The 136,017-nt window shown below is 42.6% G+C and overlaps 7 protein-coding genes across 11 annotated transcripts; 6 read left to right on the forward strand and 1 right to left on the reverse strand.

Annotated features, from left to right (window-relative positions):
- The first annotated feature begins 9,872 nt into the window (after nucleotides 1–9,872).
- On the forward strand, nucleotides 9,873–27,678 carry snx6 (sorting nexin 6). Of its 2 annotated transcripts, XM_059353019.1 has the most exons (14): nucleotides 9,873–9,893; nucleotides 10,063–10,113; nucleotides 10,679–10,783; nucleotides 11,410–11,520; nucleotides 11,724–11,845; nucleotides 14,298–14,421; nucleotides 15,604–15,699; nucleotides 15,776–15,881; nucleotides 15,968–16,043; nucleotides 16,130–16,169; nucleotides 16,248–16,334; nucleotides 18,918–19,077; nucleotides 25,558–25,643; nucleotides 25,737–27,678. In XM_059353019.1, the coding sequence occupies exons 1-14, from the start codon at nucleotides 9,888–9,890 to the stop codon at nucleotides 25,788–25,790; spliced, it is 1,224 nt and encodes a 407-aa protein (XP_059209002.1). In that variant the 5' UTR covers nucleotides 9,873–9,887; the 3' UTR covers nucleotides 25,791–27,678. The 2 variants fall into 2 exon arrangements, with proteins under 2 accessions (XP_059209002.1, XP_059209003.1); XM_059353020.1 differs by lacking the exon at nucleotides 9,873–9,893 and having other exon boundaries at nucleotides 9,910–10,113; nucleotides 10,621–10,783.
- A 6,888-nt stretch (nucleotides 27,679–34,566) lies between these two features.
- On the forward strand, nucleotides 34,567–40,215 carry psma3 (proteasome 20S subunit alpha 3). The gene is made up of 11 exons (XM_059354021.1): nucleotides 34,567–34,694; nucleotides 36,024–36,106; nucleotides 36,205–36,328; nucleotides 36,613–36,714; nucleotides 36,804–36,877; nucleotides 37,752–37,824; nucleotides 38,120–38,185; nucleotides 38,436–38,482; nucleotides 39,663–39,730; nucleotides 39,903–39,967; nucleotides 40,085–40,215. The coding sequence occupies exons 1-11, from the start codon at nucleotides 34,674–34,676 to the stop codon at nucleotides 40,127–40,129; spliced, it is 768 nt and encodes a 255-aa protein (XP_059210004.1). The 5' UTR covers nucleotides 34,567–34,673; the 3' UTR covers nucleotides 40,130–40,215.
- Nucleotides 40,216–42,142: 1,927 nt separating this feature from the next.
- arid4a (AT-rich interactive domain 4A) lies at nucleotides 42,143–69,968 on the forward strand. Its single transcript, XM_059354028.1, is given in 26 exon segments — nucleotides 42,143–42,216; nucleotides 43,115–43,165; nucleotides 45,186–45,296; nucleotides 45,539–45,604; nucleotides 46,247–46,337; nucleotides 47,547–47,626; nucleotides 47,713–47,810; nucleotides 48,039–48,171; nucleotides 48,309–48,388; nucleotides 49,000–49,067; nucleotides 49,576–49,751; nucleotides 50,149–50,221; nucleotides 50,321–50,415; nucleotides 51,081–51,178; nucleotides 51,280–51,355; nucleotides 51,357–51,533; nucleotides 51,632–51,870; nucleotides 53,603–53,761; nucleotides 53,843–53,924; nucleotides 55,300–55,507; nucleotides 55,574–55,636; nucleotides 55,723–57,288; nucleotides 57,377–57,481; nucleotides 57,564–57,707; nucleotides 57,795–57,941; nucleotides 68,582–69,968. Coding segments are annotated over 25 exon segments (4,245 nt in total). The 5' UTR covers nucleotides 42,143–42,216; nucleotides 43,115–43,159; the 3' UTR covers nucleotides 68,686–69,968.
- Nucleotides 69,969–70,659: 691 nt separating this feature from the next.
- timm9 (translocase of inner mitochondrial membrane 9 homolog) lies at nucleotides 70,660–76,034 on the reverse strand. 3 transcript variants are annotated; one of them, XM_059354034.1, is made up of 5 exons: nucleotides 75,897–76,024; nucleotides 75,446–75,632; nucleotides 75,314–75,362; nucleotides 74,028–74,123; nucleotides 70,660–71,077 (listed from the first exon to the last, which is right to left on the reverse strand). In XM_059354034.1, exons 3-5 carry the CDS (start codon nucleotides 75,350–75,352, stop codon nucleotides 70,943–70,945), a joined length of 270 nt encoding a protein of 89 aa, XP_059210017.1. In that variant the 5' UTR covers nucleotides 75,353–75,362; nucleotides 75,446–75,632; nucleotides 75,897–76,024; the 3' UTR covers nucleotides 70,660–70,942. The 3 variants fall into 3 exon arrangements, with proteins under 3 accessions (XP_059210017.1, XP_059210015.1, XP_059210016.1); XM_059354032.1 differs by lacking the exon at nucleotides 75,446–75,632 and having other exon boundaries at nucleotides 75,897–76,034; XM_059354033.1 differs by lacking the exon at nucleotides 75,897–76,024 and having other exon boundaries at nucleotides 75,455–75,880.
- A 202-nt stretch (nucleotides 76,035–76,236) lies between these two features.
- Nucleotides 76,237–102,540, forward strand: kiaa0586 (KIAA0586 ortholog). The gene is made up of 28 exons (XM_059354029.1): nucleotides 76,237–77,577; nucleotides 78,269–78,324; nucleotides 78,422–78,485; nucleotides 78,671–78,740; nucleotides 78,892–79,105; nucleotides 79,238–79,308; nucleotides 79,398–79,482; nucleotides 79,575–79,689; nucleotides 80,520–80,613; nucleotides 92,219–92,348; nucleotides 92,431–92,900; nucleotides 93,154–93,226; nucleotides 93,623–93,781; nucleotides 94,760–94,937; nucleotides 95,009–95,158; nucleotides 95,305–95,438; nucleotides 95,969–96,097; nucleotides 96,612–96,799; nucleotides 96,982–97,106; nucleotides 97,242–97,414; nucleotides 97,486–97,636; nucleotides 98,231–98,384; nucleotides 98,462–98,700; nucleotides 98,943–98,986; nucleotides 99,086–99,172; nucleotides 99,350–99,473; nucleotides 99,543–99,689; nucleotides 102,269–102,540. Exons 1-28 carry the CDS (start codon nucleotides 77,307–77,309, stop codon nucleotides 102,418–102,420), a joined length of 4,047 nt encoding a protein of 1,348 aa, XP_059210012.1. The 5' UTR covers nucleotides 76,237–77,306; the 3' UTR covers nucleotides 102,421–102,540.
- irf2bpl (interferon regulatory factor 2 binding protein-like) lies at nucleotides 81,587–85,599 on the forward strand. Its single transcript, XM_059354031.1, has one exon. The coding sequence runs from the start codon at nucleotides 81,729–81,731 to the stop codon at nucleotides 83,676–83,678; it is 1,950 nt and encodes a 649-aa protein (XP_059210014.1). The 5' UTR covers nucleotides 81,587–81,728; the 3' UTR covers nucleotides 83,679–85,599.
- A 6,397-nt stretch (nucleotides 102,541–108,937) lies between the features above and the next one.
- Nucleotides 108,938–120,043, forward strand: dact1 (dishevelled-binding antagonist of beta-catenin 1). Of its 2 annotated transcripts, none has more exons than XM_059353609.1 (4): nucleotides 108,938–109,485; nucleotides 111,455–111,566; nucleotides 111,779–111,892; nucleotides 115,179–120,043. In XM_059353609.1, exons 1-4 carry the CDS (start codon nucleotides 109,282–109,284, stop codon nucleotides 116,909–116,911), a joined length of 2,163 nt encoding a protein of 720 aa, XP_059209592.1. In that variant the 5' UTR covers nucleotides 108,938–109,281; the 3' UTR covers nucleotides 116,912–120,043. The 2 variants fall into 2 exon arrangements, with proteins under 2 accessions (XP_059209592.1, XP_059209593.1); XM_059353610.1 differs by having other exon boundaries at nucleotides 109,463–109,525.
- The last annotated feature ends 15,974 nt before the right edge of the window (nucleotides 120,044–136,017 follow it).

The following is a 136,017-nucleotide window of genomic DNA, read 5'->3' on the forward strand; positions in this document are numbered from 1 at the left end:
TTTAAAAGTTAACTACGACTCCCAGGGTGCCTTTCACCAACAAACAGCCAATCACAGAGCAGCTTCACATGAACTTCAGTGGTTCTGGATCATTTTAGGACAAATTCAGTAACCATGGTGACCGGTTGTAATAGCAGCTGAGGCTCATGGGTATTGGAGTACCTGCATGATGACATCACATTCAGCTGATGCTCAAGTCCTGTAAACAGAACCTCAGAACCTTATTCCTGTTAGAAATCACATGGAGTCTGGTCTAGCAGAGCCCAGGACCCGGTTCTGGTTCTGCTGGACCAGACTCCTGGGTCAGACCTGCAGCAGGATAAAGAAGTGACTCAGTGAGTGACTCAGCTGCAGAACCTGATCTCTGTTTCTATTTGTGGACCGAGTCCGTCATCATGTCCACACAAGGACACACTGACGGACAGCTGAGACACACACACACACAGCAGCTGCAGGTGGACTTCAGACCATCAGGGTCCAACAGTCTGACCTGTTGTCCTGTTGTGAGGTCACATGTCACAAACAGGTGAGAACAGGCGTGCAACAGTTGGGGCGAGGCCAAGATGGCGGTGGCGTAGGATGCTGAGTGCAAAGTTTCTCCGTCAAACAATTTGAGGCTTTGTGAATAGGCAGACAGAATATGTGGTAATTTTAACGTTTTTAATGATAAAAAAGTGACTTTAACACAGTAACATTTTGGTACCAGGACTATTATTCCATGGAAAAGAGGAAACATTTGGGGAAACCGAGACAGTAAAAGTTTGAAAGCAAGCTAGCTGATGTACCAACGGACGTTATCGTCAGAGAAAGAAGGAAGATGACTTCCAATGCTAATGTGAGTGACTCTGAAAAGTCAATAGAAATGAATGCACCAGGTGAGGAAAGCATAGAAACTACTCCTGAAGATCCACACTTTTAGCCCAGTCCTGTAACACCCAAGCGAAGCATGTTAGCAAGCGGAAGAAATGGGACTCTAACAGTAACGGTGACAGTGCAAATGTGAGCGCTGACATTTTGGCAGCTATCCAAGAGCTCGTCAATAAACATGACGAGACGTTCCGTAAGATTTCAGCGATTGAATGTGTTAGAAAAATTGCATGAGGAAACCTTGAAAATTGAAAAATCTGACACCAACAGAGAATCCTCACCATTTTTCTGCGCAGATCGTTGATGGGGAAATAATGAGCAGGAGGACGTCCAAGTTCTCAGTTTAACATCATTTTATTACAATTTTATTACATGTCCCTGATACACACAGATGGGTTTCAGTTCGTGAAGTCTGAACTCCGTCTAATTTCCCTGAACCCATTAAATACTAACAATGGTTTACTAAACATGCTGGTAGATTTCTTCCAGGAAGTTCCGCCTTCTTCATCCGCTGATTCGTCGGTTTTAATCAATACAGGGAAACATCATGTCACCGGGCCACAATCTTCTGATGGCCGGCACATCAAGTCCTGACCTGGCCTCTTCTCCAGAACATTCAACAAAACTTGTTATGTCTTACGGATATAATTTGGAGCCACTTATTTTTTTAATGTCTAAATGTATTCTAAAGTCTAAAAAATATGAAATTCTTTGTGATTATAGAATCTTAATCAGTTTAAGCAAATGAAATATATGTAATCAAAGTAATCACAGTTTCTCAACCAACAATAACACACAAACATAATCATTGTATCAAAATCATATTGCCTGCATTTATATTAATAAATGCATAGAGATAGATATTACCAAGGCTGACCTTTGATAGTGACCTGCGTCACGCACAGAGACAGACACAGGGACAGATTGCTATATTTCCAAACTGTCGATATTAAGAGACACCTGGTATTGTAGAAGAAAGTAATCGTTAAAGACACCAGCAGTACTTTCTTTGGATTAATCCCACACCCTTATACATTTTTTTTATACAAATATTATTTGTTCCAAAGGGTAAGAGAGATAAATGATTCTAAAAAATATAATCAAACTTCTTTCTTTTTTCTATTATTATTATTATATTATTATATTAATGCATTATTTGTTCATAGCTTGCATTACAACGTTGCTTAACTATTAGACCAATAGTATTTTTGAGCAGCAAAATCTTCATAATATTTAGTTCATATAATTTACAATTACAGACAGAAGGAAAATGTGTTCTGTTTGAATAGCAATACTCTGGGTTGAACCCAATGTGTTTGATAGTTATTGATTAAATCAATTTAAACTAACTATTTATGGTACCAACACTATATTTTTCTATAGTCACACATTTTTTTGGACTGTCTATCACTTCCTCGTTTAAGGAATCTAAAACACACTTCAAAGTTCTTGTTAGTTATTTGTGAGAGCTACTTCATTATTTTATCCTTTTATTTTTGATGGATTTTAAATTTGATTCTCTAACGGTTGTGTCATTGAATGTCAGAGGTATATGTGATTTGTTGAAAAGAAAAGCCACTTTTCTATTCTGTAAAAATACTGAGGCTGACTTAATATTTTAAGACTTAATATAAGAAACACATTCAAGTGAGTCAGATGTAAAGTTCTGGAAAGGGCAGTGGGGAAATAAGATTTACTGTAGTCATGGTACTAACCTTTCTGCCGGAGTCTCAATTTTTTTGCATACATTTAAAGGGGAAATATTAGAGGTGGTGTCTTCACATGATGGTAGATGGATTCTCATAATTTTCAAGCATGACAATTCAAATTTTATAGTATGTAATATTTATGGGCATAATTCTCACTCGTCCAATAAGGTACTTTTTAGTCAGATAACCTCAAAAATAAATGAGCTATCACACAAATATCTTAACTCTTATGTAATTTTAGGTGGCGACTTTAATGAGTGTCCTGATGATGCAAAAGATAGGTTCCCCCCAAATCTGTATCAATCTTTTCTGAACAACAATATTGTTTCTAAACTTTGCTCAGATCTTTTTAACCCAGATATACAGGATTTTACATGGTCTAAGAGTAACCTTTCATCTAGATCCAGGATTGATCTTTTCTTAGTTTCTTCCTCTGCACTTCAATATGTGAAAGATGTCTCCCATTCATTTGCTCCAATGTCAGATCATAAGAAAATCACTCTGAAATTAGGGGGCTCACAGAATACAACTAAATTACGAGGATACTGGAAATTTAATAATGCCCTTCTTAAAGACAATTGCTTTAATGACAGTATAAAAAATCTAGCCAGTGTAATTTTTCATGAAATTGCGGACAATGAATATACACAAAAATGGGAGTACTACAAGTTCATGACAAGAAGTATTGCTGTAAAGAGAGGTAAAGAGCTAAAAGCCCTCAAAAATAAAACAGAAGCTGAATTACTGAGCAGAATTGGTTTCCTCTTATCGAAACCCAACTTATCTTCTGAAGAGGAGTTAGAAGTAAAGGAGATACAGTTAAAAATAGATCAGATTTACATTGAGTTAGCCAAGGGTGCATTTGTGAGATCTAGAGCCAAGTGGCTAGAAGAGGGGGAAACAAACTCCAGCTATTTTTTTGCTATGGAGAAAAGAAATGGACAAAGAAAGTCACTAAATATGCTTAATATTAATGGTAGTAAATGTACGGATCAAAAATTAATATCTGATTCTGTTTTTTCCTTTTATAGCAACTTGTACAAATCAGAATTCAACAATCCTTCCTGTGAAATGTTTATTGGTAAGATTAAAAAACACATAGTCACAATTGATGAGGACTTGAAAAAAACTTGTGACTCTAACCTGACCAGAGAGGAAATCAAGACTGCTCTTTTCTCAATGAAAAAGGGTAAATCCCCAGGTATAGATGGGCTTTCAGTTGAATTTTATATTCATTTTTGAGACATCATTCAGGAACCTTTATTTTGTATGTACTGTGAATGTGTAGATCAGGGAGAGATGATTAAAACTATGAAACAAGGCGTATCACTAATTCCGAAACCAGATGAAAACAACTTATTGATAGAAAACTGGCAACCTATCACTCTCCTTACTATTGATTACAAGATTCTGGCATTAGTTTATGCAACTAGATTAAAAATGGGTTTACCTCATATTCTTGCAGAAACACAATCAGGTTTCATTAAGGACAGACACATAAGTAATAATATCAGACTTATTTTGGATTTATTAGACTATGCAGATTCAGTACACTCAAAAGCATTCATTCTTTTTTCAGACTTTTACAAAGCTTTCGTCACCATTGAACACAAGTTTCTTAGAGAATGTCTTAAACTGTTTGGTTTTGGAAATCAATTTATAGATACTATTGAAATGTTTTATAAAGGAATTAATAGCTCAGTGATTATCAACCACAGCACCTCTCACAGATTTGATATAAACCGTGGTGTTAGGCAAGGATGCCCGATCTCACCTTTTCTATTTATTTTAGTTGTTGAATTATTGTCATTAAATATAGTACATGATACAGATTTCAAAGGCATCTCTATATTTAATAGAGAAATAAGAATTTCTCAACTGGCAGACGATACAACCCTTTTCATGAAAGACAAAGAACAGTTGGTCAAAGCTATTGATCTAGTTAAACAGTTTTCATTAGCATCAGGCTTGAAACTCAATGTATCTAAATGTGAATTATTGCCCATACACAATTGTGACGATACTTTCATTGATAATATCCCAGTAAAAACCACGGTCAAGTATTTGGGCATTCATATCACAAAAAATGTAATTGCAAGACACCAACTGAACTTTTCTGGAAGAATTAAAAAAACGAGAGATATTTTTAACCTTTGGCTTCAGAGAGACTTAACATTATACGGCAGGGTCCTTTTGTTGAAAGCTGAAGGTGTCTCTCATTTTGTTTATCCATCTCTTTCCCTCTTTGTGAATGATGCCACTGCTAATGAAATCAACAAGCTATTTCTGGACTTCATCTGGAGAAATAAAACACACAAACTTAAAAACACAGTTCTATCTAACAGCCGAGCAGAAGGTGGTCTTTAAGTGCTTAATTTCATTGATATTATAAATACATTAAAAATCACTTGGTTAAAAAGATGATTGACACATCAAAATTCATTGTGGTTCTTCATCCCAAATCATATTTTTGAAAAATTGGTGGGCTTGCTTTCATTTTAACCTGCAACTACTCACCCAACAAGCTTCCTGTCATGCTGTCTAAATTTCAGCAGCAATCACTTCTTTCCTGGAAATTGTGCTTCATTCACAACTTTTCTCCTCACAAAACTTTGTTATGGAATAACGAGTGTATAACTATTAAAAATAAGTCTATTTTTTTTATTCCAAATGGTATGAGAGAAATATAAATAATATCTTGTCTGTTTGGATGAACATGGTCTTGTCCTCTCCTATGAGAGTTTCATATCTCGTCATAATTTTCCTACACCTTTCAAAGAATACAACTCGGTGATAAAAGCAATCCCCTCTGGCTTACTCACTTTAATGAAAAGTCACTTATCCTTCTGTAAAGGAATTAGGCCAGAGGGCACATCAGTTTTGCTTTTGAATGGTATCAACACACAAGACAAGAAATGTAACAATAAACATATAAGAAAAAAATGTCAAGATAAAAAGAGGTTTTCTCCACGAGGAAAATTTTATTGGCGCTCTCATTTTGAGGAAATAGTCTGGGAAAAAGCATGGCTTTTACCTCACAAATACTGTATTCATAACAAAGTAAAAGAAACTCATTTAAAAATTCTTCACAAAATATATCCTGTTAACTCTTTCATTTCAAAATTCATGGATGTGGACAGCTCTTGTGTGTTTTGTGGGCATGCTAATGGAACTTTAAACCATCTGTTTTTTGAATGTAATGTCACAATGCAATTTTGGTCGGACTTGTGTTCTCATGTCTTCACCCATGTTAACATGTCATACTGTTTTTCCCTAAAAGATGTTATATGTTATAATGAAAATAAGAAAAACAAGTGTCTTCAGTATTTAGTGAATTTTTTCATTTTACTGGGAAAATATTTTATTCATAAGCAAAAATTTTCAGCCTCCAAGCCAACCTTTCCTCATTTTTTGGTTGAATTTAATTCACTTTAAAAATCCTTAGCCCTGGTTAAAAATAAAAAGAATACACCATTTTTAGATTACTATGAAAAGATATTTGATGTACTCTCTGGCATTTTATGATGTAATGATTTTGTATTAGCTATTAGTATTTATTTATTTTTAATTATTATTATTTAGGTTCTATCTTATCTAGACTTTGGGAATATATTCTGTAAATTCATTTATTTTATTTATTGACTTTTCGTTTTTGTATCTGTGAAAGAGCTCTTATGTATTGTGTTATGTGTTAATGTTTGACATAATTTGTAAATTGAATACTTAAATAAAGTAAAAAAAAAAAAAGAGTTTGCAACAGTTACCGGAGTCAGGGGGCGTGGTCTGTGGACTCCACGGCGCCGTCCAATCACACGCCAGGGTTAGGGTCAGAGATAGACAGATAGATACTTTATTTACCGCGAGGGAAAAACAAGAGGCTGAAATTCATGGTGGGGGCAAAAACATCAGGATTTATGAGACAAAAACGTGGTAATTTAAACAATGTATTTTTTCATTCGTTACTTCGTATGAGACACGTCCACACTCTCTGGATGATTAAACAACCCCACGGTTTTTTATTTTTATTTTTTAAATCCATAAACTCAAAAACGCAGTAGGCTATTATATTTTTAATTCTCGTACATCTATCACTTTATAATCTCAGACAAGTTTCAAGTGTTTTCTTGTGTATTTGTCCCATGGCCCTAATACACCGCCGGACATCTTTAACGTAATATTCTAATTTTTTTTTTAATTCCGTTGCATTTTGTGTTTCACTTTACAAACACATATAAAGACTTTACTCCCCTCTGCGAAACGATAAATATAAAAAAAACCCAAAACGTTTATTCTCTTTCTTAACCTTCCTCTTCTGTTAGCTTTCTGTTACTATCTCTTATGTTAACGGGTCGGTTTTGACCCTTAAAAGGATCCATAAAATATCCTTCAAACAATTATTTATCATCCAGTTTGTTCACCCTATAATGTAAACACACACGGTTCCTCTCATCTGTATCTGTTGGGGCAGATGTTCTGCTGTCTGGTTCTCTGGTGGAGCCAAAGAGAAACAGAAACGTCTAAGGTCCTAAACTTCAGCCTGACGAGAACCCACAGAGTTTTGTGACGTTCTCGACTGAAAAGAGTTTTATTTCTGTGAGAGATTACCCAGAAATCCAGAGGTGAGTCAGCTGATCAGAGTTCTGTCTCCTCCTGCTGGTCACTGAGAGAATCACAGCTATAATCCATATACATTAACACTAATGTAAATACATGTTTTAATCATTGAACTTATATGAATATAGTTATTACTGCTGCACTTTATCGACTGATATTCATCATGTGTTAGCCTGCCCTAATGGAGGAGTTATTAAGTCTTTATAAACACATTAATTAATTAATTAATTAATTAATTAATTTATTTACATATTTATTTTTAACCTTTATTTAACCAGGTTGGTCCCACTGAGACACAAAGACCTCTTTTTCAGGGGAAGCCTGGCCAAGATAGCAGCAGGGTTAAAAGTTACAACAATAAGACAGACAGTGCATCATGACAAGAACAGACAATAAAACATGGACCTACAGTAAAATACAAGCAAGCCAGACAACATTGTAAAATAGGCATGGACAGTACAAGATCATGACATCATAAAAAACAAGTGCAAAGGCGATACAAGTCTGCTTCCAGGGGCCTGTTGCACAAAACTAGGATAAGGGATTAAGCCGGGATATGTTGGTTATCCTGGCTCAACTTATCCGTGATCCGGTTGCACAAAAGCAGGATAGGGGGCAGCAGGATATGTTATGGTATAAGTTACCATGGAGATTTATTCTGTGGAGCTAGCCTGCCCCAGACCAGGCTAAATTCCAGGACCTATTTAATCTCATCCCTTATCTCAGTCAGCAGTCACCACAAACGGACACCAATAGTTATTCCACTGCCCTTTACACATTGTTATCACATAGAACTAGACCCACTGTCATTATTTAAACGTTTGTAATCATTCATTTCAATCATTTTGAACAATTGATTATTTTAGATGATGTTGCAATCATTAGATAATTTACAGTTTCCCATAGACTATAAGGCTGTGTATAAAATGACAGATTACTAATTTAACTTGTTTTAGAGGAGGAGAGTTGTTAAAATGAGGGCCGTGGAGCTTTTTGTGGAATTGTACTTCAGTATAGGTTTCACCAACAAGGAGATACTTAATCTTTTGGCACATCAGCCAGCACCACATTGTCAGATGTATCAGGACTTTAAAAAGATGCAAAGATGCAAGACAATACATCTTTTCTGCAGAAAGAATCAGTCTCATGAATGTATTACTTTTGTTGTCTTCCTCAGTGTGGCCCTAAAACTCGGTCGTATAAAATACACATCCCATATAAATAAATATATACACAAAGTGTAACATTATGTTCCTTTATTGAATAAGGATAAATCAAAACAGGTAAACCATCAGCTTTCAAAACTGAAGTCACAGTGACTCTACAAGATAGAAAGCACAGAATCAAAGTATATTATACAAGGATAAATACACATTCAAAGGTCTGAATATAATACACCCTGCATGTCTGCACACTGAAATAAATGCAGGACAAATCCATACACATGGAATGGACAGACGAATGATGCAATAGCCTCCCTGCAAGCTTGTATACACACAGTATACAGCACGAACATCATAAGAGGCAAAATCAATAAATAAAAAAAAACACACACACACACATTCCTCTGCCACTGCAGGACATATTTAACTCAAATTTAAAGCATGCATATTAACTAAAATAATTTAACACATATTGGTCCCTCACTGGCCGACCACTGTCGTCATCAGGGAAGATTGCAGGATTGTCCCAGTCCATGGCTGGGGGCCCTCTGGAGGCCCTCTCCTTCCTCAGGCAGGCCACATTGTGGAGGACAGTGAAGACACTGAAAGCGTGCCTTCAGGAGGTCAAAGGTCATTTCAACTCTGGGCCTGGTCCTGGCATGGGCATGGTTGTAGGCCTGCTGAGACATAAAAGCCTGTTTACCGAGTATGGTGCGGCCTTTGGCAACAGTCAACCGGTATGTGTCATTGAAACGAAGACTGTAGGTGCTGTGGGTCCTGATAATATAGTCACACAGGTATGTGGGGAGTAAACCCAGAATGGCCTTATAAATGAAACAATGCCAACGAGTAAACCTGCGAGCGGCTAAGGAGAATGTTTGATGATGATGATTTTATTTATATATATTTATAATTATAATGTCCATGTTTAGTGTGTTGGGTCATAAATGACCCAACATAAGTTTTCAGGTTCATAAAAAGAAAATCAACGCACTTCAGAGATTTTTGTAAAAAAATATGTCAGAGGGAAAAATATTAATAATGGCCTAAACAGTGTGTAAATTAAACCATCCCTGTTATTCCAAATTTAACATTGTTTCTGTATTTTATATACATAAAGACCTTTTTCTCCTTTTATTATTTTTGTTTTATTTATTTAAATTTTCAACTCTTTATATTGATTTTTTTCTTTAAAAATGTATTGATTATTATATTTTTTGTTTTTATTTACTTACTTATTTATTTATTTACTTTAATTTATATTTGATTACTTATTTATGTCTTTTGTTTTGAATTTGAAATATTTTTGTTTTGTTTATAGTTTTTTTTCTCCAGAATTTATAATTGTAAAATTATTTTTATTTGATTCATTCTTTATTTGTTGTTGTTTTGAGTTTGACTGATTTTTTTGTCTTGTTTATCATTTTATTTTTTATTTGTGTATTTATCTTTATTGTTGTTTATTATTTGGTTCGTGACGTCAGCCTGACCGTGGTGACGTCACGCCTCTTCCGGTCTCCACCCGTTCGCAGCCATGATGGTAGGTTCATCTCTTTTCTCTGCTCTCTCCGCTCTCTCTTCTTTTACCGGCCCGGTACCGAAGCTGCGGGGTCCCGCGGGCCGGGTGGGGGGTCCGGGGCTCCGGTACCGGGCTGCTGTGGCGTTGCGGCCGGTGAGTCGGTAACTAACGGCTGTGTCTGTCTCCGCAGCAGGAAGGGCTGGACGACGGACCCGACTTTCTCTCCGAGGAGGACCGGGGGGTGAGTGTCCCTCTGTCCCTCTGTGTGTCTCTGGTTTAGCTCCAGAAGCTAACCTCATTAGCCCTTGGCTCGGGTTTAACAGTTAGCCAGGTTAGCTGTGTGCTAATTTTAGCTGCATGCTAACGGCTCCGGGTGGAGAGTCAGCTGAGGTGAAACCGGTCCGACCGGCTCAGAGTCCAAACACCGGCCCGCTGCAGGCCGGGAGCCCCTGGGGACACATGCTAACAGATCTAAAGGCTGAGCTAACAGCTAACAGTTCCTGGTCTCAGGTCATGAACGTACTGTTAATGATGTTAACCATCAGGTCACATGACACACACACACACACACACACACACACACACACACACACACACACAATTTTCCTGCTAGCATCACTGTGTGTGTGTGTGTGTGTGTGTGTGTGTGTGTGTGTGTGTGTGTGTGTGTTAAATCAGTGAAAAATGTTTCAGGTTAAAACACTAAAACATGAAGTTCTCTTCTAAAAAATATAAGTGTGTCAGACAGCTGTAGGAACTACAGACAACAGAGAGGCTCATGGGATATGTGGTTCCTGTGTGTGCAGCCGCGGGCCATCAATGTGGATCTGCAGACGGACGCCACACTGCAGGTCGACATCTCCGATGCCCTCAGCGAGAGAGACAAGGTCAAGTTCACCGTCCACACCAAGGTACGTGTGTGTGTGTGTGTGTGCGCGCGCTTAACATAGGAGACATGAGCTGTGTTCCGATACCCATACTTCCATGAGTACACCTAAACGCAGTACACTATCTGCACTTACTACGTACGCAGATTTCAGCAGGTGAGTGTTGTTCCAAATCTAATACTGCGTGGTGCACTTACCGGAAATTATGATCGTGACAGCCGCTGCGGCTCGTCACCCGCCAAAAAATCCCAATTTGAACCGCAAAAAAATACCCTTTGTGTTGTTTAATCATTGGTTTACTTCTACAATCCTGCAATATGGCTCCATTAACGCAGCAAATAATTTCGGCCGCCATTAAAAAAAATTTTTTCAAGCTGAGGGTCTCTGCCTGGCTCTGCCTCTTCCGCTACGTAGACAAGATGGTGGCCGTTGAGGGCGTAAAGCGTACATCGTTGCACACTCAGCATTTTGACCATTATGAGGGCACCATCCGGGTCCTTTAGGTACACTTCTTTTCGCTGCGATCGGAATCGGAACAGCTTGCATACTCAAACTAAGGATTGTAAGTACGGGAAGTATGGTTATCGGAACACATCTCCGGACTGATGATGTCACACATCAGCTGATGATTATGTCACTTGTCTCCACAGAGCACGCTCCCCAACTTCAAGCAGAACGAGTTCTCGGTGGTGCGACAACACGAAGAGTTCATCTGGCTGCACGACTCGTTCGTCGAGAACGAAGAGTACGCTGGATACATCGTAAGACACAGACACAGACACAGATACACACACACACACACACACACACAGTTTATCTGTAAATGATAAAGAACAACTATAAATAAATAAATAAATAAAAAGCATGTTCCCTGTCTGTTGTTGTTGATGTTGATGACATTAATGATGTTGTTGTTGTTGTAGGTGACATTAATGTTGTTGTTGTTGTTGTTGTTGCGATGCAGATCCCCCCTGCCCCTCCCAGACCAGACTTCGATGCGTCCAGGGAGAAGCTGCAGAAACTCGGGGAGGGAGAGGGATCCATGACCAAGGAGGAGTTCACCAAGATGAAGCAGGAGCTGGAGGCGTGAGTCTCTCTAATTCATCTAACAGGGCAGAGGTTACACACACAGAGTCCACTGATGAACGTGAAGTGGAACCAAAGTTCAAAGTGTGTGAGCGATTGTTGGCACAACAAGCTGATTGGCTGAGAGTCCGTTTCACTACAGCGATTATCAAACATCAGAGTCTCTCTTTTTGATCCATTCTGTGGAAAATCCCTGTTGACACTTTGGTCTGTGTGTGTGAGAGAGTGTGTGTGTTCTGTGATGGTCTGACCATATCTGGATATAGGCCTGTCATTATAATTACTATATGGACTTATCGTTTGACTTGATAATTGTTGTTTACATAAGCCATCAACATTTATGCCAGTTGCTCAGCCTGCTCTCTGTGGGAGGCGGGGCACACATAGGCCTGTCATGATAATCAACATATCGACTTATCGTTCAATAAACAAAAAATGGACAGTTTTTCTGGAACTCGTAACAAAAAGTGTCAACACAACAAACCTCAAAGTCCTTTTAAAACACAACCATCCCATAAAATTTATCCATCTGGGAACAAAAAACACGGCGGAGCTGCAGGACATGGAGCGCCCTCCACTTACTGGCAATTGGACAGCGTTACTGGCCTTATAGTGAAAGAGTTGTAGCCATTCAATACTGCGGAGAAACCACAGTTTAGAGAAATCCTGCAGACTTTTGATAGGCAGGACGAGTTGCCTAAAAAACTTACATTTCCCAAACAGCCATTCCAGCATTTCAATGCCAATGTTCAATATTCTTTAGAATTTAAAGTTAATTGCTCTTAAAAAGGATGTACTTGAATAATTATGCTGTAATATCATTATGTCAGCGGCATAAAAAAAATAAACATCAACAGTACTATCATTTATCGTCATAGTTTCTAGGAAAATATATCATCCTAAAAAATGTGTTATCGTGACAGGCCTAGTCACACACACACACACACACACACACACACACACACACACACACACACACACACAGTGTGGACGTTAGCCAGCTGAAGCATAGTGAGTGTGATGGCTGCACAACTCCAAAAAGTTTGGTGGAATAAATGGAATTGGTGCCAAAGCCAGTGTGGTTTGGGAACATTTCGGATTTCACTGTTCAGCTCAGCAGCTGCACAACAACTGTGGCCGCCGTTGCTAACTGCAATGCAGCCGCCACTTATTATAAACAACCGGCATACTAACTGTACAACTGAGTGTCCGGTGCTTGTTGTAAACAAACAGGTCGCTAAGTGAACACATGCTGCTGCAGCACATACACTGTGCTGCTACAGAGCTAACTGTTAGCCTGTTAGCACTGACTCCCCTGCCTCTTAAAGGAGCCACACCTCTCTTATAGTGGACGCATTATAACGCTGACTTTTTGTGCTATTTAAATAATACTGCAAATGTTTGACAGGCAGTAGGAATTGCCAAAAAAATCTCCATAACAGCTGTTTATATATTATTTATGATATATAATACAATATTTATCTCTAGTGCAATTTGGGTTAACAGAGCCTGAGAGTCTATTTTATTTGTTTTGGTTGTAGTTTATTTATTTATGTTTTATTCATCATGGATGTTTTAATATTTATTTCCCACATTTCAATTCAAATATTTAATATTCTTGAGATTTTAAAATTAATTTCTGTGGAAAAGGATGTACTCCACAATACCATCGTTTATCATGATAGTTTCTGGGAAAATATATCGTCCTAAAAACTTTGTTATGGTGACAGGTCTATCTGGGTCTTTCCTTCATCATTAGATGTTTCTGCTGCTGATTCTCACATCTCTTCTTCCTCAAGTTCTCTGCATTCTCACCTGCAGAGAACCGACCGTGAGAACCCAGACCCCCGTTCAGAGGAGAAGAGTTCTTCTCTGAGTTGGTTTGAGTGTTCCCAGCCAGAGAGACCAGACGGAGCATCAACGATAGTATAGTTGTATCTCCAGAATATTAAACATTGGAATTGAAATGTGGAAAAATAAATAAAACATTACTAAACTACAACCAAAAATTAATAAAATAGAGGCTCTGTTAACAAAACATTGCACTGAGATAAACATTATGTATTATATTATTTTATTATTAAAATAACAGATAAACCGCTGAAATGGCTCCTTTTTTTTCAGCATTATACTGCCTGTCAAACGCCTGCAGCTTTACTTTAAACACAAAAAAGCACAAAAAGTCACGCATGTAAACGACAATATATTGAGTCCAGAAAAAACTATCATGTCCATATTTTTCTATATTGAACGATAAGTTGATATAGTTATTATTGTGACAGGCCTAGTAGAGGGACTTGTTCACTGATAGAAGCAGAATCTATCTCTGACTCTTTAACTGGTTTGTTTCTGCTGAACTGAACTGTGATTCCTGTGGACTGTCGCCACTGGTTGATCTGTGACAATTGATTGATGATAATGATGATGTCGTCCCTGGCTGTGTGTGTTTCAGAGAGTACCTGGCCATCTTTAAGAAGACCGTCGCCATGCACGAGGTCTTCCTGTGTCGTGTGGCGGCTCATCCCGTCCTCAGGAAAGACCTCAACTTCCACGTCTTCCTGGAGTACAACCAGGATGTGAGTCTTCTCACTCTTATATCTAAAGATATATATACATATATTAGAGGTGTGAATCAGCGTATCGGCCCCACGTTACAATATTATTGTGATTTTAAGCATTGTGCGATATGGTGAGTATTGATACAATATATTGAGATATTACTGTTTAACTGCATTTTGTGTCACAAAATTAAATTCCATCAAGAATTGTTTTGTCCAATCAGAGAAAATTCTCAGTGTATTCATCTCACTTCAGTCTTTTTATTTGTCCACAATGAGAGTCAAACCCACTGACTGAAAAATAAAGTATTTAGTCGAACTGAACTGATATCAAACATGTATGGGCGACAACAACTGCAGCATTTTATCAAACTTTCACAAACAACGCTAAAATGTTTCTGAATCAAACAGAAAAAAAAGACAAACTTTGGAGCGTTGTTTCCACAACTTCCCCACACCATATCCTGACACATAATTTATAATTTTATTCTGGTAATTTCTACTTTTCTCTTGTGATTTTTTTGGTAATTTCTACTTTTTTTCTGGTAATTTCTGCTTTTTCTGGTTAAAAAAAAAAAAAAGGTAAAAAAACCCCAAAACTTTAGCCGAACTTTGCAGCGTTATTTCCACAGCTTCCGGACACCATATCCTGACACACGTGGTGCCTTTAGATTCCTTACATCTTATAATTTCATATGAAACCAGGATCTACGGATACTTGGTGGTTATGAATTGATATAATATCACCACGCAAAATATGATACTATGCTGTATCGATTTTTCTCCACCTCTAATCTATATATATATATTTAGATTTATCTACAGTTTACTGGAAATATACGCCAGAAGAACCAATGTAGAATGTACTTTATTAATATTATAGTTTCCTGCAGATGTGAGCAAACTGCAGCTAGTTTTTTTTTTTTTTTTGCAGCTGTTATTCAGTCTGTAAACACTTTATATTTACATACAAATAGCTGTTTAATGGATGCAGACATCAAGTGATGCCAGAGCACATTTATGCTGATGGTGCGTTCAGGTGCTTTGATGTAGAAACAATACGATGTGTTTTATTTCATCATTCAGACGCCTCGTGAACGCAGCACAAGAACGTATCGTGTGATCCTGAACTGAAAACACAGAACAGAGAGTCAGAAGTCCATGTTGTTGTTGTGGTTGTTGACCCTCTCTCTCTGACAGCTGAGCGTACGAGGGAAGAACAAGAAGGAGAAGCTGGAGGATTTCTTTAAGAACGTAGTGAAGTCTGCTGATGGCGTGCTGGTGGCCGGAGTCAAGGTGAGTCAGCAGAGATCAGCAGCTCGACCCCACTCGACACACAGCGCGGTGTTTACTGTTGTTTGTTTGTTTCCAGGATGTTGACGACTTCTTCGAGCATGAGAAGACGTTTCTGTTAGAATATCACAACAGAGTGAAAGACGCTTCGGCCAAATCTGACAGAATGATCCGCTCGCACAAAAGTAAGAGTCTTCACACAGACACCAGGCTGACAGTATCCAGGTGCATTGTGGGAAATGTAGGACGCTGTTTGTGTGTTTGTGTCCAGACGCTGCAGACGACATCAACAGAATCGCCTCGTCTCTCTACACGTTGGGGACGCAGGACTCCACAGACCTTTGCAAGTAAGAGATGGACCAGTTTGTTTGTTTGTTTGTCAGTCGGGATGTAAACACGATGACATCACTTCCTCCCATTTCTTCTGTTTCAGGTTCTTCCTCAAAGTGTCAGAGCTGTTTGAGAAAACGAGGGTGAGTTTATGTCCGTGCAGCCGTGTGGTTTTCACGGTTACACTCATAAATGTTTCTGTTTGTTTGTTTGTTTGACAGAAAATCGAAGCTCGAGTGGCAGCGGATGAAGACCTGAAGCTGGCTGACCTGCTCAAGTATTATCTGAGAGAGTCTCAGGCTGCTAAGGTTCTTGTTCTAACTCATACATATCATATTGGGCGGCTGTGGCTCAGTTGGTAGAGTGGATTGCCCCCCAACCGAACGTTGGTGGTTCGATCCCTTGGTTCGATATCCTTGAATGTGTGTGTGTGAAAGGGTGAATGAGCACAGTCTGTAGTGTAAAGCGCGTTGAGTGGTTGCAAAGCAACTAGAAAAGCGCTATATAAGTGCAGGTCCATTTACCATTTACCATACAGTCTGAACAGTCTCACATTAGGTCCTGATCCCATATAGAGTTATCGACCAGAGCCGGTTCCTGGCCGGTGCTGTTTCTGGTTCTCAGCTGGTTCAGCTTGTGAACCAGCTCTGAATCTCTTTGCTTTTCCCCAGAGAGCCTCGATCTATATGTCTCCTCCTCTCAGCCAGTATAATAATATAATATGATATAATATAATATAATATAGGGGTGGGCGATATGGCCCTAAAAGATTATCACGATATTTCAGAGTATTTTTGCGATAACGATATACTTGACGATATTAAAAAATACTGAAAAATATTTTTTAGCCTGTATAAATAAAAATTGTACAACAAAATAAAAATCGTACAACAAAATAAAAATCAATCATAAATCTAAATGTAGTGTAAATTGCAAATCTCAACAGTTGCTTGAGTATTAGCAAATAATAATAAAAAAATAACCATCTAGTGGGTCCGGGGGGCCCCCCGGGAGGAAATTTTGTACATTTTATAGTACAATGTGATCAATCTCGTACATTTGGAGAGCTAAATGTAAGCAAACACCTCACATAACATTTTTCACAGTCAGCAGGGCTTTCCACCAGGACATGGAGCAGCCAGACTGTGTGGACTAGAGAATTTTTTTTCATAAAAGCCCAAATTTGGTGCCTCAAACACATTCTAATGCCTCTATTCCATCATATACAGTGATCTTAATCATTGCCTATTTTAATTAATTATTGTAAAGGAAAATAAGGGTTCTTCTATGATTTATTTAAGGCATCTTATTTTGAGTCTTCTTGTAAATTCTGAGGTGGATTCTGTGCTTTTATTTTGAAAGCGGCATTGTTTTGCGACAGGAAGTAATAGTAGCTTTTTGTAATTAAAACCAAAACAACTTTAATTGTTAGCTAATGTTAGCTCGCGGCTAACGAACGGCATAATGCAGCAGTGTGTTTGGGACGTTTGGACCTCTGACAAGACCAGACAGGTTGATAGGATTTAGATCGGCGCACACAGGCAGATGCACACTGAGAGTAGGTAGGCACGGCAACTTGCTGTATTCAGTGCGGGTGTTTAAATGTGTGAATGAGCGCGCATGTCTCGGAGGAGGATTGAGAGGTGCAGGTTGGGTGACAGACACTCTTCTGAGCAGAGACAATGGTGTAGATACAGTGTAGATATACTTTCAATAGGGTGAAATGTGACGCAGCACATGATACTATAGCGGGCCGCCACAGTCTTGGTAATTAATGGGAAATCCTTACACCACTACGTCAAGAAGTAAGAATGTTGCCAATATCATGATATGTATCATGATATATAATATAATACCAGCAGACTACATGTCTCTACAACATCTGCTGCTCATCTTCATCACTGTGGACCTAAAACATTCTGATTAACACTGAACTAACATGTTAATGGTGGACTTTGTTGTAAGCTAACGCTAGCGATGGCCAGATACCCCGCTGGCACTGGCGTTAGCCCCAGGCCCATATCAATCACACTGCACAAATGAAATAAATGAATGATATGCGTTTCAGTTGGTCTCTCAACGGCACTGAGTTCTTGGTCTTGATCTTGCTAGTATGCATCAATCACCGGCTAATGTTAGCACGCTATGATCATCCACTAATGTTATCACGCTAGCGCTAGTCCATATCAATCACATTGCAATTAAACAAATTAAATAAATGAATGATACACGTTTTAGTTGGTCTTGTTGGTCAGATAACCCAGCCCCTGGCGTAGAAGTTCACGGTTTAAGACCAGCAGAGACTTGGTGCCGCTGTAGAATCAGCTTTCCCAGCCGGGAGCCGGCTCTTTGGCGGTGGAAAACCAAAGCACCGTTTGCAATTGGGTACCGGTAGGCCTGTCACGATCATTACTATATCTACTTATCGTTCCATATATAAAAATGGACCCAATAGTTTTCTTCTGGCTTTTTGTGTTTAAAGTAAAGCTTTTTTTAATAATAAAATAATATAATACATAATGATTATCTCATTGAAATATTTTGTTAACAGAGCCTGAAAGTCTATTTTATTTGTTTTGGTTGTAGTTTATTTATTTATGTTTTATTTATCTAGGTAAATTTAATATTTATTTTCCACATTTCAATTCCAATGTTTAATATTCCCGCGCAATTTAAAATTAATTGTTGTGGAAAAGGATATACTTATTTTGCTCTAATACGGTTAAAAAAACTAAAAAGACATCAATACGACAATACTATCGTTTATCCTGATTTTCTGGGAAAATATATCATCCTGAAAAATGTGATATCACCACTAAGATGAGGCTGAAGTAGAGCTCAGTCAGCTGTCTGGCTATCAGATGGTTCAGTGGAATGTTCTGTCCCTGCAGGACCTGCTGTACCGGAGGAGTCGGTCTCTGGTGGACTACGAGAACGCTAACAAGGCTCTGGACAAAGCTCGGGCCAAAAACAGAGATGTCCTGCAGGCCGAAACCAGCCAGCAGCTCTGCTGCCACAAGTTTGAGAAGATCTCCGAGTCCGCCAAGCAAGGTGAGCCTGGGACAGGTCCTGGACCCGAGAGGAACGAGTCTCTTGTTAGGGCCACGGGAGAATCGCACAGATACAGGAATAGCTGTATGGGCCTCTTTAGCTCCCGATCCTCCACTCTTTAGCTCCCAATCTTCAATTCTTTAACTCCTGATCATCGACTCTTTAGCTCTCGGTCCTCGACTCTTTAGCTCCCGATCTTCAACTCTTTAGCTCCCAATCCTCGACTCTTTAACTCCCGATCCTCTACTTTTTAAGTCTTTAACTCCAGATCCTTAACTCCCGATCTTCGACTCTTTAGCTCTCGATCCTCGACTCTTTAGCTCCCAATCTTCAACTCTTTATCTCCCGATCCTTGACTCTTTAACTCCCGATCTTCGACTCTTTAACTCCCGATCTTCGACTCTTTAACTCCCGATCTTCGACTCTTTTTTTTTGATCAAGGTCTTTTTTTATTTTCCAAATTTTTCACATACATCAGACAAGGAAAATACAATTCTCACATGAAACAGTCAAGTCTAGTTCCTGTCCAATCAGACAGACCTCCCAATACCCCCCACCCACAAGTACTGGACCCCAAGCAAATTTCAATACATCCAGACACCGACACATATACATACTAGGTAAATAAAAAAAAAAAAAGAAATCACAACGGAGAGAAAAGAAAAAAAAACAAAAAAAAAAACAGATACATATATACAATTGGGTTACATAGAAATGTTAGTAGCTGCCATGCTTTCAAAAAAGGAAATAAATGGTTGCCAAATGACATAAAATTTCCTGGTGTTCCCTCTTACAGTAAATCTAATTTTTTCTAAGTGAACATGACTCATGACCTCCCTAATCCACTGGTCATATGTTGGGGGAAAGCATCTTTCCATTTAAACAGGATAAGTCTCCTGGCCAACAAGGAGCAGAAGGCCATCATGCCTAAGTGGTTCCCAGAAAACGTGGCACCCACCGGAGCCACACCAAATAGTGAAATCAGCGGAGATGGGTGCACTGTTTTCCCACATATTTCAGAAAATGCCTCAAAGATAGAATGCCAAAAACCGTACAGCATAGGGCACGACCAAAACATGTGCAGTAATGTGGCAGGAGCTTGTCTACATCGATCACATGTAGGGTCAATACCCGTCTTAATCTTAGACAATCTATCTTTGGTCCAATGGAGACGGTGGACTATTTTGAATTGAACCACAGTGTGTCTGAGGCATATAGAGGAAGAATAAATTTGCTGAATAATTTTTTGCCACATTTCCTCTGAAATCACTTCATCTAGGTCAGTTTCCCACTTTGTTTTAAGGCTATCCAGACTGTTTATGTTATGTGTATTGAGTAATGTATAAATCCTGCCTATTATTTTTTTCATGTTGAATTTACCTTTTAAAATTGTTTCAAGCAGAAATTCAGGAGGACTCAGTGGGAAACAGTCGGAGTTGGAAGCCACAAAACATCTAAGCTGCAAATACCTATAGAAGTGTGATTTGTTAAGACCGTATTTCTGTTGTAGCTGCACAAAAGAGGCAAACTTATTTTCAATGTAGAGGTCGGATATTGTGCCTATTCCACTTCCCGCCCAGACATTAAAAGCTTCATCCATCATTGATGGGACAAACATATGGTTCTTTATCAATGGTGTAACAAGTGAAAGATCAGTTAGATTAAAGGTCCTTCTAAACTGGTTCCATGTTTTAATTGAATGGATAATAACTGGATTAGTAGTGAAGGCTGAGATAGGCTGTTCGAAAGGCAATTTGGAACATAATAGAGCTGCTGGGGAGGAGGATTCGATGGATGCCCTTTCCAACTTCACCCATTCAGTACTATTAACATCCGAGCCATCATCTCTCAACCAATACAGCAAAGCTCTTATTTTGGCAGCCCAGTGATAATACATAAAATTTGGAAGTGCCATACCACCCATCGTGCGAGGCATCTGTAATATATTTTTATTAATCCTGGGCTGCTTTTTATGCCAAATAAATGTTGAAATCTGACTGTTTAAATTGGAGAAAAAAGATTTAGTTAAAAAGATAGGGAGACATTGAAATAAATATAAAAACTTAGGGAGAACGTTCATCTTAATTGTATTGATCCTCCCCCCTAAGGAGAGAGGGAGAGGGTCCCAATGCTCCAGGTCTAGTTTAAGATTACTTAAGAGGGGATGATAATTAGCCTTATAGAGATCTTTGTGATTACGTGTGACCCAAATACCTAAATATTTGATTTTGTTAGGGCTAAATTTGAAAGGGGTCGTCCCAAAATATGATCTGTCTACAGAAGAGATAGGCATAAGTTCGCTTTTCTCAAAGTTGACTTTATAGCCAGATAATCTTCCAAATTTTGTGAGTAAAGTCGATAATTCAGGAAGGCTTGAGAGGGGGTCCGAAATGAATAATAACATGTCGTCGGCGTAGAGTGAGACTTTATGCTCCAACCCTGCCCGGTGTATCCCTTTGATGGTGGAACACTGCCTCAGGGCTAATGCAAGTGGTTCGAGTGCAACAGCAAACAAAAGAGGTGACAGAGGGCACCCCTGTCTCGTACCCCGCTTCAGCTCAAAATAGGTGGATAAATTATTATTGGTGCGAACTGCAGCCATCGGGAGCATGTATAGGATTCTAATCCAGGAGATGAATTTCGGGCCGAAATTAAATGCTTCCAAAGTCTTGAAGAGATAGTCCCACTCCACCCGATCAAACGCTTTTTCAGCATCGAGTGAGAGCATCACCTCAATACCCCCAGGATCGGGTGTAGTGGGACAGTAAAGGATATTAAATAGACGCCTGATATTAAAAAATGAATAGCGATTTTTTTTATAAATCCTGTCTGGTCGGACGAAATAATAGAGGGGACAATGTTTTCAAGACGACGTGCCAAAATTTTGGCAAGAATCTTCGCGTCTGTATTCAGCAGCGAGACAGGGCGATATGAGCTGCAATTGAGGGGATTTTTATCCTTTTTAAGTAATAAAGAGATGACTGCTTGACGCATAGTTAGTGGCAAGGAATTGGTGACTAAGGATTCTTCAAACACTGACAATACCAAAGGAGACAACTGGTCGGAAAATTTTTTGAAAAATTCAGTTGGGAAACCGTCTGGCCCAGGAGATTTGCCACTTTGCATGGCATTGATTGCTGACACTATCTCCTTAACTGAGAGATCCCTTTCCATTTCAGCCGCAAGTTCTACACTTACAGAAGGCATTTTCAGGGATTTAAAAAAGTCCTCTAGGGCAGAGGGATTGGTGGGCACATCTGAGGTATATAATAATTGGTAGAATTTCTTGAAACAGGAATTGATTTTCTCATTGTCAGTGCATTTGATACCACATTCATCATTAACTACAGGGATGGTTTGATTAGCAGTTCTTTGGCGCAGCTGGTGAGCAAGTGCTCGGCCGGATTTTTCCCCATGCTCATAATAACCATGTCTTGATTTAGAGATCAGGTATTCAGCCTGTCTGGTGGATAGGAGATCAAACTCTGTCTGTAATGACAAGCGTTTTTTGAGTATGTCTGCCGATGGGGAATGGCTATGCAGCCTGTCTAATTCTAATATCTCATCTGTTAATTTTTTAATACGCTCTGTACTAGTCCTTTTTTTATTTGCACAGTACGAAATAATTTGACCCCTTAAATATGCCTTAAGCGACTCCCATACAGTAGATGGCAACATCCCTGGGATTTGATTGATGTCAAGAAAAATTTTAATTTCAGATGATATGAACTTAATAAACTCATCTTCTGACAGAAGTAAGGGGTTAAACCGCCATGGACTGTATGATGATTGAGTATCGGGAATATGCATTTTCATGATTAAGGGACCATGATCCGAGATGACAATAGCCCCGTAGTCACATTCTTTTGTAAGATGCAGAATTCTTTTATCCAGGAAAAAGTAATCGATACGTGAATACGTTTTGTGAACCGGGGAGTAGTAAGAGTATGCCCTGGAGGTGGGATTGCGAAACCGCCACACATCCGCTACACCGTAGTTCTTCAAAAAGAGCTGAATAGATTTTGCCGACTTTGACAGGGATGCCCTCTTAGAAACACTCCTATCTAAGAGAGGAGAGAGTGTACAGTTAATGTCACCACCGAGTATCAGATGATGTGAAGTCATGTCTGGTAAGTGAGAAAAGAAATTTGTGAAGAATGTAGGGTCATCCCAGTTTGGAGCATAAATACAGGCTAAAATAACTGGGAGCGAATACAATTTTCCTACCACGATCACATATCGCCCTGCAGAGTCAGTCTGTACATGAGATGCCGTGAACTGTACATTTTTGCTTATCATAATTGCAACACCCCGAGCCTTTGAGCAGAAATTGGATTGATACACCTGACCAGCCCAACCCCTAACAAGACGAGAACTATCACAAGAACGAATATGGGTCTCTTGTAAGAATGCAATATCTACTCTGAGCTGTTTTAGATGTGAGAATATCTTTTTGAATTTCACTGGATGATTGAGTGATTTAACATTCCAACTTATAAAATTAGCAGGGCAACCCTCATAACCTCTGGTGTTATTTACATTGGCCATCTTGTGTACAAAGAGAAATGAGTACCATAAATGAAACCCAAAGACACAAAGACACAAAAACAAACATAAACAAAAATAAAAGTCTGCTGGAGTAGATTCAATTCGTACATAGGTCCAGTAGTTACCCACCCCCTATCACCCACCCGAACAAGGTGATTACAACAACCCTCAGAGAAAAATCAACACATTAAGTGCTTGTGGTTGGGAGAACTATAAAGCTAAGCTCTCAGGCTCCCGTCAAGCCTCAAACATAAAGAAAATAAGAAATAGTAAAGTGCAAAGTAATACATTTTTTAGCTATGCATAGTAAACTTAAATTACGATTCATGGGAGAGAATATATTAGGCTAATCATGTGGTGTAGCAAGGCTATCCAGCCTTACTTCCTTGATTAACATTGCATGCCGTCAAGTATCATGTGAACAAATAACTAACTATGTCAGACAACTGTAATATCCTATAAAATAAGAACATCAAACCAGAACCTAGTAGTAACACTAAGCCGAGCATGAAATAAAACGTCGGCCTATGAGCAAACTGTTCAAGCTGGTCAGTGTTGCCAACAAGAAAGTAGAACAGTATGTAAAAATGTAAACACTGTGTTGTAGATTTGTACCTGATGACATCTGGCACTGTGGTACACATGGTTAGCATACCCGTAGGTCAACAGAGGCATACACCTTCACAAAAGTTCAGTCTCAGGGACAATCTCCAGCCTCCGTGGATGTGATGATATTTTTCTTGACATAAGCCATTGCTTTGACCGGGTCAGTAAACTCCCTATCCTCCCCTCTGAACGTGACTCGGAGTCGCGCTGGAAACAGAATCCCGTACCGGACTCCCTCTTGGTCGCGAAGTAGCTTCCTCACCTCTGTAAATGCAGCCCGAGCTTTAGCCACAGATGCCGTGTAGTCCGGGAAGATGGTAATTGGTCCCCCGTTGAAACGGAGTGGACCCCGAGTGCGAGCGCGTCGCAGTATCTGGACACAATCTTGGTAGTAGTGCAGCTTAGCAACGATGGCTCGAGGTCTTCCGTCCGGCTTCTTCGGCCCTAGGCTCCGGTGCGATCGATTGATCAGCGGCTCTTCATCTAACTGTAGCACCTCAGTTAGCAGCTTCGATACAGAGTTTGTACTGCTGGAGTCGGGCGTCTCGGGTACACCAATGATTCTTATGTTGCATCTCCTCGACCGCCCTTCCAGATCCTCACACTTTGCTTTCAGTCCTGCAATTTCTGTCTTCATCTCGCTCACAGTTTCTTGTAAAGTAACCACTTCATCCGACCATGTTGATAGCCCCCCCTCCACCTCTTTGATGCTAACTTTAGCCTGATCAATCTCGTGCTTCAGCGCCGCGGTGTTGTTTATTATCTCCGTTTTCACTGCTTTCAGCTCGTTCTTAAGGATTTCAAAATCGTCAGCGAGGGCATTTTTCAGTTCTGACTTCAACACCGCTGAAATGTCCGCTTTAAGAGAAAGCAGGATTTCTGACTTCAAGCCTTCAACGTCCATCTTTCCTGGGGCAGGTGAGGGCGGAGTTACTTTAGCTGGGGTCTTGGCAGTACTCTGGTCCCGGGAGGTGTCGGGCCTTGTGTTGGAGGATCCAGTATACTTGAATTTATTCAGCCTTGTTTCCATCTGGACGTCGCCGTGGATTTGTACACTGTCCAACTTAGTTTAGAAACAGTTTACTGTAGAATAACATGGATTACACTTTACTTCATTCGTTTAAAATAGAGGTTTAACGGGAGCTCACGTCGAACACAGCCTACTCCATAGCGGCCAAGCTCTTCGACTCTTTAACTCTTTAACTCCCGATCCTCGACTTTTTAACTCCCAATCCTTGAATCTTACTGGTCCCTGATGGTCTCTGCTGTCCCTGCTTGTCTCTGCTGGTCCCTGTGTGGTCTAACAGCTGGTTCTGTTCTGTTTAGAGCTCATAGACTTCAAGACGAGACGAGTTGCAGCATTCAGGAAGAACCTGGTGGAGCTGGCAGAGCTGGAGCTGAAACATGCCAAGGTAACACCTCACCTGTTCACATCCTGAATCACAGTTGTTATGAGCCAATCAGGTGTTCAGTGTGTCCCTGTGGCCCGCCCCTCTCTCCTGCAGGGGAACCTCCAGCTGCTGCAAAGCTGTCTGGGCGTCCTGAAAGGAAACACTTAACTGTGCAGCCCCGCCCCCATGTCTGGACACGCCCCCTGACACAGCCCAGCCCATCGATATGGACACACCCACTGTGGGCGGAGCCTGGACGGATGAATGACACCGAAAACTCTGGACCTGAGAGAGAGAGAGAGAGAGAGACAGGAAGTCTGGCGTCTTCATTGTTAACCACAAACCGTCCTCATCTTCATCCTCCGCTTCCTCCTCCTCTCCCTCTCTCTATCCGGCCTGCACTGGTTCTACTGGTTCTACTGGTCCCCTATCAGACTTGAAGCACCTGTACTGGTTCTACTGGTCCCTTATCAGACCTGAAGCACCTGTACTGGTTCTACTGGTCCACTATCAGACCTCAAGCACCTGTACTGGTTCCACTGGTCCCCTATCAGACCTCAAGCACCTGTACTGGTTCTACTAGTTCCCTATCAGACCCAAAGCACCTGTACTGGTTCTACTGGTCCCCTATCAGACCTCAAGCACCTGTACTGGTTCTACTGGTCCAGCAGAGCCAATGTGATCAGCCTTTTGTCTCCTGAGTGACACCTTTATAAAAACTTTCACACAAACAGAAGAAACAAAATGTTTTTATTCACATTAAACTGGTCCTGGTGCCAATTCAGGTCCTGGAAAAGTTAAAATATCTAGACCTTCAAAATAAAAGTATTTAATTAAATTAGAAATTGTAATCAAAGTCAAAGTTGCAACAAAATGAATCGATCAGACGGATCAATATGGAGCAGAGCAGCTTTTGATCAGCTATTGAACAGGTATAACTGCATTTTTTTGCATAATTTTTTCACTTGGTTCTCTATCGTCTTTGACCTTTGACCCTTATGGTTCCACAGAGCGTTGATATCAGATCAATACCAGACAAATCAATATGAATCAATAGTCTGACGAGGTAGCCTCAAGCTAACACACCAACTATACGTCTTCACTCTGACCTTTGACCTCTGACGCCCAACTGAATCACATGAAGGTCACTCAGACGACGAGCTGCCGCCTCGTCTCACGAGTCTAAACACAAAGTCTGCATCATCATCCTGAGATAATATGTTATTAAGAGATAATATCTGGCTATTAAGAGATAATATCTGATTATTAAGAGATAATATCTGATTATTAAGAGATAATATCTGATTATTAAGAGATAATATCTGTTAAAAGATCATTTCTGTTAAGAGTGTCAGATTATTAAGAGATATCAGTTAACAGATAATATCTGGCTATTAAGAATGAAGAGATATTTTATTATCTCTTAATAAGCAGATATTATCTCTTAATAACATATTATCTCTTAATATCTGCTTATTAAGAGATATCTGTTATTAAGAGATAACATCTTGTTAATATCTGTCCTCATTATCTCCTTCTGTTGTCTGTTGTGTTATTTTGGCGGTGTGTGTGTGTCAGGGGTGGTTTTAATGTGTCGGTGAACTTCCTGTGCTGCTGCTGTGTGACGGCTGTCGGTTCCCGTTCTTATTAAAGTGTATGTCACTAAATAAAAGAAGCCTTGTATATGTTTGTATTAGTTAACTAATGAACGCTAATCATCTTCAACTTCATCTTCGTCACTAACAGTAGCTCGTTCTTTCTGATCAGCTGTTTGTCGCCGCGGAGCTTCAGTCTGTTTGCCTTAACGTCGATCAGTCGCTTCGTTTGATGCCCTGTAAAGAAAAACTTTAAATGTTTCTGTTCATTATTTTTTAAAGTGCACTGTATACGAATGTTTTTTCACTCTTATGTGACCAAAGCTTCCATTTCTGATTCAAGATGGAGACGTGATGAAAATAAAAAGAATAAAACAGAAGATTTATGAAACTTCAGCAGGTCTGTAATCCACCTGGTCATACTGAGACTGAATAAAACTTTACGGACACTTTTCTTACAACCCTGTGTCGTATTCACTGCCAGAGACAACGATCCTCTGTTTCTATTTCCTCTGTTTCTCTATCTGTTTCAGTCGCTCTATGAGGAGACAAATCTTTACCCCCAAAAAGAAATAAATAAAAATACAGAATTTACATATTTTGTGATACAAATAAATAAATCAGTGCTTTAATATGTAATAAGAAGGACAAGGAGGCTGTTTTTTTATTTGTTTATACTAAAACATAAATTAATTACAGCAGAAATTACAAAGAAGAACTGATTTTTATTTTGACTAAAGATAAAATAAATTCAGGTAAACAACTAGCCTGGGTATTCTTAGCCCTGTTTTAGGGATCCAATCACAGAATGGGGAGGGACGGCAAGACAATGACGCATACTTCTCTACAGATGGAAGCTTGTAGTTTTGTAGTTTTCTTATGGATCCAACATGGCTGCAGCAGACGCGAAGCTCTCTTTCGCTCTAGCTGACGGCGTTTTAAATAGTTTAGAGCGAAAATTTATTTTAAAAGAAGAGCAACAATTGACTTTACATTCTTGTTTCACCGCGAAAAAGGATGTTTTAGCCTTGCTTCCAACAGGATTTGGCAAAAGCCTAATCTACCAACTAACCCTGCTACCGCTCGCTGCTGTAACGCCGGTGATCTCGCTACGAGCCGGGGGACAGCGGAGCTGCCGAGAGACCCGCAGCAGCTCATCTATTGCCCATAAAATCAGTGGATGTGTGTGGCTGACTGACATGAGCGGGAATAAGGCGTAAAAATAAATAATCTTGCAGAAAACGAGAACTGGAGAAGCAAAGCAGCAAGCAACACTCTCACAGACACACACACCAACACTGCCGGTAGACTGTGAGCTGAAACTACAGAGCAGCCAGAGCCAGAACATGCTGCAGAAAAACGTTGCAGAAGCACAACTGAGCATTTTAGTCTCAAAGTAGAGATGCTAGAGGGCTATGTAAACATCCATTTCTGTCGCTCTACATACGTCATCTGGTATAACTGATAGAATTGGCTAAGAGCTACGTACAGACGCTTTTGATAGACAATCGTAGCGCCCAATAAACAGTTCTGGAGGATCGTAAACCACACCTCCTCTACAGAGAAATGAATAGCTGGTTTCCAGACTAATCTCATTTGTGATTAGTCTGGCGTTAGCCAGGCTAGCAAACAACAGCAAAAACACAAAGAATATAAACTCAGACATAATTAAAATATTGTTACAGAGAAAAGGGAGAACACAAAAAGTAATTAATCTTAATCAGAGTAAATGTATAAAAAATATAAACATTCAGAGATGCAGAACAAAAAGTTCCATCATTTCTTCTGAAGCTTTTTAAGATTTTTTCCACCTTGTTGCTGTTTTATAAACGTTGTGATTCAAGCAGATGATTAAACTTGTTACATTATTTGTAAATTCATAATTTATCTCCTTGATAAATAAAAACCAACTGACTCGCCCCTCATGACGGACTGACGTCACTGCACCGTCGATCTGCGGCAGCAGAGACTTCGGGTGCGTCCCATGTCGTCTATTTCGCATCCCTGCATCCCTCACTTGCGCCGTTCACTTGCGTCTTAGTCCCGCCCACCGGGGATGCATGGAGAGACGCAAGTGAGGGAAGCGAGGAGAGAGGAAACGATTTAAGAGACATGAGACGTCCTTCCCTCCGAAGCGTCACGTGAAGCGACGTCCGTTTCTAATGACGGCGGCAGCGGATCACAGCTGGATCAGCTGTCAGTCGCTTTAACAGCTGGAGACATGCACTAATAATAATAATAATAATAATAATAATAATAAGTGTTTTCTCTGTTTAACAAACACCTGCACATGAATAACAACCTCCATTGTGTATTTATACTGTGTACTGTGTCCAGCTCAGGGTCACGGGAATGCCTTTATATTATTTATTAATTATTATTTGCTGCTGTATTAGGACAACTATTAGGGCCAAGTATGAAAAAAAAATACGGACCCGGGGGAGGGGGGTAATACTGGTCCATGCCTCACTGGGTCCGTCCGGTGCCACACACATACACACACAGACACACAGACAGACACACACACACACACACACACACTTCAAAAAGATGAATAAAGATTCCATAAACCCGGCTCCATGGCACGCGTAAAGACGCATCACATGAGGATGACCGTGAGGAATGAAGGCTGGGAACAATAAACCTGCTGCTGTGAAATAAGTTTAGACGAACGTTACACTGTAACTGTCAACAAGACGCAGAGGAGGTCTGAAAGAGAGCGCTCCGTGTGAACGCGAGGAGGAGGGAGCGTCAGTTGGATCATTCTGATAAAACACCTTAAACAGAGCGAGTGATGGAGAAGATTCCTTTCTCCCGCAGGTAGAAAGGAATGAAATGTGGTGATGTAGTACCATCATCTCATGTTATCTGTTTTTAATCATGCCATGGTGGCTGGGTCCTTCTCCCCTGGGTTCCTATTTATTTATTTATTTTTTTCATATATGGCCCTAATACGCCGTCGTAGTAGACGATCCTGGTGATAAATTAATTATTTAATATCCCAGAACATGATTGTGTCCGCTGAACACCGGCCAATATTTCATTAGGTTAGATGATTAAGTTAAAATGTAAATTATGTCACTCAGTAATGATCAGCCTCGCGTGGGACTGATGAAAATGACAAACAATGTAAAAGTGTTTCTTGCTGACAGACAGACTCTCAGACTCTCTACTGTTTTTTTTTTTAACTTTAATAATATGCATAATAAATCTGTACGGTGGAAAAAACAGATCACGAAAAGGAAAAAAAGGAAAAAGGAAAAAAACTTCTAGAGCGATCTTTCTCTTAATTTATTATAAATGTAGAAATATGTTTGTGGTGTTTTTGTTGTTCAGAGTCACAATAAAACAGATTTTAATTACATGGTGAATCATATAAATAAAATATAAAACTTGTGGTGACACACTTTAGTTTAATCTGTGATCTGTCTTCACTCCAGTATCAAACTACAGCGATGTTGCGATGTATAACACCAGTCCGATCAGCTGCTGCGTCTATTCAACGAGTCAGGGGGCGGGGCCACCGCTAAAAGACTTCCGCATAGGATTCTCTCGTGTATCCTCGCTTGTTTTTTATTTTTTATTTTTTATTTTTTTTTAAACTTTATTGATAATTAAGGAACATTACAATCATGAGGTCAGACAAAAAGGGATTTCAAGAAACAAACAAATCTCATGAAACAAAGAACTAATCAGGAGAAATAGTCGTAAAAAATAAAATAAATAAAAAGAATAATGAAAAGAAAAAGAGGTACATACAATGATCATGCAGAGAGTACGAGGTACATAACATCTGAACATTCTTTTTTTTTTCCACAAATTACATAAATTTATTCACTGAACATTGAAAACACCAGGGGGTTCAAGAGTTCACTGCCAGTCCTTTAAAATTAAAAGATCAAATCAAACGTACAGTCTTGAACAGTTTCAGTGTCTTTGCAGCTTTGTTGTTGTTTACACCTTCAAGTGTGGTGCCATACTGCTTAAGTTCAATAATAAAACGAATGAAACAATGTCTCTTTGTTAACATTGCAGAAAGTACAAGAGTAGTCAATGTTTAGCTTAAATCTCTCCAAGACCTCCTTAGCGGGATAAACCCGGTGTAACACTTTGTAGGATACTTCTTTCACTTTATTATTAATGCAAAATTTATTTAAAACACTACAAGCTTTTTTCCACTGTACATTGCTCATGATAGATGACCAAAAGAATTTTGCTGCAGGAGCTGTAGTATGGTTCAATGCATTTCTGATGTGTCTGTTACTGCAAGGTTTATCATGAATATTGATATCTCCAATAAAAATCTGCCTAGAACTAAATGAGCTGGTTTCTGATAAGTTACAGTTCTTTAAAAATAGAAGAGAACCAGCAGGAATTGCATTAGAGATAACAACATATTCTTTAGGTGTGATTGTAATCTTGAATTTTTGAATAAGTTCTGAATGTGACATCAACACACCATTCTTATTTAATAATTGACATACAAGTAAAATTCCATTATCATACCATGAGCGATAAAACAGGGATTTTCTTCTGTGTAGAATTTCCTTGTTATTCCAAATATAGTACCTATGAGGACTGAAGTTGTGTTTATAAACTAATAACCACGCTAAGAGGGCTTGTTTGTGAAAATTAGCTAAACGAAATGGGATTTTATCAATGGAGAAATTACATTTTAATAAAAAAATCAATGCCACCAATCAATTTAAATAAATAAGATGGGAAAGCATACCATATACTGTCGGAGTTCTTTAGGAATTCAATAAGCCATTTGACCTTAAATGTATTATTTAATAAACTAAAGTCCAAGACCTCAAGACCACCTTGTTCCCTACTACCTTTGATTGTCTCTTTTCTGAGATAGTGGGGTTTTTTCCTCCAGATATAGTCATACAGTATCTTATCCATTTGTTTAATAACAATTGTTGGGACATGTAGTGATAAAGATACATAGACAGATCTAGATATACCTTCTGTTTTTGATAACAAGATCCTTCCAAATAAAGATATATCTCTCATCAACCATGAGTTCAATTTTGATTTTGTTTTTTCAATAATAGGATCAAAATTGGCTTCACTTCGCTGTTCCACATCCTTACAGATAACAACTCCTAGGTAGGTTACCTTTTCTCTAATTGGAATTCCATGATAGCTTGACAGATTACAATTTTTAATTGGAAATAAGACAAATTTATCTAAATTTATCTTTAAACCAGAAACATCAGAGAATTCATTTATACAAGCCACAGCTTCTGAAATCTGTCTCTTGTCTTTTAGAAAGATTGCAGTATCGTCTGCCAGTTGGCATAATTTGAAGTTCTTACCTACTGCACTTATACCCATGAAGGGTGATTTCTTTATGTAAGTGGCCATTGTTTGGGTTACTAATATAAACAAAAATGGAGATACAGGACAACCCTGTCTAATACCTCGATGAATGTCAAATTGACCTGATGTGCCATATTTCAGTTTTACAGAGCTGGAGCAATTCTTATATAGAGTTTTGATCGCATTACGGAAATATTTTCCAAAGCCAAAAAAGGGGATAGTCTTAAAAATAAACTCATGTTCGATCGTGTCAAAGGCTTTGTAGAAATCAATAAAAAAGATAAAACTTTCATCTGGTATTAAATCATGATAATCTATCATATCTAGTATCAGGCGGATGTTATTGCTAATATGTCTTTTTTGTATAAAGCCGGATTGCTCTATATATATTATTTGATCTAAACCATGTTTTAACCTCCTAGCAAAAATTAAAGCAAATAATTTTGTATCATTGTTCAAAAGACTGATAGGCCTCCAATTTCCTATATATAATCGGTCTTTTTTTGGTTTGGGAATTAATGTGATTACTCCTTGGAATGTGGTGATGTAGTACCATCATCTCATGTTATCTGTTTTTAATCATGCCATGGTGGCTGGGTCCCTCTCCCCTGGGTTCCTATTTATTTATTTATTTATTTATTTATTTCGTATATTGCCCTAATACGCCGTCGTAGTAGACGATCCTGGTGATAAATTAATTATTTAATATACCAGAACATGATTGTGTCCGCTGAACACCGGCCAATATTATATTAGGTTAGATGATGAAGGTAAAATGTAAATTATGTCACTCAGTAATGATCAGCCTCGCGTGGTACTGATGAAAATGACAAACAATGTAAAAGTGTTTCTTGCTGACAGATAGACTCTCAGACTCTCTACTGTTTTTTTTTTTTTTTACTTTAATAATATCCATAATAAATCTGTACGGTGGAAAAAACAGATCACGAAAAGGAAAAAAAGGAAAAAGGAAAATAACTTCTAGAGCGATGTTTCTCTTAATTTATTATAAATGTAGAAATATGTTTGTGGTGTTTTTGTTGTTCAGAGTCACAATAAAACAGATTTTAATTACATGGTGAATCATATAAAGAAAATATAAAACTTGTGGTGACACACTTTAGTTTAATCTGTGATCTGTCTTCACTCCGGTATCAAACTACAGCGATGTTGCGATGTATAACATCAGTCCGATCAGCTGCTGCGTCTATTCAACGAGTCAGGGGGCGGGGCCACCGCTAAAAGACTTTCGCATAGGATTCTCTCGTGTATCCTCGCTTGAGCCTCCTCCGATATGCCTCCTCTATCCTCTATCCTCTATCCTCCGATCACAAATAAGGGCTTTGGGACGGTCTTAAAGATGGCGCCCGCGAAAGAACTTCCGGTTCAAGCGAGGATAGAGGATAGAGGAGGCGAAACTTAAGGGCTTTGGGATGCAGCTTAAGAGCTTTGGCATGTACCCTACTTCTGTGTTGTTGGAGTCTGCAGCTTCCGGTCCAGGCTCAGGGATCGGGACAGGAAGTGAACTTCACTAAATAATAAATTCAAGTTAAATTCATAATGACATTAAATTTCTGTTTTGGTATCGATGTTTATCTGTTTTTGTGTGTGCTTTTCTTTCTGTAAGCCCTGGCAAGAATGGTGTGTATATTCTAAATTGTTATTGTGAAAAAAAAAAGACTCTGCTAACCATAAATACCTAATACTACACCGTGAATTTCTACACCTTGGTATTTATGGTAATAAATACCACGGTGTAGAAATTCCGTAAAACAAGGAAAAGACCAGCATAGGAAAACTTTTTATTTTATACTTTTACTTTCAGAAGAAAATATTTCAGAAATTACATATAAACATGTTACATTGTAACATGTTTTAACATGTTTAACATGTAAGATTTTTTTAAACTATATGTTTTGTTCTGTCATGTTTCTAGTTTATTTATTTATTTTTTAGTTTATTATGATTTTATTCTATTTTATTTTGTTACGTTTTATCTGTTGCCAAGAATGCGTCGTCACTGAGGCTTTTATTGTGGCGGTTGCAGCCGGAAGCAGTGTGATGAAGCGGCGGCTAAAGCTAACAGCTAACTTCAAACTTTACAGGATCCGCCGCTGTTTGAGTTAAAATGAGCTCCATCGGGACCGGGGTGAGTGTTTCGCTGCTCCTCCGAGCCGCAGCTTCTCTCCAGCTCCAGCTCCAGACTGACTCTTTCTGTGTTACAGTTTAATCCAATTTACTGAAAATACATTTTTACTGAAACCATTCAGAGGGAGCAGCGAGCTAGCGCGCTAGCCTGCTGAGTCACAACGAGGCTAACTGCTAGCTGGAGCTAAAGGGAAATCGAAAGTGTTTAAAATGTAAAGTTTTAAATTAAGTGAGGTTCATATTGATGTTTGCTGTTAATATCCAAAAATAACAGAACATCTCTGTGTAGTGTGGCGACAGAATAAGTCACTTTAAGGATATAAATCAGTGATGATTGACGTGAGTCGATGCTAACAGTTAGCTCCGCTACATGCCAGACTCCTTTCAGAAAACACCACATTCGAGTTTCCTTGTCTGTCAAATAATATTATTTCTATATAACACACTTTACATAAACATTTTGAAATGTTTTGAATCAATCGGGCTTCATTCAGAATAAAATTTAATAAAATAGTCGGTTTGTAGTTTAAGCAGCGTGTAAATGAGGCTAATTCATAATTAAGCTATTTGACAGATTTGTCAAAAACTAATGGAAACACTGTAACATCATGTTGAGCTTGTTGTTTACCTCCTGTCTGGATTCAGATAATCAAATTAATGGGTATTATTGTTTTTATGACAATAAACATGTAGTCAGAGTAGGGCTGGGCAATATGGACCAAAAGTCATATCCCGATATATTTAGGCTGAATATAGATATACGACATATATCCTCATATTTTTTCATCACAAAGTGAGAGCAAATGTTCAGTTAAAGTCAAGTATAACATGTAACAAGTAGTTTTATTGAAACCGTTTATTTAAGTGAACATAAATACTCTATAACAGGAGTACCTTTTTAAATCAAAGCTCCATAAAGTGCACATTTAAATAAAAAATCTAAAATAAAAATAGCCTATGAAATAAAGTAGGCCAAGCTTTTTCTGAAGTAAATATATTTATATGAGAAAAGAATAACGAACATTACAAAAGAACTAAATATGATAAAACCCAGTAAGGGCAGCATTTATATAGTAAGAAAGAAATTTGAACTATATCGAATTCCATATCATATTTAAAAAATATATCGATATATCGCCCACCTTAAGTCAGATTTCAAACATTTGACACTTTATGAGGAAGTCAATGACAGAAACTATCAAAACTAACTTTCACTTTAATCTAATGATTTAATGGATGGTTTTGTGTTATTAAATCACTTTTAATGGGATTTTAGGTCCATGTGTTGTGTGTATGCATATATTAATGTGTGTGTGTGTGTGTCCTGCAGTATGACCTGTCGGCCTCCACCTTCTCTCCTGATGGCCGGGTGTTTCAGGTGGAGTACGCCATGAAGGCGGTGGAGAACAGCAGGTAACTTTTCATCAAGGCTCATAACGAAAAGTTTCAGAGTGAAGCGGCAAGCACACATTTAAATCTGTGTGTGTGTGTCTGTTTGTGCGCCCGCGCAGCACGGCCATCGCTATCCGCTGTAAGGACGGCGTGGTGTTCGGGGTGGAGAAGCTCGTCCTGTCCAAACTGTACGAACAGGGCTCCAACAAACGCATCTTCAACATTGACAGACACGTCGGCATGGTAACCGCACACACACACACACACACACACACACACACACACACACACTGCAGAGGATGTGGAGAGAAGAACCAGGAATGTTAAAACATAAACATCTGATTGAGATCTACCTGTTTATCTCTCTCTCTGTCTGCCTATCTGACCTACCTGTCTCTCTGTCTGTCTCTCTCTGTGTCTGTGTGACCTACTTGTCTCTCTCTGTCTGTCTGTGTGACCTACCTGTCTCTCTCTGTCTGTCTGTCTGTCCTACCCCCCCCCTCTACCTGACCTACCTCTCTCTCCAGGCGGTAGCCGGCCTGTTGGCTGATGCTCGTTCGCTCTCTGAAGTGGCGAGAGAAGAAGCTTCCAGCTTCAGGTCCAACTACGGACATGACATCCCTCTGAAGGTTAGCCTTTGATGCTAAGCTAACAGTGTGTCTGATGCTAAGCTAACGATGTTTTTGATGCTAAGCTAACATTGCTCCTGTCGTCGCAGCACCTGTCGGACAGAGTGGCGATGTACGTACACGCCTACACGCTGTACAGCGCCGTGAGGCCGTTCGGCTGCAGGTGAGTTCATGACAGAGTGTGGTGCGTTCAGATCATAGACTCTGTATATATATAATGAACATAGTCACCGTGATGTCGCCCATTGGTGTGTGGACTGCCCGTTGGAAGCATTGAGTTCAGCGCTACACTCGTCGCCATCTTGTGTCGCCATCTTGTTTCCGATACGAGGAGCAGACCATATCTGGACTGTGGAGGAGGAGAGGGATCTGACGACACTGAATACACACCTCTCTACACCTCAACCTGACTGAGACAAGTCGCTGCTAATTCATGTTAGCATTAACTGGGATGTTAATTTTGGCTAGCAAAAAAACAAAAACAAAATGTTCGTTTCTTACCTCAAAAAACTGAGCTGCGACTCCTTGGGAGTGTCTTAGTCCAACCAAACGCTGAACATTTTTACTGACAAACGTCATCACAAACATCATTCAGTGAAAATACAGTGTGAAAGGGTCAAAGTTATGAGACCAAACCACTAAACGTCCTTTTTTATATCTTTATAACGTTGTATATATCTTTATTGACACAGTGCAGTGGATACGCATTGTTCTGCTTCCCTCCCGATGACGGCTCGCCTTGTTAGCCACCTGTCAATCAAAGGTAGCCACGCCCCAAATCATATGATTCTTGATCTTCTATTTTATTCTAAGTGGGGCCATTATTCTACGTTCAGGTGCACGCTGCGTTCGGGTGCACGCTGATGTCACAGGTTTTGCCTGACCAATCCCTAACTAAACACACACTCACACACAGTCAGTTTGAGGAGTCTTTGTTGTTGTTGTTTACAGTCTGAGAACTTGATAGTAAAACAAACACAGCAGAGAGGAACAGCTGACAGGAAGATATGTCACTGATGATGTGTGTGTGTCTGTAGTTTCATCCTGGGCTCATACGACAAAGACGACGGTCCTCAGCTCTACATGGTTGACCCGTCTGGCATCTCACACGTGAGTCTTACACACACACACACACACGACAAGTGTAGTTAACCCCATCGTCCCCACTATAAGAATTCTGGATTATTTCCTGTTATTTCTGTCAGTCTCTTTATTCTACACAAGGCTGGAACATGGCAGCACTTTTTTTTGTAGTGGTTTGTTTAATGTGTGTGTGTGTGTGTGTGTGTGTGTGTGTGTGTGTGTGTGTGTGTGTGTGTGTGTGTGTGTGTGTGTGTGTGTGTGTGTGTGTGTGTGTGTGTGTGTGTGTGTGTGTGTGTGTGTGTGTGTGTGTGTGTGTGTGTAGGGTTACTGGGGCTGTGCCATCGGAAAAGCAAAACAAGCCGCAAAGACAGAGATCGAGAAGCTGCAGGTGAGTCAGTTCAGTTATGTCAGATATTAATAACTAGCTGTTTGTTGTCAGATATCAATAATAATAACCAACGGTTTGTTGATAATAACAAGCTGTTTGTTTATAATAATGAACAGCTGTTTGTTGATTATAATAACCAGCTGTTTGTTGATTATAATAACCAGCTGTTTGTTGATTATAATAACCAGCTGTTTGTTGATTATAATAACCAGCTGTTTGTTGATAATAATAACCAGCTGTTTGTTGTCAGATGAAGGAGATGACCTGCAGGGAGGTGGTCAAAGAAGTCGCCAAAATGTGAGTCAACAACAATCAATATTATTAATTTATTAAAACCTCATTTAATGCTCCAGACAGACTTGTGTCCCTGCAGATGTTTTTCCTGACTTTGTTTCACACAATCACATGACACACACACACACACACACACACACACACACACACACACGTGTCAAGTAAATTTTATTTATATAGCCCAAAATCACGAATCACAGATTTGCCTCAAAGGGCTTACAGACTGTACATGGTACGACACCCTCTGTCCTTAGACCCTCACATCGGCCAGGGAAAATCTCCTCAGAAACCCTTTTAACAGGGGAAAAAGAAGAAGAAACCTCAGGGAGAGTGACAGCGGAGGGATTAATCTCCCAGGACAGACAGACTTGCAATAGACACACACAGCTCAGTATCAATATCAGTAATTTTATTTTCAGTTCAGGTTATGATTATGTAAAAAAACTAATTTAGCTAAAACTGTTATTGATTCTGTTTTGTAGTTTTCAGCAGCACTGTTTATCTTATTGATTTTTTTTTATATATGTTTCCCAGCAGAATCATATTTGAGTTTATTTTTAAAGTATTTCAGTAAACATGTTTAATAAAGGAGAGTGATGGAGCAGCTCTACATGTTATTGATCATCAGTGATTTTTGAACTCATTAACTTACTGTTCCTGTTTTTATCTGTAAAAACCTGCAGTTTTCTTCTGACTTATCTTTATTCTTCTGATGATTCCAGTAATCAGATTACTTTACTGCAGTAAAAGTGAAAAAGAAAAAGTACTTGTTCTGTAGATTGTTTTATATTTTACTGTCATTTTAACTACTTAATATCCTATTATGAGCTTTAATTTACAGTAATAACTTTAAACTGATCATGTTTCTTTGTTAAATCTGACCTGAACGGAAATAAAACTGTCAAATAAATGAAGTGGAGTAAAATTAAAAAGTTCCATCAAATGGAAACACTCAAAGCACACAACCTGTAAATGTTTGTCTGTCCAAACTGTTTTTCTGTGAGATCAGGAGTTAAAAGCGTCATGGACACCAGACTGGATCTGATTCTGGATTTGGTTCTCAGGACGCAGAACTTTTAGAAACTGATGTGAAAACAAATTAAAGTGCTGTCAGAACATGTATTCAGTATCTGTACTTTACATGTTTAATGTGTTAACTTGAGTGTCTGTGTGTGTGTGTCAGAATCTACATCGTGCATGACGAGGTGAAGGACAAAGCCTTTGAGCTGGAGCTGAGCTGGGTGGGAGAAGGTGATCACTTTATTTATTATTGATATGTTGTTGTTCCTGTCAACACAAACATCAATTCACGCTCATTCAGTGAAAATTAACAAGCTTATTATTATAAAACTGTCAAATAATGAGACATGTGAATGACTGAAAATATGTAAATAGTGAATCAGCTGTTTGTTTTCGTCCTCAGTCACAAACGGACGACACGAACTTGTTCCCAAAGACGTCAGAGAGGAGGCAGAGAAATACGCCAAGGTGTGACACACACACACACACACACACACACACACACACACACACACACACAGAGTAACACATAGACACACACACACAGAGCCTGTTAGCTGATCTGTGTTTGTGTGTGTGTTTCAGGACTCTCTGGAAGAGGAGGATGACTCTGATGAAGACAACATGTAGTCTGACTCGTTCTGCTTTTTTATGTTTTATAGTTTCACGTTTCAACTTGTTTTTCTTTGATGAAAATAAAAAATAAATAAATTAAAGTTTGTGTTTTTCTGTCGATCAGCTGATTAACTGTAAACAATCAGGATACTGCAGGTTAACCGCTCTACATCAGAGTAAATATAGTACTTCTGCTTCTCTACATTTCTGTATATAAAGTACTTTTGCCGCTCTACATTTCAGTATATAAAGTACTTTTGCTGCTCTTGAAAACCCTACGATCAGTTGAGGGTCAGTGTCACAAGCTGTATGTATATATGTATATATATATATATATATATATATATATTAGTTAGTTTTTAGTTATTAGTTCTCACGATTTTATATATTTAATATTTTCAGGTGACAGGAGGAACATGAAGTGATGTAATATGACCTCTCGCTGCAGTAAAGTAGTTATTAGTATATTTTATCAGGTATTTATGGGCGGACAGTTTATTTTATAAGTATTTCAGCAAACAGGATGTTTAATAAAGGACACTGATGCAGCAGCTACTAAAGTACATTATATCTTGTTATGAGATTTAATTTATAGTAATAATTTTAAACTGATCATTTTTTTATGTTAAATCTGACCTGAAAGTAACAAAATATGTAAGTAGAGTAAAAAGTAAAAAGTTCCATCAAATGGAACAACTCCACCTGTAAATTCAGTTCAAACTGATTTTCTGTGAGATCGGGAGTTAAAAGTGTCACTGAGACCAGACTGGATCTGGTTCTGGATCTCAGGACGGATAACTTTTAGAAACTGATGTGAAAACATGAAGTAGATTGAAGTGTTTTCAGAACAAGTATTCAGAATGTGTACTTTACATGTTTTAGGTCCTACATCATTTTAGATATTTAAAAAATGATTTTAGGTGACAGGACAGACATGATGTTATCTAATATAAGTATATTAGTTATAAGTATTTATTCAGGTATTAATGGTTGGACAGCCTCACCTGTCGCTATGAGGGGCTCCTGACATTTGTTGTGTTGAAATAACCTCCAGACAGGAACATGACATATAAGGCTCTGTCGTCACTCTCTTCCTGTGACGTCAGGCGCAGATGACCCCGCCCACTCCGGCTCTTTACAAACACCGAATGTTTCCGAGTAAAACCGACCGTTTGCTCCGTGATTCCGCTGTGAACCGGGTTAGGCCCCCTTTCGGGCTCCGGGTCACGGTGTTTGTGCGGAGAATCCTCGGGTCTGGCGGTTTGTTGTGGAGTCCGGATCAACACGACCCTCATATGTGACGTTGTCTCACATATGGAGCCCGCATCGCCAAACTCCATTTGAAAAAGTGTCTATTTAATGTTAACAGCGACCATCTGAGAGTTGTTGACGCGACAGAACAAAATAAACGAGCTGTAACAGTTTCTCAGAGGCGACTCTCCATTTCGGCATACATGTCACGCAACAAGCAGAGCGTGATTTTATACAAATCTAACTTTTGTGCACTAGTTGACCTCTTCTTCCGGTTAGTTCAGTCATACCGGGACGCGGTAAAAACCTCGTTATTCTGTGTTTTTGTTCAGGTTTTGTGTGAAATAACTGAAGCTTAGTGAATAAAAATGTTCTAAAGTCAAACTAGTTCCATCATGTGTTGAGTATTTGTCCACCCCGCACTGCGCCGCGTCCATAAACAGGGTTTCATTAACTGTGTGGGTTTCTGGCAGGAGTCTGGTGGACGCAGCTCCCGCACGTATCGGGGCGAGGCTTCTTCCAGACAAGGAAGCCCGCTCAGCCAATAGCGACGCGCCGTTTCTAGGCACAAAACGCGCGAGGCCAATCCCGAACTCCAGTGGCGGGCTTTTTTCTGAGCTCGCCTCTGATTGGCCAATCATCCAGCTGATGTCGTCATTTCCCACGTGGCGCCGCGTTCGTATCGACCTATAGCGGCGCCAGTACACGTATGTCCTATTAGAATGTAAGTATCGCTTGACCAATCAGATTTCTCCGCTTCGACCACCAGCCAATCAGGAGCCGGGAAACAGAGCTCGGGCTCAACAGCTTGTTGTTCGTGTATCGCTTCGCAGGAGAAGCTTCGTCTGAATGTGAGTATAAACCTTTTCTTCCCTCCCGAACCCGAACTAAACTTGTACTGGTTGAACCCACCAGGACCCCGGGCGCCGTGTGGGGCCCCGCTGCGAGCCGGACCGCCCGGGTCCTGTTCCTGCTGGTCCCGGGCTGCGGTCTGAATGGCAGCGGCTTGTTTTCGCAGTGAAGAAATGTGAAGCTCTGCGCCTTTGTGGAGCAGCTACTTATTAAATAAATAAATCTAAACACAAACCGCTAATCTAAACTCGGCTCGGTTCGGTAGGAACTTGGTGCATCCGGATCTGGGACTGGGACCGGGACCGGGAGCTGGCCGCGGCTGTCTGACGGTTTAAATAGCTTCTGAGCCTCAAACTAGCTGGGTGAGTTAGCTAACTAGCTAATGTAGCTCCGGGACCCGCCGCTCGGGCTCCGCTCTCACTCCGGGCTCTCCCGGAGCCGGGACTCGGTTCCGTGTGGACCGGGTCTCTGCCCCCGGCGGCTGGACACTAGATGGCGGGCTGAGGCTGGGAGGTGAAGTTAGCCGAGCTAGCCGAGCTGACATGGCGAGCCGTGATGGCGACGTGACTCAGTGAGCTGGGAGCGGAGCGGGAAGCGGCGCCCCGGACCCGCGGCCGCCCCGGGTCCCCCTCACATCCGCACCGGGTTGTCCGACAGCCCGCCGAGCCCCGCAGGCTCCGGGACCGGTATAGATACCGTCGGTGGCAGAGTTAGTGAGTGTTTGTGCCACATATGAGACCGGATCCGGGCAGCGGGAGTAGGAGGGGGGCACACCGAGCAGGAGGAATGTCTCAGGCTAGTTAGCTTAGCATGATCCTCAACCTGAGGACAGCTGGACACCGTGTCCCCGTCTGTCCTCTGTCTCACGACATGTCCCCTCCTGTCTCTGTCTTTCAGTGATCCACGATCTTCCGAGCTGGACTCCCTCAAATAACCGCAGAGATGAAGGTGAGTGTTTGACCTGCAACACAAACTGGTCCCAGTCTGCACAAACTGGTCCCAGTCTACACAAGCTGGGCCCAGTCTGGCCCCAGTCTATACAGTCTGGTCCCAGTCTACACAAGCTGGGCCCAGTCTGGTCCCAGTCTATACAGTCTGGTCCCAGTCTACACAAACTGGTCCCAGTCTACACAGTCTGGTCCCAGTCTGCACAAACTGGTCCCAGTCTACACAGTCTGGTCCCAGTCTGCACAAACTCGTCCCAGTCTGCACAGCCTGGTCCCAGTCTACATAAACTGGTTACTTAAAAATTAGAGTTTGTTACTTTTCCAAAGTAAAGTAACAGATTACTGAGAGTAATCTGTTACTTTACTTTGGAAAATTAACAAACTCTATTTTTCAGTAACCAGTTCACTCCAGAGTTTAAAGCTTCATCAGTTTTTTCTGTTTACCATTTAAATCCAGTTTCTGTCGTTCAGCCGTTTTCAGGCTCGTCTCCGTTGTTTCACCATGTTGTCGTGCTGGAAGTGTTTGTCTGTGAGCGAGCGATGTAATTGGGCGGTTGACAACAAACGTTCAGTTCTAACGAGTCACATGTCAAGGAGTCACTGTTAGATTATACCTGAACCTCAGGAAACTTTTTACGACTTCAGGTTGGAAACTTTATGTGATATAAACAGGAGCGTTGTCCCGTTCACGTTGTGTGACGGCCTACCACCATAAACTGTCTGAGATAACTGAGATAAACATTATTGTCTTTTTAACAGCTTAATGCCTGAAATAAAATTGTATAAGTGAGAGCCATTATTACCATGATATCAGTGTAATAAATGGTCCTAAAATAAGAAAATGTATTGTTTACCTCTGTCACATCTGGGGCATCTGATTGTGATTCATGTTGCTGAAACATGAGAGTAGATTCATATTATTTCACTGTGCTTACTGAATATTTAACGTGAATACAAACCTTTTATTCCTCGTCATGTCGTCTGGACACAGACGCTCTGACTGGTCCTGGACCAGGAGCCGACCTCTTAGATCTGTGTTTTGGGGGTCTGTAGGTCCAGGTTCATAGTTCAGCAGAGTGATGTCAGTGACTGCTGATTGGTCTAACACAGCAGTTTATTAAACATAAACACAAACTGCGACTGGTCGATCTGTCAGAACAAGGAGCCTCCTCCTTGTTCTGACAGATCTACGCTGCCACGTCCCCGGGCCGATCAGACCGATGACGCTGCTCACCACGCAGTGATGCAGGCATGAGAACAGAAGAAACCGATTCAATAACTAACAACAAACAGTCAGAGCTGAGAAGTCTGAGCGATAATAACCTATAATGATGTCACGTGTTTTGGTTGCTGATTGGCTGAAGCAGCTCGTCTGTCAGGACGTCCTGACTGCTGACAGGACTGAGCTGATACAGAGAAGAAACTAATCAGACGTCTGTTTATGAATCTGTCTCCTGGACGACGGTTGTCAGCTGATCATTCATACAGTCTATAACTGTTTTCATACCATGAAGCACTTTGATTCAATTCAACACGTTATTTACATGATCCAGAGTTCAGACCAGCAGCTCACCTTCACACACTCACACAGCCAATTAGATCATAGTGAGATGAAACTGAAGCTCACTGAAACCAAGATGGCTGACATGTCTTCTTTAATCTGTAAACAATAATAATAATGATAAAAACAAGTACACACATTCCTCTGCTCAACTAAACCTGAGGCTTCACTTCAGGACCCAAACAAAGATGGCCACTGTAAAGCCTGTCACTCATCTGGTCTCTGTCTCAGCCTATGGACCCACAGGGTTTCGCTCTAGGTCCAGGTCTGGACCCTGTGAGTCCTCCACAGTTCAGCAGAGCAGCAACAACACTTTCTGAAACTTTCAGCTTGAATGAGACAAAAATAATTCAACTGGATCCAGCTCAGACCTGCAGTCCACCTGGACTACAGGGTCCCCCTTCACCTGTGTGTGTGTGTCCTTGTGTTACTGATGTGTGTGTATGTTTGTGTGTTGCAGGCAGCAGACGAGCCTGCCTATCTGACCGTGGGGACGGACGTCAGTGCCAAATACAGAGGAGCCTTCTGTGAGGCCAAGATCAAGACCGTCAAACGCTTGGTGAAGGTCAAGGTGAGACCCAGACTCCCAGGGACCAGGTCCTCCTGCACCTGATCTCTGAGGATCCAGTCCAGTTCACATCAGTCTTGGTTGTGGTTTTAGTCGACTAAGATTATTTCCAGCTTTCTTTCTAAAAGCTTCAGATCTGTTAACCGGTTTCAGGGTTTTTAATGGTCTGAAGTGCTGCTAGACTCTGAGACGTGTCAGGTCCACGTCTCTGCAGAGAGTGACCCTCATGTCCTGTGTGTGTTCAGGTCAATCTTAAAGGTGAAAGCGTGTCCCAGGTGGTTCATGATGACCAGGTGAAAGGAGTTCTGAGGGTAAGAACGGATTCACTATAGAAAAACTAAGCATAAAACTGAGAAACACCTTGTTAATGTTTCCTTGTAGTTTGTGTGTTTGTGGTAAAGAGTTGATCTGGAGCTAGACCTGTCACTATAACACATTTTTCAGGATGATTTATTTTCCCAGAAACTATCAGGATAAACAATAGTATTGTTGTATTGATGATTTATTTTTATAATGATAGTAGAGCATAAAAAGTTCATCCTTTTCCACAGCAATGACATTTTAAATCTGGAGAATATTAAACATTGGAATTGAAATGTGAAAAAGAAATATTAAACATCCTCGATAAATAAACTACAGCGGACAAAACAAATAAAATAGACTTTCAGGCTCTGTTAACAAAACATTGCACTGAGATAATCATTATGTATAATAGTATTTATTATTAATATTACATAAACAGCTGGAATGGTTGCTTGGGAAATATAGTTTTTTTTCTTTCTGGTAGTTTGTGCTGCCTGTCAAACATTTGCAGCTTTTCTTTAAACTCAAAAAGGAAAACGACAATATATTGAGTCCAGAAAAACTATTGTGTCCATTTTGTGTGTGTGTGTGTGGAGAGGCTGTGGGCTGTAGTGCCCTGTGCTGACTGTACCTGGTGTGTTGTATTGCAGGTGGGCTCCACGGTGGAGGTGAAGACTAATGAGGGTTTATCCAGCGAGGCAGTCATCAGTAAGCTGACAGACGCCAGCCTCTACACCGTGGGTGAGTTCTGCAGATTGGTCCATCAGTGGATTCACAAAAAATATTTGGATAAATAGGACTGCAAGCAGTACTGAACAGGCCCTCGCAGTACGCGCATGTCGGGACATGCTGCCGTCGGGGTGTGTGCGTTACAGGGGCCAGTCTATACCACCCCTATGAATTTCATTGCCTTAAGTGGTATGGTCTGGGCACAGTGACACTTATTAAATTAAACTGCCGCCAGAGCGCCAACTAGGGACCGATCAATAAAACCTTCAAGGGTTATCCTCAGGAGAGCATTGACAATAAGTATGCCAATTTTGGTGTTAATCCGCCCAATTGACTTGGAGATATAAAATACTTCAATTTAAAGAGCGCCACCTAGTGGTCATTGCCCAAAATTTTGCGGCGAGCCTCAGGGGCTCATGGGGAAGTAGTAACTTGAGTTTCATGTCATTCAGACTCACCAATGTGGAGATATGCAACACTTCGTGTTTTGTGTTGATAATAGCGCCACCTGCAGGAAGTTGTTATGTAATTACTTGAGTATTCTTTAGGTCATCAAAATTCTTTTAATAACTTTTTGTCATGAGGGTCCATAGATGCTGTGTGCAAAGTTTGGTGCAAAACGATGAAATTGCCTAGGAGGAGTTCGAAAATGTAGGTTTGCGACATTTTGCGACATTTTGCGAATTTGCGGGGGAAAAAAGACTCCGGGCAAAAATGGGCGTGGCTTATTCAGATTCAGAGATTCAGCACAACTCGGTGAACGCGTGGATATAATGTTTTTGAATGAGCGATAAAGTATGTGGGAGTTATTAGCCAAAACGCACTTTCCTTTATTAAGCGCCACCTAGTGGTGGAAATTCAGGATGACAATAGATTATAAAATTAGTTCAATTAATTGTTAAAACTTTCATGATTTAAATTTATTTATTTAAAAAACCTTTTTAGTTCATTCTGTTATTTATTTATTTATTAAAGTGTTAATGTAAGGGCCGGCGGGGCGTTTTGATTGGTTGTCGGGTGTGTCGCCGTGATGATGCTGAGAAAAGGTTTCGCTCAGTGAGCTGACGATGTCATGTGATGTCACAACTTCTCATGGCTGTCTGACCAATTTGCTGCCAGTTTTAACCCCAGGCCCCGCCCCCTGTCTGTGATTGGCGGCTCAGATAACTGAAGCGTGTGTGTGTGTGTGTGTGTGTGTGTGTGTGTGTGTGTGTGTTTCAGTGTTTGATGACGGCGATGAGAAGACTCTTCGCCGTACGTCTCTGTGTCTGAAGGGCGAGAGACACTTTGCAGAGAGCGAGGTGAGGCAGGGACTACTTCTCCTTTGTATCCCTCCGTCTCCTTACTGATGTGTTGTTTTAACCTGTGATGCTGTTTGTGTCGTCAGACTCTCGACCAGCTGCCACTCACCAACCCAGAGCACTTCGGCACACCGGTCATCGGCAAGAAGTCGAACCGCGGCGGGCGGCGCTCGTCTCAGGCTGTGTGAGTCTCTCGCCTCGTTTATTTATCTTTATTTCATCATTAATAAACTTTATATATACAATCAGACAGACAGTCTAGGAACTTCTGAAGAGAGTTTTAATTATTGTCTCCCCGTCTCTCTGTCTCTCTCTCTTTGCCTGTCTGTGTTTCTCTGCCTGTCTCTCTCTCTGTCTGCCTGTCTGTGTGTCTCTGTCTGTCTGTGTCTCTGTCTGTCTGTCTGTCTCTCAGGGCCGATGAGGAGAACGAATCTTCGTCCAGTGAGGATGAGGAGGACGACAGGAGGAGGCTGAACGACGAGCTGCTGGGGAAAGTTTGTAGCATCGAGGACGAAGAGGAGCCGAGCAGCTGGTACCTGGCTCTGGTAAACACACACACACACACACACACACACACACTTTCTCACACAAACACACACACACACACACACTCTCTCTCTCTCTATGTATATCTCTGTGGTGTGTGTGAGTGACCCAGGTGTGTGTGTGTGTGTGAGTGCAGGTGGTGTCTCCCAGCTGTAATGATGAGCTGGTGGTGAAGAAGGATCAGTGTCTGGTTCGAGCCTTCAGCGATGCCAAGTTGTGAGTTTGATTTCTGATTATTGATGTTTGATCAGAAACAGATCAATCGATGTGCCGTTAGGGCTGGGCGATATATCGATATAAAAAATATATCGATATATTTTTAAATGGGATATGGAATTAGACCATATCACACATACTGATATAGTTCAAATTTTTTTCTTTATTTATTTATGCTGCCCTTACTAGGGTTTGTCGTATTTAGTTATTTTGTTATGCTCCTTATTCTTTTCTCATATAAATATATTTATTTCAGAAAAAGCTTGGCCTATTTTATTTCATAGGCTATTTTTATTGAAGATATTTTTTTATTTAAATATGCACTTATGGAGCTTTGATTAAAAAAAATAAAAATAAAAATAAATAAATAAATAAAAGTTCTCCTGTTATACAGTATTTATATTCACTCTAATAAGCGGTTTCAATAAAACTACTTGTGACTGTGTGAGTCATATTTGGCTTTGACTGAACATTTGCTCTCACTTTGTGATAAAAATATCGGGATGTATGTTGTATATCAATATTCAGCCTAAATATATCAGGATATGACTTTTGGTCCATATCGCCCAGCCCTAAGTGCCGTGTCTCACCTGCTTCCTGTCGTCCTGCAGCCACACGGTGGTGAGGAGACACGTCCACATCGTCAGCTCCAGCAGGTCAGAGTTCACCAGTAGGAGAGGTGAGGCACTACAACTCCCAGGATGCACCAGGGCTCAGCTGACACTCAGAGCTGACTCTTCTACTGCTTCTGTAGTTATTTCTGTTCTCTCACTGCTCCTCCTCTTCTCTCCTCCTCCCTCTCTTTTCTCTCTCCCTCCTCCTCCCTCTTCTTTCTCTCTCACTCCTCCTGCTCCTTCTCACTCTCCTCCTCCTGCTCATCCTCCTCTTCTCCTCCTCTCCTCTGTCTCCCTCCTCTCCTCTCTCCTCTGCCCCTCCTCCTCTTCTCTCCTCCTCCTCTCTCTCCTCCTCCTCCAATCTCCTCTCTCCTCCTCTCCCTCTCCTGCTCCTCTCTCCCTCTCCTCCTGCTCTCTCTCCCTCTACTCCTTTTCTGTCCCCGTCCTCCTGTCTCCTGCTCCTCCTCCTCTCTCCTTCTCCTTCTCCTCTCCTCTCCTGCTACGCCTCCTCTCTCCTCTTTCCTGCTCCTCCTCCTCTCTCTCCTCCTCCTCTCCTCCTTTCTTCTCCTGCAGGTTTCGAGGCTGCCCAGGTGTTCCAGAGGACAGGTGAGGTCCCGGCTGTGTGGAAGATGGACATGAGTCAGATCTTGGACTCGTCCTCCAGCGATGATGAGGACGAGGAGAAGGAGAGCGAGGAGGATGAGGAGGATGAAGACAAAAAGAAGAAGAAGAAACACATCAAAGAGGAGGTGAGCTGCTAATGTCACTTCCTGTGGTCTCTTGTGTCAGTCTGGATCAGCTGTCAGACGCTGCAGGAGGTTTTACTACTGTAGATATTAACTAGTTTCAAAGTAAAAGACTCCAAACAGCACTACAAAATAAAAGCGCCTCTGACGTGACTATTCTCCTACATCTTCATTTCTCTTTGTTTTCTCACTGCTCCTCCTCTCCTGCTTCTCCCACTCCTCCCACTTCTTTCTCCTCCCTCTCCTCACTCCTCTCCTACCTCTGCTCCTCCTCGCTCCTCCTCCTTTCTCCCTCTCTCTCTCCCTCCTCCTCTCCTTCTCCTCTTTCGCTCTCCTTGTCCTGCTCCTTCTCTCTCTTCTCTCCTCCTCTCTCTCTCCTCCTTTTCTCTCCTCTTTTCAGCCAGAGGAGGAGCTTGATCCAGAGGAGAGAGACCTCTTCCTGCAGCAGCTCTATAAGTTCATGGAAGACAGAGGTGAGACGGTCTACCTGTCTATCTGAAAATTCTTCATACTAACCTAACCGTCTCCTTCAGAGGGCACTGACTGTCTCTCTCTGTCTGTCTGTCCATCAGGAACTCCCATCAACAAGCCTCCAGTTCTAGGTTATAAAGACCTGAACCTCTTCAAGCTCTTCAGGCTGGTGTTTGTCCAGGGAGGCTGCCACAAGGTGAGTCTGTCCTGTCTGTCCTGTCTGTCTGTCTGTCTGTCTGTCTAACAAGATGGTAAGGTTCACTGCTGTAACAAAAAGCTGCAGTTTGGTTGAATTTGTGCTCTGTCTGCACTTCTCCAAGTTTGTCAGCTAACCCTGTGTAGGAGTATATGAGGTCTGTATAGGAGAATATGAGGTCTGTATAGGAGAATATGAGGTCTGTATAGTAGTATATGAGCTGTGTATGAGCTGTGTATAGGAGTGTATGAGCTGTGTATAGGGGTGTATGAGCTGTGTATAGGGGTGTATGAGCTGTGTATAGGAGTAAATGAGCTCTGTGTAGGAATGTATGAGCTGTGTATAGGAGTATATGAGCTCTGTGTAGGAGTATTTGAGCTCTGTGTAGGAGTATATGAGCTCTGTGTAGGAGTGTATGAGCTCTGTATGGGAGTGTGTGAGCTCTAAGTTGTTCATGCAGTTTTGTAATTATTTTTATTTAGCTTTTTACAGAATAGTTTTGAACAAAAATAAGAACATGTTTTTAAAGATCGCCATCACAGTATATATAAATATGTGCATATATATATATTACTAAGCTTCCACTCAGGAAGAAGATTGAAGCAAAAGAAGTGTTTAGTTCTGTTTGAGCAGCTGTTTTGTTGTGATTTTGTGTCTCTGTGCAGATTGAGTCGGGCACCGTGTGGAAGCAGATCTACATGGATCTGGGGATCCCCGTCCTGAACTCTGCGGCGTCCTACAACGTGAAGACGGCGTACAAGAAGTAAGCTGTCGCCCACTGAGCATGCCTCCCTTGGCCTGCAGCAGCAGGTGTTAACTGTCTGTGTGTGTGTGTGTGTGTGTGTGTGTGTGTGTGTGTGTCAGGTACCTGTACGGCTTCGAGGAGTACTGCCGCTCCGCCGCCATCACCTTCAGGACCATCCACCACAACAACCCCCGCCCCCCCCGCCACGCTGCCCAGCCAGGCCCCGCCAGGGGCGGAGCCCGACCAGCCCACCATGCCGACTCCGCCTGCGAAGGAGGAGCCTGACGATGACAAGAAGGAGGAGGTGGAGTCAGAGAGCGAGAGCGACAAGGAAGATGAAGAGGAGGTGAAGGAGAGACAGTCGTCCCCGAGGGTGAGGACGCAACTTTTTCTGCTGCTGTTTCTATTTCTGTTCCTTCTTTTTGTTCTTCCTTTAAATGAGGTTTGTGTGTGTGTGTGTGTGTGCTGCAGGGGAGGAGGAGGTGTGTGGGGAGTCAGGTGAAGGCAGAGAGGGAGTCGCCCTCCAGACCGGAGAGAGGAGGAGGAGGAGGAGGAGAGCACAGTGAGGAGCAGAGGGAGGTGAGGAGGCGCAGCAACAGAAGAATGGAGGACTCGGAGAGAGGCTCTGAGGAGGAGGAGGAGGACGACGACGACGACGATGATGAAGACGAAGAGGAGGAGGAGGAGGAGGAGAGGAGGAGAGGAGACGGGTGAGACCAACAACCAAACATCCGTCCAACAAACATCAAACATCCAACAACCAACCGTCCAACATCCATCCAACAAACATCCATCCAACAAACATCCAACAAATGACCATCCAACAAACAAATATTCAATTACATTACATTACATTACATGTCATTTAGCTGACACTTTTGTCCAAAGTGACTTACAATAAGTGCATTCAACCTGAGGGTACTAGACTTGGACCACAGGAATCAAGTAAGTACATAACTTTAAGAGCCAACTGTCATCGCTACAGGAGTGCTATATGTTAAGGAAGAAAAGAAGAGCATTTAAAATATATAAATATATGTTAGGTGAACATGACTTAACCAAGGTATTGTTGGAAGAGGAAGCCTGTACATCTTCCGCCTGCGGCGGAAGATGTACAGGCTGTCTGATGTCCTGATGTTGGTGGGGAGCTCATCCCACCATTTGGGTGCCAAGACAGAGAAAAGTCTGGAAGTGGTTTTGAGGCGAGTTGACCCACGCAGGGTGGGGGTTGCCAGCTGTTTGGCTGATGCAGAGCGGAGAGGGCGAGCAGGGGTGTAGGGTTTGACAAGGTCCTGGATGTAAGTAGGACCTGAACCATTAACAGTGGAGTACGCCAGAGCTAGAGTCTTGAAGCGTATCCGTGCAGCCACCGGTAGCCAGTGAAGGGAGCGGAGGAGGGGTGTTGTGTGTGAAAATTTGGGAAGATTGAAGACCAATCGAGCAGCTGCATTCTGGATGAGTTGCAGATGTCAGATGGCTTTGGCAGGCAGACCTGCCATGAGGGAGTTGCAGTAGTCCAGGCGTGAGATGACCAGCGCCTGGACAAGGACCTGAGCTGCCTTCTGAGTGAGAAACAGGCTGATTTTCCTGATGTTATGCAGCAAGAATCTGCAAGATCTGATGGTAGCAGTGATGTTTGTGGAGAGGGACAGTTGGTTGTCAAGAGTCACGCCGAGGTTTTTGGCGTTTTTTGTGGAGGCGACCACTGTGTTCTGGACAGTGATGTGGAGGTCAGTGGTGGGAGAGCCCTTCCCTGGGAGGTAAAGTAGCTCAGTCTTTCCCAGGTTGAGTTTGAGGTGGTGTGAGGACATCAACTGGGAGATGTTGGCCAGACATGCAGAGATATGTACTGCTGCCTGTGTTTCAGACTGGGGAAATGAGAGGATTAGCTGGGTGTCGTCGGCATAGCTATGATAGGAGAAGCCATGCGAGTGGATGAGGGAGCCAAGGGAGTTGGTGTATACCAAGAAAAGGAGCGGACCAAGGACAGAGCCTTGAGGGACCCCGGTGGTGAGTGGACAGGGTTCTGAAACAGAACCCCTCCAAGTTACACGAAAGGTGCGGTCCTTGAGATAGGATTTGAGCAGTGACAGGGCAGAGCCCGATACTCCAAGGTGGTGAAGGGTGGAGATGAGGATCTGATGATCAACAGTATCGAAAGCTGCAGAAAGGTCCAGTAGAACCACCACAGATGAGAGAGAGACTGCTTTCGCCTTGTGAAGCTGTTCAGTCACAGCGAGAAGGGCAGTCTCTGTTGAGTGGCCCTTCTTAAAACCAAACTGGTGAGGGTCAAGGAGGTTGTACCTATGCAGATAGCAGTTGATTGAAGATAGCCCATTCCAGAGTTTTGGAGAGGAACGGCAGGAGACAAACAAACATTTGTCAATCAAACATCCAGAGACTGAAACAGAAACTGTCTGTGTCTGTGTGTCTGTGTGACAGTGAGGAAGAGGAGGACGGGGACTCTGTGACGGGGACGAAGGTGCGTGTGAAGTACGGCAGAGGAAAGACTCAGAAGATCTACGAGGCTCACATCAAGAAGACAGACGTGGACAACGGCGAGCAGTTCTACCTGGTGCATTACTATGGCTGGAACGTCAGGTGAGGCCACCGCCGGACGCTCCGTGAGCCCCAGCGCTGGGGGCGGAGTCTGTCCTCACACAGCTGTGTGTGTGTCCACAGGTACGACGAGTGGGTGAAGGCCGACCGCATCATCTGGCCCGTAGAGAAAGGCATGAAGAAGAGACGGAGGAAGAAGGTGAAGGTGAGGAGTAATCAGATTGCTTTACTACAGCAGAAGTCCTGCATTCAAAACCTACTGAAGTAAAAGTACTAAAGTAAAAGTGTGTGTGTGTGTGTGTGTATATATATATATATATATATATATATATATATATATACATACATAAGTGTTTCTAATCTTTGTGTCATTTTTAATTGCCGTCAACATGCTCTCCACTAGGACGGGGAGCAGCCAGCCAGTGTGGAAATATAACTGGCTAGGAGGGTCTGGGGGCCTCTCACACATTCTAATGCCAATATTCCACCATATGCACTTATCTTAATGATTGCATATTTTAAGAATTATTTTAAAGGAGAATTAAGGTTCTTGTATGTTTTATTTAAGGCACATTATTTTGACAGTCTTCTTGTAACTTCTGTGGTCGATTCTGTTAACACACTGTGCTCTTTTTTTCAACCTGCAAAATAACTAAAGCTGTCAGATAAATGTAGTGGAGTAAAAAGTAACACAAATTGGAAAAAGTCAATATTGTACTGAAGAACAGGACTTGGTGTACAAACACCAACATAATTGCCGGTTGTAAAACGTATTTTGGGCTAAATATAAAACTTATTCATCGTCTCTGCCGTCACACAGCTGGACTCAAACACACCAGACTCCATTGATAAAAACACAGATTTGAGCTGCTGGTTTCTCAGTTTGTTGGTTGGTTTTGTTTAGCTGTGTTTCCATTAGGGTAGAGAGAGGCCGCTGCGAGAGTCTCAGGCCACGCCCTCTCAAATGGCCACTCATTTGGTGTGTCTCCATTACAAAAAAAGGCCCCAGAGGGATTTACGAGACTCCGGAGGTGACTAAGTGTCCAGTGCTTGTTTTAAACAAACGGAGGTCGCTAAGTGAACACATGCTGCTGCAGCACTTTGCTGCTGTGCACCTCGTTCCGGAATGCCAGACTGCACTATGAAAGGGCAGAATATCACTTTGCCTTCGCTGGACCTGTGAATGCCCTGAGGCGGAAAGCTGGCACAGATCTTTCCAACAGTATAGCGGGACTGCACTATGAAAGGGGCTTATGTTTCTTTTCGCTTATGACTACTTGCTACTTTGCTGGCTTTTAGAAATGGTGCGTGTTGTTGTGGCGTCGAGTACTACGTCACATCCTGTTTAACGTTCTATCCAATCAGCAACCAGGCTTTTTTCAGGGGAGAAAAATGTCGCTGCTCGTTGACGGGGCCAAAAAACAGCCGCTAGCTCACATTCAAATTAGGGGCGTTTCAGCGAGGGAGACCCGCCTCATTACGTTTATTTGTCTATAGTGGAAACGCACCTTTTGTTCGGAACATTTTTAAATCACTAAAGTCTGTAGCTGCTCCTGTGTTAACGTCTGTCATCCCGACAGAACAAAGACGAGCCGGAGAGGGACAGAGACGAGGACAAGCCGCCTTCTTTGGCGTTGGCAAAGCCTCTGGGAGCGAAACGAGGGCGTCCTCAGATCAGGACTCCGCCCACCGGCGCCGCGGGACGCAGCGTCTCCAAAACACCAAGCACAGACGGACGGTCCAACGGCAAGAGGACAGAGACGCCGTCCAGCATGTCCAACGGAGACAGTAAGTGTGTGTCTCTGTGGCTCTGTGGCTCTGTGGCTCTGTCTCTAACATGTACTCGTTCCTCAGACACGCCTCGCCGGAGGACCCGGAGGACGTCGGGGATGTATGACTCAGACAGAGCGTCAAACGGTGAGAACACTTCCCGTTTCCTGTCTGCATAACTCTGTTATTCTACAGAGAATAACTAACCAATCAGCTGCTGTGTCTCCCTGCAGAAGATTCTGGGAACTCGTCAGAGGACAGCGAGTCAGAGGACCCGCCTGACAAGAAGCCCTCGCCATGGCGAGGAAGGCCTGAAGCCCCACCCTGCCCGCAGGAGGAGGAGGAGCAGGAGGAGGAGAGGGCGGAGCTCCCTGAGGTCGCCACAATGACGGCTAACAAGGAAGATGCTGTTGCCACGGCAGCAGCAGGTCCACCGCCCGTGGCCATGCTGCCACCGCCGCGTCCTGCCACGCCTCAGGAGACACCTGACACACTCCTGAGCCAATCGGAGAAGGAAGAAGAGGAGCTGGTGGAGGAGCCTGCAGTGGAAGCAGCCATGATGCTCGTCCAGCTGGACAAAGACAACAAATTGTCTTCGTTGCAGGAGCATGCCACGAGGACGGCGTCCCTGCTGCAGGAGCACACCACGAGGACAGCGTCCCTCCATGAGACGGACAAAACATCTCCTGGACAGGAAGTCCCCTTGATGGCGTCCCCCAGCAGGACGCCTCCCCTGCCCGCCAAGACGACCTCACCTGATAAGCCGGTGTCCTCGCCGCAGCCCGGCGCCGCAGAGGAGGACAGGTCCCCTGCTCTGTCCCCGCCCAGAGTCAAAGGTCGCCGCACCATCCTGAGGGAGGCGGGCTCTGACACTCCTCCCAGGACCCCCCTCTGTGCCGCCAGCCCCTCCCATGTGGCGTCTCCTCCTCGCGGCATCCTGAAGAGACAGGATGAGCCCATGGTCGTCCTCCACTGCCTCCCCTCGCAGCACCTCCCCCCCGAGGCCCCCGCCGCCGACTCCGACACCGACTCCGCCACCGAGGAGGAGGAGGAGGCGGGGCCGGAGGAGCGGAGCGCCACCCTCAAACGGAAAGCTGCTGAGCAGCGAGTGGCTGACAAGAAGCTCCGACCTGACAGGAGGCAGGAGGACGCCACGTCCCCCAGGACGCCCCCCGCCCCATCGAAGATGGGCACTGGAGCCTCCCCCAAAACCATGCCCTCCCCCCTCCGCAGGGGGGAGTCAGAGAGGAGGAGCGAGGGAGGGATGAAGACAGAGGACTGGCCCCGCCCCCTGGAGGAGACTCCTCGGGAGCCGTCAGAGGAGCGGCTGGTGGGCGGAGCCACAAAGGAGCCTGAGGTGCCTTCAGGGATGCCGCCCCCCGCCCCGGCGGCCCCGGGCCCCTCCCCCGCTGAGGAGCTGCAGATCGGTCCCGAGGCACTGGTCTGCCACGAGGTCGACCTCGACGACCCGGACGAGAAGGAGAAGCCAGCCCCGGGCCCCGAGCACCTCCTCCTGATGATGAGGGAACCGCAGCCGGCCCCGCCCCCGCTGCCCAGCCTCCTGCACGCCTCCCTCCCCTCCTCGCACTCCCCCCACCTCCCCCAGATGCAGCTCAGGCCCTTCCTGCCCGCCGCCGCCGCCTGCCCCGAGGAGCTGCACCCAGCACGCAACGCCTGCGAGGAGGATGACAGAGGGGCGGCGAGGGCGGAGCAGGAGGGAGACTCCAGCCCCGGGTTCGATGGCAGTGCCTCCTCCTCCACCACCTCCCTCGTCTCCCTGCAGGAGACAAAGGACAGAGGTGAGTCCCCTGTAGGAGGTGTTAACAGTGCCTCAGGTAACAGCTGTAGAAGGTGTAGAGAGTGACCTGTGTGACCTTTGACCCTCAGGTCAGAAGCGGGTGATGGACTGTAACTCGAGCCCGACGGCCAAGAAGCAGAAACGCAACCAGAAGCGACTGAGCACACCTGGGAAGGTGGAGAAGAATGGAGCAGGTGAGCTGACTGTGATGATGTCACTGACTCAGGGGCGGAGTTAACAGCTCAGGTGTTCTCTAACGGTGTCTGTGTCTTGCAGGTCACAGCAGCGACAGTGAGGACCAGTCTCGTCTGTCTCTGTCTCAGAAGTCTCAGAAGTCTCGTTGTCTTTCGTCTCCGTCGACTCACAAAGACAAACACAACTTCTCCCCTCAGAGGACGTACAAGTGGACCTTCCAGATCGGTGCCTGCTCACACGCACACACACACTTTTTACTTTATTACTGATACTAAAGTACTGATGTTTATATTCCTCTCTCCTCCTCCTAAGACGAGCTGGATAGCATGTCGAGCTCGGAGCGGATCTCCTTCCTGCAGGAGAAGCTGCAGGAGATCAGGAAGTACTACATGACGCTGAAGTCTGAGGTGGCATCAATCGACCGGCGGAGGAAGAGACTAAAGAAGAAGGAGAGAGAAGGTAGGGGGAGGCGCAGGGCATGCATTACATTACATGTAATTTGGCTGACACTTTTGTCCAAAGCAACTCACAATAAGTTCTCCAACGTTCAACGTTCAAACAACGTTCTCCAGTAACACCAGAAAAAGTGGCTAGATTTGTTGCTAGTTGCTTTTTTGAAAAATAGTCGCAACACTGCAGCTCACTGCCCTAAGGATCTACCATGTTTACGTTACGTTACCTGCGCTACTCGCTGTGTAGACGGTGTATAAGCTTGACGTTACCTTTTACATTGATGTCCTAAGAGGGTCCAACAGAATTTGATGCGCTCCTTGATGACTCAAAACAAGTCAAAAACTAGGCCTGCAAGCAGGACTGAACGGGACCGAGCAGAGTGGAGCCGTCGGGGGAGGGCACGTCGGACGCGGCGCTGTTGGCCCAGTCCCTATGCGTACCAAATTGCATGTCTCCTACCACTGTGCTCGGGGTTGGTGTAGAACATGTTACTTCCTGTAGCCAGCAGGGGGCGCTATGACTGTGTGTCAATATTGACACGTGGGTGTGTTCCGGGCTGGACCCTAACCACGTGTGTGAAATTTGGGACAGATTGGACAATGTATGGTCAAGTTATACAGTCTCGTGTGTTATGGCGAGACGCCATATTTTGGCGGCATGCCACGCCCAAGTAGTGTGACCGTCGGTAAAGCTTTCAATAACTTTTGATCCCAAAGGCCTTGTGATGGTACTGACCAAGTTTGAAGTCCATGGGGTGAAATCTGTAGGAAGAGTTCGTTAAAGTATGCGACCTGGAAATGGCCAAAAACGATGACAAGTGCGATATTCAAACCAAGATGGCGGACGTCCTGTTGGATTTGAGGTATGGGTCCAAGAGGCTTTTTGGTGCGTCTCCACATGATTCATGTGTGTACCAAATTTTGTGTCTCTACGTGAAACCTACTGCTGGGGCTAGGCGTTGAAGTTGTTACTTCCTGTTGCCAGCTGGGGGCGCTATGACTGTGTGTCAATATTGACATGTGGGTGTGTTCAGAGGTGGACCCTTATCACGTGTAAGAATTTTGGGCCAGATGAGACAATGTATGGTGAAGTTATACAGTCCCGTGTTTCATGGCGAGACGACATTCCTGTGCGAGGGGCTGAATTTTTTTGACTTTCAAGGGGGCGCTGTTGAGTCATTTTGCCACGCCCATTCCCTGGACCACTAGAATATGTAAATTTCAGCGGAGATTTATGTATATTCCAAAAATGGTGAGTTTTTGAATATGGTAAAGCCCCCAAAAAGGCGATTTACTTTTGTGAACGCAAATAATAACGAGGGAGGGCACGTCAGGCGCGGCGATGTGGGCTCAGTCCCTATGTGTCCCAAATGGCGTGTCTCCTACCACTGTGCTCGGGCTAGTTGTAAAACATAATACTTGCTGTAGCCAGCAGGGGGCGCTATGACTGTGTAAGTATTGACACGTGGGTGTGTCCCGGGATGGACCCTAATCACGTGTGTGAAATTTGGGACAGATTAGACAATGTATGGTCAAGTTATACAGTCCCGTGTTTCATGGCGAGACGCCATATTTTGCCGCCATGTCACGCCCACAAAGTGTGACAGGCGGTAAAGATTTATACAACTTTTGATCCCAAAGGCCTTGTGATGGTACTGACCAAGGTTGAAGTCCATGGGGTGAAATCTGTTGGAGGAGTTATGTAAAGTATGCAATGTGGTCATTTTATGAAAGGGGGCGTGGATAAAGCATAAGGGGCGGGGCTTTATGAAATATTGTTATGTAGAAGTGTTAAGGGCTGGACTCTGATGAAGCATGACAAGTTTGGACCAGATGGGACAAAGAATGGCAAAGTTATAACGATCTCTTGTTTTATGGCGAGACGCCATATTTTGCCGCCATGCCACGCCCACATAATGTGACCGTCGGTAAAGCTTTCAATAACTTTTGATCCCAAAGGCCTTGTGATGGTACTGACCAAGTTTGAAGTTGATCGGGTAAAATCTGTAGGAGGAGTTTGTTAAAGTATGCGGCGTGGAAATGGGTAAAAACGATGAATGGTGCAATATTCAAACCAAGATGGCGGACTTCCTGTTGGGTTTGAGGTATGGATCCAAGAGGCTTTTTGGTGCGTCTCCACATGATTCATATGTGTAACAAATTTCATGTCTCTACGTGAAACCTACTGCAAGGGCTAAGCATAAAACAAGTTACTTGCTGTTGCCAGCAGGGGATGCTATGACTGTGTGTCAATATTGACACGTGGGTGTGTTCCGGGTTGGACCCTAATCACGTGTGTGAAATTTGGGACAGATTGGACAATGCATGGTCAAGTTATACAGTCTCGTGTGTTATGGCGAGACGCCATATTTTGTCGCCATGCCACGCCCACATAGTGTAACAGGCAATAAAGCTTTCAATAACTTTTGATACCAAAGCCCTTGTGATGGTACTGACCAAGTTTGAAGTCAATGGGATTAAATCTGTTGGAGGAGTTATGTAAAGTATGATAGGTGGTCATGTGGTGAAAGGGGGTGTGGATATAGCATAAGAGGCGGGGCTTTATGAAATATTGTCATTTAGAAGTAATAAGGGCTGGACTTTGATGAAGCATGAGAAGTTTGGAGCAGATGGCACAAAGAATAGGAAAGTTATAATGATCTCATGTTTTATGGTGAGACGCCATATTTTGCCGTCATGCCACGCCCACATAGTGTGACCGTCGGTAAAGCGTTCAAAAACTTTTGATCCCAAAGGCCTTGTGATGCTACTGACCAAGTTTTAAGAGAATTGGGTGAAATCTGTAGGAGGAGTTCGTTAAAGTATGCGACGTGGAAATGGCGAAAATTCCATATAAAATCCAAGATGGCCGACTTCCTGTACATTTTAGGGTATGGCTTCTTGAGACTTTTTGGTGCGTCTTCCCATGATACATGTATGTACCAAATTTCGTGTATTTACGACAAACCTGTGTGAGGGGCTGAATTCTAGGTGGCGCTAGTAGGTCATTTTGCCACGCCCATTTCTGAAAGCAATGAAATACGTAAATTTTCGACACGATTGAATTTTGTGCCGAGTTTGGGGCATTTTTGAATATGATAAAGCCCCCAAAAAGGCAATTCATTTGTCGAAATAATAATAACTAGGACTGCGCCAAGTACTGAACGGGCCCTCGCAGTGCACGCGTGTAGGGGCATGCTGCCGTCCGGGTGTGTGCGTTGCAGGGACCAGTCTATACCACCCCTATGAATTTCATTGCCTTAAGTCTTATGGTCTGGGCACAGTGGCACTCATTAAATTAAACTGCCGCCAGAGCGCCACCTAAGGGGCGATCAGTAAGATCTTCAAGGGTTATCCTCAGGAGGGCATTGACAATAAGTATACCAAGTTTGGTGTTAATCCGACCAACCACTGTGCTCGGGGTAGGTGTAAAACATAATACTTGCTGTAGCCAGCAGGGGGCGCTATGACTGTGTGTAAGTATTGACATGTGGGTGTGTCCCGGGCTGGACCCTAATCACGTGTGTGAAATTTGGGACAGATTGGACAATGTATGGTCAAGTTATGCAGTCTCGTGTGTTATGGCGAGACGCCATATTTTCCCGCCATGCCACGCCCACATAGTGTGATGGTCGGTAAAGATTTATACAACTTTTGATCCCAAAGGCCTTGTGATGGTACTGGCCAAGTTTGAAGTCAATTGGATAAAATCTGTAGGAGGAGTTCGTTTAAGTATGCAACCTGGAAATGGCCAAAAACTATGGCAAGTGCGATTTTCAAACCAAGATGGCGGACTTCCTGTTGGGTTTGAGGTATTGGTCCAAGAGGCTTTTTGGTGCGTGTCCACATGATTCATGTGTGTACCAAATTTTGTGTCTCTACGTGAAACCTACTGCAAGGGCTAAGTATAAAACAAGTTACTTGCTGTTGCCAGCAGGGGGCGCTATGACTGTGTGTCAATATTGACACGTGGGTGGATTCCGGGCTGGACCCTAATCACATGTGTGAAGATTGGGACAGATTGGACAATGTATGGTCAAGTTATACAGTCTCGTGTGTTATGGCGAGACGCCATATTTTGCCGCCATGCCACGCCCACATAGTGTGACAGGCGGTAAAGATTTATACAACTTTTGATCCCAAAGGCCTTGTGATGGTACTGACCAAGTTTGAAGTCCATGGGGTGAAATCTGTCGGAGGAGTTATGTAAAGTATGCAATGTGGTCATTTTATGAAAGGGGGCGTGGATAAAGCATAAGGGGCGGGGCTTTATAAATATTGTTATTGGGAAGTGTTAAGGGCTGGACTCTGATGAAGCATGAGAAGTTTGGACCAGATGGGACAAAGAATGGAGAAGTTATAACAATCTCGTGTTTTATGGCGAGACACCATATTTTGCCGCCATGCCACGCCCACATAGTGTGACTGTCGGTAAAGATTTATACAACTTTTGATCCCAAAGGCCTTGTGATGCTACTGACCAAGTTTGAAGTAAATCGGGTGAAATCTGTAGGAGGAGTTCGTTAAAGTATGCAACCTGGAAATGGCCAAAAACTATGACAAGTGCGATATTCAAACCAAGATGGCGGACTTCCTGTTGGGTTTGAGGTGTGGGTCCAAGAGACTTTTTGGTGCGTCTTCCCATGTAACACGCGTACCAAATTTCGTGTCTCTACGACATTCCTGTGCGAGGGGCTGAATTTTCTTGACTTTCAAGGGGGCGCTGTTGAGTCATTTTGCCACGCCCATTCCTGGGACCATTAGAATACGTAAATTTCAGCGAAGATTTATGTTCATTCCAAAAATGGTGAGTTTTTGAATATGATGAAGCCCCCAAAGTGAAAGTGAAGTCCATGGGGTGAAATCTGTTGGAGGAGTTATGTAAAGTATGCAACGTGGTCATGTGAAGAAAGGGGGCGTGGATAAAGCATAAGGGGCGGGGCTTTACGAAATATTGTTATTTAGAAGTGTTAAGGGCTGGACTCTGATGTAGCATGAGAAGTTTGGACCCGATGGGACAAAGAATGGAGTAGTTCTAACAATCTCGTGTTTTATGGCGAGACGCCATATTTTGCCGCCATGCCACGCCCACAAAGTGTGAGCGGCGGTAAAGCTTTATACAACTTTTGATCCCAAAGTCGTTGTGATGGTACTGACCAAGTTTGATGTAAATCGGGTGAAATCTGTAGGAGGAGTTCGTTAAAGTATGTAACGTGGAAATGGCAAAAATTCCATATATAATCCAAGATGGCCGACTTCCTGTACATTTTAAGGTATGGCTTCTTGAGACTTTTTGGTGTGTCTTCCCATGATACATGTATGTCCCAAATTTCGTGTCTCTACGACAAACCTGTGTGAGGGGCTGAATTCTAGGGGGCGCTAGTAGGTCATTTTGCCACGCCCATTTCTGAAAGCAATAAAAGACGTAAATTTTTGACACGATTGAATTTTGTGCCGAGTTTTGTGAGTTTTTGAATATGATAAAGGCCTCAAAAAGTCGATTCATTTGCCGTTATAATAATAAACGGACCAATAACAATAGGGTCCTTGCACTGTTAGTGCTCGGTCCCTAATAAACGGACCAATTTCAATAGGGTCCTCGCACCGCTAGTGCTCGGTCCCTAATAAACGGACCAATTTCAATAGGGTCCTTGCACCGTTAGTGCTCGGTCCCTAATAAACGGACCAATTTCAATAGGGTCCTCGCACCATTAGTGCTCGGTCCCTAATAATAAACGGACCAATTTCAATAGGGTCCTCGCACCGTTAGTGCTCGGTTCCTAATAATAATAGACAGACCAATTTCAATAGGGTCCTCGCACCGTTAGTGCTCGGTCCCTAATAACGTTGTGTGTTGTTGTGCTCACACAGTGCGAGTATAAATCATTAGTGGTGCATTGATATTAATGATCATGTGAAATTTCAGCAGCGGTGCACGTAATTTAATGAATGTAGGGGAAACAGTGGATTCTCCTGATGTTCTGCAGCATGAATCTGCAGGATCTGGTGGTGGTAAAGTAGCTCGGTCTTTTCTAGGTTGAGTTTGAGGTGGTGTGAGGACATCCACTGGGAGATGTCGGCCAGACATGCAGAGATATGTGCTGCTATCTTTGTTTCTGACTGGGGGAATAGATTAGCTGGGTGTCATATAGGGCTGCAACTAACAACTATTTTAATAGTCGACTAGTCACCGACTATTGAAACGATTAGTCGACTAATCGGATAATTATTATTTTTTTCTTAAATTTAGCATGAAGTTGCTTTAAATATGTGGCAAATGATAAACACAAGAAAGATGGGTACTTAAATGAAAAATGCATCTTTTATTCAACAATTCAGCTGCTGATTCATACAAAAAATAAATAAACCTCTGTCCATTTTTTCTGGACAGGAAAATGTGTTTTATAAAACTGTATTTCTGCTCCATCAAGTGGGTGGAACTGGTTCTGGGTTCTGGATGTAGTCTGGGTTTAACTGGGCTCACCTGTTGGAACCTCGTATCACGGACCAGCACCAGTACTGACTTAGTGAGGAGCCTGTTGCTGCTGCACATCTGCTTCTTCTGCAGAAAGGCTCCATGCTGGCTCTCTGCTTCAGACTGCATGCATTTAATTTAAAATACGTTCGTCAGACATAACGTTAAAGCTCTCTTTTAAAGCGAAAAAAAGCGATTATAAACAAAACGTATCGAATGTTACTTGAATCTTACCGAGGCGAGTCAGACTCCGTTTGGTTCAACTGCCCGACGTGCTTTCTATTTAAATGCTCGTGCATCGCCGAGGTGCTGCCGTGATGCGCAGGTCTGCTTTGCAAACCTTGCAAGTCATTTTTTTATTGGCCGTATCCAGGCTAAAATGCTCCCAAACTTTCTAAGTTTTGTTACGTGTATCTGTGTTGGACGCCGCAAGCGCGTACGTTACCGCTCGCGCTCGGCAGAGATTTTAATGAAGTGAGATGCCTCACTCTGTTGGAAAAACACGTCTGGCGACAATAGTCGACAATGGAATTCATTGTCGACTATTTCTATTGTTGATTTTTGCCGACAACGTCGACGAATCGTTGCAGCCCTAGTGTCATAGCTGTGGTAGGAGAAGCCATGCAAGTGAATGAGAGAGCTGTGGGAGTTGGTGTACAATGAGAAAAGGAGCGGACCAAAGACAGAGCCTTGAGGGACCCCAGTGGTGAGTGAAATCACATGAAAGTTACGGCCCTTGAGATAGGACTTGAGTAGAGAGAGGGCAGAACCAGATACTCCCAGGTGGTGAAGGGTGGATGTTCCATTTTCTCCCCACGGAAAGGGCAGCCCCGTGTGTAAAGGATATTACTCAGTCTCACTTTTGTTTGTTTATTTTTGTATTTCTCAAAAGGGATAGCAACAGCAGGTAATAAACCTGAAAGTTAAGGAATGCAATGTTTCAATTATTTGCATAACACGAACATCGCAGCTCACTCACCTCAATCGCCCAATAACAATAAGCAACAATAATAAATAACATAACCCATTCAGTGTTTCCCACAGACCAGATAGCAATTTGTGGTGCTCCACTGACACCAGTAAAGTCCTAAATTCTTTAAATATATCACTTAATTGACATTTCAAACATTTTTAGGCGAGAAAGTAGCCATTTAGATCCCCAGTGCGTCGTTAATTTGTCTAAATACCAGCTGTTTACACTTGTTCTGGCAAGCTAGCCATCGTGAGAAACGCACTTCGGGTTACATTCACAAAAATAAAACGCCTGTTGCCTTTGTGCTTTTACTTTGAAAACGGGAAGCGAACCTACCCTCGATGTAGCTAGCTTGAAGCAGCAGTTTTGACTGCTCTCGTCCCGTTAACGGCATTTGCGGCAACCATTCAATATGCCTTAACATTACCGGAGAGTCTTGACAGCTCTGAGATCGGCCCGGTTCATTGTAAAACATTTATTTATTGATGTGAATGCGGTGTCTTCTGTGCGTAGGCTAACGTTACGGACGTTACAGTTTTTTTAATGTCCTAGAGAGGGGGGGGAAAAACCATCATTTTGTCGGTCTCCATTTAGTGGGGGTGCGCCACAGAATGGTCTATGTGTGAGAAACACTGCCATATTTCATAACAAATATCAAAATATCAATCAACTATTAATAACAAAATGAAACATCATATGCATTAATCAAAATGCTATGTTCATATTTTTTTATATTTTTATTAATATAATAATAATAGTATTAATAATAATAATAATGCATCCTTTTTCATGTACACGCACCGTATTCAAGTCATACCAAAAAGCCTATGCAAAAGGTGCATTAGTCTTTATCTGCACTAGGAAACTACAACTCCCAAAATGCCCTGCGGCAAACCAGGAAGTACAGCACTCACGTCAAAGCTGGTCCCTGCGATTCATTTACTCAAACACTCATAAAGCTAACGAAAACAAACATGGATGACACGCATGGTTCAGCAAAGTTATAAATCCAAATGTTAGCTTCATATTCCACAGCTTCACCATTCGCCATTAATTTTGACTATCAGTAACTAAACTGTTTGAAATCTACCGGAGCATTGCGTTATCTTTAACGAACAACACAAGGTAGCAGACGTAAACACAGTGCAATGATGCAGCATAGCGATAGCAGACAACATGAAGCCTACAACATGAAAGCAGACAAGAAAACAAGGAATTACAAGAGTTTTCCAAGTGGCTGCATACCGGGTTGAAAGTAAGTACAATGGAAACGAATCTACCGCTTCACTCCTCTTTTAAAGAGCCATAACACTAATGTTTACAAACGTTTCCCAATAAGTGTTACTTGCAGCATTTTTAGCTCTGGTCTAATGTAAACATTTGATTGAAACATGTAAATAAGAAATAACAAAACTACACAAATGACTGAACTCCACAGAAAACACAACAGTGGAGATGAGGATCTGATGGTCAACAGAACAGTCAAGTAGGACCACCACAGATGGGAGAGAGGCCGCTTTCACATTGCGAAGCTGTTCAGTCACAGCGAGAAGGGCAGTCTCTGTTGAGTGGCCCTTATTAAAACCAGACTGGTGAGGGTCCAGGAGATTGTTCCCATGAAGATAGGAGGAGAGCTTTGGAGAGAGATGGGTCTGTAGTTGCCCACCAAAGATTGGTCGAGGGTGGAGTAAAGCTTCTTTGCGTTGGAAAATGAGGATTGGATCTTGGTCTGATAGAAAGAGCTTTTTTGGCAGAGATCAAGGACTGAGAAGGCAGTAAGAAGTAATTGGTAGTTGCATAGGTCCTCAGGGTGTTAAGATTTCTGCCATTTCCTTTCTGATACCTGTACGGGAGCTCTGGTAGCACGCACCGAGTCTGACAACCAATGGGCAGGGGAGGACTTGCGCACTTTCCGAGGAGTGAGAGGACAGTTGGGCTGCAGAAGTGAGAATGAGTGGGATGAAGGAAGGGAAGAAAGAACAGATGAGGCCAGAGCAGGAGGAGAGAGAGAGGGAGAGAGAATGCTGCGATGGACCGGTACAGTATCTGTCGGTGGAGGCAGACAGTCGGAGCGAGAAGTAGATGAAGTATTGTTCAGACATGAAGTGGGGTTACAGAGAGGTTAGTGGTAGAGCAGCTCCTGGTGAATATGAGATCAAGGTGTTTGCTGGCTTTGTGAGTAGGTGGTGATGGAGTGAGTGGAAGAGCAAAGGAGGAGAGTAGAAGAAGTAAGTCTGGTGACTTCTCGAGCTGGGTGTTGAAGTCACTGAGAAAAACAAGTGTTGGGCCATCTTCAGGGAAATATGAAAGGAGGACGTCAAGCTCCTCCAGAAATTTTCCCAAAGGACCAGGTGGGCGGTAGAGAACAATGGTTTTTGGTGTGGTTACATGCATTGAATTCAAAGAACAGTGGAGAAAACTCTGGCAGTGGATGGAAGGAGAACTTCCAATCGCGGTTGATGAGAAGACCTGTTCCTCCACCCCTACCAGTGGGTCTAGGTGTGTGAGAAAAGGAGAAGGCTGCAGAAGAGTTGGTTGGTGTTAACCACGTCTCGGTGAGGGCAAGGAAGTCCAGTGGTTGCTGAGAAGCAAAGCCAGAGATGAACTCAGTCTTACGGCATGCAGACTGACAGTTCCAGAGTCCACCCTTGACGAGGTGCTGAGTATGTGTAGAGCGAGCGGGCTGCACAATGTTGTGAAAAGTACGGTATCAAGAGCGTGGTTTAAAGTATCTACGAGTAGGCACCTTGTAGTGTCTACTCGTAGTACCGACACTCGAGTAGGCACTACGAGTAGACACTCGTAGATAAAGGTACATCTCAAAAAATTGGAATATTGTGAAGAAGTTAAATATTTTTAGTCAATTATTTCAGAAAGTGAAACTCGTACAAGATATTGAATATTCAGTTTCTTCAACCTGACCCTCAATGTGTTCAAGGATTGTCAGCCATGCCCCCTTTGCAGATGCCAATATCAAGATGTAATAGATGTTGATCTGAAGATTAGTCATGAACAAAAATTAATTTTGATTTGCTTCATATATTGCATAACCCAAATGTTTATAAAAAACAAAAATTTGACATGGGCCGTTTATATTTTTGTTCAGTGTAAAAGCAATTTAATTTACCAAAAATCAAGCAGTGAGGTGAAATCCAGTCGCGGTCCGTGTCCCGTCTCTAAATCTGTCTCTGTGTTTCAGTGTCCAACACAACTGCGTCCACGTCCTCTGGCTCGTCAGACGGCGCCATGAGTCCGTCCTCGGCCTCGCCCACGCAGAACACCGTCGCCGTGGAGTGCAGGTGATGACACGCCCACCTCATCAGCCCCGCCCCTTTCTATCACAGACTCCGCCCACTCAGCCAGCTCTGAGGGCATGTGGGGGAGGGGCCACCACCTGACCTTAGCCCCGCCCCCGCGGACTGACTTCCTGTTTGAGGAGAGAAACATCAGCCATCTGTTCAGCCGCCACAGATCATTCTTCCTTCCTTTTTTCCTTCCTTCCTTCCATCCTTCCTCCCTCCCTTCTTTTCCTTCCTTACTCCCTAACTCCCTCCCTTCTTCCTTCCTTCCTTCCACTCCTTCCTTTCCTTTCTTCCCTCCTTCCTCCCTCTCTTCCTTCCCTTCATCCTTCCTCCCTCCCTCCCTCCTTCCTTCCTTCCTAAGCGTCTCCTCATTTCAAAATAAAGTGACAGGTTATTTTGGGGGTCAGAGGTCATGGTTTAATTTCCTTTAATAAGCTCGTTATGCAAATGAGTTTTCTTTCTTTTTCATTAACTCAAATATTTTTAAAGAAAACAGAAAAATATATTTAAAAAAAACAAAGTTTCTGACTTCCTGCTGTGAAGTTTTTGGTCTTTTTATATAAAATCAGAGCTTTTATTTTGGTAAAAACAAACAAACAGAAATAAAAAGTTTGTGAAGTCACAGCCGGAGCGAAATCAGTTTTTAACGCTGTATGGAAGGTTATTACAACAACAAACTGAGGAATGATGAAATAAAAACTTCATTATGAGACAATATGAAATTAAACATATTTTCCAGTAAATAAATAAAAATGTTTTAATTTAATTTTAATTTAGATCTAAGTCATTATTATGATTTAAAGTCAGTTCTAATGAAGTGAAATGGACTTTTTAAACTATTTGGGTTCAATATTTTGAATCAAAATTTGACTTTTTGTCTGATAATCGACTCAAAATAAAAACATCAGACTTTTTCCTCATATTTAAAGTTTTTATTTTCATCATTCACATTTTTGGGCAGATTTAATTTTCCAAACGTTGTTCTGACCTCAGTCCTCCTCGACTCTTCTTCTGTGGTGGCCGGCGGCTGTCTGAACTCTTCTTCTGTGTCTGTAAATACCTGCGGGAGTAAAGCAGAATGAAGCGTGTATGAGAAGTTTTCCACGCCTGTAAAGAATGATTTATAATATTTTTTAAGAGCAGACTATTTGTACTGTTTCCTGTTATTATTGTTATTATGAACTCTGCGTTGTTTTTCTATGTGGCATTTTTTTTTCTGTAAATACACAGACAGAAGCCACGGACATAAACAGCTTCTGTTTCTAATAAAGTTTATAAATATGATTCTGAGTCTGTCTTAGTGCTGAGTCTGGTCCTGACACTGGTCTTAGTCCTGGTTTTGGCCCTCGTCCTGACCCTGCTCCTAGTCCTGACACTGGTCCTGGTCTGAGTCTCCTCTCAGACAGCAGCAGTGATTATAATCTTTATGAAATTTCACCGTTCAACAGGAAATAGAATCAGTATAAATATTAACCAAACAAGGAGAAAAAAAGTATAGACAGTAAAATAAACGAGATAAAACTAAGAAACATAATCAAGTCAAACTTTAGAGACATTAAAGTTCTGATTGCAGCTTCAGATAAATTAATGTTTTATCATCAGATAAATCCATCCAGTGTTTGTTTCTGGATCCAGACTCTTCAGATCTTAGAATAACAGCCGTCATAAAATATTTTTGTCCCTAGTTGCAAACAGCAAAGTTACATTTTAATTTCCTTTTTTCATAAATAATGACAAACCTCATTCTGCAGCTGACATGACCAATAAAAAGCAAAAACAACCAGTGAATATATATTTACACATAGGTGGTAAATAATGTTGTGGCTGTTTTGCTGCGAGACCAGAGACTGTATTAAACTGTCTAAATGTTTACTGTAAGCACACAAAACAAACATCTGGTTTATGAGTGATTGGGTTAAAAACAAACTTATTAAACATTTTTCAGACTTTAGAGTGAGAATTAAAACATGAAACATTTTTCTGGCAGCATTTTATTTCCACACATGAAGAAAAAAAAACAGGTTAATTATTTGTTTAATAAAAAATATAACAAACACTAAATACAGAAATTAAAGGACAGTTCCACCGTTAGTTCCTGTTTTAACTAAGTCTCCCATGATGCTTTGAGGCAGATCAGCTGACAGCGTCCTGCTGGGGGCAGAGCTTCAGCTCAAACAGTTCAGAGTCTTTATTCATGCAGTGAGCTGATCCTGGACTTGCTGGGACTGAGTGGACTGAGTGGACCTGGTGGGACCAGGTCAGCGGGGCTGGCCCAGCAGGCCTGCTTTAGCAGCCAGAGCCTCGTTCTGCTGGATGTGGTACTCCTGGAACCGCATCGAGATCCGCTGAGTCATCTTCAGATATTTCTGCAGACACGACTCGGAGCAGCTCGACTGCAACAAACAACACATTTATTATTAATAAAACAAGACTACGACTCCCAGGATGCATTTCACCAATAAACGGCTCATGGGTAACAGTGTCCAGGCAGCAACCTCCAGGGGTGCATCCCATGTATCTTATTTTATGTCTCCTCTATCCTCTATTCTCGCTTGAACCGGAAGTTCTTTCGCGTGCACCATCTACACGACCGTTCCAAAGCTCTTATTTGTGCTCGGAGGATAGGAGGCATATTGGAGGACCCATAAGCAAGGATACATGAGAGCATTCAGTGCAGAAGACTTTTAGCGGTGGCCCCGCCCCCTGACTGGACATCGGTTATTGATTAGACGCTGCAGCTGATCGGACTGATCTTATACATGGTAACATCACTAGTTTAAAACCGGAGTGAAGACAGATAACAGATTTAACTCAAGTGTGTCACCACAAGTTTTATATTTTATTTTATAGGATTCATCATGTAGTTAATCTGTTTTATTGTGGCTCTGAACAACAAAAAGACCACAAACATATTTCTAGATCTATAATAAATTTAAAAAAAGATCGCTCTGGAAGCTTTTTTCCCTTTTGTGATCTGTTATTTCCTCCATTCAGATTTATTATGGATATAAAAGTTAAAAAAAACAGTAGAGAGTATGAGAGTCTGTCCATCAGCAAGAAAGACTTTTACATCGTTTGTCATTTATCAGTCCCACGTGAAGCTGATCCTTGCAGAGTGTAGGTTTGATCTGAGTGACATCATATACATTTTACCTTAATCATATAATCTAATAAAACATTGGCCGATGTTCAGCGGACACAGTCAGGTTCTGGGATATTAAATAATGAATTTATCACCCGGATCGTCTACTATGATGACGTATTAGAGCCATGTATGAAAAAATCCCGGACTCGGGAGTGGAGCCCAGCCACCATGGCATGCATAAAAATGCATAACATGAGGTGATGGTGCTACAGCACCACATTTCATTCGTTTCTACCTGCAGGATGCCTCTCGCTTTTCCATGACTCACTGCATTTTGCGTATTTTATCAGAGTGATTGTTTATGAGTGAACCAACTGCGCGCTCAACTCCAGCCTCGCGCTCACACAGAGCGCTCCCTTTCAGACATCCTCTGCTCCTTGTTGACAGTTACAGTGTGTAACGTTCGTCTAAACTTTTTTCACAGCAGTTTTATTGTTCCCAACCTTCGTTCCTCACGGGCATTCTCATGTGATGCGTCTTTACGTGTGCCATGGTGGCTGGTTTAGGGAATCTTTATTCATCTCTGAAGTGTGTGTGTTTTTGCTTTCGCTTGTAGTACCTGACGGACCCAGTGAGGCATGGACCAGTATTACCCCCTTCCTTTCTTTCATACTTGGCCCTAATATACCGTCGTAATATACAGAAAAAAATAATAAATAATATAAAGGCATTCCCGTGCCCCTGAGCTGGACACAGTTCACAGTATAAATACACAATGCAGGTTGTTATTCATGTTGAGGTGTTTGTTAAACAGGGAAACACTTATTATTAGGGCATGTCTCCAGCTGTTAAAGTGACTGACAACTGATCCAGCTGTGATCTGCTACCGCCGTCATTAGAAACAGACGTCGATTCACGTGACGCTGCAGAGGGAGGACATCCCATGTCTCTTAAATCGTTTCCCCTCGCTTAAATCGTTTCACCTCGCTTCCTTCACTTGCATTTCTTCATGCCTCCCCGGTGGGCGTGACTAAGACGCAAGTGAACGGCGAAAGTGAGGGAAGTGGGGATGCGAAATAGGCAACACGAGACGCAGCCCACGTCTGAGCAGTGAGGCAAACCAGGAAGTGCCTTAGGCTGCATTCTACTTGAGACTGCAGCAGGTGGTGCTGACAGCGGCTGCAAAAACATTTCTGTCCATCCATTTCAATACAAAATGAGAAAACTTATCACTTGATTTATTACCTCAGAAATGTTTTTAGGACAACACTCTGGTCTCAATCACAGGTAAAAAATCTTTTTCAGGACAATTTGATGTGAATAGTGTAAACAATGGCCCCATTTAGAAGAAAATATAAGATGAAGAATCCTATCATTTGGGGTGTGGCTACTTTTGGTTGACAGGTCACTAACAAGGAGAGCCATCATCAGGAGAGAAAAACAACGCATATCCATGGCAACATGTCGAAAATTTTATATAACGTTATATAGATTTTAAAAAAGGACATTTATTGCTTTGGTCTCAAAACTTTGACCCTTTCACTGTATTTTCACTTAAAGACAGTTTATTTGAACGTTTTGTTCATTAAAATGTCTTGTTCAGCGTTTGGTTGGATTAACAGACACTCCAAGGAGTCGCTGCTCAGTGTTCAGAGGTAAGTAACTAGCATCAGGTAATGGTAACATGAATCAGTCAGGTTGAGGTGTAGAAAGAAATGTTGTACTTGAATGAGTGATGTGTGAAGTACAGTTATTGCTGTAGGCTATTTTATATTTTTTCTATCCTTGAAATGTTTTCCTTTATCTTTTTACTATTTATTCTGTTTGTTTTGAGACATGTCTATGGTGAAACCAAAGAGGAATTTCCACTCAGTGGATAATAAAGTTTTCGTATTCGTATTCGTATGTAGTCAGTGATCAGATCCCTCTCGCTCCTCCACCGTCCAGATATGGTCTGCTCCCCGTATCGGAAACAAGATGGTGACGAGTGTTACGCTGAATTTGATCCTTCCAACGGGCCACAAACGAAAGTCACTACGTCTATTATTTATACAGTCTATGCTCCGACCCAGCAGACAGCCAATCAGAGTGCTGCATTATAATAAACAATAATAAAATATGATGCGTTCACTGACAGTTTTCTGCTGCAGACAGAAACATGTTTTAAAGTTTATTTAACCTGGAACTCTGACTGAAACAAACTGATTGTTGTTTCTCTGCAGTGACAGTTTAAAGGTGTAAACAACAACAAGGCGTACCTCGTCGGGCTTCACCTCTCGGGTGGTGAAGTCCTTCACACAGTCCATGAAGCAGTTCTCTGTCACTTTGTTGTACGTCCCCAGAAACTCCTTAAACTGAGACAGAGAAACACAGCCAGACCACTCTATTATCATTCTTATTGTTATTATCATCATCCTCATTATTATTTTTATCACCATCATCATCATCATCCTCATTATTATTATCATCATCCTCATTATTATTATAATAATTAGGGCCCGAGCAGGCAACGACCTGCGAGGTCCCTATTGTATTTCGAATGATTATTATTATTTTTTTCTTCTTCCCAAATGATCGCATTTTTCACTGCCTGAACATACCCCAAAACTCATGAAACTTTAAATATAAGTCACACATGGTGAAAAATTTTATAATCTATTGTCATCCTGAATTTCCACCGCTAGGTGGCGCTATAATAAAGGAAAGTGCGTTTTGGCTAATAACTCATACATACTTTATCACACATTTAAAAAATTTATATCCACGCGTTCACTGAGTTCTGCTGAATCTCGTGATATAGGCCACGCCCATTTTCGCCTGTCGTTTTTTTCCCGCAAATTCACGAAATGTCGCAAACCTACTTTTTCGAACCCCTCCTAGGCAATTTCATCGTTTTGCACCAAACTTTGCACACAGCATCTATGACAAAAAGTTATTGAAATAATTTTGATAACCCAAAGAATACTCAAGTTATTAAATAACAACTTCCTGCAGGTGGCGCTATTATCAACACAAAACACGAAGTGTTGCATATCTCCACATTGGTGTGTCTGAATGACATGAAACTCAGGTTACTACTTCCCCATGAGCCCCTGAGGCTCGCTGCAAAATTTTGGCCGATGACCACTAGGTGGCGCTCTTTAAATTGAAGTATTTTATATCTCCATATTGGTTGGTCGGATTAACACCAAACTTGGTATACTCATTGTCAATGCCCTCCTGAGGATAACCCTTGAAGGTTTTATTGATCGGCCCCTAGGTGGCGCTCTGGCGGCAGTTTAATTTAATAAGTGCTACTGTGCCCAGACCCAAGACTTAAGGCAATGAAATTCATAGGGGTGGTATAGACTGTCCCCTGTAATGCACAAACCCCGACGGCTGCATGCCCCGACACGCGTGTACTGCGAGGGCCCGTTCAGTAGCCTACTGCGCGCAGTCCTAGTTATTATTATTATTCAACATTATTTATAGTGGCTTTTAAGGTTTAAATAAAAACAAACTTACGAAGCTGGATGCATTATTTCTGTAGATATTGAATGATTACCTGTTTGATCTGGTCGGACTCGGTCACCTGCACCGCCATGATCCAGATTCTGTGGAGAAGAAACATCCTGCTGTAACCAGACTCCGTTCAAAAAACACCAAGCTTTAATTGATGACTCTCATTCACACTCACGTCTTTCACCTGAACACCAGAGCTCACCAGGATCATCTGATCTCAGTAATGTCAACATGCTTCCTTTAACTTTATCCAGATAGTTTCATAAATCTAATTTTAACTTTCAGATCTTTGCTTGTGACGCAGCGCTCCGCCGCTTAAATCTGCGTTTTAATGAACGGAGTCTGGTTCAGGAAAGGCTGACCTGGGAGAACAGAGCCGCATTATAAAAAAAGTCTTATTTAATTACAGTAAATAAATATAACTTCTTGTTCATTTAACTTCCCTGCAGGAGCAGTAAGCTAACGGCTAACAGTAGCTAGCGTCAGATTAATATTTTCCAACTCTGGTTTCATTTATTTTGCCGTTTGTGTCGTAAATTTCTTCCAAAAACAAATAAATAACCAAACAAACAGGCGGACCAAGAGCCGCTGAGAGTTCAAAGGTAATAAAGGTTGTTTAATCTCACCTGAAGATGTTTGACGTGAAACTGCTTCAAGGACATGTGACCGACCGGACACTAATCAACATTACACCGGATGTGCTCTTCATTCATTTTTTAATTTTTTCCAATTTAAAAACAGACAAAATAAATTAAACAAGCGGAACAAAATAGGTGAACCGTTAGATTATTTTATTACTATTATTATTAAAGTGATTCAATGATAAAAACAAATTCAAAGAAAAATGTGATGAAAGTCAAACGGAGCGCTCTGAGGCACCGTCCGGAGGGAGACAAGAGCGGAACAAAAAGTTCCACCTAAAATACTACTCCTGCCTCTCAGTGACGTCATTTCACATTTCTGTTAGACAGAATACTTTAACAATAATTAATAATATATATAGATAAATAAATATTTTTCATACACACAAATGTAAATAATTAAAGACAGCGGTGGGAAGTAACTAAGTACTACTTTTAATCAAGTATTGTAAGTTCTTAGGTATTTGTACTTTACTCGAGCATTTAAATATTTTTTGCTACTTTTTTACTCCATTTTATTCATGCGACAGCTGATATTCATCTTTAGATCCGCAGAAAACTGAACAGAGTTATATTTATAATAATTATAAATTTAAATGTACTTTGTACTGTGTAACTCCACTACAGAGAGGTTCAGTACGAATATCATAATAATAATAAAGATGATAATAATAGTAATAATAATATATTCAATTGATACAGCGCTTTTCTAGACACTCAAAGACGCTTAACAGAAAATAAATAGAGAAAATTAAAAATAATTAAATAGAAATATACTGGCTAATGATCTCTCGCCATCGCTGGTTTCAGAAATATCTTTCTGATCACACCCAAACTGCAGTTCTGTCAGAATCTCAGATCATCTTCAGCTCAGAGAGAAAGCTTTAAAGTATAAAAAGTATCTCCACTCTCCCATAAACAGAATAATATAATATGATAGAATGATTTGACAGCGAAATGAGACATTCTGCATCATAGGAATGTTCCGTTTCGATGCTTTAGGTAGATGTCTGTGTTAGTTTTCTGGTTTCTGTTTTTCCGCTCAGAGTGAGATATCTCTCCGTCCTTTCTCTGTTTAAGATCTCTGCTCCGGACCGGAAGCCCGCCGGAAGTGCGTTGTTTTGTTTCGTTGTCAGCAACAGTTGCTGTTTGCAGATTTTTGTCGCTTTGACTTAAAATTTTCTGTGTTTTTCTCTTTCTGTCGCGCCTTTCTGTTTCTGACGGAACATTTTAACTTAACGAGCGTGACTTTCCCGCCGTGTGTTCGGAGTTTCAGCGAGTTTTACCGCCGGAAGACGCATCGGAGCGGGAACTTTAAACATGCTAACAGCTAGCAGCCTGCGGCTAGCAGCTAGTGGCTAACAGCGACAGAACGTTAACAAAATTAATATCGTCATGCAGGAATATCCTCTCAGTCCGGATCAGTCCGCCTGCAGTTCAGACACCGGGGACGTTTTGATCCGGTCCACTCGGGTTCTCCTCCAGGACCGGAGATTCGGACCCGGGCCGGTCCAGATCACCGTCCAGAAGCTGCGTCCGCCTCCCGCCCAGCCTCCTCTGGCCGGGCAGCAGCAGCGGAGCTCCGGGGCAGAGAAACAGCGGCCGAAGCCCCGACAGAAGCCGGACAGCGCAGCTCCTCAGCGGGCAGCAGGACGAGGTCCACCCGGTGAGACTCTTCGCTCCCCCCGATCTCTGAGACTCTCAGTCCGGATACTGACAGCTGCAGTCCAGAGAGACAGACTGTTATAAAACCAGTGATGGAGAGAGAATATTACTCACTATATTTATATTTACTCAATATATTTATATTTACTCAGTATATTTATATTTACGGAAAAAATGAGCTAAAAAGAACAATAATTGGAGATTTTCAAACGTCTACTTCTCCGGCATAACACACACACACACACACACACACACACACACACACACACACAGAGGTAACTTTATGTTATTTTAGTTACACACTCCTCCATATACACATGTTTCACCCATACACATTCTTTTTGAGTTTGAAAGGTCATAGGTTGCTGTATAAATAAATACTTGAAAAGGAATGCTTGTTGTCGGTGTGCTCCTTGTATATAATAGGTGTATATAATTGTTTGTAATCTCTGAAGAATCTCATAGTGTACACACACCGGCAGTAGCCCCCGTGGCCCTTTCAGATTTTCCCCAGAGGAAATTTTCTAGTTTTAGTTACTTAACAGTTTTAAACCATTAAAACTAAATATAATCAATAATAAATTGATTTATTATAATTCATGATATAAAATGAGCTACTTTTTTACAGCTTCAACATTAAACTGATGAACTCATTAATGCAGAGAACTAATACTGTCTGTCTGTCTGTGCAGACAGGCTGAAGGAGAACAGAGAGCCTGGAGGATTAGTGAGCTGCTTCACTCCTTCGGTTATTATAATTCATTCATTATTTATTTTGATATAAATTTTAAATAAAAGCTGTAAAGTGTGACTGAATAATTTGTTCGGATCTGTTTCTTCTGCAGCTTTCAACCGAGACGACTCCCAACAGGAACTTCTCTGCTGGGACGCACGGCGAGCATCAGCCAGGTGAGAGGATCTATCTATCTATCTATCTATCCATCTATCTATCCATCTATCCATCTATCCATCTATCCATCCAGAGTTCAGTGAGATTCTCTGAATAATTGTGATCAGATGTTGTTATTGATTATTGATGCATTGATAGTTTATCAGTGCTGACATCATCACTGTGGTGACATCATCTCCCTCAGGTCCTGACCTCCTGACATGGCGGTTTGCAGCCGGAGGTCACGGCGCAGTGCTCGCTGCTCTGAAACAACGGTGAGAGTTCCAGTGTTCAACAGGATTTCACTGTTTCATATCTAGCAAGAACTGTTTTCCTCCTTAGATTTATTTAACTTTATTCTGAAATCCAAATATCAAGCATTGGGATATTTTACTTTAAAAACACTCACTGGCAGTCTGCCCTCAGGTCTCACAGCGCCCCTCACAGGAGGGAGGTCAGAGTGCAGCTGCTGGACCCAGGACCCCTTCAGACCGGCTCCCAGCCCAATCCTGCTCCTGGTCCAGGTCCTGGTCCTCAGACCGGCTCCCAGCAAGCAGTGGGTGTGGCGGGGGTCCAGACGGACGCCAGCAGCGAGCCAGCAGCTGCAGCCACCACCGTTGCTGCTGCTCCAATCATCAAGGTGATCAGAGTCACGACAAACAATTCACATCTGTTTAAATGTAACTGTGTCGAAAGTTCAACATCTGGACAAAATACATGAAAAAAGTCGGTGTGTGTCTGTGTCTGTGTCTGTGTCTGTGTGTGTGTACAGGCTCAGTCAGATCTAGAGGTTTGTGTGTCTCAGCTGACTGAAGGAGTTCAGAAGCTGCTGCAGGCTGACAGGTAACACATGCACACACACACACACACACACACACACACTAACACACACACACACACACAGCAAGTGACATCACTGTGTGTTCTATCAGGGAAGGCGTGGACAGGGGGTGTGGTCTGAGTCAGCAGAGGCTGCAGCAGCTGGAGACGCTGCAGAGCCAACAGCTGCAGCTGCAGGTAAACTCACTGCTCACCTGTGTGTAACGTGTTACCTGCTGAGTGTGTGTGGACTGTCTGGCTGCTCATTGGCTCCCCTCTCCTCCAATCAGAGCCAGCTGATGGAGTCGGCCTTCAGGATGGTGTCAGGCCACGCCCCCCTGATGTCTGACCTCACAGCTGCAGGTCACACAGCCTGTCTGCAGGTCACTCACCTGGGCGCTGCAGGTAACAGCAACGTTCAGATTCATTATTCTGACTTTTCAGCTGATCGTCCTACAATATATCCATGAATAATAACTCCTGAAGCTCAACATGTGTGTGTGTGTGTGTGTAGCTGTGTGTGTGTCTCTCTGTGTGAAGCTGTGTGTGGGTGTGTGTGTGTGTGTGTGTGTGTGTGTGTAGCTGTGTGGTGTGACCAGCAGGTGGCGGCGTCTCATCACATCATCACTGTTCAGATGTGCTGTTGCCATGGAAACGCCATGCCTCAGCCCAGACTGATGCAGCAGAAAGTGTGTGTGTGTGTGTGTGTGTGAGAGAGACTAACATCATCACATGAAGAACGTTGGGCTCATTGAATCCACAAGAGTCTCAGCTTTCCAGTCAGACCAGATTTATGCAGCTCACAGACTGTTTAGGGACCCTGGGATGCACAAAGATTCACACACAACAACACATTTACTGACTGTTATCAGCAGAGAGTCATATTTGGAGGTCAGAGGTCACGTTGGTGTCCACTGTCCCCAAAGAGCTGCTGTCTTATCATAAAACCTTATTAAACAACATTTAATGTTATTGTACATTATACAAACAATGTATCACACTGTCAGACAATTATATTAATGATAACTGAGAAAGTAAGGAATAAACAGGTAAATAAACATTATCACTGTTCACTCTCAGTCAACTACTGACTCTTAAAACAAACATTTCTGCTTTACATGTCTTTATATGTAGAAGCGTCTTAATAACAGCAGAAACTGATAACATCACTCAGCAAAACACAAACATTTAAATGTGGTTAAATGATAAATTAATGTTTGTCTTTTTCTCGTCAGAAAACGTTTTCAGCTGCCCATCACCCGCTGCCATGGAGACCGGCCCTGTTTCTATGGCAACACCCCGCCATGACCGTCGGCCGGAGCGAACCAGGTGACACATAAACACACATACACACACTCAGACAGCGAGGCTGAAGCTGGCAGGCGTGTTACCATGGAAACACAGTCATATCCATCAGAGGCGCGCTCTGTGTGTGTGTGTGCATGTGTCAGATTTTCCCATCATGCATCAGAGCGCTCCATGTCCTCACAGGTTCAGAGACAAAAAGCATCCAATCAAAGCAAGGGGGGGGGGGGGTGAAACCTGCCTAGCAACACACAGCTGTGATTTCACCGCAGCTCCATGTGATCAATCAATGTATTGATTATTGACATAAAACAAATAAAATTATTTTATTAATGTGATGGCTGGAAGCTGCTTTATTAAACAAATTACCTTATTAAAATCCATCATATGTTCACTCATCCCAGGAATAAAAACAGATCCAATTAATAATAATAATATTAAAATCAATTAAAAATAAATCACTAAATACCAGTCTGTGTTCTGTATCAGAACATGGAATATTAATTTCACTACATCAGTAACAATTTAAATGTGAAAATAAAATTGTTATATGACACAGATTCTAAATCATTTATTATTATTATTTATATTTTATTCCTCCATAATCTGTTCTCTAAAACCAGTTTAATACATTATATTTAAAGACAGACGAGCGTGATCACACGAGAGATCTAAACCAAAATCTTTTCACAATTAAATGAAACCATCTTGTGAAATAGAATATAATAATGGACACATAATGAACGTTGATGTAAACAGCTGGAGGAACTCAAACAGTTACATGATGAGGAGGAGGAGAAAGAGAAGAAGAGGAGGAAAAGAGGAGTAAGAGAAAGAGGAGAGGAGGGCAACAAGTGTCGTCATCAGTCTCTGAGGAGCTGCAGTGACGTCACTTACTCTACCAGGTGGCATTCCTCGAGAAGAGGAGGGGGAGGAGTGAGTGTGTGAGTGAATTCCTCCGCTCTTCAGTGAGGCGGGAGAAGGAGCACCCCCCCCCCCCCCTCCTCCTTTTCTCTGCAGCAGGAGGAACAATAACCTGGCGGGCGGCGGAGGAGTCACTGCAGCCTGTCGGTGCTCCTCTCCGGTTCTTTGTGCAGCAGCTGCGGGAGGAGGCCCGCAGGGAGCCGGGCTGAGGCGTCATGTCCTCCCCGCAGGTCTCCTCGTCCCGCAGACAGTCCTGTTACCTGTGCGACCTGCCCCGCATGCCGTGGGCCATGATCTGGGATTTCACCGAGCCCGTGTGCCGCGGCTGCGTCAACTACGAGGGCGCGGACCGGATAGAGTTCGTGATCGAGACGGCCCGCCACCTGAAGCGGGCTCACGGCTTCCAGGAGGGCCGGTCCCCCGCCAGCGGACCGCCGCCCCCGCCGCAGCAGCAGCCCAGCGGGGCGAAGAGCCAGGCGAGCTTACTGAGCGGGAAGGAGCCGCTGAACCACCACCACCACCAGCCGGACGGACTGGGGAAGTCCCAGCAGCCCGGGATGGACCGGTATTCGGCTCGGTTCGACTACAGCAGCCGGCTGCCCAACGGGATCAACGGCTTTAAACCGGACGACGGACCACCCGAACTGAACCGGCAGAGCCCGAACTCCCGGAGCCGGAGCCACGGCGGGCTGGTGTCGGCACCGGGACAGATGACCGTCCCGCCGAACCTGCTGCCTCAAACTCTCCCGCATGGCTTGGCGGGCAGAACCGCCCCGCAGAGCGCCCTGCCCGGCCAGGGGGGGCTGACGGAGCACGGGGGGAAGCGGCCCGCCTCGGTGTCCAGCACGGACCAGGAGCGGGAGCTGAAGGAGAAGCAGCGGAACGTGGAGGTTCTGGCCGAGCTCAGCGACAGCCTCCGGAACCGACAGGAGGACTGGACCGGCAAGCCGAAGCCGGTGCGGGACACGCTGCTCGCCCTGTCCGCCTGCACGCCCTTCGACGTCCGCTTCAAGAAGGACCACGGGCTGGTGGGCCGCGTGTTCGCCTTCGACGCCGTGTCCAAACCGGGTCTGGAGCACGAGCTGAAGATCTTCATTGAGTACCCGAGCGGCTCCGGGACCGTGTTCTCCAGCGCCTCCGGGGTGGCCAAGCAGATGTACCAGGACTGCATGAAGGACTTCGGCCGGGCTCTGTCCTCCGGGTTCAAGTACCTGGAGTACGAGAGGAAGCACGGCTCCGGGGACTGGCGGCTGCTGGGGGACCTGCTGCCGGAGCCGCTGCGCTTCTTTAAGGAGGGGCTGGGGGGCGACCTGCTGCCGCAGCCACACACCGACAGCAGCTGCCCGCTGCTGCCCCCCGCCTTGCTGCTGCCCGGCCGGGCTCTGGCCTCCGGCAGCGGGGGCGGCGGCTCCAGGGCCGGCGTGAGGAAGAGGAAAGCCTCCCCGGAGCCGGACTGTGAGGGCGGGCTGAAGCTGGAGGAGCAGAGGCAGCAGTGGATCAGCAGCCAGACCGAGGCCCTGAAGCTGTCCATGGCTGCGGGCTCTTTCACCGGGCCGCCGCCGCCGCTCGGCCTCGGACAGCCCGGCCTGCCCCCCGGCCGCGCCACGCCCCCGGAGCCCGCCGCCCCGCCGCACAACGGACAGTCCCCCATGGCCGCGCTCATGTCGGTCGCGGACACGCTCGGGAACGCGCACTCCCCCAACAAGGACCGGGACTCGGTGCACTCCACCACCTCCTCCTCCAGACACACAACCAGCAGCCCGGTGTCCCCCGCCTCCGTGTCCGGCCAGAGGCGCCTCTCGTCCCGCAACGGAGACCTCGGGATGTCCTCGGCGCCGCAGTCCGCGGGCGGCATGGACCAGGTGCACGCGCAGAGCGTGCCCGACTCCCCCATGGCAAACAGCGGACCCCTGTGCTGCACCATCTGCCACGAGCGGCTGGAGGACACGCACTTCGTGCAGTGTCCCTCCATCCCCAACCACAAGTTCTGCTTCCCCTGCTCCAGAGAGAGCATCAAGGCCCAGGGCGCCTCCGGGGAGGTGTACTGTCCCAGTGGGGACAAGTGTCCCCTGGTCGGCTCCAACGTGCCCTGGGCCTTCATGCAGGGGGAGATAGCCACCATCCTGGCTGGAGACGTGAAGGTAAAGAAGGAGAGAGACCCCTGAGGAGGAGGAGGAGGAGGAGGAGGAGAAACAGTCTGTCAGCGGAGATAATCTTAATATCTGATGCTGATGGAGAATTATGATCAATAATGATCCAGTAATCAAAGGTTGAAGCAGAAATATGAATGAGGTCAGAACGTAAACTGATATATTCCACCATCATTTAGTTTAAATGAGTCATTCCTAGTTTCTGTAACTTTATTATTACTGATGGATATTTGATATTAATAATTCATCTATCTGATGATGATGAGCTGATGAGTCCAGACTAAAAACAGTTTAATATTTTCTGACATCAGGACAAGAGATCGGATTTATTAAATAACATTTCAAATAATCATTATTTTTCTTATCAATTATCATTTTGTCAATAATATGTCAGAAAATATTAAAACTGTGTAAATATTGTGTAAATTCACACAGTCCAACAATCAAAATAATTCTCTTAATTATCACATCTGACAATGCATCAATTTCTCACATTAGAAAGCATGAAAACAACAAATATTTCTTATTTTTAAAGCTAAAAAATGACTAAAATGATTATTTGATGATTAAAATATTTTCCTGTCCTTCATGAGTTTATATGTTTCATAAATCAGAAGTTCTTCCGAGCAGGAACGTGTTTGTTATTAAAGATTATGTTTACAGACAGGATGTTTATTAAACATTCAAAATAAAAGCCTGAGGACATTTCTGATATTAAACGTGTTTCTGTCTGAAGAGACGCTGAACGTAAAAGAGTTTAGTTTAGTTTATTAAATTAAAGAATTGTTAGAAGAATGAAACTAATACATATGTTCATCTTTAATAAACAGAGTGAGGAATTATAGAAACCGTGTTTAATATGAAGCCGTCAGCTTCATGTCTCCATTAGACAGTTGAGACTCACGTCCAATAGAAACAAGCACAAATTCTCCATGATCCAAAGCTGAGTACTCTGTCTGTCCTCAGTGTCCTTTATAGAGACATCAGCTCAGAAACAGTTTCTGCCGCCGTGCTGCTGGACACACGTCTGTCCTGCAGCCCGTTGGTTTAAACCTCAGCTCTGACTGAACTGTCCTCAGATCGTCCTCACACTTGAATAACATCAGACATTATTCAGAAGATGATTGAGATTAATTAATAGGTGGAATATGAGCATGTAAACACTCTGACAGAGACACTTTACTGTCTGATCCAGTGTGAGATACAGTGGACTCAGAAACTCAGACATCACAAACATGATCGATAAGGTTTCAAAAATAATACGACCGAAAATAATTCATTGTTTTGATCAGATTCATTGGAATCATTCAAGTTGTAAACGTGAGAATAGTAATTTAAAGGGAACCAATAATCCATGTTTACAGACATCAGCAGACTGTGTGTCTGATTAATAACTATCATTAATTACCGTTTCTTCAGTTATTAGAGAAATGATCCACATTCTGATATCCTGCTGACAGATTTTATTTCCACATAAAAGCAGGATTATTAGACTCATTAATAATCAGCAGGTAATTTATTAGAGCGATAAACTTTCTGTTTGAAATCTGAACAGACATCAGGAATATGATTGAATGTCATTTAAAACAGTCCAAACTTGAAATGTATGTTGTTTATATTTTCTGATTATACAGGTGCATCTCAATAAATTAGAATATCTAAAAAAGTTTTTTTATGTCAGTTATTAAATTTCAATTCAAAAAGGTGAAATAACACATTATATATATATATATATATATATTACACACAGAATAAAACATTTCATGTCTTCATTGATTTAATTTTAATTTCTTCTAATTATAATGATTATGGCTAACATTTAATGAAGATCTAAAATTCAGTATCGCAAAAAAATTTAATATTACAAAAGACCAATTTTAAAAAGTCTGTTTAAAATGGAAATGTTGGCCTCTGAAAAGTATGTCCATCTATATGACTCACTACTTGGTTCTCTTGAACTACTGGAAATGGACTTTTCCATCATATTCTAATTTATTGAGATGATCTTGTATGTGTTGATATGAATGTAGAGCGTGATCCTCTGTGTGTCAACGTACTGCTCTCCTCTTCTAAAGGACTCAATAATAATATCAGTATGAATATGATGAGATGCTGAGCTGAGAGCCGACTGGAAGCTTGAACACTAACAAACTTGTTGTTTGTGTCTAAATGTTGATCAGTGAGTCAAAGTAATGATCAGGTCATAGAGCTTGAAGTTTATACAGAGAACATTAATTTAAGCTTATTCGAAGTATGCACAGGAAATAAAATGTCCAAAAGCAATCTAAAGAAAAGAAAAGACAAGTTGTAATTGTTTATCCATCGTTAATAATAAAACATGTTGTAGTTTTGAATGGGAGCAGTAAGTGTGAGTCTCCGCTGACAGACCAACAGACTGATGATTGAACAGAGAGTGTGGACCTTTATGAATATTCTGGTGTTGAGCCGTGGGCGTGGCAGTGTCGTGGCGGTGACGGAGGTGTGATGTCGTGTTCTTCATCATCACGCCTTCTGTGTCTGTACAAAGTTTTTATTTTTTATACCACTTTTAAACTATTTATCTGATTTTTTGTCTTAGAATGTTTTTTGACTTTTTAATATTTTTTTTTGCTGTAATGGATTTTTTTTTTTCATTTAAAAGTATTCATTTTTTTTTTATTTTTCTTACCTCAATAAACGAGTGAGCCTTCCTGTCTGTGTTTGTATGATTCATTCTCCAGAGGAAATCATTGATCTTGTACCGTGCCTTCAGATCAGCCCGTTGTAAAAATTAAACCATTGGTATGAGCCGTTTCTCTTCATTTCTCACTGAAAGCAACTTAAGTTTGTTTCACAGAACCTAAACATGGTGAATTCTGGGTAAACGGTTTGGATCAGCGGGTCTCAACCTGAGGGTCAGGAGGTCATATCTGTGGGTCGCCAGAAAATACACAAAATATTAAATGTCAGTTTTTACAAGTTTTTACAGTTTCATGTTTTATTCACTGTTTGGTTTGTAAATCAGCTCTGAGACGGTTCTGTTCTGTTTGGTTCTGAGAGACAACCTGAAGCTCATTGGACAAACTAATGTCACATGTTAAAACTAAACTGCATTATCTGCGGTATCTTCAGTAGTATTATCGGTAGTACTATCTGTAGTATCGTCAGTAATATTATCTGTAGTATAATTGGTAGTATTATCTGTGGTATTATCTGTAGTTTCGGTAGTATCGTCAGTTATATTATCGGTAGTATTATCTGTAGCATTATCAGTAGTATTATCTGTTGTATTATCGGTAGTATTATCTGTGGTGTTATCGGTATGATTATCTGTAGCATTATATATAGTAATGTCAGTAGTATTATCTGTAGTATTATATAAAGTAATGTCAGTAGTATATATAGCAATGTCAGTAGTATCATCTATAGTAATATATATAGTAATGTTAGTAGTATTATATTACATAATGCTACTAACATTACTATATATATATCTATATATTACTATATACATCTATAGTAATATATATAGTAATGTTAGTAGTATTATATTATATAATACTACTAACATTACTATATATATATCTATATATATTACTATATATATCTATAGTAATATATATAGTAATGTTAGTAGTATTATATTATATAATACTACTAACATTACCATATATATTACTATAGATGATACTACTGACATTACTATATATAATATACAGTAATGTCAGTAGTATTATTTGTAGTATTATATAGTTATGTCAGTAGTGTTGTATGTAGTAATGTCAGTAGTATTATATTAAGTAATGTCAGGAGTACTATATAAAGTAATGTCAGGAGTACTATATAAAGTAATGTCAGGAGTACTATATAAAGTAATGTCAGTAGTATTGTATATAGTACTGTCAGTAGTAATATATATAGTAATGTCAGTAGTGTTGTATGTAGTAATGTCAGTAGTATTATATAAATTAATGTCAGTAGTATTATATGTAGTAATGTCAGTAGTACTATATAAAGTAATGTCAGTAGTATTGTATATACTAATGTCAGTAGTAATATATAGTAATGTCAGTAGTATTACATATAGTAATGTCAGTAGTAGTATGTAAAAATAATGTCAGTAGTATTATATATAGTAATGTCAGTAGTATTCACAGCAGTTTTGGTTTCTTGCTGCATTGCAGATTTTTCTCTTTAAGCATCACTGTGTGTGTGTGTGTGTGTGTGTGTGTGTGTGTGTGTGTGTGTGTGTGTGTGTGTGTGTGTGTGTGTGTGTGTGTGTGTGTGTGTGTGTGTGTGTGTGTGTGTGTGTGTGTGTGTGTGTGTGTGTGTGTGTGTGTGTGTGTGTGTTGGTTAAGGTGCCCTTGGCTCAGTGCAGCAGCTCACAGTATGCATGCTAATATGCACCCACCCACCCACACACACACTGTGGGGACGGTGGTTGCTAAGGAGACTATAACGCCTGTGCGCACGTTTGTCTCAATAATTATTGACATTTTGACAAATTTTGAGTTTAACAGCTGCTTTGCTTCACAATTCAAGCAGTCCATGTATTACCAAGAAAACCAATGAGACAGTTTACTCTATTTTCAAGTCTACATGTGCACACTTTAAGGTGTCTGAAGTGTTGTCTTTAGCACAATAACACACACGCGTTAACGGCTGTAACGTGTGTACGCCTATAACAGTATATAAGGGACTGTACCATTGCTCAGGCGCCAAACTAAGGAAGAGGCTGTGCGCATTTACGCATGGGGTCCACTGGATCATCAGGACCTGACAGTTATTCATTTTCTATGTTCTGTAGCATATCTTCACAGATCAGCTGTTACACACGGTCTCAGGTTAATACGGGATTGTTTATAAGAAAACATAACTTATAGATGAACCCCAACAGAGCTGTCAGGATATTTTTATTTTTAAGTAGCTGAAATTATTTTAATTATCCCTTTCACCCTTGCTATCATTAAATATCAATTTGATATCATTTAAACCTTAAGAGAGAGAGAGAGAGATACTATCTCGTACGTACCAGATAAACTTTACATTTTTCCAGCCAAAACCTGAGGCTTAATTAGGCTGTTTTGAGGGATGTACCTGAAGCACGATACAAAGGGAAGTGAAAGTCAGCAAAATGCAGCATAAACAAAATGTTTTACCTTATTAGTTAACTACAAATGTCTGTAAAACATACTGGGACTGTGCCTAGGTGTCGAATTGGGGTAAACAGCGTAGATATAAGGTCTGATGGAATCATATTGTGAAGAGACTGCGTTGTCCACATGACTACTTAACATTCAGCAGTGACAGCGATTATGGTGTCTGCAGGTAGGTAAACCTACCTAATAGCAAGTTAAGTACACACCTGGGTATTGTTTGTACATTACAGCTGATGCGTAATGAACTGTATGTCCACGTGCATAAAATTACTCATGAAGCTGGGAACTGGCTGTGAGCGTCACACTTGACTACCTTAGCTGTGACGTTGATTCATCGCTGTGTGTGTAGACTTGAAGTAGCATAAATTACATTACATGTCATTTAGCAGACGCTTTTGTCCAATGCGACTTACAATAAGTGCATTCAACCTGAAGGTACTAGACATAGACCACAGGAATCAAGTAAGTAATAAACTGTCTCATCGATCTCTCTTGGTAATACATGGACTGCTTGAATTGTGAAGCGAAGCAGCTGTTAAACTCAAAATTCATCATAAAGTAAATAATTATTTGTACACTGAGACGAGCGTGCTCACAAGCGTCTGCTACGTTCGGTCATGGCATGGCACGAATGACCCCTCGCTATTTGGTTTCCACAAACACTACACAGCGTTTCCTGTACGCTCATGTAGAATTGTACTTAACAGTCACGCATGGTCTTCATGTCACGTATTTGAGGCGTAGTTAACCCGTCACGCAGCCGCTACGCAGCCGTCATGTAGGCGTATGTGCAACAACACGTGTGGAGCGTCTGCGCGCCGCCTACGTGATGCTCGTCTGTCCATTAAAAGCGAATGGAATTTACACGCGCACGTTAGATATTTGATGTCATCGCATAGGCGCTGTACACGCGTTTTAGTATAGTTTGCTAGCATAAAATGCCCCTCCATAAGGAGATGCAACAGTATCTCATATGTAATGTAATATATAATCTGTCTGTCTGTCTCTCCCTCTCTTTCTGTCTGTCTCTCTCTGTCTGTCTCTCTGTCTGTCTCTCTTCGTCTCTGTCTGTCTGTCTTTCTGTCTGCTTCTTCTTTGTCGCTGTGCAGGAGTGCTGCTGTTACCATGGTTGCCAGCCTCCATCAGTTACTACGGATACTTTAATGTGATTATTAAACAATAAAGATTATAAGGGCCACGGGGCAATCGCACCGAGCACTGGCCCCTACAGCAATAGCTCAATACAAGGAGCACACCTACAACAAGCATTCCTTTTCAAGTATTTATTTATACAGCAACCTATGCCCTTTAACCTCAAAATGTGTGTGTGTGTGTGTGTGTGTGTGTGTGTGTGTGTTTGAAACATGTGTGTCTGGAGGATACAAAGCCCCGAGCACTATTGTTATACTGTGGATTTTTTCTTCTTCCTCTTCCGGATGCAATTTCGTCCCGCTACTAGTTCTACAACTCTTAGAGTTGCAGGACAAATTATATATAAAAACGTGCGGTTTGATTGGGATTGGTGTGCTATTACTTTTCTCTACAGAATACAAATTTTTCGTGACGGGAGTCTCAAAAAACTGCCAAAAATTTTGCATTGAAGTGAATGGGACGACCGTAAAAAAAATGAGCGAAAAAGAACAATAATTGGAGATTTTTAAACGTCTACTTCTCCGGCATAATTTCACCTATAGACTCCATTTAAACTTTAAACAGTAGACACAACTCTTGTGTATCGGTGTATTATTCCAAGTTTCGATAGGTCATATAGCTTTTTATCAATCCCTGTTCAATGACCATGATCATTTTTGAAGAAATTCTTAGATTTTAATGGGTGTTTAATGCATGGAATGTTTGTGTTACAGTGTGTGACATCATCGCCAGAGTGTAGAGGAAATTCTCAAAAATTTTATTTGAAAACTGCGCTCCAGGCCGCAAATTCCACTCTACAGAAATAATTTATACATAGAAACGTAGGAAGATTTGTCAATCCTCTGGTAAAGCTGTCAGAGTTAAAGTTTGGGCGTAGGACGCACAGATGCGCCACCAACACGCACCAACAGCCTCATTGGCTCCCATATAAAAAATGCAGGAAGAAATTCCAGTCTGTCCACCTCTGGCTACTGTCACTGTTCCGGTACCTTCTACAGGTGGCAGTTAATTCTGTTTGCTCTGCTCTGATTGCCTTTGATCTTTGCTGTGATTGCCTTTGATGTGATTACAGTAACAGGTACATGCACACACACATGTGCGTAAGCGCGCACACTCCTCCAGATACACATGCTTCACACACACACACACACACACACACACACACACACACACACATTTTGAGGTTAAAGGGCATAGGTTGCTGTATATATAAATACTTGAAAAGGATGTGCTCCTTGTATATTATATAGCATTATAACATTACTAGTAGTAATTGTTTGAAATTTCTAAAGAATCTCATCATAGTGTACACACACCGGCAGTAGCCCCCCTGGCCCTTTCAGAATTTCCCCAGAGGAAATTTTCTAGTTTAAATCTCAGATGCTGTAGGTGACCGTGTGTGTGTGTGTGTGTGTGTGTGTGTGTGTGTGTGTGTGTGTGTGTGTGTGTGTGTGTGTCAGCCCCCCCTTCCCCCCTACTTCCTCCTGCTGCAGCATCCAATCAGAGCTCAGATGTTCTGTCATCTGATTGGTCGAACCAACAGGTTTATAGTCCACATTGTAATCCATAAGGAAGCGAGGAGATAGGAAATCTTCTCTCCTCCATCAGCTCACTGTCACCATGGGAAACTGATGCGTTGCCTAGTAACAGCAGCTGAGAGATGATGGAGCAGGAGGTTAAACACACACTGTGTCCTCTGATTGACTCCAGACGTAGCAGACTCAGGAAACATCAGACGTGTGTGTGTGTGTGTGTGTGTGTGTGTGTGTGTGTGTGTGTGTGTGTGTGTGTACAGTATGTGGACAGTCATGCTCGTTAATATGTCAGCAGACAGTTGCCGGATTTTATTTTAACTTCAAGGCTGATGAGTGCTGCTCTGTTTAAACAGCCTCTCCTGTCCTCTCCTCTCTGCTCTGTGCAAACAGCTGATTGTTAGGCACATTTTACATGTGTTTGTCACACATGTTAAGGGAGCGTTGGAAACAAAATTTCTGACAATAATTTCTGATTTGGTGGATTATTTATGTAAATGACTTGCTGTGTCTCAGCTGTGACTTGTTGTGACTCAACTGTGACTTGACTGTGACTCACTGTGTCTCAGCTGTGACTCGACTGTGACTCGCTGTGACTCGGCTGTGACTCGATTGTGACTCGCTGTGACTTGCTGTGACTCAACTGTGACTCGCTGTGTCTCAGCTGTGACACAACTGTGACTCGCTGTGACTTGACTGTGACTCGCTGTGACTCGGCTCTTTTCTGTTTCAGAGGCGAGTCGTATAGGAGAGGTGCTCCCAGTGTTTCCACTGCAACCTGGCCAGCTGCAGAGAGTTACCTGCGCTCTTCAGCCAATCACAGTCAGGCAGCAGCGAGGAGAGCCAATGAGGCGGTGCTGAAGGTGAGCGGTCAGCTGGCTGTAAAACATCTTCAAATCCTTGTTTTTTTTCTTAAGTCTGAATGACTTCCTGTTTGTCCAACAGCAACAAGACTCTCAGAAAACCTCCAGACCAGATCCAGACCCTCAGCAGGCCCACCAGAACCAGCACCAGCCCCATCAGAACCAGTCCCATCAGAACCAGTCCCATCCAGACCTCCACCAGGACCACCACCAGTCCCATCAGAACCACCAACAGTCCCATCAGAACCAGTCCTATCAGAAGCTGTCCCATACAGACCACCACCAATCCCACCAAAACCAGTCCCTTACAGACCACCACCAGTCCTACCAAAACCAGTCCCATCAGAACCACCCTCAGTCCCAGCTCCCCCAGTGGTCCCAGTCCATTCTGGTCCAGAGGCCTGTGGTTTCGTCCATGCTGGAGGAGGCAGGTCGGGTTCTCCGTCAGGTTCAGAGACAGAAGAAGGTTCTGGAGGAAAACCTGGAGTCTCTCCTGAGAGCCAGAACCGGAGAGGTCCTGCACTGCCAGCTGGACGCGCTGGCTGCTAACAGGTAGCTAATGCTAACTGGCTGCTAACAGGTAGCTAATGCTAACTGACTGCTAACAGGTAGCTAATGCAACCTGCCTGGCTGCTAACAGGTAGCTAAAGCAACCTGGCTGGGTGCTTACAGGTAGCTAATGCTACCTGACTGGCTGCTAACAGGTAGCTAATGCTGACTGGCTGGCTGCTAACGGCTAGCTAATGCTAAGGTATGAAGAGCTAACAGTTGCTGAAGGCTCACCTCCAGGTTGTGTCCTCTGCAGGGACTGTACGGAAAAGGTTCGGATCAAGAGGACGGTGGACGCCTGGATCAGCACTCTGACCAGAGATGTCGAGGTGAGTCACAGCTGCTCCGCCCTGTGATGTCACGGCGCCCAAAGAGAGTCTTTAGACGTTCAATCAGCAGATATATTTATTTTAACGCCTGAGACTGTCCGAATCTGAAACATTCGGTCTGGACAGGCTGTCTCATTCTTCAAGAGATTCTACCAGACTAACTGAATTTCCCCTCGGGGATAAATAAAGTAATTTTGATTTGATTTGAAAACATCTATGAAATCTACAGGAGGCAAAGATTTGACCACTGAACAGGAAGTAGCTGTTCTCCCATGGCGCCACTCTCCCGTGGCGCCGTTCTCTCGTGGCGCCATCAGCTGAGAGGAAACACATCTGAAGGCAGCACGACCTCCTGTTCTTCTTTTTAATTCTTGTTCATTCTTTTTCTGTCCTAAGGTTGAGATGTCCTCCGAGGACGGCGCTATGACATCACAGAGGGCTGCTGGGAGCTCCGCTCACACAGGTAGAGGCCGGCCAGTGAGCGCGTTCAGAGGAACAGGAAGTAAACCTGCAGCAGGGAGAGGAAGCAGAGGACAAACATCTGCAGACAGACCGGTCAGTCCGTCCACTGGATCCACCTGATCAGGACCTGGTGTTTTAAAAGTAATCTACTCGGATTTTGGATAACGTATTGGATCAAATCTTGAAAATGGGTTCTTCAAAAGAAAAAACGGATTAAGTAATCGGATTAGATAATGTAATCCAATCTTGGTTTTGATCTCGATCAAACCTTTAGTTTGGGTTTTTTTAGAACTTTTTAGTAGGATTGGGATCACTTTGATCCAAATACTCTGGATTATACTGATCCCATCAGAAGGGTGGATTCAGCGTGGATTTCAGGCCCAAAATATAATGAAACTTTAAAATTGTATCAAATAATACTATATTTGGATCAGCAGTATAGCCTACAAGATATCCTATTCATTCATAAGGTTTGAATTTGACTTGTTCATCCATCAGGCTATAGTGATTAGGTAGGCTATAACGTATTCAGCCTTTCAGTATAGGCCTACAGCAAAGTAGAAAGAGTTTGGCCACATAAAATAATCCCCCAAACAGCTGTCAATATTAAACACAAATAATATATTTAATTCTGTCACTAATTAATGTATATTCATCACAATCAAAGATATTTTTGTTTTGTTTTTAGATTATTTTTAGTGATGCATGCAATGAACAAAAAACAGAATAACAAAGCAATGGCATCACTGGTTTTGTAAATCCAAAACAAATCCATATCAAAAATAGTGTCTAACTATTGTGTCCCTTGTTGCTCTTTAAATTTCTATAGTTCTACATTGTGATTTCTATCCTATTTGAGCGCTGGTTATCCAGATTTGGTGATCCTGAAAAGTTTCTATCCGGATATCCAGATTGATCCAATCCGAAACACTGGCTCAAAAGTAAAATGATTACGTGATCATGGAAAGCAAAAAAAAGGATGACCAAATCCAGATCAATTTTATCCGGATTGAACCTTTTGAAAAAACAGGCCTAGGAGACGACTCACCGCTGTGATGTCACTGTTTGCAGGGGGCGGAGCCTGGGTTGATGGAGGCGGGCGGGGAGTCGTACCTGACTCATCTGTACGGCAGAGCGCCGTACGACGGCCTGAGGAGAACCCTGAAGAAGAGTCCGTACCTTAGCTTCAGCTCACCTGCCTCTCCTCCTGGCAAGAAGCACCGCCCCCGGCTTGTGGAGAGTGTCACAGGTGAGGTCGTTCACTGAGTTTATCAAACATAAAGCAACAAAACAACACAAGTTTGTTTATATATCCACCAGGTGTGAAGCTCAAGTCCTGTAAGACTCAGACCTGTTTGGCTCCGCCCCTCACCCAGCATGATGTCACCAGCCCCGCCCACCTGACCCCAGGTGACCAGGCTGACCTCTCAGTGACCCCTGCAGGCTCCGTTCCCATGGCGATCCCACTGGGTCAGTAAACAACATGAATGACTCCATTACCCGGAAACTCCTCAAATAAAGGAAACAAAATAAAAAAATAATAAACTTTAAAATAATCGACAAAATTTTTCTGAAAGTAAAATAAGATAACGTCTTCATGGTGTTGAACTACGCAGGTCGTCCCCGAGTTAACTCTTCGTCTTCCAGGCGTCTCGCTGAGCGTCAGCAGGAAGTGACATCACCACCCACAGCACCTCCCACCTCCAGTGCGGTTGCCGTGGACGACAGAACACCTGAGCTGCAGTCACAGGTAGCTGCTGTTGGCTGATCCTCTATTATCATTATTATTTTTAAAAAAAAGATATATATATATGTATATATATCATTATTATTATTATCATTAGTATTATTATCATTATTATTATTATTCACTTATTCACACTTATCATAAATCTCACTTCATCGGGCAGGCCTCCTCACGGTCCATTTTTAAAAGTAATCTTAAAACCCATTTTTATTTTATTAAGTCGTCACCCATTTTTATTCATTGGCTTTTAACTCAACATGAGCCTTTGCTGTGTTTTAGTTGTTTTTATCTGTTCTTTGTGGTTTTCAAAATTTTTTATATACTTTTATATACTGGTTTTTACCCAGCATGCGACTCGCTCTGTTTTAGTTGTTTTTACTTGTTCTCTGTTCTTATTGTTGGTCTGCCCTGCCATGTAAAGCACTTTAATTTGATCTATTACTATTATTATTTTCATTGTAACTGACAACGTTTTATTTATAGAACTGACAGGTGTGTGTGTGTGTGTGTGTGTGTGTGTGTGTGTGTGACAGGAGGCGGAGCAGCTGGACGCAGGTGGACCTCCTCCTTCTGTTGACATCATCAAGACAAAACATGACGAAGAAGAAAAAGATGATGTTTTCCCCGGAACTGATTTCCTATCTGTTGCTAATGTCATCCAGGTAACCTTCATCTCTCTCCTCCTCCTCCTCCTCCTCCTCGTCATTCTCCTCTTCTCTCTCTCTCTCTCTCTCCTCTTCATCCTCCTCCTCTTTCTCCTCCTCCTCCTCCTCTCTCTCCTCCATCTCTCTCTCCTCCTCCTCCTCCTCCTCCATCTATCTCCTCCATCTCTCTCTCTCTCTCTCTCCTCCTCTCTCTCTCACCTCCTCCTCCTCTCTCCTCCATCTCTCTCTTCCTCCTTACTCTCCTCTTCCTCTTCCTCCTCCTTTCTTCCCTTCTCCTCTCTCTGTCTCTCCTCCTCTCTCTCCTCCTCCTTTTTTGTTGTTGTTTTTACAAAAGGCTTCATAGTTCAACAAATAATAATTTGTTTTACTGTCTAATAGTTATTATTTATTTTTTTTAATTTATTATTATTATAAGTTATTATTACTTCTTTGTCTGTTTTTAATTTCAAAAACATTTTCTGGTTTTTCCTTTAAGTGCACTCCATCACTGTCTCCTCCTCTCTGTGTTCAGCAGGAGGAAGTGAGTGCTGTGGGGGAGGAGGTGCTGGAGCTGGATGGAGGTCCATCTCCTCCTCCAGTCCTGTATCAGGGTCCAGTCTTCCCTCCCCAGGCCCCCTCTGCCCTCCCTGCCCAGGATCAGGCCTCCGTCCTGGGCCTCAACCTGCAGAGACACGCCCTGGAGTACCGCATGGTGGAATGGTGAGGAACTGAACCTGGACTGGGCTGAACTAGACTGGGCTGAACTAGACTGGACTGGACTGGACTGGACTAGTCTGATCTGATCTGGTCTGGACAGGACTAGACTAGACTGGTCTGGTCTGATATGGTCTAGTCTGGTCTGTTCTGGTCTGATGTGGTGTGGTCTGATGTGGTCTGTGCAGGGTAGAGCAGCATCTGATGTCCAGGATGATCTCAGAGATGTACCACCCCCCTCCTTCTGACCCCGCCCAGAACCACTCCAACGACCAATCAGAGTGCGAGCAGCAGAGCACTGCCTCAGACATCGGTGAGCGGACGAGCTGCCGGACCAATCAGAGATCTTCCTGTTCACGTTTTCACATTTGAAAGTTTTTTTGTCTGTGTGTTTATATGTTGTTGTTGTTGTTGTTGTTGTTGTTGTTGTTGTTGTTGTTGTGTCCAGTGGAGGCAGCAGGAGCAGCAGGTCTGCAGCTATTCGTGGAGTCCAACATGTCGGTGGACTCGGCTCTGATCCGACAGCTGGTTCATGAGGTTCTGACAGAGGAAGTGGCTCTGATGCTGGGACAGAGGGATCCAGGACCAGGACCAGGACCAAGACCAGGAGCCCCTCAGGAGGTACAGTGTCTCCAGTCTTCAGTCCGTCTCTGTGTCCTGATGACAAACTGAACCTGCTGCTTCTCTTCCAGGATGAACTGGTTCTGCTCGTTTCGACACCAGAACCCACCCCTCCACCCAGCCCCGCCTCTCCAGAAGAGACCCCGCCCCTGGTCACGCCCCCTCCCTCTGAACCAATCAGCCTGCTGACTGACCAGTCTCCTCAGCCAAACACAGCTCCAGGTTGGTGACACACAGTCCAAACTGTTGACCAGTTAACTTGTTAACTAGTAAAAGACTAGATGCTAATGAGGAGGCAGGGAGAAGTGAACACCAACCAATCAGGACTCAGGATTGTGTCCTGCATGTTGAGCACTAGTTAACCTGTTTACCACGAGTCACTGTGACTAGTTAACCTGTTAAACTGGAGTCACTGTAACTAGTTAACCCGTTAACTGGATTCACTGTGACTAGTTAACCTGTCAACTCAAGTCACTGTGACTAGTTAACCTGTTAACCACGAGTCACAGCGACTAGCTAACCTGTTAACTGGAGTCATTGTGACTAGTTAACCCGTTAATTCAAGTCACATTGACTAGTTGACCTGTCAACTCAAGTCACTGTGACTAGTTAACCTGTTAACCACGAGTCACAGCAACTAGTTAACCTGTCAACTCGAGTCACTGTGACTAGTTAACCTGTTAACTGGAGTCACTGTGACTAGTTTACCCATTAACTCGAGTCACTGTGACTAGTTAACCTGTTAACTCATAGTTGCCGTGTGCAGTTCTAACTCTTCTCCTCTTGTTTAATGAGCTCGATGTGTTGTGACCTCAGAGCCTGTAGCCACGCCCCCCTCCAGCCCAGACCCCGCCCCATCAGCAGGTAGTCCTCCTGCTGTCCATCAGGCCCCTCCGAGCTGGGGAGACGCCGAGCTGCCATTGGACGAGGAGAGACCGGAGGAACAGCAGGACACATGTCCACAGCAGCTGTACGTACAGAGACCGCTCCAGGTGCATTGTGGGAAACCTAGTGTGAGTGTGTCTGACTGAGTGTCTCCTCCTGCAGGGTGATGTCAGTGGCGGAGGAGGAGCCTCCTCTCTCCTCCCCCCTCCCTCCCCACTCCACCCCTCCTGGTCCTGGTCCTGGTCCTGGTCCTGGTCCTGGACCCGGTCCTGGTCTGTCCCCCTCAGAGTCCTCAGAGTCCAGCAGCAGCTCCACCGTGACGTTAGAGACTGAAGCAGCTGTAAGACACATCTCAGAGGGAGAGCTGCTGGTCACTGTCAGCCAGCACGCCACAATGACAGGTAACCCTCATCTTCATCATCTTAATCTTCATCACTCCTCCTTCCTCTTTCAACTAAAGAGAGTTTGAACTTTAATCTGTCTCAGGTCTGATGACCTCATCAAACAGAGTTATTGAAGCACTCTCTCTCTCTCTCTGTCTCTGTCTTGTCTGTCTCTCTCTCTGTTTCTCTGTCTGTCTGTCTCCGTCTGCCTGTCTCTCTGTCTGTCTATCTGTCTCTCTCTCTGCCTGTCTGTCTCTCAGAGGAGGACACAGTCTGCAGTTTCTCCAGCTCTCTCCAGGAGATGGTGAGAAACACTTTGTAGTTTTTCACCTTTGACAGTAGAACTACAGTCTCTGAGCTACTTCCTGTGTGTCTGTGTGCTCACTTCCTGTCCCCCTTGCAGGACTTTGACCCCCCCAGTGAAGGACAGGTCAGAGGTCACGAGCTCCTGCTGACTCTGCTGACAAAGATGGAGCAGAGAGAGAGACAGGTACACACACACACACACACACACACACACACACACACACACAGAGTCATACACAGATACACACACACAGTCATACACAGATACACACATACACACACTCACATACACACTCTTAAACACATATACACACACAGACACTCACACAGACTCTGACCCTTTGACCTCTGGTGACCTCAGGGCTCCTGGGGGCGTGGTCAGGAGGAGGAGATGAGTGTGGGGGAGGTGAGAGACGACCAGACTACTGATCACAGCAGCAGGAGGAGGAGGCGAAGTCAGACCTCACCTGGACAGATCTGTGCAGGTAGGGCTGAGAGCTCAGGTAGGGTGTCTCAGGTGTCCCAGGTGTTCACCGTGTCTCTGCCCCCTGCAGATGGGGCAGACGCCAGCTTTGAATCGACCAATCAGAGCTCGGCTGCTCTGGGCGAGCTGACGGAGGAGCCAGACGGTACGCTGACCTCTGACCACCAGACCTACCCGTCTCTGTGTCCTCCCGTCCCCCAGAACCTCCCACACACAGGTGAGACCAAGCAGTGAGGCATCATAGGAGTTGTAGTCCTCAGTGCTATGCTGGGTCTTTACACAGACTTGAAGGATTAATATTTAACAACAGATATTATTAATATTGCAAATTCAAATGAAACATCATAAAACGTGTTGCTCCATCAATTTTGATGTTTTATTCAAGTTTAACAGAAATGAACTGAAGGAGTTAATGTTCTGTCTGATGTTCATATAAATAATATATAATAAACACAAAACTGATCACATTAAAGTTTGCCTTTGCAGCTGAAAAAATGTATTTAATCACAACATTTGATCCTGATCTGGATCCTGGTTTTGATCCTGATCCTGGTTATGATCCTGGTCCTGATCTCTCTCTGTGTCTGATGGTCTGAGTCTCTCTAAAGTCCGTCCACAGTGTCTGTGTCTGACCAGCAGAGGGGGCCACAGCTCCACTTACTGCCTGCTGCCCTCTGGTTCTCTGTTCCTCTGGTTCTCTGTTCCTCTGATTCTCTGGTTCTGTTCCCCTGGTACTGTTTGTTTCTCTGTTTCTCTGGTTCTTTTCCCCTGGTTCTGGTTCTCTGGTTCTCTGGATCTGTTCCCCTGGTTCTGTTCCTCTGGTTCTGTTCCTCTAGTTCTGTTTCTCTGGTTCTGGTTCTTGTTCTCTGGTTTTATTCATCAGGACATATAATAATAATAATAATAATAATAATAATAACTTTTATTAATAAATTCAAACAGTTACTTTATTAAACAGGGTTCAAATATCAGAAATAATTAGAAAATTTCGAAAGAAATTTTGAGTGTGCTTGACTCTGGCCCGTGACTCTCACCCATACATTATTAGATTACAATTTGAACTGTAGCACTCTTGCCTCACTGCAAGAGGGTAGCCGGTTCGACTCCGGCCTGCGGCTCTTCTGTGTGGAGTTTGCATGTTTTCCCCGTGTCAGCGTGGATTCTCACCGGGTACTCCGGCTTCCTCCCACAGTCCAAAAACATGCACTTCTAAATAGCCCGTAGGTGTGAATGAGAGTGTGAATGGTTGTCTGTCTCTATGTGTCAGCCCTGTGATAGTCTGAGACCTGTCCAGGGTGTACCCTGCCTCTCGCCCAATGTCAGCTGGCCCCCGCGACCCGAGTGCTGATAAGCGGAGATGGATAATGAATGAATGAATGAATGAATTTGAACTGTTTTCAAAATTGAAAAGAGTAGGAAGTCATGTAAGATAATAAACCAGGTGTTGGTGTGGGTGTGTGTGTGTGTCTATCAGTCAGTCCGTTTCTGTGTGTGTCTGTCTGATACTGTCAAAATAAAGAGAAAAAAGTCAAAGTCACGAAAAAAATTGTTGAAGTCACAAGAAAAAAGTCAAAATAACAAGAAAAAAAGTCAAAATGAGAAGAAAAAAGTTGAAGCCACGAAAAAACGTTGAAGCCATGAAAAAAAAGTCAAAGTCAAAATGAGAAAAAAAAGTCAAAATGAGAAGAAAGTCAGAATGAGGAAAAAAGTCAAAATGAGAAAAAAAGTCAAAGTCACGAAAAAAAGTGGAAGTCACTAAAAAAAAAGTCAAAATTAGAAGAAAAAAAAAGGTGAAGCCAGGGAAAAAAAAGTCGAAGCCAGGAAAAAAGTCAAAATTAGAAAAAAAAAGCCGAAGTCACGAGAAACAAGTCAAAATGACGCCAAAATGACGCAGCCACTAATCAGAGCAGAGCAATCAACTGAAATCAACCGCTCCTGTGAAGCCACTGACAGGGAGGGAGAAACAGCAAAATGTTCTCTTCGAACAGAAAGCATTTTTGTCCAAACCATAGCTCCTATCAGTGAACCGACTTCACTTTGAGCATCCTGAGTTCTTCCTGAACGTCTACATGTGTTTTGTAAAGAAAAATGAAGAAATTGTTTTTTTATAGTGATCAGAAGAATCTGGTACCTCTGCTTTCCTCCAGAAATGTTCCCTCCTTTTTTTCGATGAGGCTGTAGGTGTGTGTTGGTGGCACATCTGTGTGTCCTACACCCAAACTATAACTCTGACAGCTTTACAAGTCGAATGTGAGTGGGAAGACAAATTTTCCTACGTTTCTATGTATACATTATTTCTGTAAAGTGGCATTTGCGGCCTCAAGCGCAGTTTCCAAATTTATTTTTTGACAAATTTTTAATATTGGGGGGATCTTTTGCCGTGTTTTTGCCGAATGATTTGCTTTTTCAAGCACACTCAGTAAACAATGAATCAGAAAACATGACGACACAATTATTAAAATATTTGTAAAACATTTAACTGCTGCACACACACACACTGTCTGATGCTGTGTGTGTTTGTGAGCAGCTCCACACTCGTCCAACCACTCTGTCACCACATCTCCTTACATGGTCATGTTCTACTGGCCGAGCTGCTGTGTGTGTGTGTGTGTGTGTGTGTGTGTGTGTGTGTGTGTGTGTGTGTGTGTGTGTGTGTGTGTGTGTGTGTGTGTGTGTGTTCTGTGTATAAATAACGAAACACAAGAATAAAACATTAATAATAATCAGACTTATAATCTGTTTATGACTCGTTCACTGTTTGGTCTTTATAAACTGTTTGTTTGTTTGTTTGTGCAGCAGAGCAGCAGAGAGGAGCCAGGAGAGTGGAGGTCCACTTGCCCTCCATCAGGCAGCAGGAGGAGGTGATGGAGGAGCAGGAGGAGGAGGAGAAGGTGGTGGAGGAGGTCAGTGCAGCCGGTAGCGACTCCTCTACCGACGACTTTTTCTAAAAACAAACATTTGTGTCTCTGACTTCCTGTGACCTTTGACCTCCAGCCTTAATGTGACGATGATGTCATCATAACAGACTGTAAATAAATTATTTTAATAAACTTTTACTTTGAAATGTTTCAGCTGTGATGCTTCTGTGCTGCTGAGCTCACTTTTAGTATTTTAATTATTTTCTCATCAGTTTATTTTATTCTCATTATTTTATTCTCATTATTTTATTCTCATTATTATATTTATTCTTATTTATTTTATTCTCATTCTTTTATTTTATTCTTATTTTATTCTCATTAATTTATTTTATTCTCATTTTTATTATGATTTGTGGTGGTATCTTTCAGAGCTATTCTCTGAAGAGTTTTTATTTAATCTTTTATTTATGTTTTTTGTCTAATCCTGTCCGTCTTAACTGTGGGAACATTAACACACACACACACACGCACACACGCACACACACAGAACAATGCAGAGAGCTGATATCAGCACACACTCAGTGAAGCAGAAACTCAGACACAAATAACACAGACATGGTGCGTGTGTGTGTGTGTGTGTGTGTGTGTGTGTATAAGAGGAGCAGGAAGTGTGATCATCAGTGAAGCAGCAGGAGAGACAGACACATTGCAGCTCCTGCTGATGAGAGCCTGCTGGACTCACTCGTGTGTGTGTGTGTGTGTGTGTGTGTGTGTGTGTGTGTGTGTGTGTGTGTGCGCGGTATTGATCAGCTCTCTGAGTCTTCCTGACGATGGATTTTCTCAGACAGATTTAAAGTGTTCAGCTTTAACGAAGCTCAAAAGACATACACACACATCATCCCATAAATAATAAAAACATGAGAAACAAAGAAAAGAAAAAATGAGACAAAATGTTCATTAAACAGTATATTTATGTTTGATATTACTGTTTAAAACTGATAAGTTACATCAGTTATAACAATAATCTGTTCATCACCTGAACCATCAGACCAGGACTGGAACAAGACCTGGTCCTGGTCTGGTCTGTGACTTGCTGTGACTCTCTTTGACTCGCTGTGACTCTGTTTGACTCGCTGTGATTTGCTGTGACTCTCTCTGACTGGCTGTGGCTCGCTGTGACTTGTCTGGGTGCTGCAGATTAAATGTTGATTAATATTCAGAAAGTGATGGAGAGACTTTTGCTAAACGTCTCGTTAGAGTCGCTGGACAGCTGGTCTCGTCTCCTCCGAATCCTCTGAGTCCTCCGAGTCTTCTGAGTCCTCAGAGTTCCCTGAGTCCATTAAGAATCCATAAATATTGTGAGAAGCTCTGAAGCTCTTTGTTTGTTATAAATACTTTATTGTCTCTTTGTCCTCGGAGTCGTTTCTCTTCAGTCCGACTGTTGTCTGCTGTCTGTAAATCAGAACAAAGAGATGCTGAAGATCTTTAATAGGAGTGAACAGAGCCGCGCCTCTGTATGTTTTCATGATTACGACTCATAATGACACGAAGTGAAGACTCGAACATGTTGTTTATTAACTCATAAAGTCAGCAGGAAGAACTGGTAATAGTAACGTGTCCTTTCACAATAAATCTCTTTCTGATTCACAGATTCTGATCTCAGTTTCTCTCTTTTATTCCTGTTTTATTTATTTTTCTTAATTTTTGCTTAATCATCTGTTTCCTTTCGGCTTCTGTTCTTTCTTCTTCTCTTCTGCTCTTTGTGTGTCTTATTTTGTAAATATTCCTGAGAGAATAAAAGCTTTCAGTGTTTTTCGTTCTTTTCTTTCTTTAACTCGTCTCAACTCCTCCAAAATAAAGTTCCTTCCTGTGTTACAGTCTATGGTTACAGTATGAAAGTTTAATGATTCTCTGCAGGTCAATATTGATCATTAATATTGCAAACAGAATCTTTGTTCATGTCAACAGATTCAGTGATGCTTCTATTTATAACACTATTGTTTATTTTATTGATATTATTTCATACATTTACTTTCTTCATTCTTATAATAAATTCATTTTACTTTTATTGTTTTGTGCTTCTATTTATTTTTACATATATTTAACTCATTAAACAAATATATATATATATATATATTATATCAGATTAAATATAAAATCTAAATATTTTATATCAGATTAAACACAAACACTGTAAATATATACCTTACTAAATATAAACACTAAATATAAATCAGATTTACTGTAAATACTAAGAAAATAAAGGGGCTTTTTGCAATTTTTTGTTTTCATTTGTTCATTAATTGTATTCATTATTTAATTGTATTTATATTTATGCAAAATAATTATTCTGCAGCTTTAACCAGAATATGTAAAAAATATATTTTTCAAAAAAAATGAAATATTAAAATGTTTTTTCTGACTGTTTACTATTTTAATGTTGTAAAGATAAACTGAACATTTTGTTCAATCTTTTTTTTTTTTTTTAAATTCTTTTGTGTAAAAACATTATAAAACAAATACAAACAGTATATCAAGTGGTTTACAGCAGCAGATCTGGAGGACTTTAGGACCTGGCGGGGACCTGAGCAGATCAGCGTCAAGTTCACACAAATCAACACGATGACACCGGAAGTCGTCTTAGTGTGCCCTCCAAAGTAAGACTCAAATACTGATGAAACTGGGCTGAAATATTTATTTATTTAACCAAAGATGATCTGTTTATATCTGAGGAGTTTTATTATTTATTTATTTATTTGTATATTCCTTTATTTGTTTTATTTATTTGAAAGTGAGAAACATTCATGTCTGATGTTTTTAGTAATGTAATATTTAAAAACAAAATGTCTCTTAATAAGAAATCCTGATGATGTCATGTGATTGTGTTTAACCTCAAACTCTCACATGAAATATGTATTTTTTTTCTAGTTTTTATTTATTAACTGAAACATGTTTTGCACATATATTCTCATTTCACTGCCACTTAAACATGTTTGCACAATTATTTTTTAAATTTGGTCTTGGTTGTTTGTATTTTTATTTTATACAATTTCTTATTATTTTTTATCTTTATTCTATTTCATTTTTATTATTCTGGTTTTACTCTGTACTTGTGCTGCTGCAACACCAGAATTTACCCCCACAGGGATCAATGAAGGAAAATCTGATCTGATCTTTTCATGTGAAATATATTTTACAGTTGCAAGAAAATAGTATGTGAACCCTCTGAAATTACCTGGTTTTCTGCATTAACTTGTCATCAAATTTGATCTGATCTGCATCTAAGTCCCAAGTATAGACAAACACAATGTGCTTCAACTAATACCACACAAACAATTATAATATTGTGTTGTAATATATCATGTTATTATTGAACACATCCATTAAACATTCATAGTGATGGTGGAAAAAGTAAGTGAACCCTTGATTTAATAACTGGTTGAACCTCCTTTGGCAGCAATCAGACCTTCAGGAGGAATTTTGGATCATTTTTCTTTTCAGAATTGCTTCAGCTCAGCCATGTGAATAGGATGTCTGGCGTGAACGGCTCGCTGGAGGTCATTCCACAGCATTTCTATTGGATTGAGGTCTGGGGTCCGACTGGACCACTCCAAAAGGTAGATTTACTTTTTTGAAGTCATTCTGTAGTAGATTTACTTCGATGTTTTGGGTCATTGTCCTGCTGCATCACCTAATTTCTACTGGGCTTCAGCTGGCATTAACCTGTGGAATACCTTGATAAAATTGTGAATACATTTTCCCCTCAATGATAGTGAGTGGTCCAGGCCCTGGGGCAGTAAAGCAGCTCCAAATCATGATGCTCCCTCCATCAAACTTCATTGTTGGGATGATGTTCTCATACTGGAATGCAGGGCCCTTTTTACACCATATGTAGTGCTGCATGTTTTTCGTGAACAATTCAGCCTTAGTTCTACAGTCCACAAAACATTTTCCCAGTAGTGTCACTGAGCATCAAGGTGCTCGTTGGTAAACTTCAGGCATGCATTGATGTTGCTTTGGAAAGCAGCGGCCTCCTCCTTGGTGTCCTGCCATGGACACCATGCCTGTTCAATCTTGTGAGTGTGGTAGACTAGAGATGTTAACCAGTTCTGATGACTCCTTCAGGTCTTTACTTGTTACTCAGGAGTTTGTTTTTACCTCACTGAGCTTTCTGCATTGGGCCTTTGGAGAGAACATGGCTGGGCCCCCACTTGTAGACAGAGTAGCCACAATACTAAATCATCTCCATATGTGGACCATTTGTCTAACTGTGGACTGGTGAATACCTAAAGTCTTTAAGATTACTTTGTAATCCCTTACAGTCTGATGCAAATAAACAATTCTTGATTACAGGTCTTTGGATTTCTCTTTTTTTGCGAGGCATGGTTTACATGAGCAGATGCTTCTTGTGAATAGCAAAATCAAAAAGTTTGAGTGTTTTTAAGGTCAAAGTATCTCCACACCTCACTCAAATCTCATTTCATTGTTAGGACTCCAAGTTTGCTACCTCCTGACTCCAATTAGCTCTTAATGGAGTCATTAGCCAAAGGGTTCACTTACTTTTTCCACCATCACTTTGAATGTTTAATGGATGTGTTCTATAAAAACATGAAATATTATAATTGTTTGTGTGGTATTAGGTTAAGCACGTTGTTTGTCTATACTTGGGACTGAGATGCAAATCAGATCACATTTTATGACAAATTAATGCAGAAAACTACGTAATTTCAAAGGGTTCACATACTTTTTCTTGCGACTGTATGTGAAGTTTCCCTAAAAACACATGAGATCTGTTTACTGAAGCTCATTTTAAAAAGTCTATAGAATCATTTATTATTGATTATATTTATTTAGAATAATCTGTTAAGTAACTAAGGGCTCCACAGCATAGATGGATTATCATGACCACGGGCCCTGGACACAAACTCACCATGGGCCCCTGCCTACACACGCAAACAGTGTGCGCGCAAAGGCGCTCTTCCCATTACGCACATAACAACACCAGGCAACACACAACGTGTGTTTTTATGTTCACTTAAATAAACGGTTTCAATAAAAACATTTGCTCTCACTTTGTGCTAAAAAAATATCGGGATATATATCATATATCGATATTCAGCCAAAATATATCGGGATATGACTTTTGGTCCATATCGCCCAGCCCTAATGTACAGGACAATATATATATTATGGGAGAGACAGAAATCTCAAATAGCCAGCCCTTGCAGTATTAATTAAAATATAGGTAACAGCCTATTTTTTAAAAACTAAACTATCAACCAGCGCATCTAGAGTGTCCCATTAATACTCTCTCTCTCCCTCGCGCTGGCCGGCGCACACAGACGCACTGACACACACAAATACAGGCACATGCCATGGAGGAGTCATGTTGTAATGTTAATAAACAAATGCACTAAATCATGCTAATGTGTTCAGACCGACCGTCCGACCGGGGGTCGAACACGGCACTCGGATGCCGAGTACTCAGATACCGGCTACAGTCCTAGAAACTACTCACCTAAACCACCGGCTTTTTCCTGGCCTTCTTCGAGGAAAAGTCTTTGATAAAGTAATGACAGTCCAACTCTCAGACCAGTTTGGCCTCTACGGCCAGTTACATAGTGTGTTTTCAGCCGTTTCAGCTTTTTCTTTCCTCTGTTTTCGTTTAGCTGATCCACTGAGCGCCCTTGTCTCCATTTTAAAAACGCACTAAACCTTTGACCCCAGCGACCAGCATATTGTGTCATCACACATTACTGATTTAATCTTGTCATTTCTAAAGCACTGAATTGATTTTATTATCATACTACATTTTCAAAGCCACATTCATTCCAATGTATTTTTAAATTGTACCAAAAAAAAAAAAAAAAGAACTCTGAAGGCCAAGGGCCCCTATTGGCTCTAGGGCCCTGGGCACACGCCCACTTTGCCCATGTGGTAAACCGTTTATGCTCCACAGTAGCGTGGTGGTTAGAGGGTTGCTGGTTCGACTCCGGCCTGCGGCTCTTCTGTGTGGAGTTCTCATGTTCTCCCCGTGTCAGCATGGGTTCTCTCCGGGTTCTTCAGCTTCCTCCCACAGTCCAGAAACAGGCACTGAGGTTTAATTGGTGAATCTAAAGTGCCCATAGGAGTGAATGAGAGCGTGATTGTCTGTCTCTATCTGTCAGCCCTGCGATAGTCTGAGACCTGTCCAGGGTCACCCAATGTCAGCTGATCGGTTTCACTTTTTGAAATTTTGAAAACATAGAGCTCATTTTAACTACTTTATACACTGTTATGAGGTTTCATTAAAATATGTCTAATCACTATAAATGTATTATGTTTTTATGTTAAATCTCATAACAACCTTGTAACTAAAGCTGTGAGCTAATTGTAGTGGAGTAAAAAGTACAATATTTACCTCATAATGGTGGGAGTAGTGGAGTAGAAGTATAAAGTTACATAAAATGGAAACACTTGAGTAAATGTACTTAGTTCAGTCCACCACTGATGTAAAGTAACTAAAGATTTAATTAAGTTAAAATGTTTTTGTCTCCACAGTTTTAATCCAAATGTTTTATTTTGAAGGAGACTGCATGGAGCGCCCGTACTGATTGCTGCAGAAGTCACGGACGTGCAGGGGGCGGGGCTTTCCAGGCTCGGTGCGGCGGAGCGGCGCTTGGTCAGTCAGCGAGAGGCTGCAGGAGGAGCGGCAGCACGAGACCGACCCGGACACCCCGAAGCATGCTGGGACACACCTGGACCCGGACCTGACCTGGATTGCGTTAAGCGGATTATTTTCGCCTGAGAGTCCGCAGGAGGACCGTGAGACCACCGGTTGATCCTGCAGAGGAGAGACCCGGTTTATCTGACCCGGATCACCGTCCCCAGTTGTCCGGACCAGGACAGCGTCCCCCCGGTGTCCCGCACCATGCTGTGCCCTCAGTGAAGACCGCGGGGACAGGCGGGGGCATGCGGCGGGAGGATGCGGCGGAGCGGCAGCGCGGCGCGGTGCGGGAGCGGCTGGACGCCACCGGGTCCGGACTGGAGGAGCTGCAGCTGCTGCGGCGGCGGCAGGAGGAACGGGTCCGCGCCGCGCTGGAGGAGGAGCAGCAGGAGGAGCGCAGGGAGGAAAAGCTCCTGGAGGAGAACATCCTGCTGCTCCGGAAACAGCTGGTAGGTCCCGACACGTGACCCCTGACCTCTGTGACCTCAGGTGAGATGTGACGTCAGAGGTCATAGGTGAAGGCGTCAGATAATATTCATTTATTATTGACTCTGACTTTATGTATTCATACACAATGTTCCCAGAGAGATACTTTATTTCATAATATGTCACATTATTACATAAATCAAACAAGCCAGAGCAAACAGACACTCAGTGGCCCGGTTCAGCTCTGACCCGGTTCAGACTCTCTATCGGAACTCTGTAAACTTTCTGTTTGACAAAGTTTGTAAAGAACGTTGAAGAGTTTGGAGGATCAAGTTTCCTCTGGTGGTTCCAGAGTCAGAGACAGCTGAAGGTCTCAGTGTGTCTCCGCCTGTCTCTGTGTTTCTGTGTGTCTCTGTGTCTTGGTTTCTCTGTTTCTGTCCTTTAAACATGGTAATGATAACCACCAGTAGAATCATTGTGAGTTTTTCTCAGCAGATGTTTGTTTCTGCAGCTCTGGCGCAGGAATGCAGCACATGACTGACCTGAGAGCAGCGCTGCATTACCCGCATGCTTTCCATCTGATTCACTCTGTGTGTGTGTGTGTGTGTGTGTGTGTGTGTGTGTGTGTGTGTGAGAGAGAGAGAGAGAGTGAGAGAGAGAGTCGTGCAGACTTCAGTTTGTTCTGCAGGTTCTAAAGGAGCGTTCGTCTGTTTTCACATCTAGAAAACTATTAAAGTTCACTGAGTGCAGAATCTCCTGCAGCGTCTCTGCTGCACCAGACTCCATGTAGAAAACCATCGTTTTAACAGCAGTGTTCTTGTTTTTCAGACCTGACAAAGCATCAATTCAGCATCATGTTGGAGTTATTTCAGCATCCTTTAGATCTGTTTATTCTCATTAAATCACAGATACATCTCTTTATTTATCTTCAGACTGATTAATGCGTAAAAACCCATGAAACTGGCCAAATAACAATCAAGCATTCCTTAATTCATCAACTTTTTTTTTTTTTTTTTAACTTTTTGTGGTATTTATTTTAGTTTCAGACAATTAAAAACTCCTTAAATTATTCAACAATCCATAAAATAATTCCTTAATGATGATGATATCCATTGATTTATTACTTCAATCAAACCAAACTCCATTCAGAAAACAATCATTTTTAGAGTTGTTTTCATGTGTTCTTATTTCAGCATCTTTAGATCCGTTTATTCACATTAAATCACAATTAAATCTCTTTATTTATCTTCAGTCTGATGTGTTAGGATCAGATGATTCATCCAGACGTGACGCAGCAGAACTGAGATCAGCAGGATGAAGCGTCTCTCTGTTATTAGCTTCTTCTGTGACCTCTGACCTCTGCTGTCAGATACTCATCTGCAGCTCGAGGCTCAGAGCAAACAGCAGCCAGATGTTCAGAGAGGACAGACAGAGGACATGTTGAGGACAGAGGAAGTGTTGAGGACGGAGGAAATGTTGAGGAGAGAGGACGTGTTGAGTACAGGGGACGCGTTGAGGACAGAGGATGTGTTTAGGACAGAGACATGTTGAGGATGTGTTGAGGACAGAGGACTGTTGAGGACAGGGGACATGTTGAGGATAGAAAACCTGTTGAGAACAGGGGATGCGTTGAGGACGTGTCGAGGACAGACGATGTGTTGGGGACAGAGGACGTAACGAGGACAGAGGAAATGTTGAGGACGGGAGGTGTTGAGGACACAGACATGTTGAGGACAGGGGACGTGTTGAGGACAGGGGAAGTGTTGAGGACAGAGGACGTGTTGAGGACAGAGGACGTGTTGAGGACAGAGACGTGTTGAGGACAGGGGATGTGTTGAGGACAGAGACGTGTTGAGGACAGGGTACTCGTTGAGGGACAGAGACATGTTGAGGACAGAGGACGTGTTTAGGACGTGTTGAGGACAGGGGACAGACCAATGGTGCAGATGTCAGCTGAACAGATCAAAACAGGACGTGTCTCTGTGTCCTCAGAACTGTCTCCGGCGGAGGGACGCGGGACTCCTCAGCCAGCTGCAGGACCTGGACAGACAGATCAGTGAGCTGCACCTGGACACAGAGGAGACGGACAGCCGGCCCAGCTCAGGTAGGACCACGAGCATGAGGACGACTCGCTGGTCTGATGGAGACACAACAAACTGGATTAACATGTTTATTTGTTTATTAGAAGTCAAAATTAAAGTTTAAGATTAAAGATAGAAAACTGAATCATCTGCATACACACACACTGAACCTGTTTTAATCTGTCTGTCACTCTCTCAACCTGTCTGTCTGTCTGTCTGTCTATCTGTCTCTCAGGGTTCTATGAGTTGAGTGATGGGGCGTCTGTCTCTCTCTCTAACTCATCTAACTCTGTGTTCAGTGAGTGTTTCTGTTCCATGGTTGAAGCTGAAGGACGCCTCCCATCTACAGGTACACACAGACACACACACACGCATGCACACACATACACACACACACACTCACACACAGCCTGACTGCAGAGAGACTCTTAGCTGTCATAATAAAAAATATATATATTTTTATTGCTATTTTAAATAATCATTTGAATCAAATTTTGAAAATGGAAAAAAAACAATACACAGTTTAATAATATAATATTGACTGAACATCACCACAATAAGATGGTACAAGGGGTGTCTGAGTGTGTGTGTTTGTGTGTGTGTGTGTGTGTGTGTGTGTGTGTGTGTGTGTGTGTATATAAGTCGTATCAGAGGTGTGACAATTTGAGCCTTCAGCAGGAAAACAACTTCCAGATGTTTTCTCACATCCAAACACACACAAACACACACGCACACACACACACACTCAGAGACACACACACTCAAGAGACACACACACACATACACATACACACACACACACACACACACACACCCTCTCGCTGAGCTCAGACTTATGAGGGGCATTTTATGCCAGCACACTATACTAAAACGCGTGTACAGCGCCTATGCGATGACATCAAACGTCTAACGTGCGCGTGTAAATTCCATTCACTTTCAATGGACAGACAGGCGTCACGTAGGCGTCACGCAGACGCTGTACACGCGTTGTTGCGCATACGCCTACGTGACGGCTGCGTGACGGGTGAACTACGCCTCAAATACGTGACATGAAGACCCGCGTGACTGTTAAGTACAATTAGGCGTACAGACACGCGTATTGCGAGTACACCAGATAACATGGGTGACGGGTGAAAAGTGCCACTAGCGAACGTAGCGGACGCCTGTGTGTGTGTGTAACGCGTGTACGCCTATAACAGTTCAGCTGTTACACAGAGTCTCATCTTCATATGGTATTGTTTATAAGAAAGCAGAACTTATAGATGAACTCCAAGCCCCCACAGAGCTGTCAGGATATTTCTATTATTTTCAGGCCCATTTTTATTTTCTTGTTAACGAAATCTCTCTCTCTCTCTCTCTCTCTCTCTCTCTCTCTCTCTCTCTCTCTCGGTTTGAATGATATCGAATTGATATTTAATGATAGCAAGGGTGAAAGGGATAATTAAAATAATTTCAGCTACTTAAAAAATAGTAATAGTAAAGTGCGACGCTCACAGCCAGTTCCCAGCTTCGCGCGTGGACATACAGTTCATTACGCACCAGCTGTAATTAGGTAGGTTTACCTGCCTGCAGACGCCGTAATCGCTGTCACCCCTGAATATTCAGTAGCCATGTGGACAGCAGTCCACAATATGATTCCATCGGACCTTATATCTACACTGTTTAACCCAATTCGGCACTTATGCACAGATCCATTATGTTTTACAGATATTTGTAGTTAGCTAATAAGGTAAAACATTTTGTTTAAGCTGCATTTTGCTGACTTTCACTCCTAAAACAGGCTAATTAAGCCTCCGGTTTTGGCCGGAAAAACGTTAAGTTTATCTGGTATGTACGAGATAGTCTTTCTCTTCATCTATAAGTTATGCTTTCTTATAAACAATACCATATGAAGCTGAGACTGTGTGTCAGTGGCGAAGGCAGAAATAATAAAACACTGCCTATATAACACAAGCTCTCCCAACAGAGCTCTATAAAGGCTGTACACAATACAACAGTAAAGACAAAACATGCGTATCGGCTCTATCGTACGGCACAATAAATCATTTTATTGCACAAAGTGCCGACTACAGATGAACCCAAACAGTAGATAAGGTGTTAAGGAACAGCACAACATCAGACAGAATCCTCCCATTAACGGCGATTGTTGTTTCAGTACCACGGACAGCTCATGCGTAACAGAGCATGCGCATAGCCTACGGCACCAAGTTAGTGTGGAAACCATTAAGGACACAACACCGGCCTTTAATCTTTCTGTTGTCTCACGCCAGTGTTTACTTGTACTGTTTAAGGTTGAGCTGCCAGCCGTTGTGAGAAATAAAGCATGATGCGGTGCGAGCCGCAAATATAACGACCACCCGTCAACGAAGAGTTCCAGGGTGGTCACAAGGGCCGAGTTACAAATGCAATTATACATTTATTTCCTTTCTTACTTGTTTATATTTTTTGTAACAAAATATGTTTTTATCAAACTATGATGGCGAATTTTGAGTTTAACAGCCGCTTCGCTTCACAATTAAAGCAATCCATGTTTTACCAAGACAGACCTATTACACAGTTTAGGCTGTTTCAGTCTACCTAAATGCAATTTAAGTACACGACTCGGCTGATGCTTAATGAACTGTATGTCCAAGCGCATAAAATTACTCAAGAAGCATCCTTATTCATTGGACAGGTCCGCATGGCTACTTAATATTCAATTTGTACATTACAGCTGATGCGTAATGAACTGTATGTCCAAGAGCGAACTGGGAACTGGCTGTGAGCGTCGCACTTTACTATTACTATTTTTAAGTAGCTGAAATTATTTTAATTATCCCTTTCACCCTTGCTATCATTAAATATCATCAAGAAAATAAAAACGGGCCTGAAAATGATAGAAATATCCTGACAGCTCTGTTGGGGCTTGGAGTTCATCTATACATTCTGCTTTCACAATCCCGTATGAAGCTGAGACTCTGTGTAACAGCTGAACTGTTATAGGCGTACACGCGTTACACACACACACAGGCGTCCGCTACGTTCGCTGGTGGCACTTTTCACCCGTCACCCATGTTATCTGGTGTACTTGCAATACGCGTGTCTGTAAGCACGCCTATTAATCAGACTTTATGCTGGCACAGGCGACGCGTTTTAGGCGTTTAAGTATAGTGTGCTGGCATAAAATACCCCTGATACAGACTGTGTTTTGAGTTGTGTGTGTGTGTGTGTGTGTGTGTGTGTGTGTGTGTGTGTGTGTGGCATGACCAGAGTGTCCCTGAATGCATCATGTAACCCGACCTATCAGCTGTCATGTCCTCCTGCTGACCGCGTTAGCTCTGTCTCACTGAGGGGACAGGTCCTTCAATCGGTCTCACAGCAAGAATGTCCCAGCGTCTCCATCCACTTCCTGTCAGCTGCTGACAGCAGAAACATTCAGACTGTTTATGTTACAGAGACGAGTTTAAAATAAGAACAAGAACATGATGCAGCTGCTCATAACCCTGTCTGTCGCTGTCTCTCTGTATGTCTGTCTTTCTCTCTGTCTGTCTGTCTGTCTGTCTGTCTGTCTGTCTCTATGTCTGTCTTTCTCTCTTTCTGTCTCTCTCTCTGTCTGTATGTCTCTCTGTCTGTCCGTCTATCTGTCCCTCCTGCAGACGAGCCTGGAGGATGTTTGGAGTGTGACGGTGTGTCTGGAGGACTCTGGGACATCTCGTCCTCGTCGTCGGGGACGGTCCGGCGCTCGCTGTCGGCTCCCCACCCGTCCAGCCTGGACGCCATCTCCTCGCCATCCTGTGACTCTCAGTCCAGGTTCCACTGCGACCTGGTGGCCCAAAACGGCAGCGATGTGTACCGCTATCCAAGCCCGCTGCACGCTGTGGCGGTCCAGAGCCCTGGCTTCCTGCAGATGCTGGGTCCCGACAGAGACGATGGCCCTTTGAGGAGCGGTGAAGCCGGAGTTGAACCACTGAAACCAGAATCTCTTCCAGCCTCTGTTTCAGCTCCTCTCGTGTCTCAGAGCTCAGAACCCTCTTCTTCTTCGTCTCAGAAGCGGCTGGACAGCTACATCTTCAGCCTGCTGCAGCGGAGGGCGCTTCCTGTCAGGACCGGCAGACCCAGGACCAGCATCAGCACGGACCCGTCAAAGAGCGTCCTGAGGCAGGCCGGTCTCTGTGTGAGGCAGCTGTCTGGACCCGGTCTAGGGACTCTGGGGGGGTCTGAATTCAAACCCTCACGTTCGAGCGGAGCAGAAGGTGCGACTCCTGAGGACTTGAAGGAGCTGGGCAGTCCCAAAGCAAACTTCTCCTCAAAAGAGTCCAGTTTCTTTCCCCACCAGGAACTCATCAAATCACCGCCACTCATCAGAACATTCTGTGCCGCCGCCAGGAGCCCAAAGCCTCTGCAGACCGTCCCCACAGAGAAGGGGGACAGGTCGGTGCCAGAGTCTGCCAGTCTGGGCTCCTCGTCCCGGAGTCAGGAGGGAGAAGGAGCAGTGAGTCACATGGGTGCCGTGTACGCTCCCGGGCAACGGCAGAGCAGCAATGTGGCCACGACCACGAAGGCGAGTCGAGTCTCTGAGCGCAGCGAGGCGTCAGAGAGGAGAGTGGATAAATCTTGCCACAGGTCTGGTTCTAAGAAGTCTCGGCGGCTGGAAGACGTTAAAGTCTCCAAGAGAGCAGCTGGCTGCAGTGGCGGGGCACACGGGGCGTCCTCCAGGATCAAACGCCTGCCTGCATCCATCCCAGAGGGCCGAGTTCTGGACAAAAACACCACATGGACCCCAGGCATCGCTCGGCCCGGTGTTTGCCGACACCACCACCATCACGGACGCGACCCGGTCGTGGTTGTCGCCAAACCAAAGTACAAACGGAGCGACTACCGGCGTCTCCGAGCGTTCATGGAAGTCCAGTACGACGAGGCGTTTAGGCGCGCTCAGCGACGGCAGAGAAAGGAGCTGCTGAGTCCCTCTGCTGATGCGTTCCTCCCCGCCGCCGCCAAGCAGGCGAGCAGCCCATACACCTACGTGGCAGGAAGTGACTCCGAGTACTCGGCCGAGTGCGCGTCGCTGTTTCACTCGACCATTGCGGACACCAGCGAAGACGAGCGCTCTAACTACACCACCAACCGCTTCGGAGACAGCGAGTCCAGCAAGGAGGAGTTTGTGGAGGAGAGCTCCGCCGCTAGTGACACCGAGGAGAGCAGAGGAGGCGGGAGTAGGGCAGCGAGCTGGGGGCGGGGCCAGCCAGCTCTAGCTGGGGCTGGCAGGGCGGGACGAGAAGTGACTCCGGCGCAGGTGAAGGCCTTCGTCAAGATCAAGGCCTCACACAACCTGAAGAAGAAGATCCTGCGGTTCAGGTCGGGTTCCCTCAAACTCATGACCACCGTGTGAGTCAGCTGACCTGGACACGGCGCGCCACGGGATCCTCGTGTCCCTGCAGCGCCCCAACGGACAGAAAGACAGAACTGATTCTTGTTTTACACTCAGACGCCTCTTCAGCCTGAGAGGTGCCAGTCTGACGCTTTATAGAGAATGTGTGGTCTTATTCATAGTAGGGCTGGGCGTTATGGACGAAAAGTCATATCCCGATATATTTAGGCTGAATATCAATATACGATATACATCCCGATATTTTTATCACTTTATCAAGTGAGAGCAAATTCAGTTAAAGTCAAATATGACATGTCAAGTAGTTTTATTGAAACTGTTTTAAAAAAAATAGCCTATGTATTAAAATAGGCCAATCTTTTTCTGAAATGAATATATTTATATGAGAAAAGAATAACAAACATTACAAAAGAACTAAATAATGCAAACCCTTTTAAGGGCAGCATTTATATAGAAAGCAGTTTGCCTGGAGCAAGGATCACGGCTCAAATTTGAACTATATCGATATATGCGATATGGTCTCATTCCGTATACGATACAATTTTTTTTTTTAGGGCCGGGACTCGATTAAAAAAAATCATGTAATTAATTAGAGGCTTTGTAATTAATTAATCGAAATTAATCACATTTTAATCGCATATAGATATTTGATCTGAGAACAGTGAGAGTAAGTCATTTTTTCACATGGATTTTTAGTATACCATTGAATAACTAATAATAATAATAATTGAATGACTGAATACATAAGCTTAAGCAACAACAATATTGTTTATTTTTGTTCATGTCCAACAGACCAGTGCAATTTTTGCCATTAAGTGTAGCAATAGCATATTTAGAAATATAGTACATTTCAGAAATTCAGGTAGCCTATAGGTAGGTAGACCTTCTGTAAACTATAATACTTTGGTTTTTTAAGTAAAACACAATCCACGCTAGCTACCACACTAGCCGCTAGCTGCTATATGTTTTGCATTGAGGTGATACTTGAGGCTCGATGTGCTGCGGTGATATGCTTGCACACAACCATGCTCTTATCGACGCTTCCATCCGTTCGTTTTTTGTAACAAAATTTCCCATCCACGGGGCCAACCAAAGCGGTCTCATCAGCTTCTTTGTTCATGTTCACTGTGGTTTGCTGTTGTCTGAACTCATGAATGCTAGTTGGTGCTCCAGTATAATCCGCGGTGCAAAAAAAAGTGTGATTAAAATGCGTCAATTTTTAAACGCGTTCATTTTTGTGTAATTAATTAATCTTAATTAAAGCGTTAAAGTCCCGGCCCTAATTTTTTTATATCGCCCAGCCCTAATTCGCAGCTTGTTTCGTGTCTCGCGGTGATGTCATCACTTCTCTTCTCCTGCTCCTCAGTGTGACGTTTATATCCTAAAACAACACGTCTGTTGAAGTTGCAGAAGCTACTTGATCGCGATCATGTCATCTTAACTTCTGAGTCTAAATGTAGCTTCTTGTGGAGATCTAAGGTGGAACAGCAGCAGGTTGTTCTCATGGACTCATTTCAGACCCAGTTCATGATATCAAAGTAATCACCACAGCTGCCAACACGAAATATCACTTAAAAAAACACTTAAATATGTTCCACTGATCCAACAGTTCTATCTGCTGGATCACACTGTGTGTGTGTGTGTGTGTGTGTGTGTGTGCATGCGTGCGTGCGTGCGTGCAGGTGTGTGTAAGTCCTGCCTCCAGGATTCTTGCATCAGATGCTTCTGTCTGTAAAGAGGGGCAGGGTTTGGAGTTTTGATCCAGCCAATCAAATTGGCTTCCCCAACTCCCGCTCTCGTTCCAGGCCCAACAAGTGACTATGTAGACCTGGCTCTTAGGAGACATCACGGTCAAACTGGTACCTGGTATTGCAGGGTGTCTCTCCTCAGGGACCAGGAACCTTCTGATGAACTCAGTGGGTCAGGACCTAGAGTCCTTTCTAAACGTAGACTAGCCCAGAATCACTATCTATGATTGGTCGAATACACACAGCAACTTGTCGGACCTCCATGGGTCTCTAGACCGCTTAGACCACATCAGGTTTTAGATCATGGAAGAGTAGTTCTGTCCAGTTTTTAGGCTAATCCAGTCCGTGTAGTCCCGTGTAGTCCCGTGAGTCCGAAAACATCGTAGATTGAAAGACTTCAGAAGCAGTCTGAGGTCTTCTGTGTCTCTGGGACTCGTCCTCTGGTGCTCTGATCTCTGGTCCTCTGGTCTCTAGCTGCAGTCAGAACATCACAGAGTTCTGTAGAAACTTTAATTTCTTTTCTTCTGTGTCTCCGGGACTCGTCCTCTGGTCCTCTGGTCTCTAGCTGCAGTCAGAACATCACAGACTTCTGTAGAAACTTTAATTCTGGTGCTTCTTCAAATGTTTTAGACTCTTAACAGTTGTTTCAGTGTCCACACCGCAGGAATGATTGTAGTTGTCAGAACATCGTGTTGAGGGACGTTTTCAGAGTCTGTTCTCCCCGAACACAAGAGGAACCTTGAGTCATGTAAGTGTTCTGTGATTGGTGGAACCCATGGACCGTTCAAGAACTGCCAGCCGCCGTTCTGACCGACCAGCCGGCTCTCACCATGGCAGGGTTCCTGCAAACAGGAAGAAAAGCCTAGAAGGTTTGTGACTCTTAGAACACCTGAAGAGGGTTCTCCAGAGGGTTCTTTAGAGGGTTTTATAGAGGGTTCTATGGGGGGTTATCTAGAAGGTTCTTCAGAGGGTTCTTTAGAGGGTTTCAAATGTTCCGAACATGTGCTAAGGGTTCAGGTCTTGTGGTTGGTGCAGTGATGTCCTAACATCCTGCAGCGAGACACACTGTTACTGGACGGGAGGACAGAGGACGTCTCCCTGTTGGTCTGTTGTCTGTATTTAGCTTTTGTTTTGTATTTATTTCCATATGACGTTCTCTTGATTCCATGTCTGTAAATCTTTTGTTTTTATTGGATGTTTTTGATGAAAGCTATTTAAACTAATATATATATTTGCTTGGTGCTGACTGAAGCCACACGGTGCTGCGAACAACCAGCTTGACGACATCTGACTGTTTATTCAACACTTTTTGTATCTGTACCTTTTATAAATCTGCCACGATGTGAAATAAAGTCAGGCCTTCACCATCCTGGGAAAAAAAACTGATCTGTGCCTCTCTCTGTCTCTGTTTCGGCTTCATTAACAACGAGTCACATGACCTGTGTGTGTGTGAGAGAGAGAGAGAGAGAGAGAGAGAGAGAGAGAGAGAGAGAGGAGAGAGAGAGAGAGAGAGAGAGAGAGAGAGAGAGAGAGAGAGAGAGAGAGAGAGAGAGAGAGAGAGAGAGAGAGAGAGAGAGAGAGAGAGAGAGAGAGAGAGAGAGAGAGAGAGAGAGAGAGAGAGAGAGAGAGAGAGAGAGAGATCAGCAGATCTGTCGACTCATAATGATCAGAAAGACGATGACTGATGACTGTGAAACACACACATGCAGGATGAGCCGTTCTTGATCAGTGAGACGCTGTATTCATGTGGTGTCAGAATAATTGGAAATGTGAGTTACCAACTTGGAGAATTGACATGAACAACAACAGCAGCAGATGTTTGGTGAATAAGACGTGATGTTGGTTCGATGATGAGAAAGGTTGTGTTTATTTTCATATTTCAGATAAATGTTTCATTCCGATGTCGTCTGGTTAGTTTATGAATGAGATCCTTTAAAGTTATTTATTATTAACTCTGATAATCAGTTTCAGTGTTTTCAGTGAACGAATGTGTTTAAATAAAAACAGGTGAGACTGTTTACATAGAGCAGAGAGGAGAGGACGGGAGAGGCTGGAAACATGACAATACTTCAATATGTGGAAAAAACTGGTTTTACAACATTCAGGACACTTGGAAAAGTGATTATAATTTAATTCTGTTTTATTACATTAAAAAAAATCTGTCATTCTAACTGTTATTCTGCAAAAAGACATGTTTGAGTTTTTTCTGATTCCACAGAGATACAGGACTTATAGATTATATATATTTTTTATGTTGCAGTGAGACAGAGAGAGTGTAAAAGCTTCTTGTTGGGTTAAAGAGAGAAAATTATGTCAGTCGAATATAAAAACTGAATATATTTTGAGTGTGTGAGTGTAAACCTGACAGAACAGATGTGTCTTTAATGAACAAAGTGTTGTGTTTTCCTGAGGAACCTGAACGCAGCAGCTCGGCTCTCTAACAGCATTTTTTTTTTCTCCAGATTTTTCCATCTGAGCTGCAGTTTGGCTGCAAGACGACGGCAGACTGACTCTGCAGGGACACACACACACACACACACTGGAACACTCTCTGGATCAGACTGTCAGCTCAGAGGGAACAGGGAAATAAATCACTGCAGTGTTACACAGGAAACAGAAATCCTTGAGAGTGCCCTTTAACACACACACACACTCACACTCTGCACTCTTTGGTCGCCTCGTCCAACACCTTCAGAATCAGTTAATCCTGCTGCCCTTCACACTCTGCTGCAGCTGTGTCTGTCTGTCTGTCTGTCCTGCTTCTTTATATTTATCATATGTATAATAATCCTCCATGTAAACTCAGCGGCCCCTTCATTAGGCATGCCTGTTCACCTGCTCATTAACATAAATATGTAATGAGCCAATCACAGGGCAGAAAAGGTCTCATCAGGTCCCTGTAAACCACATCCTGCAGTGCACCTGGAGGAGGAACAGAGCTTCGTGTCTCATCAGTTTAAGAAGCTGTGTCAATAATCTGTTTGTCTGCACTCGCTTTGAATCTAAATCTGTAGCAGGAGAAGAAGAAGCTGCAGACGAGGTGTTTAGTTGCCATCAGACAGGTGAGAACATGTTTATGTTTTAGTAACAGACGCGACCTGTGACCCTGACAGACGGCAGCTGCCCTGTGTTTATATAAATATAATATATAACATCTGTAACATTTAAAGTAGTTTCTCATTAATACACAAAATATGCAAATGTTCCACATGATGACTTCTCATCCGGTCCTACGGCAGCTGCAGGAGATGCTAATAATGTAGCTGCCATGCTAACGTCACCTGTAGGTAGGACAGGAAGTGTAGCTCGCCGTTTGATCCCCAAACCACTGTAGGGGTATCTGGTTGTAGATACAAATTGCCTCCAGCAGGGGGCACCCTGGATGATCTTATTTAGATCAATTTTGCTATCAGAAATTGACTAAATTAATATTCATACTTTAAATAAATTAAAGCTACTGTCGGGGCACCACCTCTTTACTTAGAAATAGGAAAGATAGCAAATCATAGTAAACCAGTCTCATAAAGTTAACAAATTATCAATTTGAAACATTGATTATTAATTATGAATATAATTATAATCAAATTACCTTATTAATATTTAGTAATGGTTGAAGGAATTTTGGATTTCTTTTCATAGCAGAGGGTTAGCAAATCACTTATTCATGTGCAACATTAACAGGAGAAGCATATTAATCCAAAATGTATTTATTATAAAACAAAGTAAAGCAAGCAAAACACACAATAGCTAATCTAAAAGACTATTTACAGTGGAAATGTAGGTGAAAGATTATGTGTGACAAAATGGCCGACCAAGGGCGGTCATTTAAGTAAATCAAAATGGCGGAAGCCCTTTTGTTCTTGGAGAACAATAGACCATGCGGCCTTGAAAGTCTATGTGTTGTAGGAAGCCAAATTAAAAGTATATTTTATGTGGATTAGTGTATGAGCAAATCAAATGAGTTAAAGTTAATGTACATGTACAACTTAAAGTATGTGGAGCAAGATTATTCATACAACTTCAAATGATCTGGCTACACAAAATATCACCACAAATATACCACAAACACACAACAGGTTAACACCATCGATTAAAGTTTAACAAACTTGTTCTTGCTTGTACGAACTGCCCAGTACTATACCACAGTGAACCAGCCAATGAGGTGTCTTTAGGTATATGCAGATGGCCGTGGCCATGGTTGTGGTTGGGGTGGGGGTCGTTTGTCTTTGTTTGGAGGGGGACAAAGAAAGACCTCCATCTTGAAGCATGGAATCAAGAAATTGCTGCCACAATTCTCAATGCATTCTGTCCATAAATCCAAATTAAATATGTGGGATACCTGTGACCCCTACACCACCAACAGTCAGCACCGAACACTCGGGGTACATGCCATGTACCTTATTTCACATTCCCTGCTTCCCTCACTTGCATCGTTTCCTTGCGTCTTAGTCCCACCCACCGGGGATTCATGGAGAGACGCAAGAAAACGAAGCGAGGAGAGGGGAAACGATTTAAGAGACATGGGACGTCCTTCCTAATCTTCATATCAAGCGACGTCCGTTTCTAATGACGGCGGCAACGGATCACAGCTGGATCAGCTGTCAGTCGCTTTAACAGCTGTAGACATGCACTAATAATAATAATACGTGTTTTCTCTGTTTAACAAACACCTCCACATGAATAACAACCTGCATTGTGTATTTATACTGTGAACTGTGTCCAGCTCAGGGGCAGGGGAATGCCTTTATATTATTTATTTATTATTATTTGCTTCTGTATATATTAGGACGGCGTATTAGGGCCAAGTATGAAAAAAAAAAACGGACCCGGGGGAGGGGGGTAATACTGGTCCATGCCTCACTGGGTCTGTCCGGTACCACAAATGCAAGCACACACACACTTCAAAGATGAATAAAGATTCCATAAACCAGCCACCATGGCACACATGAGAATGCCCGTGAGGAATGAAGGCTGGGAAAAATAAACCTGCTGCTGTGAAAAAAGTTTAGACGAACGTTACACTGTAACTGTCAACAAGGAGCAGAGGCGCTCTGTGTACCGAGAGGCTGGAGGGGAGCTTCAGTCGGATCACTCATAAACAATCACTCTGATAAAACACCCAAAACAGAGCGAGTGATGGAGAAGAAGAGACAACCCGCAGGTAGAAAGGAATGAAATGTGGTGATGTAGTACCATCACCTCATTTTTTACGCTTGCCATGGTGGCTGGGCCCCTCTACCCTGGGTCCCTATTTCTTTATTTTTTCATACATGGCCCTAATACGCCGTCATAGTAGACGATCCTGGTGATAAATTAATTATTTGATATCCCAGAACATGATTGTGTCCGCTGAACACTGGCCAATGTTTTATTAGGTTAGAGGATTAAGGTAAAATGTAAATTATATCACTCAGATCAAACCCACACTCACTGATGAAAATGACAAATGATGGAAAAGTCTTTCTTGCTGATGGACAGACTCTCATACTCTCTACTGTTTTTTTTAATTTTTAACTTTAATAATATCCATAATAACTCTGCATGATGGAAAAAACAGAAAAGGAAAAAAACTAAATGTAGAAATATGTTTGTGGTGTTTTTGTTGTTCAGAGCCACAATAAAACAGATTTTAACTACATGATGAATCATATAAATAAAATATAAAACTTGTGGTGACACAATTAAGTTTAATCTGTGATCTGTCTTCACTCCAGTTTGAAACTATAGTGAAGTTGCGATGTCAGCTGCTGCGTCTATTCAATAAGTCAGGGGGCGGGGACACCGCTAAAAGACTTCCGCATAGGTTGCTCTCGTGTATCCTCGCTTGTGCCTCCTCCAATATGCCTCCTCTATCCTCTATCCTCCAAGCACAAATAAGAGCTTTGGAACGGTCGTAAAGATGGTGCCCGCGAAAGAACTTCCGGTTCAATCGAGAATAGAGGAGGCGAAAATTAAGGGACTTGGAACGCACCCTCGGTCTCTCTCTCCTTTTATCGTCTTCTTTTCCTCCATCAGCATCCTCATCCATCTCTTTGTCTTCATCATGACGTCAGTAGGCTGAGCAGCCCCCCAAACCCCACCCCCTCTCCCCATCACCAACACCAACAACCAACCAGAACACCCAGAACACCAACCAGAGCAACCAGAACACCAACCAGAACAACCAGAACACAACCAGAACAACCAACAACAACCAGAACACCAACCAGAACAACAACCCGAACAAACACCAGGGGCCTCATGTATCAAAAAGTGCGTGGATTTCATACTAAAGATGGCATACTCCCAAAACTAGAAAAGTACGTACGCAAACTCACCTCCACATGTAACTGTGCTCAGCAGGTTCTGCAGCTTTCCTTCATACATCCCAATCAGCTGGAACTGAGACATGCACGAGCCACCAGCCACGCCCTGGCTCCTCCCACAGATCAATACGAAGATGACATGCAAATGACTATAAATCACCGGCTTGCCCGCTGAATATCAAAAGAACAATGGCTGTTGTGACTTATTTTGTAAATACAATCACAGTCCTTTGGGATTGTGGCTTTGAGACACACTGGCCCCTTCAGTTAAAAAAATAAAAGCCAGAGATCGTCCGTCAGCTAAGGCTGTCACTGTCGCTCATCCAGCCAGCTACGGCATCCTCAGTATGTCAAAAATAAAAACAAGTATCTCAAAAGTATCTCAAATAACCTCAACTCAAATTCATCTTGCATAATAAACAACAAATCAAACACAATTTCAAACCAAGAAATGGCTCTAACAATAGCAAATCAATATGCTGCCACTGCAGCAAGGTGGATGTGGTGATCTCCAAGGTGGAGGCACAAAAATTAGCTTTTTGGTGCCTCAGGTCTGGGATCAGCAACAAGGTGTCACAGAGCCCTGCACCGTGGCAGAATTGTCCCTCAACACGTTCCTTCTAAACTCTACCGTTGTCTTTTTCCTCCAGAGCCTACAGAGCAGCCACAGTGTAATGCTGCCAGAATCATTTTTACGCATCAGTTTATAAGCCACACTTTGTCTATACCTTGTTGTCTCAATTAAACATCACATACGGGATCAAATATGCACCACACCTTATTCTGAAAGGATTTCCCACACGTTTTTTCTCTGGGGAGAACGATCTGTGTGCCATGGATCGCTGTGCTCCTGCAGCATTAACATCTCCATGTTAAACCAAAGGGGAAACAGTCGGCGACATAGTGATTAAGGCTTAATGTTATCTGGGAGAGATTTGTTTCACTAGGTTTATATTGCGCTCCATATTGATCAGAATCAGAAATACTTTATTGATCCCCAGAGGGAAATTATGTATGTATAAAAAAATGGTGGAAATAGCAAAAATATATAGACTTAAAAAAATACAGACTTCAACATACTTTCCGGAATGCGCTTCATGGAGGAGCAGCAAAAGTTTGGTAGCTCTCTGTTTTTGCATAAATTTGCGAAGTTTATATATATTTTTGGAATATTTTTGATGGATACTTCTGTGGAGAGAAGAGTTTATTCAAGATAGGAGCTTCTTTCATTGAAACGGAGCAAGTCTGGAGGACACCATCTCCCTATTCCAGCTGAGTTGAAGAGGTGTTTTCGTGGTTGCCGTGCTGGTGCAAAAGTTAAGGCTCGGAAATGGAGATATAAGCCTTTTCTGCCGTCAGTCATGGGGAATGTCAACTCTCTGCCCAACAAGACTGATTAACTGGAGATACTGGTGAAGAAAGTATACCGTGAGTGTAGTCTCTTGTGTTTTACTGAAACATGGTTGAATCAAAACATCTCAGACTCCAATGTTGATATACCTGGCTTCACTCTCATAAGATCAGACAGAGATGCTAAAAGTAGTGGCAAGAAGAAAGGTGGGGGCTTGGCTTTATTTGTGAACCATAGATGGTGCAGTCCTGCACATGTTACTGTCAAGGAGAAGATGTGCTGCCCAGACATTGAATTATTGGCAGTTAGTATGAGACCATATTATGTACCAAGGGAGTTCAGTCATATCATAACAATACTTGTGTACATTCCACCCAAGGCAACTGCAGAAGTTCCATGTGAAGTTCTACATGATGTCGTTGGTAGGATACAGACTAAAGACTCAGAAGCATCGTTGATAATATCAGGAGACTTCAATCAGTTTTCAGTTTCCCTCACCTCTCATCTGACTGGATTTACACAGTTCGTTAATTGTCCCACCAGAGAAAATAAAACCCTTGATCTGCTATATGCTAATGTCAAACAAGCTTACAGAGCTACTGCCATGCCCCCAATTGGAAGATCAGACCACAACTTAGTTCTTCTGGAAACTTGTTACAAACCCTGTGTGTGGAGGCAGCCTGCAACCAAACTCACAGTCAGGAAATGGACACCAGAGGTAACTGAGGCTCTAAAGGACTGCTTTGAATGTACAGACTAGAACGTGTTGCTGGAAACAGAGGGGAACAGTATGGACATTGACAGACAGGTTGACTGCTTTACTGATTACATCAACTTCTGGAGATGGTCATACCCACTAGGACTGTACACTGTTTCCACAATAACAAACCTTGGATTACTAGTGATTTAAAGGCAATCCTCAATGAGAAGAAGGCAGCTTTTAGAGATGGTGACAAAGCACGGCTCAAACTAATACAATATAAGTTGAAGAAGAGATTAAAGTGGCAGGTGATGAAGAAAGAGCTGATGAACTCAACCAGTTCTTCAACATATTCAATGCAGCGGCCTCACACAATGCCAATGCTGCTGCTGCTCCTCCTCCTCCTCTTCAACATGTGTACATCTCCAAAGCAGCATCCACCCCCCCTCTTACACCTGAGCCTCCACCCTTGTCTGTCACAGAGATGGGGGTGAGGTTGGAACTGGGAAGGCTGCTGGCCCAAATGGTGTGTGTCCAAGGCTGCTCAAGGACTGTGCTGCCCAACTGTGTCAACCTCTTCACAAGATCTTCAACCTCAGTCTACAGTTGGGGCGAGTGCCGGCACTGTGGAAAATTTCCTGTGTTGTGCCTGTAACAAAAAATAATATATATATATATATATATATATATATATATATATATATACACACACACATATATATATATATATGTACAAATTTGAACTGGAACAGAACTGCTAAATGAAACAAACATTATCGTTTATTTTCTTCCAGCTCAAGTTTTTCCGTCATTAATGAACGAGCTGCACAAACAAACAACTTCTGTCTCCACTGAGCAGCTTGTTCCATTCAGATCCTCCACAGAGACACACACACACACACACACACACACACACACTGAGTGTGTGTTTCAGGTCTCAGGTGGTTTCAGCAGGATATTATTCAGCCTCGTGCAAAAACATTTGATATTTTCATCTTCACTTTCTTTATATTTCTGTTATTTTTCAAACTCAGAATCATTTTAACATCATGAAATAAACTTTTAATCTTCGCTCTGCAAACAATACGTTACTTATTAATCTATATAATCTATAAGTCCTGCAGCTCTGTGGAATCAACTCAGACATGTCTTTGTGCTGAACAGCACAGTTGGAATGAATATATATATATCTATATATATATAGATATATATATATGGTTTTGTGAGAGGAAACAGCTCCTGTTCCTTTGTTCAGCTCAACATGTTTCAGTTTTGATCTCATGAAGCTGCTGAGAACAAACACACTGACTTTATTTATATACAGCAATATTTATAAATGCTCCACTCGCACTGATATCAATATGAGGAAAGTTCTGTCTGCACACACACACACACACACACAATCTCTCTCTCTTTCTCTCTCTCTCTCTCGCCCACTCAGACGCCCACTCACAGCTGCAGCAGCAGGAGAAGAAGCCGTCAGTGTCTCAGTATAAATACACATCAGCTGATTCTATAACCAGTAAACCAGATTAAAACTATATCATTCAGATGAAAGAATTCAAACTTCCATTAAATCAAACCTGAAGCTGTTTGATGATAAAAACCCCAGAAGAATTTATATTTAGAAAGGATTTCTAAATGTCCCGTAGGAGTGAATAAGAGCGTGTATTAGTTCTATTGATGTCATACATAGATTTAATACGATATATTATTTATAATATATATGATTTATATTTTATATTCAACATAATGTGTCTTATAACTGTGTGTTTGTGTTTCAGATCAATGTGAATGAGAAGAAGAAGAAGACAAAGAAGCTGTGAATACCAGGAGAATCCGTATGAGTCACACACACACACACACAGACACACACACAGACACACACATCTCCTCCCAGCTGCAGGCTGCTTCGTCTGACAAAACAAATGAACCTCCTCCTCACTTCTCTTCCAACACGGCCACCGGGCGAAGCTCCACACGCGCGCACACACACACACACACACACACACACACACACACACAGAGTCAGTGTCTCCAATGGCGACAACAGTAAAACAGTGTTTGTTTCATCTGAAATATAAAAACTGTGTGATATCATCTGTGTGTGTGTGTGTGTGTGTGTGTGTGTGTGTGTGTGTATGTATGGGGGTATTTTATGGCAGTGAACTAAACTAAAACGTGTGTACAGCGTCTTTGTGATGACATCAAACCTCTAACGTGTGTTTGTAAATTAATTCACTGTCAGTGTACAGACGAGCGTCAATAGACGCTGCAGAGCGTTGTTACTCCTTCGTGACGGTGAACTACACCTCAAATACTGACATGAAGACCAGCTGACTGTTAGAACAAGCCTACATGAGCAACAGACACACTGTGGAGTGATGAAATCAGACAGAGAGGATCATTCTACCACAAGAGATTGTTTATAAGAAAGCATAAGTTATGGATGAACCCCAAACCCCATCAGAGCTTTATACAGTATATATATTGAAACCTGAGAATATATATTGAATATATATACATATATATATATATATATACAGCTCTATTGGGCTTTGGGTTCATCTATCAGTTCTGCTTTCTTATAAACATCCCGTATGAACCTATGAGACTCTGTGTAACAGCTGATCTGTGTAGATCTGCTGCAGAACATAGAAAATTAATAACTGGGTCCTGATGATCCAGTGGACCTCACAGCCTCTTCCTCAGTTTGTTCCTGAGCAACGGTCCAGTCCTGATATACTGTTATAGGCGCACATTGTCTCTGTTGTACTAAAGCTTCAGTCGCCTTAACGTGTCACATTAGACTGAAACAGCCTCAACTGTCTCATCTTTCTCTCTTGGTGATACATGGAGCGAAGCAGCTGTTAAACTCAACATTCATCATCATAAAGTCAATAATTATTTGTACATTGAGACGAGCGTCAGGCATCCGCTGTGTTCGCTCGTGGCACGACACTTATCACCGTCATCCTTCATTATCTGGTAAACTCACAATACGCCTGTACGCATATTTATCATCTTTATGCAGGTGATGCGGTTAAATCGTTTTAGTTCACTGGCATAAAATCCCGCCATAGTGTGTGTGTGTGTGTGTTCTCCATAGAGAAATCACACGTTTTAACATTGAAAAACATGATTTCACTGTGAAACATTCTTCTTCTTCTTCTGTGTGTCTGGATCCTGTAGCAGCTGTTTCTTCTTCATGTGTCTGTTAACATGTGTGAGCCTGACTCCTCTTCTTCACCTCCTCACCTCTCTGACCCCCAGTGACCTCTGACCTCCCCAAGGCCTGAGGAGAGGAGGAGCACAAATCACACACAAATCTCAGAATGTTAGCTCAATCTGCTAGCACACACAGCTCATTGTGTGTGTGTGTGTATGTGTGTGTGTGTGTGTGTGTGTGTGTGTGTGTGCCCTCCAGCCTGTAATAACCTCAGCTAATGAACACACCTTTAACATGCTAATGAACCACACACACACACACACACACACACACACACACACAAACACACTGTGGCAGCCTTAATGGTGTCATGAATTAGTGGGAGGTTAAAGAGAGGACACGAGAAAACACACTAGCTTTAACTAAGAGAGGACGTGATTCCTGCTGGAAAATCACAATGAGACAGTTTATTATTATTATTATTATTATTATTAATAATAATAATAATAATAATAATTATTATTATTATTATCATTATTATTTATATTATTATTATTTATATGCAGTGTCTCTGCTACACTCTTTTTAACAGCAGTGTTCTTGTGTTCTTCAGACCTGACAAAGCATTAATTCAGCATCATGTTGGAGTTATTTCAGCCCCTTTAGATCCGTTTATTGACATTAAATCACAGATAAATCTCTTTATTAATCTTCAGACTATGTCAGAGCTGCAGCAGGTTATTGATCCATACATATAAAGTCTCTCTGGGTGAATAAGTAACTCTTTATATTGTTATATTCAATTTTAATTAACTTTTATTTTTTAACTTCCCGTCTGGACGTGTTGTAAAGTGTTTATCAGCTGATCTGGAGTCAGTCCAGGTCTGAGTGTGGGGTCAAAGGTCATAGATAAGAGCTGACCTCCTCCTCCTCCTGCAGCACCTCCTGTCACCTCCTGCAGGACCTCCTGTCTCCTCCTTGCAGCACCTCCTGTCTCCTCCTGCAGCACCTCCTGTCTCCTCCTGCAGCACCTCCTGTCTCCTCCTTGCAGCACCTCTTGGCTCCTTCTGCAGCATCTCCTTTCTCCTACTGCCTCCTCCTGCAGCGCCTCCCTTCTCCTCCTGCTCTGTTCTGTCAGGAATAGATCGACCTGCTTTCTGAAACGAGGGCAACGTTTTTTCTGTCACACAGACGTCCAGCAGCTCTCCTATTGTTCCTCCTCTCCTCTTCCTCTCTCCTCCTGTTCTCCTGCTCCTCCTCCTCTCCTCTCTCCTCATCTCTTTTATTAGGAAAAAAATACTTTTCTCCTGGAAGAATTATGATTTTTTTTCTCTTTTTTTTCTTGAATATTAAACCTTTTTATTGAAATATGTTTTATTGAATTGTTTCAGATTCACTCTGGAAATATTAAAACCATTTTAAAAGATTTTAAAACTATTTCTGTGCTCAGTTGTGATGTTTTCTCTGTATTATTTACGTTAAATAATCCTGATAATGACGTTAAAATGATCAATAACCCTGACTGACCCTCGGTGACCTTTGACCTGCAGCTCACTGATATGAACATATTGATTTGTTGGTTATTGTTTGTTGAAGCGGCTGCAGAGTGAGCGGCGCCGATGACTAGGCAGTCTGAGTCACTTCCTGTGAGATCAGCAGATATCAGTTAAAGGGACAGTACGCAACATGCTAACAGGCAAACAGCTGAGCTCTTTCCTGAACAAACAGAGAAAATATTAATAAATAAATAAAAACTGACCTGAAACAGGAGACGAATCACACAAACACACACACACACACACACACACACACACACAGACACACACACACACACACAGCTGTGGTCATCATGGTCCCATCTGTATGAGGGGCATTTTATGCCAGCGAACTATACTAAAACGTGTGTACAGCGCCTATGCGATGACATCAAACCTCTAACGTGCGCGTGTAAATTCCACTCGCTTTTAATGGACAGACGAGCATCACGTGACAGCTGTGTGACGGGTGAACTACACCTCAAATACGTGACATGAAGACCACGTGTAACTGTACAAGTCTACATGAGCGTACAGGAACACGCTGTATAGTGTTTGTAGAAATCAAATAGGGATGGGTCATTCGTGCCGTGCCACGAGCAAACATAGCGGACGCCTGTGCGCACGCTCGTCTCAATGTACAAATAATTACTTACTTTATGATGACGAATTTTGAGTTTAACAGCTGCTTTCCTTCACAATTCAAGCAGTCCATGTATTACCAAGAGAGACGAATGAGACAGTTTAGACTATTTCAAGTCCACACACACAGCGATGAAGTCAAAGCTTACATTATAGCCTATTAGTGCAATTAAACTTCACCACACTGCATGTAGTAAAATGTGCGATGCTCACAGCCAGTTCCCAGCTTCGTGAGTAATTTCATGTGCACGGACATACAATATTCATTATGCACCAGCTGAGATATACAAACAATGCCCAGGTGTGTACTTAACTTGCTATTAGGTAGGTTTACGCTGCCTGCAGACACCATAATCGCTGTCACCGCTGAATGGTATTAAGTATATTAAGTGGACAACGCAGTCTCTTTACAATATGATTCCTTCAGACCTTATATCTACGCTGTTTAACCCAATTCGGCACCTATGCACAGTCCCAGTATGTTTTACAGACATTTGTAGTTAACTAATAAGGTAAAACATTTTGTTTATGCTGCATTTTGCTGACTTTCACTTCCCTTTGTGTCATGCGTCAGGCACTTCCCTCAAAACAGCCTAATTAAGCCTCAGGTTTTGGCCGGAAAAACGTTAAGTTTATCTGGTACGTACAAGATAGTATCTCTTTCTCTCTCTTAAGGTTTGAATGATATCGAATTGATATTTATGATAGCAAGGGTGAAAGGGATAATTAAAATAATTTCAGCTACTTAAAAATAAAAATATCCTGACAGCTCTGTTGGGGTTCATCTATAAGTTATGCTTTCTTATAAACAATCCCGTATTAACCTGAGACTGTGTGTAACAGCTGATCTGTGAAGATATGCTGCAGAACATAGAAAATGAATAACTGTCAGGTCCTGATGATCCAGTGGACCCTGTGCGTAAATGCGCACAGCCTCTTCCTTAGTTTGGCGCCTGAGCAATGGTACAGTCCCTGATATACTGTTATAGGCGTACACGCGTTACAGGCAGCAACGCGTGTGTGTTATTATCCTAAAGCCAACGCTTCAGACGCCTTAACGTGTGCACATGTAGACTTGAAAATAGCGTAAACTGTCTCATCGGTTTCTCTTGGTAATACATGGACTGCTTGAATTGTGAAGCAAAGCAGCTGTTAAACTCAAAATTCGTCATCATAAAGTAAATAATTATTTGTACATTGAGACGAGCGTACGCACAGGCGTCCGCTACGTTCGCGCGTGGCACGTCACTTGTCATCCTTCAGTCTTTATGCAGATGCAGGCGACGCGGTTAAGGCGTTTTAGTATAGTTCGCTGGCACCCTCATACAGGTGACTCATTTTTCTCAGGAGCATCAAAGCATGTGTGTGTGAACAAATGAACAGTAGACCATTTAACAGATGGTGTATGTCATTGACGCACAGACATAGGGTACATCCCATGTCTCTTATTACGCATCCCTGCTTCCCTCACTTGCGTCATTTCCTCCTGCGTCTTAGTCCCGCCCACCGGGGGATGTATGGAGAGACGCAGGGATACACTCTCTCTCTCTCTCTCTCTGTCGTAAATATTTATGAGCTCAGGTGTGGTGGGCAGGGCTCAGTTTCAGCAGGTCGATACTGTCTGAGTCACCTGAGAGTCCTCCCGTCCTCAGTTTCCCACAAGACCTCTCCTCTATTTCCTTTACTTATAAACAATTCTCACAACATTGATTTATTATTATTATTTATTATATATACACACACACACACACACACACACACACACACACACACACACACAGTAAATCCAGGAACAATAAAAGCTGCAGGACACACTGACAGCTCTCTCTCTCTGTACAGAGACATAAACATAATTTAGTGTTTGCAGAAAACAAACTGAGCTCAACATCCAGATAAATATATAAATCTGCATATGAACTGATTCCTTCTGTTTCTAAAGAACTGAACAGGCCTCTCTCTCTCTCTCTCTCACACACACACACACACACACACACACAGTAGCAGCAATGTGTGTGTGTGTGTGTGTGTGTGTGTGTGTGTGTGTGTGTTGTAATCCTGGATGTTAGTGATGACATCAGTGTGACCTCTGAGATTACACCCCAAGGTGTGTGTGTGTGTGTTTTTGGTGTGTTTGTCTATGTGTGTGTGTGTGTGTGTGTGTGTGTGTGCGTGTGTGTGTGTGTGTGTGTGTGTGCGTGCATGTATCAGGGGTATTTTATGCCAGCACACTATACTTAAACGCCTAAAACACGTCGCCTGTGCCAGCATAAAGTCTGATTAATAGGCGTGCTTACAGACACGCGTATTGCGAGTACACCAGATAACATGGGTGACGGGTGAAAAGTGCCACGAGCGAACGTAGTGGACGCTTGTGTGTGTGTGTGTGTAACGCGTGTACGCCTATAACAGTTCAGCTGTTACACAGAGGTTCTGAGCTTTGTGCTCTGTGCGCGTTCTCATTAAAGGAGCTGCGATCGCGAGCAAGCTTCCCCCATATTCCAGGGATTTATTATGATGCAGCTACTGCATTGCCATGGTGATGAGATAAACAACATGAAAGTAGCTTACTTCAGAAGCGATCAGCAGCACCGGTGAACGGGCTCCGCCCGGTCAACTTCTGCCCGGCGCTCTGTATAACATGTGGCCTTCCCAAACATCAGGCTCACCCGCCGGCATTAGTTATGATTATGATTAATAATCAATAATAATAATTATGTTAATAAATGTGAACCGTGCATGGTTCAGAGAACAGTAGCCTATACTAGTGCATGATGATACTTTTTCCCTCTTTTTTATGCTTGATAATAAGTATTTATTAATACAGGACTTTTTTTTGTCACGCAGTGTTGACATACTAATATTAATACCATCAGTATTTCCCAGTATCTCAAACCGAGAAGGTAGTAGTAGCAGATTAACTGCGATAGGGCCATCATTGCCACTGAGAGAGGATGTACAGACGTTTCCTTTTTCTTTATCTTACGAGGATCTCGTAATTATGAGATCAGGATCTCGTAATTACGAGAAAAGGTGTCTATTTTTTTTTAATCCAGTGAATGCAATGCGCTTCCGTACACAAGCTCTCCCAACAGAGCTCTATAAAGGCTGTACACAATACAACAGTAAAGACAAAATATGCGTATCGGCTCTATCGCACGGCACAATAAATCATTTTATTGCACAAAGTGCCGACTACAGATGAACCCAAACAGTAGATAAGGTGTTAAGGAACAGCATAACATCAGACAGAATCCTCACATTAATGGCGATTGTTGTTTCAGTACCACGGACAGCTCATGCGTAACAGAACATGCGCAGATCATATCCTACAGCAACCAGTTAGTGTGGAAACCAGTAAGGACACAACACCGGCCTTTAATCTTACTGTTGTCTCACGCCAGTGTTTACTTGTACTGTTTAAGGTTGAGCCGCCAGCCGTTGTGAGAAATAAAGCACGACGCGGTGCGAGCCGCAAATATAGCCTAACGACCACCCGTCAACGAAGAGTTCCAGGGTGGTCACAAGGGCCGAGTTACAAATGCAATTATACATTTATATCCTTTCTTACATACTTGTTTACATTTTTTGTAACAAAATATGTTTTTATCAAACTATGATGGCGAATTTTGAGTTTAACAGCCGCTTCGCTTCACAATTAA

This window comes from Centropristis striata, chromosome 16 (genome assembly GCF_030273125.1).
Source record: "Centropristis striata isolate RG_2023a ecotype Rhode Island chromosome 16, C.striata_1.0, whole genome shotgun sequence".
Taxonomy (NCBI): Eukaryota; Metazoa; Chordata; class Actinopteri; order Perciformes; family Serranidae; genus Centropristis; species Centropristis striata.

Excerpts from the sequence above, each read along its gene's own strand:
- snx6 (XM_059353019.1), top strand. Across the intron at positions 10,784-11,409 it reads AGTTCACCGTCCACACCAAG|AGCACGCTCCCCAACTTCAA; the intron begins GTACGTGTGTGT and ends TTGTCTCCACAG. Across the intron at positions 16,335-18,917 it reads GAGAGTCTCAGGCTGCTAAG|GACCTGCTGTACCGGAGGAG; the intron begins GTTCTTGTTCTA and ends CTGTCCCTGCAG.
- psma3 (XM_059354021.1), top strand. The coding sequence starts at position 34,674 with ATGAGCTCCATCGGGACCGGG. Across the intron at positions 36,715-36,803 it reads GACATGACATCCCTCTGAAG|CACCTGTCGGACAGAGTGGC; the intron begins GTTAGCCTTTGA and ends CTGTCGTCGCAG. Across the intron at positions 38,186-38,435 it reads CAGAGATCGAGAAGCTGCAG|ATGAAGGAGATGACCTGCAG; the intron begins GTGAGTCAGTTC and ends GTTTGTTGTCAG.
- timm9 (XM_059354032.1), bottom strand. The coding sequence starts at position 75,352 with ATGGCGGTGCAGGTGACCGAGTCCGACCAGATCAAACAG. Across the intron at positions 74,124-75,313 it reads AGTCCGACCAGATCAAACAG|TTTAAGGAGTTTCTGGGGAC; the intron begins GTAATCATTCAA and ends TCTCTGTCTCAG. Across the intron at positions 71,078-74,027 it reads GAGAGGTGAAGCCCGACGAG|TCGAGCTGCTCCGAGTCGTG; the intron begins GTACGCCTTGTT and ends TGTTTGTTGCAG.
- kiaa0586 (XM_059354029.1), top strand. The coding sequence starts at position 77,307 with ATGCAGGAATATCCTCTCAGTCCGGATCAGTCCGCCTGCAGTTCAGAC. Across the intron at positions 79,483-79,574 it reads GCCAACAGCTGCAGCTGCAG|AGCCAGCTGATGGAGTCGGC; the intron begins GTAAACTCACTG and ends TCCTCCAATCAG. Across the intron at positions 93,227-93,622 it reads CTCTGACCAGAGATGTCGAG|GTTGAGATGTCCTCCGAGGA; the intron begins GTGAGTCACAGC and ends TTCTGTCCTAAG.
- irf2bpl (XM_059354031.1), top strand. The coding sequence starts at position 81,729 with ATGTCCTCCCCGCAGGTCTCCTCGTCCCGCAGACAGTCCTGTTACCTG.
- dact1 (XM_059353609.1), top strand. The coding sequence starts at position 109,282 with ATGCGGCGGGAGGATGCGGCGGAGCGGCAGCGCGGCGCGGTGCGGGAG. Across the intron at positions 109,486-111,454 it reads TGCTGCTCCGGAAACAGCTG|AACTGTCTCCGGCGGAGGGA; the intron begins GTAGGTCCCGAC and ends CTGTGTCCTCAG. Across the intron at positions 111,567-111,778 it reads GGACAGCCGGCCCAGCTCAG|GGTTCTATGAGTTGAGTGAT; the intron begins GTAGGACCACGA and ends TCTGTCTCTCAG.